The following is a 144179-nucleotide window of genomic DNA, read 5'->3' as shown; positions in this document are numbered from 1 at the left end:
CTGTCCATGAATGGCTAATAAGACTTCTGTTACCCTTAAATCTTACCCCACATCATCAATGCTCCACAATTCCCCACTTTTCCATCCCTCTGCTGTGCACCAACACAGTATTCACTTGACTAACTTCCTGAAATAAAAGATAAAGTGCTGCATTTTACCTGCCCCTGTTGGGTGTGTTTCTGGTGGGGGGTGTGGGGGCACATAAAATAGGGTAGGTGGGCACCAAAATCGGCAGCCGCCCACCATATTTAAATATATAATCAAGGATCAATTAGGTTTGTTGCCAAGACTCTGATAATATGCTGCCCAAGCCATAAAATGTTAGGCATGGGCAGTTGGGTGGGAGCAGGCAGCCTGATTTTTTTAACTACATCCGTCAAAGGGTGGCAGGGATGGTGGGGTTGGGGGGGGTTGGGGGGGGTGGGGGGGGGGGGTGGGAGTTTGATCTTTGGGGGCTGCCCTTTGCGGAATGGCCTTAAATCCAACCACTACCACTGCCTCCGCCCCGACCCCCTCCCTGACCTGTCGAAACCCTCCCTGACCAAGACCCTGGACTTACCGGCTCTGGGGATACATCCCCCTTCGCCTCATCTTCTTGCAGTTCTGACAGCGGCCACTAACATGCCCTTGGCACTGCTGGGACTGATGGAGCTGCCAGCCAATCTGATTGGCTGGCATCTCCAGAGGGTGGGACTTCTTTCCCAGTGAGGGGCAGGTCGGCTCCACACTGACTTTGCTTCCAGGGGTGGGGGAAGCTGACCGGTGTCCCATGTTATTCAGCCCAAAATATAAAAAATAGCAAAGAATAATTAAAAGGAGGGAGAAATTCGGGGATGAGAGAAAACCAGCTGGAAATGTAAAAACAGAAAGTAAGAGTTTCTACAAATATTTAAAAAGGAAAAGAGTAAATGAAGTGAGTGTTGGTCCTCTAAAGAGTGAATCTCTAGGGGAATTAATAATGGAAAATAAGGAAATGGTGGACGAATTTTGCAGATATTTTGCATCTGTCTTTACTGTCCAGGATATAAATAACATTCCAGAAATAATTGTGAATCAAGAGGCGGAAGGAGAGAAGAACTTAAATCAATTCCAATCAGCAGGGAAAAGGTGCTGAGAAAATTATTAGAACTAAAAATTGACAAGACCCCAGGACCTGATGATCTTCACCCTAGGGTCTTAAAAGAAGCGGCCTTACCTCTCCCAAAGATGTCCCAGACCCGATCCAAAGAGGTACCTTCCCTCTCCAAACATGTACACTGCCTATCCAAATGAATCCACCAAGTTCAGACCTCCTCTTTCCTGTTCTAACCTGCACACTTTAGGTTTCACACTCCTGGCCTTCTAAAATCTCACTTCAGTGGAGGCAGATGGTGATTTAAATAGCCAGCTGCCTCCATGAATCACACATGGGCGAACTCTGGCCTGACTCCCGTCCTTACCCCCAAGTAGAAAGCAGAGAGTGGGCATGAAAACGAGGATTTTTCACGTTGACAGGCAGTGAATAGTGGAATGCCGCAAAAATTAGTGCTGGGGCTTCAGCTATTTACAATCCATTTTAATGACTTAAATAAAGAGACAGAGAGTAATATATCAAAGTTTGCTGGTGATACAAAGCTAGATGGGAAAGTAAGTTGTGGGGAGGCTGCAAAGGGATACAGTCAGGTTAAGTGAGTGGGCAACAAGATGGCAGATGGATTATAATGTAGCGAAGTGTGAAGTTATTCATTTTGGTCGTAAGAATAGAAAAGCAGAATATTTTCAAAAGGTGTGAAACTTGTAAGTGTCGATGTTCAAAGAGACCTGGCTGTGCTCATACAAGGAACGCAGAAAGTTAACATGCAGATGCATCTAACAAGTAGGACGGCAAATGACATGTTGGCCTTTATTACAAGGGGATTAGAGTACAAGAATACTGAAGTCTTGCTGCAATTGTACAGAGTTTTGGCGAGACCACATCTGGAGTTTTAGTCTCTACATTTAAGAAAGGAGGCAGTATAGTGAAGGTTTAATAAATTGGTCCCTGGGATGAGGGGTTTGCCCTACGATGAGAGGCTGACTAAATTGCGCTTATATTCTCTGGAGTTTAGCAGAATGAATGAGATCTCATTGAAACCTACAAAATTCTGAGGGGGCTTCATAGGATAGACACTGGGTAGTAGTTTCTGCCAGTAAGGGGGTCTAAAACATGTGGGCACAATCTCAAGATAATGGGCCAATCATTTAGAACTGAGATGAGAAATTACTTCATTCAAAGGGTTGTGAATTTTTGGAATTCTTTACCCCAAAGGGTTGTGGATGCTCCATCGTTGAGTACATTTAAGGCTGGGACAGACAGGTTTTTGACCCCTCAGGGAATTAAGGGATATGGGGAGTGGCCAGGAAGTTGGAATTGAAGCCGAAGATCAGCCATGATCATATCGAATGGTGGAGCAGGCTCAATGGGTCATATGGACTACTCCTGCTCCCATTCCTTATGTTCATGCGTTCTTAATCTGTACCTCAACTCCATTCAAAACGTGGTCAAATTGCAGGGGTGCCATGTTAGACAGGTCCAAGCAACCTGCACCCCTGAATAATGGTGAATTTTATGTCATAAACTTCTTGATTGACATCCAGCCTGACAGGCTGAAGGGAACCATGGAATGATGCGGAGTGGTTGCACTTGGCTATCCTTTACTCCAATGGTGGGTTGGAGCTGGATTTGCCACTTGTATGGGCTGGGAGATGTAAAAGATACACCTGTAGTTGAGCAGGTGTCAATCATCCACATGCAAATAAGTACCTTTTCATTGAACCCATAAACATAGTGGGCACAATCCTACTGGAACCACTGGGATTGCAGCCCACAGAATCTGGGGCATAGAGTTTAATTTGGATTGTGAATGCAGAATTAAAGAACATGGGGCTGATTAATAATGCAACATCCATACAGTTTAGGTGCTGTTCAGGCACTTTGCATTCCTGTGCATGTTAGGGTTGACTCTACAACGTAAAGCAAGGACTGTTTATCTATATAATTTAATGGCAGCCTGTGCTCATCTTTCACAGCATACCAGGTGGAATAGGTCCTCATTATTTGGCAGCCCAAACCAGTGAAGAGTTGCTGCCTCCGCATTGTGAACTGGACAGTTTCCCAGAGTAGGGGAAAAGGCACTGGCCATGGGTCAGGGGAACAAAGGGCATGTGAGTCCAGAAAGCATGAGAGTACAAGACATGGGAGCACCAGGACTATGATGTACTAAAGGCAGAAATGTCTAAAAGGTCTCCCCTTTAGCACCTGCTCCAGATGCATTTTTTAAAATGAAAGTCATATGTACTGTGCCTAGTGAACAGGCTGTACACTTTTTTCTGCCCTCTTTTGCATTTGCTGGCGTGCTCTGAATGCCACAGAGTGCTGTGGATCTCACATCTCTGCGGCTGATTTTCCAGGGAACGCATACCCAAATCACACAATCGTTGGGCAGCTGTAAACGTATTAACCCTCACAAGTACAATATTAGCAACCTTTAATGGAGACCAGAGGCTTTTTCCAACAAAGCAGTGGATATGTGAAACAGATTGCCAGCAGAAGCAGCTACTGCATTTGAACAATTTCTGTGGAAAAATGCTTGATAAATCTCCGGTGATCAGCAGGACTGAAGCTGGTTGAGATCGGTTATGGAGATAGGTGGTCAAACAAAATAATTTCTGTCTTGTTGCAAATGTCAGTGGAATTCAACCAGTCAATTTGAGTGAAGGAGGCATAAATGTAAATTTGGTATAGTTTCAATCAATTACCTTCTGAAGTGAGAGAACAAATTGTAGAATTTTTCCTCATGATATTAAATGATAGGAGTAGAATACATAAGACATTTATTGTACATGGTCTTCGGAAGGAGTGTCTTAGGAACCATGTGAAATTTTCTCTTTTCATTTAATCTGATGTACTTATGTTCTTACAAATGTAGAGGTCTAGGCCTCGATAGTCCCTCTGTTATCATCATTGTGGGCTTTAGATGTGGTAGTCGTGGATCTGGATTTACAGGTAAGGCTGGAGGCTAGCAATGGCTACTTCACCTTTTATTGAATATTAGACTAACTCAGCATGAGGTTCTATGTCTCCATGCTCTATTATCATGTGATCTTACATCATTGATGATATAGACTACTTATTTACATATTTAACATTAATCCTTTATACTACATCCCCCCCCCACCACCCCCAACCACCTCCACAAGTCTCTGACTCTCATAAATACTATCTGCATTTTCCTACGTCTCCCCCCGAAGTCTCTGCCTTCATCTCAGGTTCACCGAGACAAATGTTGTGATTGTATCACCAACCTCCCTGACCTTGTTCTCAGTTCTCTCAGTGGTTGTTTGGATTCAAGTTCTCCAAGTTCTCTTTGGAACTCTGTAGGGACTATTGGTTCCATTTTTGGGTTGTCTTCCTGATCATATGGGTAGTTAGTCCATTGCATTGACGATCTCCTTGTTGTAGAGATAAGTGCACTTCCATTTCTTCTCACCATACCACTTTCAGTCTCTACCAGATATGATATCGGACTTTGTGTCTTTTTTGGTACTTGGCCTTCTCTATTCTGGTCTCTAATCCAGACTGACTCACCTGGTTGAGTTCTGGTCACTTATGCCACTATATGGCAATGATTGTAGTTTCTGGTTTGATTTTCACGATACTCATCCTTTTTGTTCTCCAGGTTGCATTGGATTTCAAAAATGTAATTGCTCTTTTCATGATGAATTGCAACAGTTCATCAGTCTTGGTTTTTAATTCAGCATTCAGCCAACTGTTCTGATGCATCAGCAATTCCTTTTCCTGTTCAAGGTGCTTTTCACAATACTTGATAGAGACTTTCTGAGTCTGAAAGAATTGAGAGTCCTGCTCCAGTGTCTAATTCAAAGTTTGTTTTATGTCAATTGACCATAATATCTGCACTGAGCGCACTCCAATAGTTCCCCTTTGATCCTTAATTTCTCCCAAGAATGGTTTCTTTACTTTCTGTTTCGTCTTCAACTTCTTTAATGCTTTCAACTTCTTGAATGCCTTCAACTTCTTGAATGGTCTTTGACCTTAGTTGTTTCTCCTTCAATTCTTTTGTTCAGAGTTGTTTGCTGCGGCAAACTGGTTTAAAATGGCCTGTTTTCTGCAGGAATGTGACTCTGCATTTTTGGCGAGGCATTCTTCACGCAATGCAGCCTTTTCCTGCCACAATGAGAACACTGAATAATGGTGTTTACCACACTTCTTCACTTTTTCCCTGTTTGGGCTTAAGTGCGCTACGAGCTACAAACTGGCCTGTATCAGCCGTTTATCTCCATGAGTTTTATTTTTAGCGTCAAATAAAAAAAAAATATTTTGCTTTCTCTCTGCTGCCTGCCATGTTAACTGTACAGTCTTCAGTAATGTCAAATTTTCCCTCATCTGCAGAAAATCCAATAGTGTTTCCTCCAAGACTCCCACAACAATGCAATCCTGAATTAATTTGTCCTTCAGGGCTCTATAGTCACAGTCCTCAGCTAAATGGTGTAACTCGTTAATAATGAAATCTATGCTCTCTCCTGGTCTTTGAGTGTACCTACTAAATTTTGCTCTCTGTAATGGTGTATTTTTTGAAGAGTAAAGTATCAAAGGTTTTGGTAACTTCTTCACAAGTTGTCGTGTCTTCGTTTGTGCCCTGTCTGACCATTACGTCATCTGCACTACTACCAATGGCATCAAGTAAGGTACTGATCTTTTCCTTGCTAGTCTTCTTTGCTAGTCGCAATGCTTTTTTGTACCTGGAGAATCTGTGACCCCAGTTCTGCCACTTGACGGCTCATTCCAGGCCTTCCACGTGCTCGAAGCTCTCTGGTAAAGGTAGGATTTTTCCATTTCTTCTTTTTACTGCTGCCTTCTCTGATGTTCGGCTGAAGATTTCCCTTGCTGTCCTTGTCCTGCAGTCATTTCTCTTGCTGCTTCTTCTAGTCACGGGGCTCTTCACTTGCTGTACCTTTCGCCATGTTTTCCACTGTCACCATCTGTTATTATTGTTATGAGTCTCAGATGTGGTAGTTGTGAATCTGGATTTACAGATAAGGCTGCAGGCTGGACTGTTGGTAAACTTCCCCTTCTATTGAACATTAGGGTAACTATGTACAATACAGGCTCAGCATGTGGCTCGACATAGAACTATCTCTCTCCATGCTCTGTTATCATGTTATCTTATGTCACTGACAATGTAGACTATATCTTTGCATATTTAACATTAACCATTTATGCTACATTACCGACCCTCCTCACACACCCCATGATAAGGAGGAGGAGGTCAGAAAGGAAACTTAACTCTACCAACTGAGGAACACATCTCGCTTATGTCTGTTGCCAATTGTACTGCGCCAGGTTTTGAACTGTGCAAGTGTCAGAGAGGCGGGGCACTTTATTAACTTTTAAATTAGGCTCCCACAGTGGAAATGGGAAGTCTGATTTAAATCCAACTGCTGCAGGCAGCATTTCCCAGGGCTCAGCAATCCCAGCAGCAAGAGGGAGGCAGGATCTGCCAGCTGCAGAAGTTGTGTTTTTTATAGCTCTCCTTCTGGGATAGGAGGAGCACTCCCAGCCTCTTGGGCAAACCTTTGGTTTCCCTTCCGCTAATTGGGGCTTGACTCTGGCCCTAGCTATGATCAGCGATCCTAATCTCCAGCCTGCCCTGAGATCATGGCTGCACCCCTCAGCCCCTGATCTGCAGCCTTCCCAAAAATCAGCATTACTGGGGACCATCCCCTAGGGTCCCAAGTTTGTAACCTTCTTCCACCGATTTTCTTGCCCTGCAGTTGGCTGGCCCAGGTCCGGCGCAACCACTAGGTGAAATAAATGGTCACCTAGGGTGGCAAGGTTTGGGGGTAGGGTGGGGGGGAAGGGTGAGGCGGCAAAATGCTGCCAACTTTTTAAAAACTTTGGAATTGAAATCCAACCGGATAACCACGAAGCTGCCTGAAGGCTGGAAGCAGCAGTTCTCGCTCTGTCAGCTTCTGACAGTTGCTGAGAACGGGAAATGACTGCAGATTATTATTGGAGGAGCTGCTGCTGCTCCTCCAATCACAGGTTCTGCCTCTCTAGGTTTGGTGTGTTGTGGCTGTGTTTGAAGGAGTTGCCTGCTCTGTCACAGCTCCTCATGAACACACAGTGCTTGAACATGTTGGAAAAATTGAATGAATGCAGGGACATGGCAGGTTCGCAGTTACACATTAGCAGCTTGGAGGAGGATGGAACTGAGCCAGAGGCGGGGGGAAGGGGAAAAAAGTTTCCAAGAGAGAAAATCTTTACCCTGGGGTCAATGAGTAACCATAACGCCCATTTTCTGAGGCAGCAGTACCAATTAAGCTGCAATGCCTGTTTCCTGGCTTTTATCCTGGTTATAAATGTTACAGTTTTACATCTTTACAAATTGGTATAAATTACAATCCGTTGTCTCATGTTTTAATTTTTGTAATTTATTCTGCCTCATTTTGTACTGAAGCTCATTGTACCTATTTCATTAACGTTCCTGATTTTGTAGGTGGATTCAAAAGAAGGAATGTGAGTTTTGAACATGTGAAAGGCACATCAAATATATGAGCACAGCACTGGAAAAATAAATCCGTTTCTGGTTGCTTACTTCACATGGTAGAAACTTCACTGCATGCCTACAAGGTATGCTGGATATCACCACAAATGTAGTACCATTTTTAACATTTGGCAGCTGTGAGCTCCACAAGATCCCTAATGTCACCAAACTTTCTCCTGGCAACTGACTTAGTCAGCTAAACAACATGCCAGCCCAGGCTTCATTGAGTCCAACCAGACACTTAGCGAATTCAAAACTAATCCCACCTGGATTTTAAAATGAGTTTTCTATTTCTATAAATGTTTGAGAAATGAGCCTTGTTAGTGATCCCCAAACACAGGTTTACATTTAATGCTGCAAATATAGCTGCTTTAAATAAACCTTATTAAGACCAAAATTTAAAGATTAACGGGCTGATATTTCACCAGACTGGACTGTAGTGCGTCATCTAAAATGCAGTCTTAGAAGTGGAATCGCCCCAGATTTGTACAAAGTGTGGTAGCGGGCAGGAAAAAAGTCATTTTCCTGCCGGCTGCAATGGTGGGTTTTTGAGCCATATTGTCCCATTCCCAGCACGTCCCGCCTCATTAATAATGCATGGAAAACACTCCGACCGCGGGCAGGTGGGCTCGGGTTTGCCCGCCCCACCGTGACCTCAGCGCTTCCTCACTCTGGGCACCATATTTAAAGCACATCAGAGCGCATGCCTATTTCACGTCCACAGACCAGGACTGCTCCAGGCAACAAATGGCCCTGAAAGCAAAGAAGACGGCATGATCTCATCAAATGGTGGAGCAGACTCAATGGGCCGAATGGCGTACTTCTGTTCCTACGTCTCATGGTCTTATGGAAGGTTACTGTATTAATAATAAGATCTTGCACTGCAGCCTCTCAATACGCACACAGGAGTGAAGGAGACATAGGAAGAAATAGAGAGGATATAGAAATACAGCTAGAATCAAGGAGAAAGACACACAAAGGGAGAGAGTGAGGGAGAGAGCCACATAGAGAGAGAGAGAAAGACAGAGAGCATGAGAGAGATAGATGGAAGGAAAAATATAGGCCTACTCCACAAGGGCAGGACAAGAAATCTCTGCATAAAACAAGGATTTCTGTAAAGAGAGCTAGATTCTTTCATTTCTGGATTCTTAGGGAAAGAAAGTTATTGTTTAAAAACATTAGAATCACACTTGAAAATATACTAAAGCTGGGAAACAAGGCAGGGGAAGTTACTTTGTCTGGCTTTGCATCTTCCTGTCTTCCCTCACTCGAGTGTAAGGGAACCATCCGCCCAGTCACACAAGTAAAATGAATTCAGTTTTTTTTTATTATTCATTCATGGGATGTGGGCTTCACTGGCTACCCCATCCCTAATTGCCCATGAGAAGGTGGTGGTGAGCTGCCTTCTTGAACCACTGCAGCCCATGTGGTGTAGATACACCCACAGTGCTGTTAGGGAGAGAGTTCCAGGATTTTGACCCAGCGACAGTGAAGGAACAGTGATATATTTACAAGTCAGGTTGGTGAGTGACTTAGAGGGGAACTTGCAGGTGGTGGTGTTCCCATGCCTTTGCTGCCCTTATCTTTCTAGATAGTAGCAGTCCTAGGTTTAGAAGGTGCTGTTTCAAGAGCCTTGATGAGTTCCTGCAGTGCATCTTGTAGATGGTACACACTGCTGCTTCTGTGCACCGAGGGTGGAGGCAGTGAATGTTTGATTAATATTTCATTGATAAATTTAAACAATGACTTCAAAGGTTAACTTCAAATAAGTGTTGTGTTTTAAAGTTCACCGTGCGAAAGATATTTTCCATACATTGGATTGAAATCGATTAGAAGACACAAATATAAAAAAGTCAATTTTAAAGTTTTTCATTGTTTAAAAGTTGTTTGTCTATTTAGCATGCGTGGGGATTGGGGGATGCCAATTAATCAAAAATCCTGGTTCCATGTTGGGTAATTTTGTGGTGATGTGGGTATTGGGATCTCACAAAAGGTGTGGGAGTGGAGCACATGAATCGAGTGAGCGGCGCTGAGGGGACATGGTGCAGAACAGGGAAGCTCAGACTGGAGCAAGGGAAGGCCACAGATAAAAACTATCCGTGAGTTTGACGATCTTTAGCCGTTGTATGAGAATGGGACCATATTCATTTTTGAAGGTTAATTGTGGTGGTAGAGGGGTGGTGATGGTGGAGGTGGGATGGGGGAGGTGACATGGGGGCGCCAGGCTGAAGGTTTGCCTAGGGTGGCAAATATCATTGCGCCTGCCCTGGGCTGACCTGCCAATTTGGCTAGCTGTCAGGTGAGAAACAGAAGAAAAAATTATAATGAGGTTCTGTTGTTAAAGTCATTAGGATCACTGTGTTTCTGGGGTTGTCAGATATGCCTCACATGACTGCATTACCCTCCACCCTCCCCGCCTCCTAGTAAATATCAGGCCCTTGCTGTCAGTCTAAGTCAATTTGGATTGGAAGCAATTCCCAGCATTCAATGGGAGTGTTTTCGCAGGCTCAGACTTCTGAAAGCTTGCCTGGAGTTTTCAATTAAAACAAGACTTTCTCTGTAATGAGAAATTATGGGAGCGCAATCATTTCATCAATACCCCAAAAAGGACTGAATTGAAGTTAAGTGTCTCACAGCGGAGGAAGGAAACTTTGAAAATGTTTAAAATTAATCACAATCATTTCTATTTCTCAGAGGACAAGGGAAGGCTAACAAGAAAAATGAACATTGATGAAGGATCCAGTATTAGAAACTTTAAATTAGTTCAGTCCAATGGCTGCATTCACACTTTTGTAGTTAGCATGCACTCCTTTTAGTGTGTAGAATAAATTGTATGTATGTGTAATCAGGCTGTGAGACATGAGCTGGAAATTGGTTCCACCTTTCCCTATTCAATCATAGGAAAAGCCTCTCTAGCAATAGCTATTTTACCTGTTCCAACCCTGTTACCTCTGATTTTTCCCAAGGATCTGTTCTTGGCCCCTCCTCCACTTATCTATATGGTTCCCCTTGACAAAGTCATACAAAACTTGGGATCAAGTTCCACTTTTAGGCTGATGATACTTAGCTCTACCTGCAGTACCTCTCTCAACCCTTCCAAGCCTCTGTCTTGTCAGACTGCTTGTCCAATATCCAGTCAAGGATGAGTTGCAATTTCCTGCATTTAACTTTTGAGAAAAATGAAATTATTGTTTCTGGACCTCAATACAATCCCCACACTTGGAGATTGTATTTCCTTAGGCTTAGATGGTTAAGGGGTTAAGGGGTGATTTAATTGAGGTGTTTAAAATTATAAATGGATTCAATAGGGTTGATACAGAGGAATTATTTCCTCTGGTGGGAGAAATCGAGAACAAGAGGGCATCATCTTAAAATTAAAACTAAGCTATTTGGAAGTGAAATCACACAATGGGTTGTGCAAATCTAGACCTCTGGAAGATCACTGATTCCACCTCCATTCTCTCAGGTTGAACCAGACTGTTCACAGCCTTGGTGTCCTTTTTTCACCCAAGCTGAGCTGCCAACTCCATATTCACTGCATCACAAAAATTACTTGCTTCAACCTTTGTAACACTACTCAACTCCATCCCTGCTACAGTGCATCTGCTGCTGAAACTCTCATCCAAGCTTCAGTCAGCTTCGGACTTACCTGTTCCAATGTTTCCATGGTTGACCCCCCCGTCCTGCACCCTCCATAAATACAATTTCTTGTTGCTGGTAAAACTCCCTTTACTCTAATAATGGGGTAAATCTTTTGCTCAGCTACACCTGTTCATGCAACCAGAGAATGAGCATAATTATGGAATCAAAAAATTCAGAAGCAGACCTTTGGAAAGTTTTACACTTATACCTTTTTACCTGTGCACTTCTGATTATTTGTATTTAGTGTACTGGAGTGTGCTGGAGCCTCATAAAGCCCTCAAGATATTTAAATATGGCAGGTTGCAATTTCTGCCTTCAATAAATCCAAGGGAAGCTCCATGTGTGGAGGAACACTTAAAGGGAAATATGCTTCAGGTGTTTTATTTTAATTACAAAACTTAAATAATGTTTTATCATCTTTGATGCATGCATCTTCACCAATTATTATGTGTAAAGATGTGGAAGAACTTGTACCCAAGAGTATTGAGGGGATGGATGTTAAATTATGGGTGGGTGACTAGCAGATCTCGCTGGCCAGTCTAGCAGTGAAGAGGCCTCTGTGACTTTGAACATCTGGACTCTTTTAAATTTGGCAGGTGAGCTGCAGTGTACCAAACAGACATCCCGGTGCAGCTCCTCAGATTGAGGCCTCAAGATTAACTTGGTCAGCCGCCATCAATTTGGGTTGTCGGAGGGTGGATATCTGTGGTCATCGAAGGTCGGAGTCCCGATGGTAGCAACCAACACACATAGTCAGTGTATGCATTCCATATAACAGGATGTATTGCCAAGTATTACTTGCCACAGCACATCAGCTTCAATTTTGTTACTAAAATCACACACAAACACGTACGTACACACACTCATCTATAAAGCAAACTAATTCAGGTTCATTTGTATAGGTTCCCTATTGAGCCAGGGACTCCTATATCACATCTGGCATAGTTTGGACCTTTATCCCTCTACATATATTTTACATGTAGTCGGCTGTGTTTAATGGACATAACTCAATGCAGATACAAACTCAGTGAAAGCTGCAAGTGTTGATTGCTCAGGCAGTAGTAAAAGAGAAAACCCAATGAGAGAAAGAACATGAAAAGGGAAATTATTGAATCTGGGAAAAGAACAAGTGATTGGATTGAAAATATATACAAATAAAACAGAAGCTGGACTTTGGAGAAATAAGAACTAAAGCCGATTGACAGATAAAGGATGACATTTGAAACAAAAACAGCAAACGCTGGATAAACTCAGCAGGTCTCACAGCATCTGTGGGGAGAGAAACAGAGTTAACGTTTCGAGTCCGTATGACCCTTCTTCAGATGACATTTGTTCAGTTTAGTCATTGGGCAGAATCGTCCCCTCCCGCCATCAATGGGATTCATGGCGGGTGGGGGCAGAAGATATGGCAGGAAGCAAAAAATTGGGCCGGGATTTTCCTGTCCCGCCGATGGTGCGAATTGTCATGGGCAGGACGTAAAATTTGACGGACTCGGGGTGGGAATCTCCGGTCCCATGGTGGGCGAGACCAGAAAGTCTCGGACTCAGTTTCCCGACATCGGGAAATTAGTTTGGGATCTTCTCCTCCTGGCGCTATGGCGGGTTGGGTTTCCTGCTGAAGCTCGGCGGGAACATGTTTTGCATCTCATGCAAGCTCACTAAAACCCCAACAGACTGGAGTTGTGCCCCTGCCATCAAATCTTCTGCCCCACCAGTGGAAATTTACGCTATTCTATTACCCAAGTGCACATTTTAAATTTTAAAACACTTACCTTACATTCAAAGCTGGCTGCACCGATGGAGCTGGCCGCATGGTGCGCACGGAAGACACGGGGTGGGGGAGTTCCAGAGGAGATGAAGGGCTAGGTGCAAGACACGAGTGGGGGGGCTGTCTAGAGGAGAAGGGGAGTATCCATAGAAAAGGAAAGGGGGGTGTGACAAGAAGAGCAGAAGGGGGAATCCCAGAGGAGAGGAAGTGGGGGTGCTGTATGAGAAGCGGGGTGTTGGATGAGAAGAAGGTGGGAGGAGTGAGGGAGGATGGAAAGCATGAAGGGGAGGGGGAGAGAGGAAGGCATGAAGGGGAGGGTGTAGGATGGGGCCAGAGTTTTTCAGAGGGAGGGGGTGGGGTCGGTTGACTCAATGTTGGAATCCTGAGAGGAAAACTGGGAGTGCTGGTGATAGGAGGGGACGGGAACTCTGAAAGGGGAATGTGGGATGTGGTAGGATGGAAAAGTCAGGGTATGGGTATGGCGGTTATAGTTCTCATCCGGGTGGTCATTGAGGGGGAGAAGGATGGTGACACAAATCACAGGAGTGCGGAGGATCAGGGTTTTTTTTATTCATTCATGGGATGTGGGCTTTGCTGGCTGGGCCAGCATTTATTACCCATCCCTAATTGCCCTTCAGAAGGTGGTGGTGAGCTGCCTTCTTGCACCGCTGCAGTCCATGTGTAGGTACACCCACAATGCTGTTAGGAAGGGAGTTCCAGGATTTTGACCCAGCGACAGTGAAGGAATGGCGATATATTTCCAAGTCAGGATGGTGAGTGTCTTGGAGGGGAACTTCTAGGTGGTGGTGTTCCCATGCATCTGCTGCCCTTATCCTTCTAGATGGTAGTGGTCGTGGGTTTGGAAGGTGCTGTCGAAGGAGCCTCCATGAATTTCTGCAGTGCATCTTGTAGATGGAACACACTGCTGCTACTGTGCATCAGTGGTGGAGGGAGTGAATGTTTGTGAATGTGGTGCCAATCAACCGGGCAGCTTTGTCCTGGACGGTGTCAAGCTTCTTGAGTGTTGTGGGAGCTACACTCATCCAGGCAAGTGGGGAATATTACATCACACTCCTGGCTTGTGCCTTGTGATGATGGACAGGCTTTGGGGAGTCAGGAGGTGGGTTACTCATCACATGATTCCTAGCCTCTGACTTTCTCTTGTAACCACAGTATTTATATGGCCAGTCCAGTTCAGTTTCTGGTCAATGGTAACCCCAGGATGTTGATAGTGGGGGATTCAGTGATGGTAATGACATTGAACATCAAGGGGGCAATGGTTGGATTCTCTCTTGATGGAGATGGTCATTGCCTGGCACTTGTGTGGCATGGTTGTTACTTGCCACTTGTCAGCCCAAGCTGGATATTGTCCAGGGTCTTGCTGCATTTGGACATGGACTGCTTCAGTATCTGAGGAGTTGCAAATGGTGCTGAACATCGTGCAATCATCAGCGAACATCTCTACTTCTGACCTTATGATGGAAGGAAGGTAATTGATAAAGCAGGTGAAAATGGTTGGGCCAAGGTCACTACCCTGAGGAACTCCTGTGGTGATATCCTGGAGCTGAGATGACTGACCTCCAACAACCACAATAATCTTCCTTTTTGCTGAGGTATGACTCCAACCAGTGGCGTTTTTCCCCTAGTTCCCATTGACTCCAGTTTTGCTAGGGCTCCTTGATGCCACACTCTGTAAAATGCAGCCTTGATGTCAAGGGCAGTCACTCTCACCTCACCTCTGGAGTTCAGCTCTTTTGTCTATGTTTGAACCAAGGGTGAGCATAGGAGCGGGCTCAGCAGGGAGGGAAGGTGTGGTAAAGTGAGGTATCCGGTCCCTTTAAGAGAATTCAAGAATACTGATCATGTGACAGCACTGATGAATCACCGTACAATGTGGGCAACTGGGAACTGTAAGTTCAGTTCTGGAAGTTTCTGAATGAGCATGTATGATCTGGTGCTCTGCCCTTTGTCTCAATAAACCATCACTGTCTATTCTTATATCAGTCTCTCCCTGTTATTGATTGCAAGCAGCAATCGATGAGAACATAGGAAGGCCTGCAGTTAGAGTTCAGTTGACCAATGAACTCATTTACCCAAGATATAAAAGTGGAGATGAGGATAAAGAGCAAAAGAAAATAAATTTATGGACGGGTGAGCAAAGCATTGGAAAGAGCATCTGTGCTTACCTTGTAGAATAGGTGACAGCCGCCAATCGGAGAAGAAAACAGTGCTGCAGATTAAGACTTTTAAAAAGCCTGCAGAATTGCAAACGTGGTGATCCCGTCAAAACTCAAAAAGAGCTCAAAACCCAGCAGGGAAAAGCCGACAGCTGCAGAGACAGTATTAAAAAAAATGGTGACTGCTCTTTAAGCGGCAATACATTTAAAAGAATAAATACATGAAAAATGGCTATGGGCAGAAAATCACAAGAGACCCCAGAGACAGGGCAACTCTGTGAAAGGCGACAAGAGACCCCAGAGAGAGGGCGACTCTGCAGTAAGCCAGCACCTAAATTCATCATTACCTGGAAAGCCTATCGGAAGTGCAGTCCTCTTGCAGTCGTTCATGATGCCGCAGTTTGGGTGTGTTGATCCATTCGACCCCATTGCAGATGATTGGTCTCAGTATGTCGAACGCCTAGCATTCTTTATTATTGCTAACGACATCACGGGGGAGGAGAAGAAGAGGGCGATTCTTTTGTCCTCATGCCGGAGCAAAATGTACGGGCTAATCCGCAGCCTTACGTCACCTAGCACCCCAGACTCGAAGACTTTCGACAAGTTAATAAAAATTGTACAGAGCCACCTGAGACCAAAGCCCTCAGTTACTATGCAGTGCTCCAAGCTCAATTCAAGGAACAGACTTTCAGAGAGACAATAGCTGACTATGTGGCTGTTTTAAAGGCATTAACTGAGCATTGTGAGTTCGGTATGTCCATTAGTGATATGTTGAGAAATGGGCGGATAGGCGGGATTGGAGATGATACGATCCAAAGGCGTTTGCTAGCCAAACCTCGTCTAGACATCAATAAGGCATTAGAATTAGCTACCATGTTGGAGAGTGCTGTTAGAAATTCTGAAGTTCTAAAAGATACACAAAATGGCGCCGTCCATCTGGTCGAGCAGGACAATCCGGCATCAAAAGGCGCGGAAACTTTGGACTCCACGGAAAGGCAGGAAACACTCCCTAGCTCCAGACCATTGAAAAACAATGATACTGCAGTGAAAACCCACAAAAAGAATGAGAGAAATACATCCAGGCCTCCAGTGAGCGAACGACAACTCAAACAAGTTGAGTGCTTTTTCTGCTACCGCTATGGCCACATAAGGCAGCACTGCAGAGAAAGGATAAAACAACACTATAAAGGCAGGAGGAAAAATCGTGAAATATGCCTCATGGAAAAGCCAAAAGAAATAGAATCAGACATCCATTCGTTACATAACCTCAAAGTGGGTAGAACCAAGCCAATCCAAGTAGTCATTACAGTTAATGGGAAGCCCATTAAGATGGAAGTTGATACAAGAGCATCGATGGCTGTCATTGGAGAGCATACATTTAGATATCTGAGTAAAGGAATCCACCTTTTGAAGTTAGAAGTTTTGGGCACAAAGCTGAGGACATACACAGGCAAAGAAATAAGACTGAAAGGATTATGTCAAGTCTTGGCGACATATGGAGATCAATCTGAAAGTTTGCCCTTGTTAGTGGTAGCTGGAGAGGACTCCAGCCTAATAGGCCGCAACTAGCTCGAAAAGATTAAATTGAAATGGGCCGAAATTTTTCAAATTAGAACAAAAGGCTTACAGGAATTGTTGCAAAAGTATGCTTCCATTTTTAACGACAAGTTAGGAACGATTCGAGGGCTACAGGCTATGATCCATGTAGACCCAACTGCAACCCCAGATTTAAAAGAGACAGACCAGTCCCTTATGCTCTATGGGACAAAGTTGAAACCAAACTGGACAGACTGGAAAAATTGGGCATCCTGCAACCAGTGCAATTTCCTGAGTGGGCGGCACCCGTGACTATAAGCTAACTGTCAATAAGGTGGCCAAACTTGATAGATGCCCAATACCCAAGATTGAAGAATTGTATTCGAAGATGGCAGGGGGCACCACATATTCAAAATTAGACATGAGCCATGCCTACCAGAAGGTAGAGTTGGAAAAGGACTCTAGGGAATTCGTCTCCATTAATACGCACCAAGGATTGTATCAAAACACACGTCTACCCCTTGGGGTCTCCTCCTTGACATGTGCTATTTTCCAAAGAATGATGGAAAACTTGCTCCAAGGATTGCCCCATGTTATCATTTATTTGGATGACATATTAGTCACGGGACTGACCAGCAATGAACACTTTGCAAATCTAGGAGAAGTGCTCAAACGCTTCGCACAAGTGGGGGTACGTTTAAAACTAGAGGAGCGTCTGTTCCAAGCTAAGGAGGTAATCTACTTGAGCCACAAGGTCAGTGCGCAGGGCCTGCATCTTGTGGAAGAAAAAGTCCAGGCCATTCGCGAGGCACCTGCCCCAAGAAATACCACAGAGCTTAAGGCCTCCTTAGGCATGGCAACTACAACGGCCGATTCCTCCCAAACCTCCCGACTGTGCAGGCCCCATTGTACGGCCTGCTTAAGAAGAACCAGAAGTGGAGTTGGCAAGCCCCGCACCAGGATGCCCTCCTGAAAGTGAATCAATTGTTAAGATCGTTGGCCTTGTTGGTCCACTTTGACCCCAAGAAGGAATTAATTTCAACAGTTGATGCATCCCCTTATGGATTAGGGGCTGTCCTTTCACTTCAAATGGTGGATGGCTCTGAATGACCCATTGGTTATACATCTCTCAGACTCAGTGTTGAAGAGCCACGACATTCCCAGATTGAAAAGGAGGGCTCATCTACTGTGTTCGGCGTGCAGAAGTTTCATCAATATCTCCATGGTTGCCATTTCCATATTATAACCGACCACAAGCCCCTACTGGGATTATTTAGAGAAGAGAAAGTGATACCACCTATCGCATCAGCTTGCATCCAGAGATGGACACTAATATTAGCCCTCTACGAATGCACTTTTGTTCACCGTTCGGATAGTCAAATTGCACACACTGATGCACTAAGCTGCCTTCCCCTGCCAGCTAATAACCAGGAGGCTCTGATTCCCCAGGGACTGGTCTTAGTGCTAAATTTTCTGGATTCGTCCCCTGTTCAGACCAGACAAATCCATGAGTGAACAAGCTAGGACCCACTATTGTCTAATGTCCGGGAGCAGGCCTTGAATGGTTGGTCAGGTGGATCTAAATCTGAGGAGATGAAGCCCTATTCTGATCGCAAATATGAACTCTCCTGCCAGGATGGCATATTACTCTGGGGAGCATAGGTTATCGTGCTCCTGAGGGGGCAAAGGCTGATAATAGCCGAGCTACATAGCGCTCACCAGGGCATTAGGAAAATGAAGATACTCACACACAGCTATTTGTGATGGCCAGGCATGGACTTGGATATAGAAACCCTGGTCAAAAGCTGCCCTCAATGCCAGCAGGTGCAAAATCTACCCCCCCCCTTAGCTCCATTGCACCCATGGGAATGGCCGGGATGGCCATGGGTGCACCTCCAAGTCGATTATGTGGGACCCTTTTTGGGCACAATATTCCTTTTACTGATTGACTCCCACTCCAAATGGATGGATGTCTATGAAGTCCGGTTGCCCACATTGGCTGCCACCATAGATAGTTTGCAGCTGAGTTTTGCAGTGCATGGGATGCCGGAGATCTTCGTGTCCGACAACGGGGCTGCTTTTACCAGCAGGAAGTTCCACAGGTTAACAACCCTTAGCGGCATTACCCATATCAAAACCTCACCCTACCACCCAGTATCGAATGGCATGGCTGAGCAGGCAGTCCAAACCTTTAAATCCGGGATGAAAAAGATGGAAGAGGATTTCATTGGCACGAGATTGTCCTGGTTCTTGTTTGCATTCCAGACCACGCCACATATGACGACTGCATTGCCCCTGCAGAACTACTAATGAGGAGATGTCTCCGCACCTGCCTGACCCTCATCCGGCCGAATTTAGAGGGGAGGGTGGAGAAAAGCCAAGAGGCACAGAATACCAGGCACAATGGTCATGGTCGTGAAAGAACTTTCACGGTGGGAGATGCGGTCCTCACGAAGAACTTTGGAGATGGGCCCATTTGGCTGTTGGGTAAGGTGTGTGCAGTAACTGGACCCTTCTCCTCTAATGTATCAGTAAATGGCTGAATAATTAGATGACACGTGGATCATCTTCACAAAAGAACACCAGTCCCACAAGAAGAAATGCAGTCTTCATCTACGTTTGAGTTTGTGCCACATGTAGAGGACAGGTCACATGATTTGGAAGCACTGGTGGGGCCTGTGGGACCCAAGGGGGTCAGAGAGACAAACCTGTGGAATGAGGAACCTAGTGGATAACTGTCCCCTGAAAAGGAGGTCTTGGAAACACCAGCTGAGATTGTTGAGTTATGACGCTCAAGTCATCAAAGAAGGCCTCCAGAGAGACTTGATCTGTAAATAGTTATTGTGTAAATAGTCAATGTGTTTTAAGCTTATTAGCAGTTCTTTTAAGTAAATGGGGAGGGATGTAGTAAAGTGAGGTACCCTGTCCCTTTGAGAGAATGCAAGTGCACTGATCATGCGACAGCACTGACGAATCACTGTACAGCGTGGGCAACTGGGAACTGTAAGTCTAGTTCTGGAAGTTTCTGAGTGAGCACATATGATCTGGTGCTCTGCCCTATGTCTCAATAAACCATCACTGTTTATTCTTACATCAGTCTCTCCCCATTATTGGTTACAAGCAGCAATTGATGAGAACATAGGAAGGCATGCAGTTAGAGTTCAGTTGGCCAACGAACTCAATTACCCAAGATCATAAAAGAAGGCATTTAATATTCAATGATAGTGTCCAGAGTGATGGGGGAAATTCAAGGATTATCAAAGGGAGAGTAAAAGTGACATTGCGGGAGGGTCAATGGTGATGGGGGGGGGGAGGTTGGTGGGTGACAGGGGGAAGGTAAAAGTTGGTGGACACAGTTCGATATGATATACGCACCATCCTGAGACAGAGCCAACTCCAGACCAAGGCAACGCCTTTGATGTCCAACTGCAAAATCTCAAGGTTCAGGGAGGGTCTTCTTGAGTGGGTGCAGCTGAAGGTCAACACAACTGGACAACTAAAGGGAAACCCTAATAATCATGTGAGAGTTTTTGCTTTGCAAATTCTCACTGCCTGGCGAAGGCCAAATGGCAGCAAGTCTGGCCCAGAGGATTCTCATGACAACGAGATTCCAGCAAGGCGTAGAGCTGCCGTTCACTCTGAGGAGGATGGCTACAAAGGGCATGCAGGTGAATGGCAGCAAAGTCCTGACTGCAAACCTCCATCCTCCAGGGGGAATGGACCTGCCTGACAAGGGCTCATGTGGTTAGTCTTTCTGCTGTTATAAGGTCTCTCTATAGAATCTTGAGGACAGTGGAAGCAAGCGGGATAGTGTGAGTGGGAGGCCTCTTGCACGTGGCAGTCATCTCCCTTGTCAAAGAATGATGTCTTCATGCACAGCCATGTATTGGGGGAGGAAGATCCATCCTTAGTTTCCCCCTGCAAGGAGCGGAGTCCGCACGACCATTAGAACAATAGCAGCAAGAATGAATCCAGGAGACTTCCAATCAGTGCAAGATAACATATATTTAGAAGTGCAAAAACTATATACAATCATTGTACACCTCTGCCTCCAGTGTCAATTTAATACTTCCTAATTTTCGCAACTCTACCGCTATGTCCAGGTGCATCCCCAACATCCGCAGTAGAGGTGGAGGCAGCCTGCTGACTGCCATGCCTTGTTGTCTGAGATGACTTCAGTGGGGGTCCTCTGGAGGGCTGAGGCCTGGAGGACCCCGTCCTGCTTTGGGTCTCCTACTGTAGGGCAGGTGCAGCCTCCTCGGCCTGAGAAGCTGGAGGGCTTCTGACACCTCTGCCTGATGTTCTCCTGCATCTCTTTAATACTCCAGCATCCCTTCCATGGCCGCTTCCAGGGGCTCGTCATCTGACTCTGACTTAGCAGGGGCCTCTTCTCCAGCAGTACTCTGAGTCTACCAGCCCTTGTCTATCACTGCCTCCTTCTCTTGTGGACATGCGTCTGTGCAGTGACCACCACGGTGTAAGCCCGAGCCTAAACTAGATATATGACCCACCATGGACTGCAGGGTTTCAATAAGGCAACAGTACACCACCTTGTCAAGGGCATTTAGGGAAGAGCAAGAGAAATGCTGGCCTTACCAGTGACGCTTAAGTCCCATGAGAGAAACACAAATGAGTGATGATATGGGTTGGGAGAGTAGAAAGTTCACTTACCCTAATGGTGCAGGTTAGACCATTGACCCGTTTCCTGTACTGCAGGTCCTCCTCTGCATCCCACAGGCACTGACTGCCTTGGCGACCTTCTCCCAGGCCACAGTGGTCAGCTGGGATGGCCTTTTGTGGCTAGCTCTGGGGAAGAGGATTTCCTGCCTTTCCTGTATTGCCTCGAGGAGATGCTCCAAGGATACATTGCTGAAGGTGGGAGCCACAGCATGTTGCCTTCTCCTGCTCATCCTTCTTCCCTTTTAAATATGGCGCTTGGACATGATGGCGGAGCGTCTGACTTCAGCCTGCCCCACTACGAGACTCGATGCAAAATACATGCATGCATGCCTAATGAGGTGGGGAGCAGACAATTGTGCATAAAAGCCCGTCCTACTCCACAGCTGGAATCATTCCGACTTTCTGATTCCGCCATAGATCTTACAGGGGGGAGGGGAAGATTCTGCCCATTGTATTGACCCCTATTATCTCATGAAGGTGGGGTCTTTTGTTGACCTCACTCTGGGGTCTTTTCTTGCCCATGCTTTTGTGGTTTTGATGGGCTGTCCAGCGATTGGCCAACTTGTTTTTTTTTAAACTTTTAACTTTGGAAACCATTTTTTTAAGGCCACTCCAGCGATTTCTTTTCTCTCTTTCTTCTGTTACCGTTGTAGGTCTGTTTTTTTGAATGCCCCATGCTTTTCTGGGATCCCCACAATCATGGGCCTTTTTAAAAAACGTTTTAAAATTGCAGCAATTTCTTCTTTGGGCAGCAAAGATGATTGTGGCTGATTTTTTAGCTTTTGTTTAACTCTGCAGGAACATTCCTCTTTTTTTTGAATGTCCCACACTTTGAAAGTTTTGATTGTGAGCCGTCAACGCTGCAGCGATTTCTGTTTTTAAACTCTGCAGGTTTTCTTTTTGTTAAACTCTGCAGTTTTTTTTAAAACTCTGCAGGTTTCTCTCTTAGACTTTTGACTCTGTCAGCTGATTTATATTTAACAGGCTTTTTTTTAACTTGCAGCTTTCCTCCAGCTGCCCTATGGATATGCTGAGCCCTGGGACTACCACCTATTCTAAAATGTAAGTACAGCTACTCTTTTTTGTATTTTTGCTCACCATCTCATGAACAGTGTCATTCAGGTTCTTGTAATTTTCTGTAATGGACTTCCACTCACTCTGGTGGATTCCTCACTTCCAAGTCTGTAGTGAAGCTTCTTCAACTTTTTCTTCAAGTTTTCTTCTTGGGTGTGCGTCTCTCTAGTTAGGCTTCAGTTACTTTTAGTGTTCCATGCCTTGGGATGCTGTTTTGGGTTCATGCATTTAACTGCCACCTTTCATATCACTGCAGATCACCATATCGGATTATAGTACTATCTCTGACATGGTATCTTGTAGAAGCAACCACCGCTACCAACCTTTTTGCACTATGCTGATAGCGCTGATATCACACCACTGCCACCATGTTGTAATATGGTGCATAGCGGTGTCTCAATGAGAGATCCTGAGACTTGTATATTTATTGTTAGTCTTTACCGATTTACAGATCCCTGGTTACTATCATGCTTGGTGCCGTTACCTCCATGCAGGCTGGGTTCAGAGTGTTCTCTCTAGACTGTTCTCTCAGTCTATTACGATGGGACTCTATTCATCATATCGTGGGTGGTGCTATTCTCCAGTCCCACATTAACCCTTGCTCTGCCAAGCACCTTTGCATTGCAATGGTATGCTGGCACATATACAACATATAATAGACCCCACACCCATTAATGAGTCTTATCAAAGTTTTGTTTCAGGGCATTTCTCATTATATAGCTTCATAATAGAATTATTCATTGGATGCCGTTCTGCAGAGCAGTGGCAGAGAAACAAAGAAAAGGGAGCAAATCCTGCACTCCGGAGCACATTACCTTGTGGGCTATCCTGCCTCATATGCCCAAAGATCTGTGGGTTGAGAATTGGCCTGTTCAGTCACATGAAGGCCCACAGCAGAAACTTGTGACCCTGAGTAGATGTTATCCTTGAATTGAGGGACAGATTTGATAATTTATTACATGGTGAAGAAAACCCTTTCGAGTGGCATTATACAGATACAAAACAGAAGTGCAAAAGCTGGGAAACATTCTTTCGGTATTCAAGAGCACAATGTTTCATGAGTTAAGTGGTGACAGTGTGTACTCATTACAGCCTCAGCAGCAGCATTGTGTTATTCATCATGGTTGTCAGCAGTTAGAATCTCAAAGATTACCTATTAAAACTGACATTTAATTATTCATAACATCATGATTTTTCACTTTTCATGTGGTCTCTTGCACAGATTTTTTTAATGTAAGTCTGGTACCCTCATTTTGATTTTAACATTTATTTGGTCTTTTCACTTCTTTCCATTTTTTGGCATGGTATTTTTTCTATATGACTTTCCTGCTTCTGTTTCAGGCTGGCTACAGCTTATCACCTGATTTGTATCTTGGTACATATGCAGTGCTGTAGCTTATATACTTGCCTCAAGCTTTTGGAACATTGAAAGTTCTGGTTTAAGAATCAATGTTGTTTCATTCCAAACACCTCAATAAATCATTTTTTACATTATTTATTGACAACACTTATATAATACAAATGCAATGCCAACAAATTCAATGCACTTGTTAAATAGGTGCAAAGTCGATGGGGCGACTATGCTGTGTCCTGATCCATATCCTCAGCCTGAAGTCCAATTCCGTTTTGGGCTTCATTTAAATGTTGCTTCCGAGCTGTTGTCAGTAAGTGGGTAGCACACTGCAGCTGGCTAGTTGGGGAAGGTGAGAAATCAGCCAGCCAGCCCGATGGGCCTCGCAAAATGGAGGTTTGGAGGTGAGATGGAATGTCTTTGAGCAGGAGTTACTTTGTGGGCTTAAAAGGTGCACTCATCCTTTTCTTGGGCTCGCACACGCAAAAATTAAGTATTTGTAGTGATTGTAAGTAAAACCTTTCAGACTGTTACGGGAATCATGTGACTGTACAGAAGAATCAGCCCTAAGTGCGGGTAATCTTAACGGTGGAGCTTTCTAGCCTTGGTCTTGGTACAAGCATGTAGCTTCATCAGGTGCTCTGTAAATAAAGTTCACTGTTTCTAACAAGAAACCTGTCAGGTACACTAAGTTTATTACAATTGGTGAAGAGGATAAATAGCTCCGATGCTGCACCTTGCCTCATGAATGTATTTTGATTTTTAAGGGAAGAAAGAAATGTCACTGTTCAGCAGAATCAACCTATATGACTCGTCCATCGAAGACTAGTGTTAGTACTTAGAGCACCTAGGTTTCTACTTTATGGCAAATGAAATAACAGCTGAGGAGAAACAGAAGGCAATTCTTCTAAGTGTCTGTGGGAGCAAAATGTATAACCTAATCCATAGTCTGATGACCTCAAACACGCCAAATTCCAGATCCTTTAATGAGCTAGTAGACCTCGTGAAGGCACATTTTCAACATAAGCTGTCGGTGATCATGCAACGATTCAAGTTCAGCCCTACAGTAAGGACCCAGGGTGAGTCAATCACAATGTACATTGCAAAGTTAAAACAGTTAACAGAGCACTGTGACTTCAGAGATACTCTAAACAACATGTTGCGAGATCGTTTGGTTTGGTACATACCGACACCATTCAGCGCCGTTTGCTGGCAGAAGTTAATATTGACCTGAAGTGCGCCATGGAGTTAATGCTAGCAATAGAGAGTGCTGAGAGGGACTCGCAGGCTTTGCAGAGTGTGAAACATGGCGCTTTTCTTCAGCTAGGGTGGGAACCTGCCGTCGGGCATGACACAAAAACCAGGGAGACAACCGCAAAGCGGGACACGGTTCCTACCGCTCAGAAAACAGAAAGAAATAATGGAAGTAGCCCACCAGTGATTCAGAAATTAAAGTGTTACTAATGTGAGGATAACCATGTATCCTATACCTGCAGGTTTAAAGAGGCAGGATGCCACTACTGTCACATAGGAACATGGAAACTAGGAGCAGGAGTAGGCCATTTGGCCCTTCAAGCCTGCTCCGCCATTCAATATGATAATGGCTGATCCTCTATCTCAATGCTATATTCCCGCTTTCTCTCCATACCCCTTGATGCCCCTAATATCCAAAAAATTATCAATTTCTTTCTTGAATATGCACAGTGACCCGGCCTCCACAGTCTTCTGTGGTAGAGAATTTCACAGGTTGACCACCCTTTAAGTGAGGAAATTTTTCTCATCTCAGTCCTAAATGGCCTGCCCCGTATCCTGAGACTGTAGCCCCTGGTTCTAGACTCCCCAACTAGGGGAAACATCCTCCCTGCATCTAGTCTGTCTAGCCCTGTTAGAGTTTTATACATTTCAATCAGATCCCCTCTCATTTTTCTAAACTCTAGTGAATACAGGCCTAGTGGAACCTAACTCTCTTCATGTGACAGTCCTGCCATCCCCAGTATCAGCCTAATGAGCCTTCGCTGTACTCCCTCTATGGCAAGTATATCCTTTCTTAGGTAGGGAGACCAAAACTGCATGCAATACTCCAGGTGTGGTCTCACCAAGGCCTTGTATAACTGTAGTAACGTTCCTACTTTTGAATTCAAATCCTCTTGCAATGAAGGCCATTTTCCTTCTTAATTGTTTGCTGCACCTGCCTGTTTACTTTCATTGACTGGTGTACAAGGACACCCAGGTCACTTTGTACATCCATATTTCCCAATATATCACCATTTAAATAATACTCTGCCTTTCTGTTTTTCACACCAAAGCGTGTAACTTCACATTTATCCATGTTATACTGCATCTGCCATATGTTTACCCACGTGCACAACTTGCCTAAGTCACCCTGAAGCCTCCTTGCATCCTCCTCACAACTCGCAACCCCAGCCAGTTTTGTATCATCAGCAAACTTGGAAATATTGCATTTGGTTTCCTCATCCAAGTCATTTATATATATCATGAATAGCTGGGGCCCAAGCACTGATCCCTGCGGTACACTGCTAGTCACCACCTGCCATCCGGAAAAAGACCCATTTATTCCCAATCTGTTTCCGGTCTGTCAACCAATTCTCAATCCATGCCAGTATATTACCCCCGATCCCATATGCTTTAGTTTTGCCTACTAGCCTCTTATGTGGGACCTTATCAAAAGCCTTCTTGAAATCCAAATACACCACATCCACTGGTTCTGGCTTATCTATTCTACTAGTTACATCCTCAAAAAACTCCAGTAGATTAGTTTTAACTAATTTCCCTTTCATAAACCAATGCTAATGCCTAATGCTGTTAATGCTTTCTAAGTGTTCTGTTACCAAGTCTTTTATAATAAACTCTAGCATTTTCCCCACTACTGATGTTAGGCTAACTGGTCTGTAATTCTTTGTTTTTTCTCTCCCTCCTGTTTTAAACAGTGGGGTTACATTTGCCACCTTCCAATCTGTAGGAACTGCTCCAGAGTCTATAGAATTTTGGAAGATGACCACCAATGCATCCAATATTTCCAGGGCCACTTCCTTTAGTACTCTGGGATGAAGATTATCAGGCCCTGGGGATTTTTCATCCGTTAACCCCATTAATTTCTCTAGCACCATTTTTTTACTAATACTGATTTTCTTCAATTCCTCCCTCTCATTAGACCCTTTGTTCCGTAACATTTCTGGGAGATTATTTGTGTCCTCTTTTGTGAAGACAGAACCAAAATATGTGTTCCATTCTTCTGCAATTTCTTTGTTCCCCAATATAATTTCCCCGTTTCTGACTGTAAGGGACCTATATCTGTTTTTGCTAAACTTTTTCTCTTCTCATATTTATAGAAGCTTTTACAGTCAGATTTTATGTTCCCTGCAAGTTTACTCTCATGCTCCATTTTCCCCTTCTTAATCAATCTTTTTGTCCACTTTTGCTGAATTCTAAACTGCTCCCAATCCTCAGGCTTGCTGCTTTTTCTGGCAATTCTATATGTCTCCTCTTTGGATCTAATACTATCCCTAATTTCTTTTGTAATCCATGGTTGGGCCACCTTTCCTGTTTTATTTTTGCACCAAAGAGGAATGAATAATTGTTATAATTCATGCATACATTCCTTAAATATTAACCATTGCCTATCCAGTGTCAACACTTTTAGTAAGGTTCCCCAATCCATCATAGCCAACTCATGCCTCATACCCTCGTAGTTCCATTTATTTAGATTCAGGACCCTAGTTTCGGATTCAACTTCTTCACTCTCCATCTTAACAGACAATTCTATCATTTTATGGTTGCTTTTCCCCAAGGGACCCTGCAGAACAAGATTGTTAATTAATCTTATATCGTTGCACAATACACAGTCTAGGATAGCCTGCTCTCTAGTTGGTTCCTCAATGTATTGGTCTAAAAAACCATCACATACACACTCCTGGAAATCCTCCTCCACAGTATTATTTCTAGTTTGGTTTGTCCAATCTATATGTAGTTTAAAGTCACCCATGATTACAGTTGTACCCTTATTGCATGCGACTCTAATTTCCTGTCTACTTCCTTCCCTTACATCTCCATTACCGTATGGGGGCCTATAGGCAACCCCCACCAATATTTTCTGCCCCTTGGTGTTTCTTATCTCCACCCAAACAGATTCCACATCATGATTTACCGAGCCAATATCCTTCCTCACTATTGCATTGACTTCCTCCTTTACTAACAATGCTACCCCACCTCTTTTCCCTACTTGTGTGCCCTTTCTAAATATTGAATACCCCTAGATGTTCAATTCCCATTTTTGGTCACCCTGCAGCCATGTTTCTGTAATTGCAACTACATCATAACCGTTTATATCTATTTGCGCTGTTAATTCATCTACCTTATTGCGAATACTCCGCACATTAAAATACAATGCCTTTAGACTTGTCTTTTTAACCTTGTTAGTCATCTTAGCTTTATTTTGCACTATGACCCCATTTGTTTCTCGCCCTTTGTTTTTTCTACCTTCCACTTTTGCTTCTTACTTTTCTGTCTTTCGTTTCTATCCTTGTTTCCCCCTCTTCTGTCTCCCTGCTTAGGTTCCCATCCCCCTGCCATTCTAGTTTAAACCCTCTCCAACAGCACTAGCAAACACCCCTCTGAGGACACTGGTCCTGGTCCTGCCCAGATGAATCCCATCCTGTTTGTACTGGTCCTACCTTCCCCAGAGCCAGTCCCAATGCCCCAGGAATCTGAATCCCTCCGCATTACACCATTTCTTCAGTCATGTATTCATCCAATATATCCTGTCATTTCTACTCTCACTAGCACGTGGCACTGGTAATAATCCTGAGGTTACTACCTTTGAGGTCCTACTTTTTAATTTACACCCTAACTCCCTATATTCAACTTGTAGGATCTCATCCCTTTTTTTACTTATGTCGTTAGTACCAATATGTACCACGACCACTGGCTGTTCGTCCTCCTCCTTTAGAATGCCCTGCAGCCTCTCCGAGGCATCCTTGACCCTTGCACCAGGGAGGCAACATACCATCCTGGAGTCTCTTTTGCGGCCGCTGAAACATGTTCCACTTACTATTGAGTCCCCTATCACTATAGCCCTGCCACTCTTCTTCCTCCCCTCTTGTGCAGCAAAAAAAGGACATGATATAAAACAATGCAGGGTGAAATCAAGACAGCTATTCAGACCAAGGTGGTCAAGATGATTGAAGTGCACAATATAAATGGACCAGGAGCTGCTGGTTCTGATATCTATTCCCTACACAATCTCAAAGCAGTGAAAACTGAACCAATCGCTGTTACTCTTCAAGTAAATGGGAAGTGTCTAGTCATGGATGTTGACACAGGAGCATCGACCACAGTGATGGGAGAACACATCTTTAAATACCTCAGCGAACGTACCCAGCCACTGAGTTTGGAGAAAACCATGGCTCAGCTGAAGGCGTACACTGGAGAGGCAAAACCGGTGAAGGGCATCACCTCTGTATCCTAAAGGTAACAGGCAGCCCAGTTGCCTGTGATTGTTGTAACAGGTGAAGGGCCTAGTCTTCTGGGCCGTGATTGATTGAAATAAATTAAACTCAACTGGTCAGAAATTTTTCAATCAGAACAGGAGGAATTTCTGAGTTGTTAAAAAAGTCTGACAGAGTATTCTGAGATGAGTTGGGAAAGAAAGAAGGTCTACAAGCTGAAATATATGTAGATTTTGAGACAACACCTTGGTTCTTTAAGGCCAGACCTGTGCTTAAGGCCCTAAAGAAGAAAGTAGATGCAGAATTGTGCCGCTTAGAGAAGCTAGGAATAATCCAGCCAGTCCAATTTTCAGAATGGGCAATGCCCATAGTCCCTGTGATAAAACCAAATCAAACCATTTGCAGAAACTACAAATTAACTGTGAGCAAGGCTGCTAAATTAGACAAATATCCAATCCCAAGGATTGAAGATCTGTACGCTAAACTTGTAGGAGGAAAATCCTACACTAAACTGGACATGAGCCATGCATACCAACAGCTAGAGCTGGACAGCACATCTAGAGAGTTAGTAACCATCTACACGCACAAGGGCCTGTACCAATGTATACACCTACCCGTTGGTGTGTCATCTGCTTGTGCAATTTTCCAAAGAAGCATGGAAAGCCTACTACAAGGGCTTCGCTGAGTTCTAGGGCAGAATTTTATGTCCCATGGGCTGGCGCCTGGCCAACCTGATCAGGAGTAAAATAGTACGCGATGATGTCGGGCGAGCGTCCCGTCGTCATTGCGCACTCGCACAATATTTTGGTCGGCAGGCGCGCAGGAGTCAGTGGTGCACCGGCTGACAATTAAGAGGTCTATTAGGGCCATTAAACTAGCAATTAATTTGTATTTTTGCTACCCGTCCAACCTTATTGTTGGCGGGCAGGCGGCCTTTGCATTTTTTAGGAAACCTCATCCACGGGCAGGGAGCGCCCAAGCTCAGCGACACCACCCTGGGTATCCTACTCGACCAAGTGGAGGCCAGGAGGGATGTCCTCTATCTACTGGATGAGAGAAGGAGGCTGGGATACAAACCCTGCAAGGGAGCAAGTCTCAAGGGTAGTCAGTGCCGAGGGCATCCAGTAATCTGATGGGGTGGGGTGGTGGGCGGTCAGCCACAACTTAAAGAGTTGACTGACTTCGAGGAGTGGGCAGCCTAGCTAGCAGGGGTTATGCGGGACAGATCCATTGAAAATTGAGAGATTGGCTTGTGGCCTCCATCCAGTAAGGATCGATTCTTGTCATAGAAACCTCAAGGTCAAGGGTGCCTCCAAGTTGGAGGCAGTTCATGCAGTCACTCATTCTCTCCTGTCTCACTTACAGGTGCCACCAAGAATAAGGTAAGGCCCAAAACCGAGAAAGCCCTGTCTAGCACGCACACAAGCCTGGAGAGGAGCAAGGACATTGCTGATGAAGAAAGTGTACCTGTAGAGGCATCACAGCAGACACCTGCATCCTCCAACAGCCCAGGGACACACACCTTTGTGGGTATTAGTTCTAGTTTAGGAAGGGTCTCACATTCTGGTGGTCACAGCACAGACACGTGTCCACAGCAGGAGGAGGCAGGGTCAGCCAAGCTCACCGGCACTTGGGGGACTGCTGGGGAAGAGGCATCTGTGAGGTTCGCAGCCGATGAGGAGCCTCTGGATGTGGCCTTCCAAGAGATGCTAGAGAGGCAGCAAGAGACGCGGCAAAATCAGGCAGAGATGCCAGAGGCTCTCAACAGAGGAGATTTTCCACCTACTGGCTGATGAAATGGTCCCAACCTGTGCAGGCATGGAGGTCTCCATGGGACTGGCGGGGAGGGGGGGTGGGTGGTGGCAGATTCCATGGTGAACCTGGTCCAGTAGAGTCTGCCGAAGATGTGCGCAGACCTGCACTCCATCGCTGGAGACATGGGTGTGCTTTGGTAGTGGCTATGTGAGAGGGGGATGGGACACCTTGACCTCCCTTCAGGTAACCCTTACCCTCAAGGCGTCAGGCAGGGGTCTTCCGGCACCCAAATGGAGGAGGAGCAGCATTTGGCCTTGTCCTCTGTGACCTCAGAGGCAGCAGCTGCCCCACAGCAAGGCAGCCAAAGTAAGCCGGGGCCCTCCAGACATCGAGTCTCCAGAGGACGCCTGCCAAGGTCATCCAAGGAACCAAGGCCAACGGGTCTGCAGGCTGTCTCCACTGCTTTGGGGCAGCACTTAGAAGAAGTGTTAGGGAACACAAAATTAAGAAGTTCTGAATTCACAAGTAGTTGCACTATCATTGTTACACACATCACACTTCTGCAAATATAGTTCACTTGCACTTTAATCATGTCTGATGTGGTTTATTTGCGATAGTCTTTAAGCCTGTGTATGCCACCGCCACCCGCCCCCCCCCCCCACCCCCCACCCACCCCCCAATCCTCCATCAACTTCTGAGGGACTCCCAATGTCCTCCGGAATCAGGCATGTGCAGGGAAGCAAAATTCTTTGCCAAGGCCCTTGTGAGCCATGTACAAGAAATCTCCCACTGAGCCTTTGCCCTTGACATTCTTATCTGTCCCAAGGCCCAATCATTGTAAGTACTACATGCTGGGGTTCCCCTTCAGTTGTCCAGTTGAGCTGACTTGCTGCTCCACCCACCCCTGATGACCCAAATCCCATGCAGCATCTTGAAATCTCCACCACGAGGCTCTGCATAGTTGCGAGCAGCCACAATGCCAGTAACGTTTGAGGTAGAGTCTAACACGTTTTCCCTTCCCCCTGTCGCCAATACCCTCTCCCACATAGGCATTGACCCCTCCAAGGAATCACTTTCAACCTCCCCATGGTCACCCTTCAAACCCTCCCCCATCACGTTCTACAATCACTGTTAAATATAGAGGTCCCCTACCTTCCCAAAAGTCCCACCCCCATTACGATTGACGCGTTCCCCCCCCCCACTCATCCTTGTGATCCCCTAATCTGCATCACCTTCCGTATCCTCTTCAATAATCCCCAGCATCCCTTCACTTGACATCACCACACCCTCACCCTTCCACCATACCAACTGGTTCCCACTGCCCTCTTTAGCCATCACCATCCCGTTCTACCACCGTACCCTCAGTATGTTCCCCAGGAATCCTCCTTTGACTCCATTGATCGCTCCTTTTGTACCCCTTTCCCCTCTGCAACCCCCCATGCCCCCCTTCACACCTCTGCACCCCTGATGCCCCTTTACACCTCTGCACACCCCCATGCCCCTTCACACCTGTACAAGCACCCCTACCACCTGTACACCAGCACGGCCCTTTCCATCCTCCCGTCCCATACCAGCTCACCCATTGTACGACCCCCGCTGAATCTCTCTCTTTCCCTACCACCCCCAAACTCTCCCTGTAGGCCTGCACAACTGCCCCACATCTTCATTACTCTCCTCCCTGTCTATTCCCCTGCCCCCAGCACAGGCCCTCGCCACCAACCGGTAACTCCTGCAGCCTTCCACCTGCAGCTTAAAGATCTGAGCCATGGAAGAAATTGCAGTGCCAAGAACAACCACCTCCTGGAAGCTGCTGTGCAGAGAAGATCCACATGGTTGATGCTCCACCTGTTGTAATATGGTGTGCAGTGGTGTCTCAATAATGAGTTCTTGAGACTTGTATATTCAAACATGAGCCATTTATTGTTAACCTTTAACTATTTATGGATCCAAGGTATGGTCATGCATGGTACTGTTACCTCCATGCAGGCTGGTTCCAGAGTGTTCTCTCTGGACCGTTCTGTCAGTCTATTACCATGTGACACCATACATCATACCGTGGGTAGTGCTATTCTCCAGTCCCACATTAATCCTTGCTCTACTGAGCAACTTTATGTTACAGTGGCATATAGGCACATACAACATCATACAAATTCCCCCTTTCTTCTCCAAAGAGTGCTTTCCTCCTTCCCAATGGAGTATTACAATGCAACCTTCACTTGATATCCCTGCACCCCTATCTTAAGTCTCTGAATTTATAAATTCAGATGGTCTTGAGGTTTGACAGTTCTTCCACATCTCAGTCTGTCACATTTGGAGGGATGATGGTAGCAGTCTGTATTTCTGGAATTTAGTTATCTCCATTTAATTCACTTTTTGCGCTCCATCAAGTTGCGGTCCTCTTTATTAACAACTTGTTTGCTTCTTTTTGGACACTGTGGTTTGTCCCATTCCTTCTGAGGGGAATGTGCACTCTGTTCATTCTTAGAGTGGACTTGAATTTTCTTTTTCTGTGGTGTCCGCCATGTTCTTGCTGAACATTGACATTTCGCAAATGGAACCTTCATTTCCACTTTTTTCACCATTTCAGCCAAACATTAGTTTGCTGTTTTGTTTTCAAATCGTTTTGCAAGCTTATGAATCTTTTCATTCAACTCAGCTTTTTCTCCTTCTAGTGCCAGGCGCTTCAGTGTCAGATTTACATTTTTCCAATCTCATTTCTGTCTTTTCTCCTTCTGTCTGCAACAGAACTTTGACATTATCCTTCATTTTGCTTTCACTGTTGGCCAGGTCTGTCTCCGGTGAAATTTTAACTTTTTTCAGTTCTGTAATTGTGCAACTCATGGCTTCCTTATCCGCTCACAGTTTGGAAAGTTCTACGGCTTGTCCTTTCAATGCCTTGCCTTTTCCATTCAACTGCTTCTTCAACTCTTCAGTCTGTTTCTTGTAACTTTTGGCTTCCTCCTGGAATATTGAACGTTGTTGAGTCTGCTCTGCCAGCTGGTTCTTCAGTTTGTTCAGAGTGACGTTAAATTCATTTTGCTTCTCTTTGTAAGTTTCCAGAGGAATAAACTTTGATCTAAGGTGTGCTTGTAACATGTGAAGGCCTTTCAATAGATTTTCCTTTTCTTTGTGAAGCTCACTTACTTCATTTTGAGTTTCCCTGTAATTCTGTAGCCTCCTTGAGTTTCTTCTGCTGTGCTTCCATTTTGCTGTTTAAGACAGTCTTCAATTCTTCGTGTTGCTGAATGGTTACACATTTCTTTTGCATTTGATCTTGAAAGACAATCAACTGTTCTTTCAACTGTTTAATTTCTTGTTGACCTCTTGCCAACTAACTCTGGGTTTCAATGCTTCGTCTCATTGCTACTGATAGTTCCAGTGCAGCTTTGTCTGAAGTAATATTTAACATCCCTGCACTGAGATCTTTTGTTGCCTTCTCTCTGAGGTCTTTTGTTGCCCTCTCTCTAGGATCTGTTGTTGCCTTCTCTCTGAGGTCTTTTGTTGCCCTCTCTCTAGGATCTGTTGTTGCCTTCTCTCTGGGGTCTTTTGTTGCCCGTGGCACTATATTGGGAGTTTCCCTCTCTCTGGGGTCTCTTGTTGCCCTCGGCGGAGTTGTCCTCTCTCTGGGGTCTCTTCCAATTTTCTGTCCTTGGCTGTTTTCTTTTCTTGTAATTACAACTTTAAATTGCGTTGTCTCATTAAGACTGAGTGCAATAACTTTCTTTTTACACTCAGGTTGTTCCTGCAGCAGTCGGTTCTGTCACTCTGATTTTCCCGAGTTTTCTAATTTTGGCAGGCTCCCCTGCAATCATGGCTGCTTTTTTAAAAAAAAACTTTTTAAAACTTTTAGAACTGCAGCAATTCTTTTCTGGGAGCTTCTTTAGTTTTTTTGAACTCTGTAGTTCCTTTTTCCCTTTGAACATCCTACATTCTGGGAGACTTGGTGGTCTGGTGTTCTGATTGGGGCCTTTTTTCACTTAAAGCTGCAGCAATTCTTTCTCTGTGCTCTGTTTGTCATGAAAGGGAAAAATTTTTTTAGCTTTTTGTTATATGCTGCAGGTTTTTCTTTACTCTGCAGTTTTTCCTCTTGACTTTGCTAGCCAATTTTAAAAACTTTTTTTTACTGCAGCCATCTTCTAGCTGCCCTCTGGATGCTGACCCCTTGGGTATGCCACCTATTCTAAAATATAAGTACAACTACTTTTTTGTATTTTTGCTCAACATCTTGTGAACTGTGTCACTCAGGTTCCTGCAATTTTCTGTGATGGACTTCCACTCACTCTGGTGGACTCCTCACTTCCAAGTCTATAGTGAAGCTACTGCAACTTTTTATTGAAGTTTTCTTCTTAGGTGCACATCTCTCTAGTTTGACTTCAGCTGTTTTTAGTTTCTCATACCTTGGGATGCTGTTTTGGGTTCATAATTTGAAATGCTGCTGCCTTTCAGATCACCGCTGATGTGATATCTTTTAGGAGATCCCACCACTGCCAACCATGTTGTAATATGGTGCCCAGTGGTGTCTCAATGGTGTGATCTTGAGACTTATATATTTAAAGAGGAACCATTTATTGTTAACCTTTAATTATTTACAGATCCAAGATATGATCATGCATAGGGCCGTTACCTCCATGAGGCTGGTTTCAGTTCATTCTTTCTATACTGTTCTCTCAGTCTATTACCATGTGACTCTATACATCATCCCATCAGTGGTGCTATCCTCCAGCTGCTTGCTCTACCAAACACCTTTACATTTATTGGCATGCAGGCACATACAACATCATTCAACACCACTCACTCACTGCTGCATGTGGTATTCCAGCATCTGGTCACTGGAGGCCTCCACCTTTTCCTCATCTCCGCGAGGTGTCCCAGGCCTTCTGGACCAGCCTGATTTCTCGCTGGTGGCGTGGATGATCAGGTGAGGAAGCGATTTCAGGATGCAAATTAGTTTTGTGCTGGTCTCTGGCAGAAGTTCCGACCCACCATGGCAGCTGGGAGCGGCAGAGCCTGCCATCATTTTACACTGGCGGGAAACCGATTTTTGAGCTCCTGCCATACTGTTCCCGCCCACCCGCCATTAAACCCACTGCGGGAGAGGACTGGAAAATTCCACCCATGTCCTTGATGGCTGCTATTGGTAAAAGCGAAGTGAGTATAAAGTCCTGTTGCTGATTGTTTTCCGTGTTATGTAACCAAGATATTTTTCTCCTTTATAAGAACTTCTTTTTGTTTTTGAAAAATCTCAGTGCAGTTCAGAGTGGGCTATAACTTTATCACTTACAAAATCATAACTGTTCATTGGTAAGTAAACTGCAGAAAAGTAGACTATTAGTCACCAAATAACACTCCTGCAATCGAAGTTAATTTGTTATTTCTTGCGGAACATTTTCTGGAAAAGAACTGTACCAGCCTTAGGCTTTTGTATATTGATATGTTTTAAAGGTGATTCTATGAACGATTTCAGAACACATTTCTAAAAGACCAAGCTGAAGAAGAAAAAAGGAGATAATGTTCTTAAAAGTGACAAGAATTTACTGAGGATCAGCTACACCACAAATCCTAATTTTCAGCTAATGTTTAATTGAAGTGCACTACCTCCAACAGACAATCAAAGGGGCTTTTAAATTCAACTATCAGCCTTCAAGGCAAGGCTCAAAAATGATGCATGAGTCCATCCACCTCTTATTTGCCATGGAGTGATGGGGGCATATTTTTTAGTTGATAGGATTGCTTTTGCCATGATGGAGTGTGGATGTGATGTCAAGGAAATCAGGTGGGGATTACTTTTGCAGATTACTGCTCCTCCAATGCAATAATTGTCTGTCTAGCCTTTTAGACTGGCCAATGCACTGTATGCAAAATGCTAGAATTAATGGTTTTTAAAAATGCTAATGGGATTGAGTGCTTTATTCATTCTGTTTAAGATCAGTGAGAGAATGGAACTTGGATCCCAATGGTAAAGGGCCAAAGCGATACTCCATATAACTATAGACCAATTAACCTAACATCGGTAGTAAATTGGCTTTTGGAGGCCATAGTATGGGATAAAATTAATATTTATCTGGATGTAGATTAATTAGTGCTGCATAGATTTGAAAAAGGTGAGTCATGTCCTACAAATTTGAGCAAATCATGGAATGTACTTCTAGAAGAAGTGCGGTAGATGTTGTGTATGTGAATTTCAAGAGCATTTGATAAAGTGCTGCATGGGAGGATTATTGACAAAATTAAGTTACTTGTTACCAAAATAAACAAGGTAACATGGATAGGAATAAAAACAAAAAGCTAAAAGCTACTGCGGATGCTGGAAATCCAAAACAAAAACAGAATTACCTGGAAAAACTCAGCAGGTCTGGCAGCATCGACGGAGAAGAAATCAGTTAACGTTTCGAGCCTTCATGGCCCTTCGGCAGAACTGAAGCATAGTTAGAAGAAGGGAGAAATATAAATTGGTTTAAGGTGGGTGGGGGTGGCGGGGGGGGGTGGTGGAGAGAGACATTGAGGGTGTGGTGATTGTGGAGATGAGCAGATAATCAAAAGATGTCACAGACAAAAGGGTCAAAGAGGTGTTTTGTCTGAGAAAAGTGCTAATTAAGAATGGAAGACAGGATTTTCAAAGTACAGCTCTAGTGGGGGTGGGGTGGAAAGGCTAACAAGGTTTTAGTTTTAGATTTAAAAATAATGGAAATAGGTGGGGAAAGAAGAATCTATATAAATTATTGAAAAAAAAAAGCAGGGGCGGTGGGGGGGGGGGGGGTGGAGTTTAAGATCTAAAGTTGTTGAATTCAATATTCAGCCCGGAAGGCTGTAAAGTGCCTAGTCGGAAGATGAGGTGCTGTTCCTCCAGTTTGCGTTGGGCTTCACTGGAACAATGCAGCAAGCCAAGGACAGACATGTGGGCAAGAGAACAGGGTGGAGTGTTAAAATGGCAAGCGACAGGGAGGTTTGGGTCTTTCTTGCGGACAGACCGCAGGTGTTCCGCAAAACGGTCGCCCAGTTTGCGTTTGGTCTCTCCAATGTAGAGGAGACCGCATTGGAGCAACGAATGCAGTAGACTAAGTTAGGGGAAATGCAAGTGAAATGCCGCCACCCCCCCCCCGCCCCCCCACCCACCTTAAACCAATTTATATTTCTCCCTTCTTCTAACTATGCTTCAGTTCTGCCGAAGGGCCATGAAGGCTCGAAACGTTAACTGATTTCTTCTCCGCCGATGCTGCCAGACCTGCTGAGTTTTTCCAGGTAATTCTGTTTTTGACATGGATAGGAAGTTGGTCGAAGGTCAGAAAATAGACAGTAATGATTAACCGATGTCTTCAAACTAGAAGCATGTAAACAGTGGTGCTAAGAGTGTTGGGACCATTGCTCTTCTTGATATAGAGGTATATAGATATAAATGCATTTGCATATCATGACATTTCAGTTAGTGGTGACATGAATGAGTTTTATGTGCCAAGTGGCAACTTAATATCTGATGCAGCCATCTCTCAATCACTGATACCCATGGACTGTGTCATCTTGCCGCTGTCTAGAGAGCCTGTTCCTCTGCAATGGTCAACATGGCAATGACTGCAGGTCCATCCCCGGTTCTCTGCAATCTCCCTGGAATTCTGCTGTTCCTTCTCCTGAGATGAGAGAAAACAGAGAGTTATGAGTGTGAGGAGTACAATGTGCATTGAAGATGGAATGACAATATTTGTGGATGCATGTGAGAAGGCAATAAGATGAGAGCGAGTGTGAGTGTTGGTTGTTCAGATGGGAATGTGAGCAGTTACCTCGAGAGAAAGAAGTGAGTTGTGCTACAAGCTGTGTTGTTCTGAGGGATGCTGTGCAGGAGAATGCTGGGAAAGTCAGAATGTGGGAGTTGGCACCTGAAAGTGTTTTGTCACTCACCTTTCCTGGCCTTTTTAGGTCATTAAACCTCTAGATGCACTGTAACCAGATTGTTTCAGGTTGAGATCAAACAAGTCCAAACAGAAACTGCAGCTTGTATATCAAGTGCCTTGCACAGTTACACAAGTTAGTGCCTCCATCTAGTGGGTGATGCTACTCTTTCCATGATGTATGGAAAGCTCTTGATTAGCATTAACCAAAAGATTAATACTACTGTGGCTTATACCAACTGGTAAAGCTTTCAAGGGAAGTCAGAAAATTAATTAACCAACTGAAGCACAGAGTCACTGTATTGTGTGGTTAGTTTTTTTTAATGATGTTTTATGTTCATCAAGATGAGGGATGTTAGCACTGGGAAATGGAACAATTCATATTACAGGCATCTAATGTCAGTATAGAGCACTTCAAGTCACATATGCCATGAGAAATTTCAGGTCAAGTAATGCTCCCTCTACTATTGAAAAGATGCTACAAAACTCTAATTTTGAATTGTAAACTGTCAACAGCAGTGTGAAATCTGACACCCTTTATGGAGAGGAGCTGTGTAATATAGTGGTATACATTTGGGCAATTGGTAGTACTCATACCTTGGAGTAAGGAAGGTTGTGGATTAATAACAGTTTTCTGAAGCACTGGGGAATTGTGGGGATGGGACAGGAGTCACTTTGAGGTAGAGTTTGCTCTGATGCACCTGGTTATGGATGGCTAGAACCAAGTTAACCTTCTGTTGTATACTTGGTAATCCAATGAGATCTTATTAACTTAAATAGAACAATCCCTCTGCATCTGCCCTACTGCTCAGGACAGAATATTTCTCCATGCAAACTCTTGTCTATCATTCATCTTTTCACAGCACTCTGCTGCCTGACTGACTTTGTAATGTCTGTGGCTCCATTTTTTTCAAAGGTTGGATCAGTTTTTAGTCGGAACTGACAATCCCATTCTACATCTCCAACAGCACAATCCATCAAATGTGGCAGTGACCCTAAGGAGTTCAAATTAATAACATTGTTGTAGCAACAATGAGTGTTAACGGCCACTTAAATATCAATTTACTGTATCTTTCATTGTCTCCAGATTTCAAATGGCCCACCTGAAATTCAGTACTTATCTGCAAGTTCTGCTGTCCTGTGAGTGCATCCATTTTACAGAAGCTTTAATATCAACACACATTAAAAATAACTCGTGTTCAGATCCTTCCTATGGAAAAATGACCAAGAATTTTGGAAGCATGATCTACAAAGAAACATATACTTCCAAGCTAGAGAAGCTGGAAGAAGTTGAACAAATAACTAAGGCATTGAAGCTGGCACAATAAATAATCAAATTTTAATTCTTATTGAAGGGCAAGTAAATAGAATGTTACACTCTTGGATAGGCAAGAATTATGGAGGGAAGTTATTATTATCAGGGGCAGCAGTAGCATGGTATCATTGTTACATGACTAATAATCCAAAGGCCCAAGTTAATGCTCTGGAGACATGGGTTCAAATCCCACCACGACAAGCTGGTGGAATTAAATTCAGTTAATAAATCTAAAGTTAGTCTCGGTAATAGTGACCATGAAACGATCGTCATAAAAACTCATCTGGGTCACCAATCCCCTTTAGGGAAGGAAATCTGCTATCCTTACCTGGTTTGGTCTATATGTGACTCCAGACCCACAGCAATGTCTTAAATGCCCTCTGAAATGGCCTAGCAATCCACTCAGTCATATCAAACTGCTACAAAGTCTACAAAAAGAAATGAAACCAGACAGATCAGCCAGCATCGACGTAGGTACTGGAAACGACAACAGCAAACCCAGCCCTGTTGACCCTGCAATGTCCTCCTTACTAACATCTGGGGACTTGTTGGGAGAGCTGCCCACAGCCTGACATAGTCATACTCATCGAATCATACCTTACAGACAATGTCCCAGATACTACCATTACCATCCCTGGGTATGTCCTGTTCCACTGACAGGACAGAGCTACCAGGGGTGGTGGCACAGTGGTATACAGTCAAGAAGAAGTTGCACTGGGAGTTCTCAACATTGACTCTGGACCCCATGACATCTCATGGCATCAGTTCATCAAGGAAACTGCTGCCACTAACTGCAACCCGCTCACTCTCCCACCTCAGCTGATGAATCAATGCTCTTCCATGTTGAACTCCACTTGGACGAAGCACTGAGGTTGGCTGGGGCACAGAACGTACTCTGGGTGAAGGACTTCATTGTCCATCACCACAAGTGGCTCAGTAGCACCACTACTGACCGAGTTGGCTGAGAGTCCTAAAGGGCATAGCTGCAAGAATGGGTCTGCGGCAGTTAGTAAGGGAACAAATAAAAGGGAAAAACCTACTTGACCTCATCCTCACAATCTACCTGCCGCAGATGCATCTGTCCACGACAATATCGGTAGGAGTAACCACTATGCAATCCTTGTGGAGACAAGGTCCCGTCTTCACATTGACCATACCCTCCATCATATTGTGTGGCACTACCACCATGCTAAATGGGATAGATTTCAAATACATCTAGAAACACAAAACTTAGTATCCATGAGGCGCTGTGGGCTATCAGCAGCAGCAGAATTGTAACAACCAAAATCTACAACCTTGTGGCCCGGCATCTCCCCCACTCTACCATTACTATCAAACCGGGAGATCAACCCCTGTTCAGTTAAGAGTGCAAAAGGGCATGCCAAGAACTGCACCAGGCACACCTAAAAGTGAGGTGTCAACCTGGTGAAGCTACAACACAGAAGTACTTGCATGTCAAGCAGCGAAAGTAGCATGCAATAGACAGAGCTAAGTGATCCCGCAACCAATGGATCAGATCTAAGCCCTGCAGTTCTGTCACATCCAGTTGTGAATGGTGGAGGAGGGTCCACAAATATTCCCATCCATAATGACGAGGGAGACCAGCACATCAATGCAAAAGACAAGCATTTGCAACAATCTTCAGCCAGAAATGCCAAGTGGATGATCCATCTTGGCCTCCTTCTAAGGTCCCCAGCATCACATATGCCAGTCTTCAGCCAACTCGATTCAGTCCAAGAAATGGCTTATGGCACTAGGTACTGCGGAGGACCTGACAACATTCAAGCAATAGTACTGAAGACTTGTGCTCCAGAATTAGCTGCACCCTTAACCAAGCTGTTCCAGCCCAGTTGCAACACAGGCATCTTCTCTGTAATGTGGAAAACTGCTCAGGTATGTCCTGTCCACAAAAAGCAGGACAAATCCAATTCCAGCCAATGACCGCCCCATCAGCCTACACTAGATTATCAGCAAGTAATGGAAGGGGTCGTCGTCAGTGCTATCAAGCGGCACTTACTCAGCAATAACCTGCTCACTGATGGTCAGTTTGGGTCAAGCCTGGGCTACTCAGCTTCTGACCTCATTACAACCTTAGGCCAAACATTGACAAAACAGCTGAACTCAAGAGGTGTGGTGAGAGTGACTGCCCTTGACATCAAGGTAGCATTTGACCAAGTATGGCATCAAGGAGCCTGAGCAAAACGGGAGTCAATGGGAATCAGGGGAAAAACTCTCCACTGGTTGGAGTCACACCTAGCACAAAGGAAGATGGCTGTGGTTGTTGGAGGTCAATCATTTCAGTCCCAGGAATCATTGCAGGAGCTCCTCAGGGTAGTGTCCTCAGCCCAATCATCTTCAGCTGCTTCATCAATGACCTCCCCTCCATCATAAGGTCAGAAGTCAAGATGTTCACTGATGATTCCACAATGTTCAGCACCATTTGTGACTCCTCAGATACTGAAGCAGCCTGTGCCCAAATGCAGCAAGACCTGGACAACATTCAGGCATGGACTGATAAGTGGAAAGTAACATTCCTGCCTCACAAATGCCAGGCAATGACCATTTCCAATAAGAGAGAATCCAACTATCTCCCCATGACATTCAATGGCAGTACTAATGCTGAATCTCCCTCTATCAACTTCCTGAAGGTTACCATTGACCAGAAACTGAACTGGACCAGCCATATAAATACTGTGGCTACAAGAGCAGGACAGAGGCTGGGAATTCTGCTGAGAGTAACTCACCTCCTGACTCCCCAAAGCCTGACCACTGTCTACAAGGCACAAGGCAGGAGTGTGATGGAATACCCTCCACTTGCCTGGATGAGTGCAGCTCAAGAATCAAGAATCTCAATACCATCCAGGACAAAGCAACCCGCTTGATTGGCACCCTATCCACCACCTTCAACATTCACTCCCTCCACCACCGATGCACAGTGGCAGCAGTGTGTACCATCAACAAGATGCACTGCAGGAATTCACCAAAGTTCCTTCGACAGCACCTTCCAAACCCACAACCTATACCATCTAGAAGGACAAGGGCAGCAGCTAGATAGGAACACCACCACCTGCAAGTTCCCCTCCAAGCCACACACCATCCTGACTTGGAAATATATCATCGTTCCTTCACTGTCACTGGGTCAAAATCCTGAAACTCCCTCCCTAAGAGCACTGCGAGTGTGTCTACATGACACGGACTGGTGGTTTAAGAAGGCAGCTCACCACTACCTTCTCAAGGGCAATTAGCGATGGACAATAAAAATGCTGGCCTTGTCAGCAACACCCATGTCCCATGAAAGAATAAAAAAAAGTGCTGGGAGCTAGGGGTGGGTGGAAGATGCACTGAAAGTGGAAGCAGGCGACAGTGACAACATTTCATAATTTGTCATGCACCCTTGCGTCAAGGTGATGAGAGAGGACCTGTGTGCCAGGAGAGAAGACTTTGTATCTTCCCTTTAACCAGGGCCAAGCAGGAGCTAGGACCATGTAGTTTTATCAGGCTGGCGAGATTCCCAAAGGTGCAGAGAAACATCGCTACATGCATGGGGGTCTGCAGGCCCCACATATTAATAGGAATGTGCCACAACTGAAAGTGCTGCCACTCCTTGAACCTGCAGCGTAGCTGTGGAAGGCTGCTGACTTTCATTGGGGGGGTGGTGGGGGGGGGGGGGGGGGGGGGGGGTGGGGGTGGGGGAGAGAGACTCGTCCGTGACCTCGCCCAAGGCCTCACCCTCCGGTGAGCTGGCGCTTGTGCTATCCTTTCCCCTGGCCTGGCTGCAGCCCAGTCATGCCCTTTTACTCATCATGTACAGATCCTACCTCTATTCTGCCCTCTAAAGCAGTGTTCTTCATTGCAAGGCCCGCAAGCCAGTGGCAGCTCCCATTGACACTGTGTGCCTCCCCAACTCCATCCATCCATTTTCAATGACCGCTTTGTCTTCAGAGAGCGAGCCGGAGCCCAATCCAGCATTATACAGTATTCCTATTTATTTTATTTTTAACATTAAAAGATGTGTACCGAGCCTATCAAAAGTCAGCCTACTTTACCCATCACATTGACCACATGGTACAGTGTGCGGCAATAAGTATATCCAAGTATATGCAATATATAGTGACAGTTATATTACCATAGCAACCACCATAGAACTAGCAGAGTATTCAACCATTGGTGATGTGTATTTTTTTGGCCCAAGTGAATTACATGTGTCTCTCTGTGACATTACATCATAAAGGAGTAGTAAGCAATGTTGAAGGGTCGTGTGGACCCGAAACGTCGACTCTTTTCTTCTCCACCAATGCTGCCAGACCTGCTGAGTTTTTCCAGGTAATTCGATTTTTGTTTATGATAATTTAGTAGTTGATGTGGCTCTCACATTGCAGGTTTTTTGCTAAACTGGCCCTTTGTTGAAAAATAGTGAAGATCACCTATCCAAAGTGTACTCTGTGCCATTATCTGAGCTGATGGCTGTGAGTGACAGTGCTTCTTTATCAAATATGCTCTTGCTCTCACCTTTCACAATGAGGATGTACTGGCTGGTGTGGCAGCAGGTCTTGGGTATCTGAGAGCAGAAATGCAAAAGGGAAGGGTTGGGGTGAGGGAAGCAGGTTGGGTGGAAAGCAAGAGGTCCATGGTTAAACCATCTGCAGCTTATACCATATACCAGATAGCAGGAAGAAGCTGAGTAGAATTTGAGTGGTGCATAAGGCAGGAACATGCCACTGTCCTTTAAGTTCTCAGCAATGCCATATGCAAAGGCCACAATCACTGCCAACTCAATAATTCACAGCACTATCTCCTCCAGACACTCAGGAGATGCAGGCCTGCCTATCCCCAGTCAGTTCTCTGCTTCTCCTTTCTGTTATGAGCAATCTTGTCCTGGAAGAGAGAATGAAAAGTGTCGGTAAATATGCTGTAATATGTGTATGATATGCTTGACAGAGCTGAATAGCTGGAAGTACGTGAAAGCAGCAAGATGTGGCTATGAGGCTAGCAGCATTGATAAGTGTGAGTACGGCATCTAAACATTAGGTATGATAAAGGTTGCTGATGGCCGATTGATGGGGCTGTTGTACAATGAGCAGCGCGAGAAGTTGGTGGTTTGGTGGATAAGAGATATCATTAGAAGATACATTAACTGACCTTGGTCATTGATGTGAAATTGTTGAACTTTTTCCGGCACTGCAACCAAGTCCTCGGGACTGGACTCCTGGAATTTCACATATGTGGCCCCCTGCTCTCATTCCCTTCATAGGGTGTGCCTGGAGGGCTTTCTGGCCCCCTGTAGAAACATGACTTCTGTCATCCTTTCAATCCCTAAGCTAACCTTTAAGCTCTCTCTCTGGCCTGTTGCTCTATCGATAGTGTTAATCCTTTCCTCAAAGCCTTTCACACACAGTTCCATCAGCTGCCCAAGGGCACCTCTCCTTTAAGAAGGATAGGATGCCTTTAAGAAGTGCCGGCTAGCAGCAAGTTGTATTAACCACACACACACCTGGGCCCCAACTGAGGCCGGGATTTTCCGGCCCTGTCGCGGGCAGGACCTGCCGCGGGCGACGCGGCGCCCCAGCCAGAAGTCCATTGACTTGTGGTGGGACCGGAAGATTGTGGTGGCAGGGGGATGCGGAAAATCCCGCCCTGTGTGTGCAGAGCTGGGCAGCACATCCCAATCATTGAGATGAGCAGGTAGGATGAAGTTTACATGCTGCCTGCATCATCCCAAATAGGCACAGGGCAATTGCACATCATGATCCTCACATCCTCAATTGAAATTTAGTCCAATATATTTAAACTGAATCAGAATGAAGAGAAACAGTGACGAGACAATAAAATACATTGGAAGAAATAATTGGATGGGAAGAATGAGACATGGAAACTAATCCTTTATACATTCCATACATGTAACTTGAAATTAGTTACAGCAAAGGGAAAGTCATTTACAGAATACAAATTGAATTCTGAATGTAATAATTAGTGCAATTTCTATTCTGTAAAATAACTTCATTGTAACTCATTCTCCAGTGTATTTTTAATATTTTATTAGCAAACAGAATTATGATATAACAGCTCAAAGAAATACAAAACTTCAATGAGAAATATTTAACACTTAAGTCTTTTTTTATGCGTGTACACTGTTCTACCTTGAGATATTGCCTCCTCATTTGTCTGGTGACACTGAAACCTCATGTCACTCTGAGAGTTGGGAATTCAGAGTCCAATCAGCTGGGTAATGGATTGTAAATAACTTATTAAAAGGCTATGCGTGATCTGAGATTCAAATTTGGCTCATGAGCTCATTAGCTGATGACCTGCCAGTTTGCACACTGGCGACATGCTTGTCCTCAGCGTGCCTTCATACAGTAAGACACAGAGACTCAACCCTTATTTTTTCACTGTTCTGCTCTCACTCTTATGTTTTATTTCATTTTAGTTATTTTTTTTTGTTCCTTTAAGGCATTCACAGTCAATGTTAAGCATTGATCGCATTCCCCCACCCCCATCAGTTTATAGGTACACTCATATCCCGTTGTAAGTAGTCTCAAATAGCGTTGTTTTGTTATTAAGTAGTTAATAAATGACCACTGATTTATCTGTTGTGCGGACCGCTTACCCTTACAAAGTAGATGTCCCCGGAAGGTTCCACAATGTGCTCAACTTGTACTGTAACCATTTGTCCCTCCCACCTTGCCCTGGCTCTGAGGCTACCCCTCACCCCAAGCCCACAATAGGCCTCAATGCGGATCTAGCCGAACATGCTCTTGGCCGTCGACAGGAAGCTGGAGGCCTAGCGTGGGACATGAAGAAGAGTCATATGGACTCAAAGCATTAACTCTGTTTCTCTCTCCACAGATGCTGCCAGCTCTGCTGAGTTTTTCCAGCATTTTCTGTTTTTATTTCCGATTTCCAGCATCTGCAGTATTTTGCTTTTATGGAAGATTAGAAAACGGGTTTGAAATGTAAAAAGAGATAGAAATCAGACTTCTGTCTGAAAAGGAGGAGGACCATTGGACTTCATTTCATCCCCCATCCAACGCTTTTCCTTCTCTCCTCTTAAACGTCTAACAGCCAGTTGGTGAAGGAGGAGACCAGAGTCAATCTTTACTCAGTTTTAATCACAAAGCAAAACATTATGAATGTATAGCACTTATCTCTACAAACCACCACCAGTGTCACTAAGCATCTCTTTATATATGTACAAGTAATTATCCAATGAGTACCCCACCTATATACATCTAAGCTTAATTTATATAATTATCTCCTTTCATCCCCACTTACTGCTCCCCTTTCTTCCCCTTCCGACTCTGACCCATTTACCCCCAAGTACTCCCTCCTCCACTGCCAGCTCTTTGCCTCATCCCATTTCTCCCTCCCCTCAAACCTACCTTGCACATTTCCCTCCCCACTCCTTACATTCCCTTTCCCTCCCTCTCTTGCACTTTTCTCTCTCTCCACCATCTCTTATTTATTTCCTCACCTCACCTTCCCCACTCATTTCTCTCCTCTTGTTCCTTTTCTCTGAATTTCAATCATTTTTCTCTTCCACCCTCTGCCCCTGTTCATCTTCACTACCCCATTGTCCGACTTACATCTTCCCCCAATTCATCTTCCACTCCCCAATATCCCTGTCCCCCTCCCCATCATTTCTTTGACTCCTCTTTCCCTTGCTTTTCTGCCCCCTCTTCTAACCTTTCCATTCCTCTTCACCCCCTCCCTGTACATCTTCAGCCCCTCCTAATTTATCTTCACCCCTTCCCATTCATCTTCACCCCCTCCCCGTTTATCATCTTCTCCTTGTTCATCTTCACCCCAGTTCCTCTTCACTCACTTTCCCCTCCTGTCCTTCCACAATCCCTTCCCTCTCTATTCCTCACCATTTTCTTCTGCACTGTCACCCTCTACCTGCCAGCTAAATTTCGGCACAGCACACAAAGTGAGATTAAAAATGTCACCATGGGATCTCTTTTACCTGCTGACTCCAAGCAGGTTTCCACCCCTGCAACAATACTGAAATGGCTCTTATCAAAGTTCCCGACATAATGACTCCATCCCTTTCCCTGGCAACCGTCTGAGATTAAACCAGTCTGTTCACAACCTTCGTTCATATTTGATACTGAGATAAGCTTCCGACCTCATTAGGGTTGCCAACTGTGATTAAATATATTCCTGGAGGTTTCAAATAACTTGCCCCCACACTCCAGCCATTCATCAGCCAACACATCCATCCTTGTGATGCCGATTGGAAAGCAAATAGACTCATTACCCAATTGCACGATGCTTGACTGTCAGCCAAACAACCTTTTTCCCCATTCTCAATAATTTTATATCTGATAACAAGAAGGGTTCAAAGAATTTTTTAAAAACTATCTTTTTCAATGTCCTTATGATATTTCTCCAGGGTTGCACACAGCAGTGTACTGGAGATTGATCTTCAATTCCTGGAGTCTCCAGGTTGGGAGCCCAGACCTCATATTCATGCCATCACTAAGACTGCCTATTTTCCCCTCCATCATATCACTCAACTTTGCCCCTGTCTCAGCTAATCTGCTGCTGTAACCCTCATTCATGCTTTGGTTACCTCTACATTTGACTATACTAATGCACCCCTGGCTAGTCCCCCATATTCCACCCTCCTTAAACTTGAGCTCATCCAAAACTCTGCTGCCCATGTCTAAATCTGCACCAAGTCCTGTTCCCCTATCACCCCTGTGCATTGGCTCCCAGTCAAGCAACAGCTTGATTTTAAAATCTCATCATTGCTTTCAAATCCCTCCCTATCTCTGTATTCTCCTCCAACCCCACAAGCCTCCGAGATATCTGCATTCCTCTAATTCTGGCTTCTTGAGCATCCTCAATTTTAATTGCTCTACCATTGGTGGCTGTGCCTTTCTCAGCCCCAGGCTCTGGAACACCTTCCCTACAAACTTTCTGTCTCACTACCTTGCTTTCCTCCTTTAAGACACTCTTAAAACCTTCCTCTTTGACCAAGCTTTTGGTCATCTGACCTAACATTTCCTTATGTGGCTCAGTATCATATTTTGCTCTAGGCTGCTCCTGCGAAGCAGCTTGAGAAGTTTTATCACTTTACACTGCTATTGGCGACAGGCTAGCGATCTGTTCCAGGAGGGGGGAAAAAAACACTCAGCTATGGAAAAAGACTTTGTGCTTTGTGCGCCTCCTGTGTCTCGGTACGGGGAGAGAATCAAGGAGAAGAAAGCGTCATATAAATACAAGCGGTTGACTGTTGGTCATGTCAGTTGTCCCCTTCGTCACAATGAAAGATGCAGTGACATTTAGACCTCCAGGCGGCGGGGGGCGCCGGTGCCGGGAGTCGGGCTCTTATCACTTCCTTCCTGACTCCTGTCGTGCGACCCTTCCTCCCGGGATTTGTGGCGGAGGTGGAGATTTGGTGCTTTTTGTTACCTTTGACCGTCAGGAATGGGCAGGGAATCCAGGTACGGATGAATGTGCGCCTTGCGGCGGCTGGTTAATGGCGGGCAGCGCGGTCGGAGGGGCGGTAGCGACGGAGGGGCAGCCTGATGGAGTAGGCCCCTGGTAGTCACCCAGCTGGCCCGCTGCACCGACTCATCACCCACCCCATGCGCTTTCGGAAACGATTGCCCACGGTCTCCTCCAGCAAACAAACAAAAAAAAAATCCCTTAGATTATGTCAATTTCGGGGAATTGCATTTGCCTCCTTCCATGTCTGGAATGAGTGTCCAAGGGGGCTCCACGTTCCTGACGTGTTCTGAGCAAGCTGATGTTAGTCACGGCAATGGGGAATGAGAGTTGAACATGGTTTCCCTGAGTTCGGATAAAAACCTGGCGAGATTCCTGTACCAGATAAAGAGTGCATGTATGTAGGTATCAAGTGAAACTAGGATTGGGAATGGTGTGATATCCTTTGTGTTTGAAAAACCAGTCATGGTTCACTTGTTCAGTTCCACAGACCAAACAACTTTGTAATTGTTTGCATTACCCTGTCAGCTGGGCCCACGTCTGAGTTAAAAGATTGTGGGTTCAAATCCAACTCCAGAACTTGAGCACAAAAATCTAAGATGATGTCATGCACTATTGAGGGAGCACTGCACTGTCAGGGGTGATGTCTTTTAGATGAGATACTAAACTGAGGATCTGCCTGCTCTTTCGGGTGGATGCAAAAATTCCCATGGCACTATTTCAAAGAAGAACATGGGGAATATCCCTGGTGTCATGGCTAATATTTGCCCCTCAATCAATATCATAGATTATGGTCATTATCACATCATTGTTTGTGCAAGCTTGCTATGTGCAAATTGGCTGCCGCATTTCCTACATTACAATAGAGATTGCAATTCAAAAATATTTGATTGGCTGTAAAGCGCTTTTGGATTTTCTCTGGTCATGAAAGGTGCTATATAGATGCAAGTCTTTCTTTGGAGAGCTGTTTCTGTCTATTTGTAAGATGGCCCCAAAGTTGGGAATTAGATACAAATCAAGTAGTAGCAGCTAAACCTGAGTTTAATTGCCTATAGATTATGGTAGATTTATAGAGTTTTAGTGATATGCGTCAGCAAAAGCCATGTTCAAATGGAAGGTTTGGAAGGGGAGCCAGTTTATTTTTGTATCTAGCTAACCTCCACGTGGGGATGTTCAGATGCATTACTAATTCAGCTTGCTAAGAAATAAATACAGATGTATTTTTGTTTAGTTTGTAATCAAGCTTTACTAGCTCTTTTCTTAGACTTTTGAGATTTTGATTACTTTGCATGACTTTTGATAAAGATGTATACATACATCAAAGGCATTGCTTGATTGGAGACATTAAAATAAATGTATTTAGAAACTAGAGAATTCAGAAATGGGTGACTATCAGCCCCTCGTTTGTATAGCGCTCAGCATTGAGTGATTTAATATCACTATCCTGTCGGTGCTAGAAAGGCACTTCAAAAGCAAGAATGGTTAATTCCATGCACTTTAACTGAAACAAATCAAAACACTAAAACAACATATTCTGATTTTGCATTGGCCAAAGGAGGGTATCACTGGCTGTGCAGGTTCCCCTCCCCATTCCATACTTCTACCATAACTTCGAGTTTTCTTCTCTCATTCCCCAGAGCCATTTGTGTTGCCAGTCCGTAGGAATCCACTGGTCAATCAAACGTCACATTGCACTCCCAGTTCTCCAAATATCCATCTTTTCATGGTCTAAAGGTTCAAGACCAAGTTTGCATGCCCGCACACACACACACACCACTGACAACCAAGCTTCTCTGCAGTGCTTCCAAACGCTAAGATTTATGTCTTGTTGCTCTTTTATTCCACTAACCTCAAACTGCAGGAGCTGCCACCCATACTGTTACCAAACTCTGGGACCCAATCCCAGTTCTGCCAAATTTCATGACCACTCTCCAAAAGCAAACTTTATGAAAGAGAAAATGTAAAATTCCATGTTATTAAAGTTGTTATATTGGCAAAATATAACTCCCGGTTTTCACTGGCAAGGCTGGGTAAAGCAGGTTAATGTGTTGCTGGATAAATGGTAGAGGAGGGAAGGCTACAAATCATGTTTGACTAATTCAATACTTGTTACTTCCTTAAAGAACTCTAATGTGGATAAAGGGGAACCTGTAGATGTGGTGTACTTGGATTTCCAAAAGGCATTTGATAAGGTGCCACATCTAAGGTTGCTACACAAAACAAGAGCTCATGGTGTAGAGGGAAACATATGAGCATGGATAGAAGATTGGTTAGCTAACAGGAAGCAGAGAGTAGGGATAAATGGGTCTTTTTGAGTTGGCAATCTGTAACTAGTGGAGTGCCACAAGGATCAATGCTGAGGTGTTCTGCTGAAGAATCATACGGACTCGAAACGTTAACTGTGTTCCTCTCCGCAGATGCTGCCAGATCTGCTGAGTTTTTCCAGGTATTTTTATTTTTGTTTTGGATTTCCAGCATCCGCAGTTTTTTGCTTTTATTTATTATAATGCTGAGGCCTCAACTGTTTACAATCTGTATAAATTACTTGAATGAATGTGTAGTTGCTAAATTTGCACATGGCGCAAAGATAGGTAGGAAAGTAAATTGTGAGGCGGTCATAAAAAGCCTACAAAGGGATTTAGATAGGCTAAGTGAGTGGGCAAAAAAATGGCAGATAGAGTATAATGTGCGAAAATGTGAACTCGTCCAGTTTGGCAAGAAGAAGAGAAAAGCATTATATTATTTAAATGGAGAGAGATTGCAAAACTCTGTGGTACAAATGGATCTGGATGTCCTGGTACATGAATCACAAACAGTTAGTGTACAGGTACAGCAAATGATTAGGAAGGCAAATGGAATGTTGTTGTTTATTGCAAGGGAAATGCAATATAAAAGAAGGGAAGTTTTTCTACAATTGAGACCACAACTGGAATACTGTATACAGTTTCAGTCTCCTTACTTGGGAAAGGATATAATAACATTAGAAACAGTGCAGAAAAGGATCACTTGAGGGTGGGGGAATTTTAACTAATTGGCATGGGGAGGAAAACCAGGATAAAGTATCAGAGGAGAAACAAGACGCACAGAAGACTGGGAGAGACAAACAGTGTTAGAATAAAGAGGAATCCTGAAAGTGGTGGAATCGGGAGGGAGAAATGAAAAGCACACTAACGGAGGCTTGGAGTGCATGTGCATAAATGCATGGAACATAACAAATATGTTTGATGAGCTGCAGGCACGAGTTGCCTTGTGGAGTGTATGATATAGTGTCAATAACGGAGAGCTGGCTAATCCCAGGGCAGAAGTGGAAACTAAACGCTCCTGCTCACAATGTATTCAAGAGAAATAGGGAAAGAAAAAAAGGAGGGGGAATATTATAACCCTGTAAAAGGCTTGAGGGTTCAAACCAAATTATCTGTTTGATTAGGGTTGAGGAGCAGTTATGCTGCGGCGTGTATCCTACAGCCCATCAAATGGTATGAAGGCGAAGGGTGTTCAAATCTGCAAGCAAATTTCAGAAATTTGTGAAAACAATAAAATTGTAATATGAACTGGGGGAAAACAATATAATGGGTAAGGAGGTGGAGGAATTCTTGTTTGGATTTGTTAAAAGCATGTTGCATCTGACAATCATGATTAAGTTCTTAATTGAAATAATGTAGAGGCTTGATAAAGATCGTGCAGTTGATAGGTGATGACTTTTAAAAGGTTTTCATAAGGTGCCACAAAATTGACTTGTTAGCATAACCAAAATTCATGGAATTAAAGGGGCTATGGTAGTGTAGACACAAAATTGGCTAAGGGACAGATAGTAAAGGGTCATGGTGAACAATTGTTTTTCAGACTGAAGGAAGTTTACAGTGGTATCTCCCAGGGATAGTTATTAGAATTGCAGTTCCTTTTGATATAAATGACTAGAACTTGGGTAAAAGATCAAAATTTGAAAGTTTGCAGATGACAGAAAATTTGGAAATGCATTTAAACGTATGCATTTAGACTGGTTAAATGGACAGAACCATAAGCAATTAAATTTAATGCAGAGAAGTGAGAGAATTTTAGAAGGAAGGATGAGTAGAGGAGATATAAATTAAATGGTACCACTTTAAAAAGCAGGAACAGGGAGATCTGAGGTTCATATACCCAAATCTTTGAAGATGACAGGGCGATTTGAGAAGGCTTTTAAAAAAATGTGTACAGAATCCTGGGGCTTGTAAATGTAATCATAGAGTACAAAAACGAAGAATGTACGCAAAAGTTTTATAAATCACTGACATTATACCATTGGAATGAATTGAAGTCCTTAAAGGGTGCAGAGGAGATTTACCAGAATAGGACTACGGATGTGGCACTTCAGTTATGTGAAGAGACTAGAGAACTTGAATTTTTCTCCTTAGAACAGAGAAAGTTGAGGGAGAATTTAATAAAAGTGTTCAAAGTGTGAAAGATTTTAATAGCCTGGATAGAAGCTGCAGGATGTTCGATAACCAGAGAACTTTGTTCTTTTGCCAATTATCTTAAAATCAGGGGTGGGGAATGGGTTCTCATGCAGGGAATTCTTATGATCTGAAATACGCTGTTTGAAAGGCTGGTGAATACGGATTCAATAGAAACTTTTATAAGAAATTGGATAAACACTTGAAGCAGGAACATTTGTAAGGATGTGGGAATAGAACAGTGGTGTGGGTCTAATTGGATAGTCCTTTCAAAGAGCCGATAAAGACATAATGGGTTGATTAACCTCTTGAGCTACAGGATTCTGTGATTCTATTTATTGCCCGCCCTAGATCCACTGGGAAGGCGGTGGGCCTTCATGAACCACTGCAGTTGTAGTGATTTGATATAACTGGAGTGACTGACCAGATCACTTTAGAGACCAGTTAAGAGTCACTTTGGTGTGGGACTGCAGGATGCACAGAATAACAGGTTTACTTATCTAAAGCATTTAAGTGAACTATTGGGATGTTCCAACAGCTAGACTTTTACTGGTACAAGTTTCATATTTTGAAATTTTTAAAACTGAAATCAAATTTTCAGACTGCCATGATGGAATTTGAATGTATGTTCCCGGACTATTTATCCAGTAACTTAGCCCCGGAAAGCAGAAAGTTTTGAGTTTCAGTTGAGATTTATTTCAGGAGGTGGCACCCTTCCTGCATAGATGACCCAAGGATGACCGAAGTTTTCTTCTTATTCGTATCTGTTTTGTAAAAGCTAAGGTTAATCCGCATTTCTCTAGGCATTATCGGAAGCGATCTGCATCGCGTGGGCGTTCTGGAAGTCGCTCCAGAAGTCGTTCACCCGCTGAGAAGCGGTCCAAACTTGGGGATGTCAGAGGTCGCTCACGCAGCCGAGAACGTGACCGGAGAAGGGATCGTTCTCGTAGTCGAGACAGGAGACGGTCAAGATCACGGGAAAGGAAACGGCTCAGGTGAGGATGTTAATGTTTTGCAAAATGAGTAAGTGGCATTGTTTGTTCATTGTGGTGGGAAGGATCACCACAAACATTGTAATAGTCTCAAAAATAATTTTCTTTGGAAGCCTTAAGTCACCATATATTTTAGTATTGACTGACTAAATGAGAAAGCTAGCTAATAACTCGAGTCTAGACATTTTGGAACACAAAGAACAGTAGGAAACCTGAAATTAACTTGATGCTGACCACAGCAAAATATTGATGAACGGGGAAATATCCTGTTAGTGGATGCTAAATCCAATAAGCAACTTACTCTTATGATATACTCTCATTATTTACTTAACCATTTATTCCTCTTAAATTGCAACAAATATTTTTCTATTGCTTACTTGAGTTTTCCTTTTGGGTTTTTCCAGTTTAAATAAAATGTTATCATCTGTACCCTTTATTTTACATTTGACTATATATTTTTACTCAGTCACAGAAGTTGCAAAGTAGTTATTGAGTGACCTTTTGAACAGTAGCAGTAGTATGCATATACTGGGCATTGTGTACCTGTACCATGGTATCTAGATTAAAAGACCCATTTATTAAATGTGTGCCTATCCCTTAATCTAATTTGATATGGTAAATAGGTGAGATAATTGCTATGTAAGTTATTATTGACTGGCTTTTCAGTGTCTAGCATCATACTTTTATTTTGCTGCTATAAGTAAAATACTGTGGATGCCAGATTCTGAAATAAAAACAGAAAGTGTTTGATTACTCCACTACATAAACCCATTAGATGTGAAAGAATGGTTCATCTGTGCAATTTTGAGATAGTACATTGATTTGATTCATTGATACTTAGGTTGATTACCAATGATGGTGAAACTATAAATATGCATATACAATATAGTTACTACTAATTCTATAAGCTATAAAATTTGTTGTTGCTTGCTATCTTTTAGTGCATTGAATGTTAACTGTTTAAGGGCTATGACAGGATTTTTAATAAGGCAGAGATACTCTTTAGTAGCTTAGTTTGCTTTAATTGTAATTTATGGTTGGTATAAATGTAGAAAATAAATTTCATAAATATGATTTAAAGCATGGGCACATTTTATAATATGCAGAGAAAGAATACACAGGGTTACTGAAGTGAGGTGTTTTATCTACCCAATGACCCATTGTAATCTATACAATCTCTCTACTATTGCTGTTAATACTAACATTTTGGGATTCATTTTATTTGTACAAGAATGTTGGCTCACATTTCTAGAAGAAAATTCCTCTGTGAACAGCACCCTCCATTGAGAATATAATGAATATTTCAGTGTATGTTTTACTAGATTGTGACATAGATTGCTGCTTAATTTGTGTCATTGCAGAGTTCTTTGATCAGCGCTCTGTTGCTTTTTTAGTATAAAATGTTCTGGCACATTCATTATACTTAGTAAATATTGATAATATTGAAATAAACATAGTTTGCATGAATGTCGGGTTTCCCCATGCATTAATGTGTACCCCCTCAGTCAAGGATTAAATGGGCTCCTTAAGTCTATGTAGTAGTGTAGAATGCACCTGATCTGTTTTCCACAACTGTGATCGATCTGTTATTGAACACGACAGATTAACGTTTATAGTGATTAAAATAACATCTGATGGACATGGGCTTGTATTTGATGGTATTTAATAGATGATTCTTTCTTTTCTGCAGTAATTTTTTGGGGGTCAACTTATCTGATGTTCCATCCCTGACTAAGAGGTTGTTCGGCAACCAAACCAATGCCAATGTTGTTCTGAAGCTGGCTGTTAACCAGAGCAGTGCCTGGTGATTGTCCCTCTGTTTCTTTTTGTTGTTCAGATGTTTTGGATTGTGACGTGGCTATATGAATAGGATTACATCGTTTTGGGAATCTAGAAAATATAAATATAAAATGTGCAATATAAATATGTGATTATTGTCCCTAATCAGTAGAACAGAAAGCAGCTGCACGGAGTCCCTGGAAAAACCTTGAATTTTTAGTCCATTTTATATATTCCAATGCAAGATGTAAAGCTGAATATAACTTGGTTTTGACTGTGATTTTCCACTTTCTTTCCAATTGTTTAATTTTATCTTACACAGAATACCACAGAGATGCAGAATGTCAGTGGTCATATCAAAGTGAGTAGATAGCAATTTAAACTTTAACCTAACATTAGGGATTTAGCGGTTAGCTGACCGCTGACACCGAAGAAAGCTGCCCACAAAGATCTTGTGATCTCTGTGGCGTGGATTTCCCCTTCCCCAACGTCAGCCTTAATCTGGCGCCAAGTCAAGGGGATGTCCAGGCATCCAGCAACAGTGATGCCATCAAGGAGGGTAAGCAGCCAATCACATTGAAATATTCTCACAGACAGCAAATCAGGAAGTAAAGTATACTGATTATCCTTCACTTTTAATTAAAATTTGATAAAGCAAGATAAATGATTGGGAATTAAAGTAGAAGCTGAAATATAATGAATGTTTTTGAAACAAATTATTTTAAAAGTGAACTTTTTTTTTTACCGTAATGGAGAAATTTGACATTCCGAAGATATAAAATTAGTTTTCTGGGGTCAGTGAGGCAAATGTTTAGCAGTAATTATGAATTTAGTACACTATTAAAAACCCAGTTACACCTATTTCCACAAGGTATATCTTTTTCAAGGGTTTTTACATTGAGATTGTTAGCATAAAAGGGCAAGTTCTCATCGGTTCAGTGATTTCTTTATGATTGCAGTCTGGGGGTTTTTAACAGTGCACACTATGGGCAGGCATAGAATCACTGGCAGCAACTTCTGGATTTCTACATTTAACTGCACACGTGCAGTCTCCATAGGTTTCTGTCAGTTTCAAAGCAGTAATGATGGCAAACACAGTTTCACCATAATTACTGCTGCAGGATCTGGGCTGAGTTGTTAGCCTTGGTTCAATGCTAGTGCTCTCACCTCTCAGTCAGAGAGTTGTGGGTTCAGTCCCCATTCTAGAGACTTGAGCACATAACATAGATTGAAACGACAGTACAGGACTAACGCAGTACTGCATTCCTGGAGGTGCCATCTTTTGGATTAAACCAAAACCCTGTCTGTTCCCTCAGATACACATAAACAACCCTATGGCATTTTTCAAAGAAGGGCAGGGAAGTTTGTCCTAGTATCCCAGCCAGCATTTATCACTCAGCCAGCATTTATCACTCAACCAACATCACCAAAAATGGATGATCTGGTAATTTATCTCATTGCTGTTTGTGGGACCTTGCCAAGTGCAAATTGACTGCTGCATTTGCCTACTTTACAATGGTGAATACACATGAAAAGTACTTTGTCTGTGAAGCACATTAGCATCCTAAGATTGCGAATGACTTTTAGATAAATGCAAGTACTTTCATCTTTATACCATTCAGGATATATTTTGTTCTAACTCAAATTTAGGTTTTTGTTGCTCTTAAAATAACTTTTCAATGCAGTACAATATTGAAAATGTATATTGATTTAATATGTTTCTGCAGCAGGGTCCTATTGTATGCAGTTGGTTGAGGAAGATAGAAAAAATTACCTGTAAAACAGATTTGCATGTGATAGTTGCTAATGCAGTACGAAATTGAAAGTTATTTGGAGTTTAAGAAAGATGTATACCTGTATGCACTTAGATTTGATTATACAAGATCAGTTTAAATAATTTGAAATATTTAGATTTCCACCAAGTTGTAACTGCATTTGACAGTAAGCTAATTAAGTGAAGAGCTGTGCTAAGATGATTGGCTCTTGTTCTTCCAGTAATTAAAATCAAACACTTCCATCTTGTAGACGATCCAGGAGTCGAGAGAGGCGGAGATCCCGCAGTCGAGAAAAACGGCGATCAGTAAGCAGAGGTAGAAGCCGTCGATCACACTCTCAACCACGCTCTCGAAGCCGCAGTAAGAGCAAGGAAAGAAGGTATTGGCTCACAAGATAGCGGGTAGTATATAACCATTTAGAATATCAAATGAAGCAATTAAAGACCAAAATTTATTCTTTGGTTGAAATTGCAAGTGGGTTTAGGTGCAAAACCCTTGTTCATGAGAGCTTAAATGCGTTCAGTTGAAATGAGCCTCTTTCTTCTATCACTGGAAAGGGATTCAGTTTCAATAATCATTAGCCTAAATCAAAGGGCTGTATTGGTAATTCAATATCCCAATTATTTGGGCAATTTATAAAAATTGTATATTTTTAATAACTAGTTCATTTTGAACATCTTTTATTGCTCTACCTGCTAATTTAAATATGCCAATGACATCATGCTGATGCTTGCCTGTAAAAATTCCAATGGGTGACTGCGTATGGAAACGTTTAATTACCATTACTTCAGTTAACCATTCTTTAGTACATTCTCCATACACAACATGAGCCTGTCACTTATTCTGTTAGTTCTGGGGAATCATCTGTCTGATGCATATTATATCCTTCCCTCAGATTCCTTACTGTTATTCTAGTCATCCAGAGAATCAAACTAACACTCTAAAGAAGGGTCATATGGACTCTCAAAGTTTTTCCAGCATTTTCTGTTTTTGTTTCAGATTTCCAGCATCTGCAGTATTTTGCTGTTAGCCCAAACTAATGTCCTGGGGACACGAATTCCAAACCCGCCATGACAGCTTTCAATTAATTAATAAAGCTGGAATTAAAATCTAGACTCAACAATGATGACCATGAAACTACCGGATGTCGTAAAAATCCATCTGGTTCACTAATGTCCTTTAGGGAAGGAAATCTGCAGTCCATAGCCAGCCTGGCCTACATGTGAATCCACACACCTCAGCATTGTGATTGACTTTCAGCTGCCCTTTGAAATGGCCTGGCAAGCCACTCAGTTGCACCAAACTGCTAGGCACTGGAAAGGCAACACACCCTGCCCAGACGACTCTGCAAGTCCTCCTTAGTAACATCTGGGGCTTTTGCCAAAATTGGGAGAGCTGCTCCACACAGCCTGACATACTCATACTCACAAAATCATACCTCACAGACAATGTCTCAGACACCACCATCACCATCCTTGGGTACGTCCTGTCCTTTCAGCAGCATTGAGCCACCAGAGCTGGCAGCAAAGTGGAATATCTGGGAAGGGAGTTGCCTTGGGAGTCCTCAACATTGACTTCCGAACCCATGAATTCTTATGGCATGAGATCAAACGTGGGCAAAGAAACTTTCTGCTGATTACCGTCCACCACGCTCCCTCAGCTGATGAGTCAGTACTCCTCCATGTTGAACACCACTTGGAAGAAACTCTGAGGATATAGCAAGGGCACAGAATGTAGTCTGAGTTGGGCACTTCAATGCCCATTGCCAAGAGTGGCTTAGTAGCACTACTATTGATGGAGCTGGCCTAGTCCTAAAGGGCATACTACCAGACTTGGCCTGCGGCGGGTGTTGAGCAAGCCAACAAGAGGGAAGAACCTACTTGACCTTTGCCTCAGCAATCTACTTGTTGCAGATGCATCTGCTCATGACAATATTGGTAGGAGTGACTACCACATAGTCCTTGTGCGGACAAAGTCATATCTTCACACTCAGGATACCATTCATCGTTTTGTGTGGCACTACTGCCATGCTAAATGGGTTAGATTTCGAACAGATCTAGCAGCTGAAAACTGGAAATCCATGAGACACTGCAGACCATCAATAGCAGCAAAATTATATTCAACTACAATCTGCAACCTCATGGCCTGGCACGTTCATTACCATCAAGCCAAGGGATCAACTTAGATTCAATGAGAAGTGCAGGAGTGCATGCCAGGAACAGCACCAGGCATACCTAAAAATGAGGTGCCAATCTACTGATTGACTTTTTACTACTGGAACCCGAGTTGAATCTAGCTTTGGCTGATGGAATAAAATCTCTTCCATTGGCTATGATGTAGAATGGGTTTGGTCAGTCATAACCTAGTTATTGCTAGATATGGATCTACCCCTTGGCGACATTAAATTGGCAATCGTTCACAGCACCATAGTTGTGAAAAATGCTATTGCACACAGGCTCTAATGCTCCAGTTGATGTACATGGTTTGGGCAAGACTACATAGATTTCCTGTATAGTAGCCTAGGCAACTGTTCTTGGGCCCAGAAGTTTGAGGCCTTATTTTTAATCCCACAGCTTCATTAGTGAATAAATCCTGGATCTGTTGTTTTCAGAATTTTTAATTGTGTATGAACTAAGGAGCATTAATTTAAACTACTTATGTTTTCCGATGCTCTGTGGTATGCTATGTTCTCTGCAAAGTTAAAAAACTTCTGGAATAAAGGGGGTTTTATTTTGCATTGAACTATGCTCAACTTGAGAGAACTGATGCGAGTGTTTGAAATTATAATTTATTAATATGGAAGCAAAGTACTGTGGATGTTGAAAGAAAATGCTGGATATACTGAGCAGATCAGGCAGAAAATACTGGAAATACTGATACAGGCAGCATTTATGAAGAGAGAGAGACAAACAAACAGAGTTAACTTTAGCAACCTTTGTCAGGACACAAAAGGTCATTGATCTGAAACATTAACCCTGTTTCGCTCTGCACGGATGCTCCTGACCTGCTGAATGTTTCCAATATTTTCTGTCTTTAGTTTATTTAATTAAACTGAGTACAAAATTACTTCAAGAAAATAGAATGACCATTAAATGAAGGAGTCATTAAGCTGTTAGTGCCTATGGAAGTTACTAACTCATGTTGAAGTTATTCAGTTTAAGGCTGTTCACATCAGACTGATCCCCAGTGTGTCTAGGAATTACATTATGTGCATTTTTCAGATCAAAATCGAAAGACCGTGTAGAAGTCACCAGTGAGGCTGTTAAAGAGAAGAAAAAGGAGGAGAAAGATGATGACAAAGATGTCAGTGTAAGTGTGAGATAGAAAGAGCGAGCTATCATTTAAATAGCATCCTTCACAACCTTAGGGTGTCCCAAAGTGCATTATAGCCAATGAAGTACCTTTGGAGTGTATTTGCTGTTGTACTGTAGAGAAACATGGCAGCAAGTTTCATGCAGCAAACACCCACAAACATCAGCAATGAAATAAATGACCAGTTAGTCAGCTTTTGGTGTTGGTTGAGGAATTACTGTTGACCAAGCTACCATGTAAACTTCCTACTGTTCTTTGCACAGTGCCATTGAACCTTTTGTGTAGTCCTAGGAGGGCATACAGAGTCTCATCCATTAGATGGCACCTCTGACAGGGACTATGCTCAATTCTGCACTGAAGTTTCATCCTGGATTATGTGCTCAAGTTTCTGGAGCAGGGCTTAAACTCACAATTAGATTATTAACTCTAAATTGCTGGTGAGTTATAGGTGTTGCTGCAGAGACATTGTTTTTGCCATGTGCTTTTATTTTAGATATAATGTTCATACAATACACAGTATGCATAGAATTGTAAATCTACCGCCATTCATAACAAACCTTTCCATTCTTTCTTCTTTACCAAAGTTTGGAATTCTAACTTCAATTGATCAGACACAGCACCTTTAAGAGCTGCATCAAAGTTTTTAATCCAGCAGTTGTAAGCAGCATTTCAACTTCACCAGAGTAATTGCTAAGAATGTTGATTCACATGAGATGTGCCAAACCTACCCCTGCTCTCTGTCCAGAATGGTGGGTTGCTGCTTGCCCTTTGCCATGACATGCACTGTTGGAGCTGCTCGATATTCATTAGGCTTGCTTTCTTCTGGCCTGTAGCATTTATTCCAATTGATTGAGCTGACCATGATGATAGCTCTCTGCCCATACAATGTTGATGGTGTTTCCACGGTGCTGTAGTCTGCCCTTTTTCACCTGTGCCACACACCAGTTTAGCAAGTGACCATAGAAATAAAGCATACAAGCAATAATAAATCACTTGCATGGTCTGATTTTCATCTTGCCATTTTGCCACAAATGCACGAAGAATCATAAAATGGTTATCACATAGGAGGTCTTTCAGCTCATTGTGCCTGTGCCTGCTCTCTAAAAGCAACTCAACTAGTCCCACTTCCCTATCCTTTCCCCATAGCCATGTGATTTTCTTTTTGTCATGTGCTTATCCAATTCTCTTTTGAAAGCCAGGATTGAACCTGCCTCCATTACCCTCAGGCAGTTCAACCCAGATCATCTATGGCTAATCACTTTAAATCTGGTTCTTGGCCCTTACACCAATGGGAACAGTTTCTCTCTATCTTCTCTGTCCAGACCACTCATGATTTTGATCACTTCCATCAAATCTCCTTTCAGCTTTCTCTTAAAGGAGATCAACGCAGCTTCTCCAAACTATCCATGTAGCTGAAGTCCCTTATCCCTGTGTTGTGCACAGAATTGGACACAATATCCGAGTTGAGGCAAACCTGTGTTTCACAAAGGTACATCATAAGTTATTTGCTTTTGTTCTCTATACCTCCATTTATAAAGCCCAGGATCCCGTATACCTTTTTAATCACTTCCTCAACCTGCCCTGCCACCTTCAATGATTTATGCACATATACCCCTAGTTTTGTCTTTTCCTGCATCCCTTTTAGCATGCATATGTTGTGCAAATGTGAATATTAAAATCTTGTGCCCAGTGGGTGATCCCTATTACTCATTTTTTATTTACATATTTATAAATGCAATTAGCTACGTCAGGACTCCCAATTATCCACATGTGGCTGGTGCTAACTAATTAGATAGTACTGTATTTACAGAGAAAAGACTAGTGACTATCTGGACAAGTTGTTTTGCCTTAGTGAACTTAATTGAATTTAACTTTCAAAATATCTTGAATTCTAATAGAATTTTGAACAAAGCAAATTGGAGGAGGAAATGAGAAAACGGAAAGAACGAGTTGAAAAGTGGAGGGAAGAACAACGCAAAAAGGTCGTTGAAAATATTGGTGAAATAAAGAGAGAACTTGAAGAGATGAAACAGGGCAAAAAATGGAGTCTTGAGGATGATGATGGTAAAGTTATTAATAGGTTCTTTGTGATCTTGAAAAGAGATTCATTTGCAGTGAGTTACTTTGAATTGCAGTGACCTTTGTTACATTTGCAAACATGACAACTATTTTATGCCCAGGGAGATCCCACAACCAATGAACAAGTGTGAATGACTAGTTAATCTGGTTTTGATAGCGGTGGTTGAAGAAGGATAGTGACTGTTTTGCTAATGTCAGTGAGGGACACATGCTGGCTAAGACATCAGGAGAACTCCCCTACTCTTCTTCAGCTAGCGCCTGGGAAGATTTTACGTCTAACTTGGGCAGGTAGATAAGCCCTTCATTGAACATCGCATTTGGAAAATGTTTCCAGGGTTATTGTTTGAGGTAGAAACTAGATCAATACTCAAGATTAGATTAGATGGGTGGAGAACGAAAAGAGGTAGAAGGGATATGGGAAGCATTGGGTAAACATGATTTGAATTATTTGCTCGCACGGAGGATAAATGTCAACTTGGACTGGTTGGGTTGAATTTTGTCCTATAAATTTCCACATATTAAGTACTGCTGCCTTACTTAGGCAGCTCTTGTCCACTTGGAATGAACAGTTTCCTCTTAAACTTGGGAATGCCACTGTTCGCAGGGAAGTTAGAACACCCAGAATATGTAGGCATAGCCATGAATGTGCATGTAAGCTTATCAGAAGAACAATCTGCAGTCGTTCAAAGGGCAATACTAATTTTTTTTAATATACTCTGAGCGCCGCTGACTAGGCCAGCATTTATTGCCCATCCCTAATTGCTGTGGGTCTGGAGTCACATGTAGGCCAGACCAGGTAAAGATGGCAGATTTCCTTGTCTAAAGGAACCAGGTGGGTTTTTATGGCAATTGGCAATGGCTTTGTGGTCATCATTAGACTTTTAATTCCAGATTTTTATTGAAATCAAATTTCACTATCTGCTGTGGTGGGATTCGAACCTGGGGTTCCCAGAGAATTATTTTGGGTTATTGGAATACTAGTCCAGTGACAATACCACTATGCCACCGTGTCCCCACACTCAACTGTCTGTGTGAAATATCACACGTATCAGCGAAAACAGCAGCTTCTCTGATCTTTTTACTTTGTCTTTTGTCTAAATAAGTTTTGATGGTTACTGGAATACTATTTCTAAATTCTTCCTTAATCATAATTTTCGTTACATTTTCAAAAGTCCTTTCTAACTTTAATGACCTAAACCATTAATCCCATAGAGTTTCTTTCTCTCTTCCCAACAAATGCCTGATTAAGTCTCTTTCTTATGGTCCTAAACTTTCGCTGATAAGCTTCAGGGACAAGAAAAGTGATTTGAAAACAGGAGAAATAATTGTTGGAGTGATGGAGAAATTGCCCATTGCAGGGGTTCAGTTTATTTTAGAAACGAAATATCTGGATTTCAAATATTGACTAGAGGTTTTACAAAAAGAGCATCCTGAATTGTTTCCAGACTGTGTGGTGACAAGATCACAGGCGTGCAAACTTAGACACAAGGGAGAATCTAAAAGACGGAGAGCATGCTGAACCTCAGTTGGCTGAATCTATTTTTGAAAACATTGTTCAGGAGGAGATGATTAGAGAGAATGAGGCTGAGGTGTTTAGCCAATCGAAGTTAGTGGAGTTACAGCAAAAGGATCCAGAATTAAAAAAGCTACATCAGATAGCTTATTCTGAGACTGAGGCAGAACACATTCCACAGTGTACTAATGAGGAAATGGAGACCGCCTCATGTCCCTGCAGATGAGAAGTGGGCCATAGTTCATCAGGTAGTAATTCTGTCTGGATATCAGAATGAAATTTTAAGACTGGCTCATGAACATAAGAACTAGGAGCAGGAGTAGGCAATTCAGCCCCTCGAGCCTGCCCTGCCATTCAATACGATCATGGCTGAACTCATTTTGGCCTCAGTTCCAATTTCCCGCCCTCTCCCCATAACCTTACAACCCATTACTAATTAAAAATCTGTCTATCTCGTCCTTAAATTTATTTAGCATCCTAGCATCCGCTGCACTCTGAGGTAGTGAATTCCACAGATTCACGACCCTTTGAGAAAAGTAATTCCTCCTCATCTCTGATTTAAATCTACCACCCCTTAGCCTAAAACTATGGCCCCTCGTTCTAGAATGCCCCATAAGGGGAAACATCCGCTCTACGTCTACTTTGTCTAACCCCTTTAGCATCTTATATACCTCAATTTGATCTCCTTTCATCCTTCTAAACTCTAGTGAGCATAGGCCTAAACTGCTCAATCTGGCCTCCAATGCAACTGCATCCTTCCTCAAGTAAAGGGACCAAAACTGTGCACAGTACTCCAGGTGCGGTCTCACCAATGTCTTGTACAGTTGCAACAACACTTCCCTATTTTTATACTCTCTTCCCTTAGCAATAAATGCCAAAATTCCATTTGCCTTCTTTATTATCTGCTGTACCTACATACTAGCTTTCAGCGATTCATGCACGAGGACACCCAGATCCCTCAGCATTGAAGCATTCTGAAGTTTCTCTACATTTAAATAATAAGTCGCCTTTTTATTCTTCCAACCAAAATGGATAACCTCTCACTTATCCACGTTAAATTCCATCTGCCAAATTTTGGCCCATTCACCTAACCTGTCCATATCCATTTGTAAATTTCTTATTTCTTCATTGCAACTTACTTTCCCACCTATTTTGGTGTCTTTTTCAAATTTAGCTATAGTACCTTCTATCCCTGAATCCAAGTCATTAATATAGATTGTAAATAGTTAGGGCCCAAGGACCGAACCCTGTGGCACTCCACTAGTTACAGCTTGCCATCCAGAAAAAGACCCATTTATCCTGACTCTCTGCTTTCTGTTGGTTAGCTAATCCTCTATCCAAGCTAATATATTACCCCATACTCCGTGAGATCTTATCTTGTGTATTAATCTTTTGTGCGGCACCTTATCAAAGGCCTTCTGGAAGTCCAGATATACTACATCTGCAGAATTCCCATTATCCACTTTGCTTGTCACATCTTCAAAGAACTCTAGCAAATTAGTCAAACAGGATTTACTCTTCATAAAACCATGCTGACTCTGATGGATTGCATTTTGACTTTCCAAATGCCCCATTACTACTTCCTTAATAATGGATTCCAACAATTTCCCAACAACAGATGTTAAACTAACTGGTCTATAGTTTCCTACTTTCTGCCTTCCACCCCCCCTCCCTCCCTCCCTTTTTGAATAAGGGAGTTATATTAGCATTTTTCCAATCCACTGGAACCTTTCCAGAATCCAGGGAATTTTGGAATATTATAGCCAATGCATCCATTATCTCTGCTGCCACTTCCTTTAAGACCCTGCGATGTAGGCCATCAGGTCCTGGGGACTTGTACCCTTTAATCCCAATAGTTTGCTCAGTACTTTTTGTCTAGTGATGGTGATTGTTCTAAGTTCCTCCTTCTCTATACCCTCTGCACTACCTGTGAAATCCCAATGGCCGGACATTTGGAAATTAGGAAAACTCAAGCTAAGATATAAAAACATTTCTGTTGGCCTGGACTACATAAAGATGTAGTTAAATTTTGGCAGACATGCCACACATGTCAAGTGGGAGGAAAATCTCAAGCAGTGGTTAAACCTGCACCCTTAATTCGAATTCCAGTATTTGAGGAACCTTTTAGCAGGGTCCTGATTGCTTCTGTAGGATCCCTCCCTAAGACTAAAAATGGGAATCCGTATTTAATGACAATCACAGAAGTGTCCACGAGATTTCCAGAAGCAATACCTTTAAGGAAAATTGCAGCAAAGGTGATTGTAGAAGAGTTAACTAAATTCTTTACAAGATACGAATTGCCAAAAGAAATACAATCTGATCAGGGTTCAAATTTCTTGTCGCAGCTGTTTAAAGAAGTAATGAACAGCCTGGGAATAAAGCAATTCAGGTCGTCAGCTTATCACCCTGAATCGCAAAGGGCTTTGGAAAGCTTTAAAAACCATGATTATAGCTTATAGTCAAGACTACACACGTGCTAGACATCGGGGAATTCCATTCTTGTTCTTTGCTATTAGGAATGCTCCTAATGAGTCAACAGGGTTCAGCCCTTTTGAGTTAATTTATGGTCATGAAGTAAGGGGACCACTCAAATTGATTAAGGAGAAATTAGTGAATCAGAGTTCTGAAACTACTCTCCTGGATTATGTAACAAGATTAAGAGAAAGATTGAGTTAGCCAGGGAATATTTAAAAGTATCTCAGCAAGTAATGAAGGCAAATGCAGATAAAAGGGCAAAGACTCGTTGTTTTGTGGCTGGGGAAAAACTGCAGGTATTGTTGCTGGTCTCAGACAAACCGTTGAAGGCAGGGTTGAGTGGACCTTACCAGATCAAAAAGAAACTGAATAAGGTAAACTATTTAGTGAACACTCCAGATAGGAGAGAGCTGGTGCGTGTGCCATGTGAACATGCTGAAATGGTACTTTGACAGGGAGGATAAACAGAAGGAGGTGCTAGTAACTCTAGGTAAAGAGGAGGAAACAGAAATTAAATATTCTGAAATTGACCTTCCTCTGATTAAATTGGAAAATGAGGAAGTACTTAAGAATTTAAATGTAATGTTAAGTTACCTTCCAGAAAACTGTCGAAGTGACTTACAAAAGCTGTTGCAGTTACACAAAGCAATTTGTGGGAATAGGCCAGGAAATACATCTTTGGCTATGCATGATGTTGATGTGGAGGATTCAGTTTCAATAAGGCAACACCCACATAGATTAAATCCAGTAAAATTGGCTCAAGTGCAGAAAGAAATTAAATTTATACTTCAAGTTGACTTTAATAGAGCCCAGTCACAGTAATTGGAGTTCACCCATTGTAATGGTGCTAAAATGGGATGGATTACAAAGACTCTGTATTGATTACCACATAGTAAATGCAGTAACAAAGGTGCATACGTACCCTATTCTACGGTTGGAGGATTACATTGAAAGAGTTGGACAGTTTGTATTTATTACAAAAATTGACTTACTTTGGGGATACTGATAAGTACCATTATCAGAAAGGGCAAAAAAGATATCCCCTTTTGTGACTCCGGGTGGTCTGATCAATGTAAGGTAATGCCCTTTGGTATGAAAAATGCGCCAGCAACATTTCAGGGACTAACAAAGTATTTGAAGGACTAAGCAATTGTGCAGTCTATGTTGATGACTTAGTGGTATTCAGTCAGACCCGGGAAGAACATCTACAACATTTGGAGGAACTATTTGACTGACTACAAGAGGCCAATTTTGTTGTATATTTGGCTAAAAGTGAACTTGTGAAAGCAAAAGTCACATATTTGGGCCACGCTGTTGGACATGGTCAAGTGACCCCAAGGAGTGCAAAAGTTAAAGCTATTGTGGAGTTCCCAGTACCTACAACAAAATGGGAAGTATTGCAATTTATTGGCATGAGTGGATTTTATCGAAAATTTATGCCAAATTCCAGCAGTGTAGTCACTCCACTAACTGTTTTGTTAAACTCTTTCGAGTTATCAACAGTCACAGATTGCAACTCTTTCGAGTACAATCACAGTTCTTGGTTTCCGGGAGTGGGACATGAACCCACAACCCTCTGATTCAAAGGCGAGGGTGCTATGAACTGAGCCACAGCTGACTGTTAAAGAAGAACAGAAGATTTGAATGGACACAGGAGTCTCAGACTGTTTGACAGCTTAAAAGCTCTACTGATTACGACACCTGTTCTAGCAGCACCTGATTATACGAAACAGTTTAAAATTGTAGTTGATGCCAATGATTTAGGTGTTGGTGTTGTTTTGCTGCAGGAAGATGAAATGGGAATTGAGAAACCTGTGGGATATTTTTCACGGAAGTTGAGTGTGCGTCAGAAGAAGTATTCAACAGTAGAAAAAGAAACTTTGACTTTGGTCCTGGTTCTGCCGCATCTAGAAGTGTATGTTGCAGGCAACTCCTCAGAAATGATTGTATATACTATTCATAACCCTTTGAAATTTCTGGAGAAATTTCAGGTTAAAAATTCCAGACTGTTCCAATGGAATTTATTATTACAACCATTCAATTTGAAAATTATACCTGTGCCTGGGTGTGAGAATATCATTGCAAATGCATTGTTAGGAGTTTAAAAAGGGACTTGGATGTTATAAATTGAAAAATGGACTGGAGTGAACTTTATTCTTACCAAAGACTTTTCATGGTTGATGCATGTACACTATATTGTGATAGTGTTTTGCACAGATAAGTATAGTAAGTAATAGGAAGCGGTTTAAGAAAATAAGAACACCTTTAGATGTATGATGTTTCATTTTTTTTGCTTTGAGAGAGGTGTGATGAGAGATGTATATTTTTATATGTTTGTGATTATGTTTTCTGTGCAGAGAGCTTTCGGTGTGTGTGTCTAGGGTTAATTAAATGGTGGGGAAGGTAACTAGAGACAGGTTGTCTGAGGTCCAAGAGATGAAAGTTTAAAGGTGTTAGGTTTATGCAATTGTAATGAGAGGTTATGGTGGGTTTGTGTTACAGGTAAATAGATTGGATCTGAAATTTGCATTGTGGGATAAGTGGTTTTCAACTGTAGTCATATCAGAGTGTAAATACACAAATCACTAAAAGTAGCTACTCTGGTTAATAAGGCAAATCAAACCACAGTTTCATTTCGAGAGGGATAGAAGTGAAAGGTAGAGAGGTTATGCTAAATTTGTATCAAATCTTGGCTGGAGGACATTTGGAGTACTGTGCGCAGTTTGGGTCACCATATTTAAAAATGATATTGTGGCACTGGAGAGGGTGCAAACAGATTTGCAAGGATGATACCCGCACTGTAAGGTTCACCTGTCAGGAAAGGGTGAACAAGTAAAAGAGAAGACATATAGGTGAATTAACTTTCTTCTCCAGGTAGCGTTCTCAATTATTTAAGGGTTGCCGAACCATAGCATAGGCTGTGATTTTTTTAGTACAGGACAGGGCAAGGAGGCAGACCTCAAGTCTTCCTCAGCTAGAACAGGAATCAAACCCTAGCCTGTTGGCATTATTTTGAATCTCATGCTAGCTGCCTATCTAACTGAGCTGTCTAGCCAACTGAGCTGGAATTTTTACCGTGGGGAGTATTTGAGATGAGTAATATCGATGGAGAAGGAGAAGCTAGATAAGCATATATGGGAGAAGGGGATAGAGTATTATGCTGACTCGAGTGGAGCATTAATGTCAGCACGGACTGTTTGGGTTAAATGGCCCATTTCTGTGCTGTATATACTATATAAAATTGTCGACTGTGTTGAATTGTGGCTGGTCTTGTTCTCTGAGCTAACAAGAAAAGTTTCATGGAAAGTTCCCCAAATACATTTGACTCGGGCTTCTGGCGACCAAAGGTGAAAGGAAACTTCAATTTTGTAGTAAAAATAGGAAGTGCAGGAAACACTCAGCAGATCTGGCAGCATTTGTAAAGAATTAAACAAAGTTAACTTTTCAATTCGAATATTAGTCGTCTTCAGAACTCAATTTTGGTTTGGGTTGGATTTGAATCCAGATACTAGAAGAGAACAGTGTATTAATCTATATTGTCTCATTTTCATGGCTTTAACTTAATTCTAATGTCTATAATAAAGTTTGTTCCTGGCATTTTAGTGCTGTGTAAGACTTCATTAACTGATATGTGTATTAGCTGTATTTATGATTTAACTATTGGATTTTGCCTTTTACTTGGACAGATGATGAAGATGAAATCATAGAGGGTGAAAGGAAAGAAGAAGGAGATGATGACAATGAAGAATTGGATCCATTAGATGCTTACATGGAAGATATAAAGGAAGAAGTGAAGAAATTTAACATGGGAAGTGTGAAAGGAGGAAGTGAAAAGGTAAAGTTATTTTTATAGAAACTCTCTTGCTCTCAAAGAGGATGGTTTGCTTTAGAAATATTAATGCTGGTTCCAACTACTCAGCAACTTGCAGATTATTGTCAGCAGAAAATGCTTGCTTTTTAGATAAATCTTGAATTTACCTGCAACAACTTATGTCAGTTTAATTGGTTCTTGGCTGGAACTCCAGGTGAAGTATTTCATGGAAACTTGTTTCCACCTCTTATGTGGAGATCCTAAAACAGCTTATTCATCTGGCTGCATCTTTCCAGTTTCAGTGGAATATGGATAGACATTGGATGTAGTCCAGAGTAATACCTGGTGCGGACAGCACAACTCGCCTGAGTACTGAATGAGAAACTCCAGGATGATAATTGCATGTGTCAGGCAAATAGGGAAATGCCTTTTTATTCTTAGATGCTGCTGATATTATCATTCCATGCAATAACCGCAGTGAAGATAGAAATGGTATTGCGTGCAATAATTTCCATCATGAGATGCTTTTCAAACTACAAGTGATTGTCTACACTTTCTTATCTTCAAGAATTTTTGTCAGAAGACCAGCAGGAACTAAGGTTTGGTTTTGCATTAACCATTTAAGATGCAATAGAGCACAAATGATTGAATTTGTACACAGTGAATCTTAGATCCAGGTGGTTAAGCAGCTATCTAGAGGTGTAGTACCTGACAGAATTTTTGAGCTGCATGAATAGTATATTCTGAAATTAGTAGAGTTGTTGTTTCAAGTCCAGGAGACCAGCAGGAGCCAGACTGATTTTTTAAAAAGAATATCTCCTTTTCAAATTGGGACAAACTCTATTAATCCACTTGGATTACCCAATCAGAACCGTAGAAACTCATTGTATAAAACTCATTGCATAGAGAAGAATTCTCAGTTGCCCATGAGCAGTTCATTCTACCGTAAACCAATTAGATACATTGAAAGTTATACCATTATACCAGTGGTATATCATTTGTTAGAAAAAATCACTTATTAGTGTTTTATGCTCACACAATTCAGTTAGTTAAATGAACAATGCTGCCTTTGTTATAAGCATCCCCCCCTCTAGTTATTCTCACTGCAATTGTGTCCAGCACTTGTAATTTTAGTGTTCATCATTTCCAGAAATCAGGTGCAACTGTTATGAAAGTCATGACTGTGGTGACTACCAAAAAACCATATTCTGAAATGGAGAAAAAGAAAGGAGAGCTGATGGAGAATGACCAGGATGCAATGGAGGTAATGACAAAGAATGCCGGAAACATTTCAGTTTTTTTTTTGCTTGTGACTTGAAATTCAAATATAATTCAAGTTCACACTCCTCTTCTGGGTTGTGTTTACAAACTTAGTCATTTTTGTCTTTTTTAAACTGAGCAGTATTCCTCAGAAGAGGAAGAAGTTGACCTTCAGACTGCACTTACAGGGTATCAGACTAAACAGAGGAAGCTACTGGAACCTGTGGATCATGGGAAAATAGAGTATGAAGCCTATCGAAAGAACTTTTATGTTGAAGTTCCTGAACTCGCTAAAATGACAACAGAAGGTTAGTATTTATAATACTTTCAGGTGGCATTACAGCTGAGATGAGTATCATGCCATGTTTTCCTTTCTGTTTTTTTAGAATAAGTTGATGAAAGGACTTAGCTGCAACAGAACATTTACATACTAATATTACAAGCTTACATAGACAGTTTCCATTCTAAATGTGGACTAAGGAATTTATCATAAATTTTTGACAATGTATAAATTTAGAATGGGTACTGAATTATGTCTGCATACCTGGCCCAAATATCCCCTGCTCTTAAAATCTACTTCACCTGATGACTACAGTTGATTTTGCAAAGGTAATCAGCTAATCAGGTTCAAGCAGTACAATTTGTTCTGATGGTGTTGGCCTGAATTTTGACCTGGACACTGGGGAGCTTTCCCCTTCTTCTTTTTGAATAGGTAATATTCAATATTCAATATAAAAACATGGCTCAAAGTTGTCGCACTGAAAGTAAGCTCAATGGCGACAGGAAGTGTGGGCCATATGCAAGACTTTTAAGATATTACTGGAAGTTCTTCTGTGTCATTGTTCACAATAAGTTGGCAGATACATTGTTTTGCTGTCCCAGTGATCATATGAACAAACCTCCATTGAAGATTTTGTTGGCCCACCTGCAACAATGTGAAAAATAAATGGGGAAAAAAAGACTCTAAAATGTTGGAGGTTTTAAATAAAAAGGACTCTTTTGTTTACTGAGGCATTTAGAGTTGATGCATCTTAACTTAAACAAGGATAGGTTAGATGTTTTTACAGAAGAAGATGCTGGCTCGTGAGGTGAGTGCTGACTCTGCATACCTTCAAAAGAGAGCAGGCATTTCTTGGCTGAGCAGAGGTCACATCTTCTAAAAGGTAGATGAAATACAAGATAATATAAGCATGATCAACATTGTCTCCTAGACTAGGGTTGCCCAGAGTGGAGGGGGCAGAGAGTAATTTCCCAGAATTCCTTTTGCCCAATTGGAAAGGTGTTTTATTCTGTCCTTTGCCCCTCCCAGGAGATTGGTAGGGGCTTTGAATTTATGGACTTTTGATGGCCTTTTCTTGCCTATCATTTTCATGTTTTTTTATATTCATTCATGGGATGTGGGCGTTCATGGCTAGGGCAGCATTTATTGCCCATCCCTAATTGCCCTTTTCAGAGAGCATGTGGCAACCACACATTGCTGCAGGCCAGACCAGGTAAGGATGGCAGAGTTCTTTCCCTAAAGGACAGTAGACCAGATGGGTTTTTACGGCAATTAACAATGGTTTTGTGGTCATCATCAGACTTTCAATTCCAGATTTTTATTGAATTCAAATTTCACCATCTGCTGTGGTGGATTTGAACCCGGATCCCCAGAGCATTACCCTGGTTCTTTGGAATACCAGTCCGTCCAGTGAAAATACCGCTATCACTGCCTCCCTTTGCAATAATGTGTATTTGTCTTGTATATTCACTTTTGAGTGCTTATAAAAGATTTATGTTTTTAGAGACTTTATTGCTGCTCTAACTGATCTAATGCTTAGGAGGTTCCTGGAGGCAGAAGGGTTACACATAAGTGTGAATGATGGTTAGGAGATCAAGAGGCTAAAAAAGGAAGGAGAGTTCATAAGTGGAAGGTTTCAAGTGGGAGGTGCAAGGGACAAGACCACAGGCTCAAAGCTCAAGCATAACTAATGAGGATATGAAACTAGCGAAATGGAAATGGTTCCAGCCCAAACCACTAGCCACAGGTAGGATTGGTGCCTAGGCACAGGTAATAGGCTTTAGGCTGGGGTATACAGGGTGTGCATGGAATGGTAAACCACGGTCAAAAATCGAAAAGGTGAAAATTGCATTTGCCCTAGCTGCCTTAGAAATCAAATGAAAATCCCTACAAATGTTAGAAAAACAGTACAGACTGGGTGGAAAACAAAATGTAAAATGGACAATTGTGCTTTGCAATACTCTGAGCCACTTGGTGACTGTATGCCATTGATTACAGTTTAGCGCCATTTAGAAATCCATGTTCAGCTGCAACATATCGCAGCAACTTTCAATTGCTCAGGACGTCCTGCAGTGCTTCACAATCGTAAAGTAGGAACACATAGGATCAAGAGTTGGCCATTTAGCCCCTTGAGCCTGTTCTGCCATTGAGTAAGACCATGGCTGTTCTCCAGCCTAACTCCTTTGTCCCATATCCCTTTTGGTTAACAAAAATCTATCAATCTCAATTTTAAAATTAATTGTTGATCTAGCATCAGTTGCTATTTGTGGAAGAGTTCCAAATTTTTACCCCCCTTTGCATTTAGAAGTATTTCCTAATTCCACACCTGAAAGGACTGGTTCTAATCTTTGGAATGTGCTCCCAGTCCTAGATATCCCAGCTAGCATAGTTTATCTCCATCTATCCTACCTGTTTCCCTTAATATTTTGAAAATGTCAATCAGTCAACCCTTAACCTTCTATATTCCACAGAATCCAAATACAATTCGTGTACTTTCACCTCATTATTTAACTTTTAGAATCCAGGTATCATTGTAGTAAATCCATGCTGCATTCCCTCCAAAGTCACTGTACCCTTTGGTAAGGTGTGATGATCTGAACAGTACTCCCAAGAATAGTCTATCCAGGGCTTTGTGTAGCTGTAGTTTGACTACTGCGCTCTTCTAATGTAGTCCTCTAGATATAAAGGCCAGCATTCCATTAGCCTTTTTGATTATTTTCTGTACTTGTTCATGACATTGTAGTGATCTCTGTACCTGCATCCCCAGGTCTTTTTGACCTCCACCATTTCTAACTACCCTGTTTCTAAGCACATTTGAAGTGTAGTCACTGTTGTAATATCAGCAAATGTGACAGCCGATTTGCACACAGTGAAATCCTACCTTATGCAAAGAGATAAATGGCCAGAAAATCTTTTTTTTAAGTGTGTTGGTTGAAGGATAAAAGTTGGCCTATGCACAGGGAGAACTTCCCTGCTTTTCTTTTAATAATGCCATGGTATCCTTTATGTAGCAGTGAGCCTCAGTTTAACATTTTGTGAAAGATGGCATATCTGATTATCTATATATGGTTGCATTCTTGCCTTTAATGGAAATTGTCCTCTTTATGGGAACTACAGTGGGTCAGGACCAAATTCTGTTTCCTGGGGCATGGTGGGGAGTGTCACAGAATTTTTCTTCTCATGGGTAAGGGGGATGGAAGGTAAGTTTTTGATATATATTGGATCAGTGATGGGCTGCCTTTGAGGGAGAAGCTGGAAGATGCATAGGTTGTTTCTCAGTGATTGGAGTGGGTGTTCTTTTCATTGGATGGGATGGGATGAATTACTGGGGTGAATCACAGGAATAGGAATGAGCCCCATTTTTTTTCGTGTGGAAGTGAAGGGAGCACAAGGTATAGATCAGGATTTTTTTTTTAAGTAGAGATGAGAGGCAAACTGACTGTTCCATTGGTGGGGGGGTTGGCACACAAGTTTTTTTAAATTGGGGGTGGTTAAGGTCGTCTTTGTGCTCAATAGAGGGCAGGGAAGGCTGCTCTCTGTGCTAGGAGGCAGTGAAGTGGGTAGGCAGAAATGGGAATGATGATTGGTGTGATTTTCTTTCTGCACAATGGGTTGGGGGTTGGTGATTCTGTGGATAAGAGGGGAATATCTGCTGTGTAAGTGATTGGGGTGCCCCAGTTTCAGCTCATAGGCCAGGGTGGGACTGATTTCTGGTCTGTGTGGAGGGGAGGTGCCAAGCAGTGGGTCGGAAGTTGCCTTTGCCTTTTCTCAGTGAGAGATTAATTTTTACTACAAAGTGCTTGCAGTTGGGATTGAGACTCCAGCAAATTCTGTTGAATGGTGGGTGTGGTTGCTGGCTTGATTCCTTCTCAGTTGTAAAGATGTGCCATTTAGTATCTCATTGATCAGAGTTTACAACACCTTCAATGCTGTACCATTGTGGATATTCAGTCACAGTTCTTGTAGAGAGGGGGTTCTGCATTTCCCAATGTGTGGGGAGTGGATCCGTGTTGTGACTGCCATTGGTACATTATGGCAACCAAGGAATTTGGCAAAAACTATGGTGCATGCATACTGTTTCTTCAGATTGCCTATGATCTACATAAAGGCATTGTTGCTGGACTAATAATCCAAAGACCCAGGGTAATGGTCTTGAGACCCGTGTTCGAATCCCACCACGGCAGATAGTGAAATTTGAATTCAATTAAAATCTGGAATTAAAAGTCTAATGATGACCATGAAACCATTGTCAATTGTTGTAAAAACCCATCTGGTTCACTAATGTCCTTGAAGGAAGGGAAATCTGCTATCCTTACCTGGTCTGGCTTGCATGTGACTCTAGCAATGTGGTTGACTCTTAGATGCCCTCTGAAATGGCCTAGCATTTGGAATGTGCTCCCAGTCCTAGATATCCCAGCTAGCATAGTTTATCTCCATCTGTCCTACCTGTTTCCCTTAATATTTTGAAAATGTCAATCAGTCAACCCTTAACCTTCTATATTCCACAGAATCCAAATACAATTCGTGTACTTTCACCTCATAATTTAACTTTTAGAATCCAGGTATCATTGTAGTAAATCCATGCTGCATTCCCTCCAATGTCACTGTATCAAGCCGCTAAAAAGTCACAAAGGAACGAAACCGGACAGACCACCGGACATCAACCTAGGCACTGGAAACAACAATGGCAAATTCAGCCCTGTCGACCCTGCAAAGTCCTTACTAACATCTGGGGGCTTGTACCAAAATTGGGAGAGCTGTTTTACAGACCAGTCAAGCAACAGCCTGACATAGTCGTACTCACGGAATTATACCTTACAGACAATGTCCCAGGCACCACCATCACCATCCGTGGGTATGTCCTGTCCCACCGGCAGGACAGACCCAGCAGAGGTGGTGGCACAGTGGTATACAGTTGGGAGGGAGTTGGCCTGGGAGTCCTCAACATCGACTATGGACCCCATGAAGTGTCATGACATCAGGACAACCATGGGCAAGGAAACTTCCTGCTGATGACCACGTACCGCCTACTTGCATGTCAAAGAGCATAAGCAGCAAGTGATAGACAGAGCTAAACAATTCCACAACCAGCTCATAGGCCAGGGTGGGACATAGCCACATCCAGCTGAGAATGGTGGTGGACAATTAAACAACTCACTAGAGGAGGAGGCTCCATTAATGTCCCCATCCTCAATGATAGAGGAGCCCAGCACATCAGTGCAAAAGATAAGGCTGAAGCATTCGCAACAATCTTCAGCTAGAAATGCTGAGTGGATGATCCATCTCGGCCACCTGAGGTCCCCAGCATCACAGATGCCAGTTTTCAGCCAATTCGATTCATTCCACATGATATCAAGAAGCTGCTAAAGGTACTAGATACTTCAAAGGCTATGGGCCCTGACAATATTTCTGCAATAGCACTGAAGACTTGTGCTCCAGAACTTGCCGCGCCCCTAGCCAAGCTGTTCCAGTACTGGCATCTATCCAGCAATGTGGAAAATTGCCCAGGTATGCCCTGTACACAGAAAGCAGGACAAATGCAACTAGGCCAATTACTGGCCCATCTGTCTATTCTTGATCATCAATAAGGTGATGGAATGGGTTATTAACAGTGCCATCAAGTGGTGCTTGCTTAGCAATAACCTGCTCACTGACGCTCAGTTTGGGTTCCACTAGGGCCACTCAGCTCCTGACCTCATTATAGCCTTGGTTCAAACATGGACAAAAGAACTGAACTCCAGAGATGAGAGTCACTGCCCTCGACATCGAGGCAGCATTTGCCTGAGTGTGGCATCAAGGAGTTCTAGCAAAATTGGAGTCAATGGGAATCGGAGAAAAACTCTGGTTGGAGTCATAGCTGCACAAAGGAAGATGGTCGTGGTTGTTGGAGGTCAGTCATAATAGCACCAGGACATCACTGCAGGAGGTCCTCAGGGTAGTGTCCTAGGCCCAACCATCTTCACCTGCTTCATCAATGACCTTCCTTCCATCATAAGTAGGCATGGTCGCTGATGATTGCACAATGTTCAGCACCATTTGCGACTCCTCAGATGCTGAAGCAGTCCATGTCCAAATGCAGCAAGACCTGGACAACATCCAGGCTTGGGCTGACAAGTGGCAAGTAACTTTCACACCACACAAGTGCCAGGCTATGACCATTTCCAACAACAGAGAATCTAACCTTCGCCCCTTGACATTCAATGGCATTGCCATCATTGAATCCCCCACTATTAACATCCTGGGGGTTACCATTGACCAGAAACTGAACTGGACTAGCCAGATAAATACTGTGGCTACAAGAGGTTAGAGGCTGAAATCCTATGGCGAGTAACTCGCCTCCTGAGTCCCCAAAGCCTGTCCACAATCTACAAGGCAGAAGTCAGGATTGTGATGGAATACTCCCCACCTGCCTGGTTGAGTGCAGCTTTAACAACACTCAAAAAGCTCAACACCATCCAGGACAAAGCAGCCCGCTTGATTGGGACTCCATCCACAGATATTCACTCCCTCCATCACCGATGCACAGTAGCATCGGTGTGTACCACCTACAAGAAGCACTGCAGAAATTCACCAAGGCTCCTTAGACAGCATCTTCCAAACCCACGACCGCTACCATCTAAAAGGACAAGGGCAGCAGACACGTGGGAGTACCACCACCTGGAAGTTACCCTCCAAGCCACCCAAAGCCCTGACTTGGAAATATATTGCCGTTCCTTCACTGTCGCTGGGTCAAAATCCTGGAACTCCCTTCCTAACAGCATTGTGGGTATACCTACACCACATGGACTTCAGAGGTGCAAGAAGGCAGCTCACCTGCACCTTCTCAAGGGCAATTCGGGTTGGTCAATAAATGCTGGCCCAGTCAAGGAAGCCCACACCGCTTAAATGAATAAAAGAAAATTACTTTATGAAATGACTACAGTGGGGCAGCAACTAACATTCTTCAGTATTCTCATTTTTATATTTGCTGATGGCCATATTTATTGTTACTTGTAACTGAGCACAATTGAGTGTACAGTTTGGGCTGTCACATAACATTAGTTCCTACCACGTTGCAATCATTTGATCACATAACATTGCATTCACAGCACCATCTATAGGCATAATTTTGTTGAAACTCAAAGACCACTTATAGTTTAAAAGTAAATATTTATTGAGAACTGGTTTAATGGAATAGGAGAGATTTAAAGGCTATAAGGCCATTTGAGAGTGAAATAACTATTATGACTGATGTATTTAATAAAATTGCTGCTTTATAAACCTTCTTAGACTTGTTTTTTTTCTCCAAGCTGGCATTCTACAATTAAAATATAGTAACATATCCACTCATGAGGCTGACTATTGCAGCCATGGTGACCTTGGATTATTCTGTCATCTTATAAAGATATTTACCTTGCAAGGCTTTTGACATAGTTCTATGTATTACATCATGCCATTGTAAACTATTCACTGAATGCAAATCAGTGACTTACGATAGCTGCTGTAACTTTAATTTGAGAAGGAAAATCAAATATGTCAAATTCCTATTAAATAGCAGAATTATTAACTAAACCAGATCTTGCCATCAAGCTGGCATAGTACTTGAATAAATTGTCATTTAAGACTGAGCAGCAAATGATGATTATCTTTGTCTTGTTTCTTTGATACGCTGAGTATCAAATGACATGACATAATTTGCCCCCTTGGCGGCATTCTGTAGGGATCGTTCCCTCCGTGACACCCTGGTCCACTCCTCCATCACCCCTACACCTCAACCCCCTCCCACGGCACCTTCCCATGCAACCGCAGAAGGTGCAACACCTGCCCCTTTACTTCCCCTCTCCCCACTGTCCAAGGGCCCAAACACTCATTTCAAGTGAAGCAGCATTTCAATTGCACTTCCCTCAACTTAGTCTACTGCATTTGTTGCTCCCAATGCAGCTTCCTCTACATTGGAGAGATCAAACACAGACTGGGTGACTGCTTTGCAGAACACCTTCAGTCTATCCGCAAGCATTACCCACACCTCCCTGTCGCTTGCCATTTCAACACTCCACCCTCCTCTCATGCCCACATGTCCGTCCTTGGCTTGCTGCATTGTTCCAGTGAAGTTCAACGCAAACTGGAGGAATAGCACCTCATCTTCCGACTAGGCACTTTACAGCCTTCCGGACTGAATATTGAGTTCAACAATTTTAGATCATGAACTCTCTCCTCCATCCCCACCCCCTTTCCGATTTTCCCCCTCCTTTTTGTTTTTTCCAATAATTTATATAGATTTTTCTTTTCCCACCTATTTCCATTATTTTTAAATGTATTTCCATCCATTGTTTTATCTCTACCTTTTAGACTTTTTCGATTCCTTCACCCCACCCCACCCCCACTAGGGCTATCTGTACCTTGCTCGTTCTGCTTTCTACCCTTAATTAGCACATTCTTTAGATAATATCACCACCTTCAACACCTCTTTGTCCTTTTGTCTGTGACATCTTTTGGTTATCTCCACCTATCACTGGCCCTCTATCCAGCTCCACCTGTCCCCCGCCCCCCCCCCCCCAAAACCAGCTTATATTTCACCTCTCTTCTATTTTTCCTTAGTTCTGTTGAAGAGTCATGCGGACTCGAAATGTTAACTGTGCTCCTCTCCACAGATGCTGCCAGACCTGAGTTTTTTCAGGTATTTTTATTTTTGTTTTGGATTTCCAGCATCCGCAGTTTTTTGCTTTTATTTTGACATAATTTGACCTTTCCTCATCAGTTGTAATGTCTTCTGGTTTGTTAAATGCGATTTATTATGATGCTCTTACTTTTTGAAGAACAATGTAAAATTAACTTGCATTGTTTTAGAATATGGTGCGGGTTTGATTCCCGTTCTGTCTGAGGTAGACATGGGACCTGCCTCTGAGAGCGAAAGGCAATGATAAGCCACCACTGGAAAAAAAACTGCCAAGAAAATGGCTCAGGATGAAGCATCAGCAGAGCATCAGTGAGCCAAGGACCAGTTTTTGAGCAGAGCATGCATGACCTGATGCACTGCAGTACAAGCAACTAGCATGTGTACAGTGCCTTCTTTAAGGCAAAAGAACATTCCCAAAACACTTTATTGGGACATCAAAAAATAGAGAAAGGCATTTAAGGGTTGTTATCAACCTGAAATGTTAGTTCTGTTTTTCTTCACAGATGCTGCTAAGTATTCCCAACATTTTCTGTTTTTGTTTCAGATTTCCAGCATTAACAGTATTTTGCTTTTAATGAAATTGACTGTACCTTTGCAGTTTCATGCATTTATGTTGCTTTACAGAAGTGAATGCGTACAGATTGGAGTTGGAGGGAATTGCAGTACGTGGCAAAGGCTGTCCAAAGCCAATTAAATCATGGGTGCAATGTGGAATCTCTATGAAGATATTAAGTTCATTGAAAAAGTGAGTATTTTCTAAAATGTTAACGCCATCAATATGATTTTATAAATGCACTTGCTGCTCTCTCCAAAATCACCAAAAAATGTGTTGTTTTCTAATCTTAGGCAAGGATACGAGAAGCCAACACCAATTCAAGCACAGGCAATACCTGCCATCATGTGTGGACGTGATGTAATTGGAATCGCTAAAACTGGAAGTGGAAAGACGATAGCTTTTCTTTTACCTATGTTCCGACACATCATGGATCAGAGGCCACTTGAAGAATCAGAAGGTCCTGTTGGTGAGTATTTAGTTTTGTGTGTTCACAAATGCCACAGCACTGCATTAAAATATCATCGAATTATAGAACTCCTGTTAGCTGATTCAGTTTGGAATTCAGTTGCCTCCATGGCTTCTTGCTCTTGCTGTTGATATGAAGAATTTTCCTTTTTAAACAAAAATGCATGGCCTGTAAATTGGAATGTTTTGAGACAGTGTCACACATCAGTGCACGTTGCTACCAAAGGATTAAAAAAAGTGATGCAAATGCTAAGCACATGGATTATCATGTGTACCTATGCATCCATAAATGGTAAGGGTAAACACTATCGAAATAAATAAATAAATGAGTATGCTACAAAGGCAAGTGCTTTACAGAAAAGAAACCATAGTATAATGCTCAGCTCCAGTGGGTGATTTAAGTAAACCTCCAATTTCCAGTGTATCTTTTCTATTCATTTTATTAAGAAACACCACAATTGATTAGTATGTAATAAAAATGCTAACTGATCTAATGTCATTAATAAATTAGGGTATGCATAAACCATAGCTTTCACTATATTATATTGTCCTAGGATTTGAATTTGCCCTGTAACTAAACAGTAATTTGTGTTAAATGCATCATGCAGGCAGATTTCATCAACAGCTAATACTGAATTTCATGGCGAGAATTGTGATTGAAAATCTGCATACATTTTGGTGTATTTAGCAAGTTGGTTATGTTTTCATTAGAGTTTAAAGTTGCATAAAATAGCAAAGACCCTTAATCTGTTGATGAAAACAACTGAGTGATGCTGTAGCTGTAATCTAATTTTTGAGATTTCATTGGCTTGGCAGTCGGGGTTTATAAATTTCATTTTAGATTAGCCCAAACATAAAGTCCCACCTGTAAAGACCATAGCTTCAACTTAAACTTTTTCTTTGCTTTAAAAACCATAGCCGATATACAAGTTAGAATAATACATCCTATCTGATTTGTTGTTACTTTGGCTTATCTGTGGAAGAGCAAGCATGTGGGAAGAGACACAGAAATAGGGAATTATATTAAAAGGGTTAACAAAGCTTAGTTAATAAATTTCTAGACAGGATTCTGCATTCCAGAATACCAAGCATGATTAATGATTGAAGTATAAGAGGCATAATTTTCCAAAATTATTTAGGGGGAGGAATTATACAAAAATACTAGAAGGTAGGGAAATTATGTTCTATCCAAAAAAGGGAAAACACCCTAACCAGTTAGCCTCGGGATGGTAGTTAAAAAAATCGCTGAACATAACAAGGCAAAAAATTAGTGAATGCTTGGAAAGATAATCACAATATGTGTCCAGAATTGGCAATCTTTAATTATACTGTTACTCCATTTGTTTTCTGAACAAACAACATTTTAATACACTCTTGAAATGATCAAATATTTTAATTTTTCTTTTGTTTTCAGCACTCATTTCCACCCCAACCCGTGAGTTAGCCCTTCAGATTACCAAAGAATGCAAGAAGTTCTCAAAAGCACTTGGACTAAGGGTAGTGTGTGTTTATGGTGGAACTGGAATAAGTGAACAGGTAATTCTTTTCTGCCAGATTTCACTGTTTCAATGCTGAAAGCAATAATTCATGTGAGCCTTGTGCACCACCTGCACCTAACATCGATGCAGACCGAGAATTGAATCTGAGACCCATTGAATGATGAAGAAACTACATAGAATTATTGAGATCAGGTTGTTGTGACTGATCCTAATGTAGAGAAATTCTATGTTCTCATAACAAATTGAAATCTCATTCAAAAGGTTTTTAAAATATGTTGGTAGTTATTAGGGTTGCAAGTAATTAATTTTTAAAAACTGGTAACCATAGTCGATCAGTGCAGTAATAAAAACAAGAAATACTGGAAAATACTGAAAAAACGGGTCACAGAGCAACTGTGGAGAGAAAACTTGGACTAATGTTTCAGGTGTGCTGCCTTCTGTTTCTGATGGAAGATAATACACCCGAAATGTTAACTTTACCTTCCTCTCCACAAATGCTGGCTGATCTGCATATTTTCAAGATTTTCTGGGTTTTAAAAAAAATATTTCCAGCATCTGCAGTGTTTTGCTTTTTATCCATCAGTCTTGCCTTCATTTCCCACATTAATCAATATTTGTTATGTAATAACGTAATGTAGATTTGAGATGTAGGAACTAGGACTTGTGGTATTACAACTTCAGTGTTTAACCGATAAGGAAATGCTCCAGTATAATACACCACAATAGTATTATTTAGTAGATCCATGCATGAAATCCTACTCCCTTTTGTTTTTAACTCAAGTTATCATTTTATAAAAACTAACCATTCAGTAGGCGGCTTCCAAGCTGGAGCCACCATCTTTTGGTATTTGATTCTCAGTGCTTAGATGATATTTTAATGTTAAACGTTGCCCCTTTGCTGGCAGTGAAGTACAAGTGCTGGGTAGCGGAAGCTAAATCTGAGCTTGGAAAGTTGTGTGGAGATGGTGTTCCTGATCACAACGCCAGCTGCTGAAGTAAGACTTAAGGGGAGAAACAAGTTAGTTTTAGGTTTTTTGAGGCATAGGTCTGGTTTGGAAAGGAGAGCATTGAAGATCTGAATTGGTATCTAAAAATCTATAAAAAAATATTGATAATTCCTAAAGATGTTAGTTATATAGTAAGATTTGCTTTGAGAGAAAGGTAGCTTGAGAGTTCTTCCCAAAGTCATCTTGATCTAGTTAAGTAATTGTATTGTACAAACCTCAGATAGTGGGCTAAATTTAGTGGGCAGGATTTTCGAGTCGGCGAGCGGGGGTGGGGCCTGCTCGCCAATGCGTAAAATGATGCGCAGTAACGTCAGGCTTGCATCGCAACATCACCGCACGTCATTTAGATTTCCAGTTCGGCGGATACGCAGCCGACTTGGGGTCGCGCCCATCCCCCGCACAGCCCCCCCGAATGGGGGAGCAAAATTCTGCCCATTGTTTCCAACTTGTAGAATCAAATACATCACTTGGCAGAGGGGTAATTTTTCTAACATCTGTTATTATCATTATACTATTTTAACTGCTTTGCTGGGGCTTGAAAATATACATTGAGGATGAATTGGCTCTCAGTTGTCCTCTCCATAAATATTAGGTTTGGCTGAGACTATATAATACTGTGCAGGTACAGTACCTCAAATCTGGCAATCTCGGAACTGAGGCCGCGCAGGATTTCAGATATTGCCAGATTTCAGGTTGAATCTTCAGGCCGTGGGCAGTTCGGGTCGGTTGTGATCAAGATTTGCTTGGAGCACGGGATAGAGCAGCGTGTGAAGTGGTAAAGGGAGGATAAGTAGCCTGGAGCCACAACACACCAATGCAGCACCTAGCCGAATTGCCCAGGTAATTTCTTTTTAAATTTTACTCAATTAAAATTGATGCATGGAACATTATAAAAGTGTGTGGCTTTTGGACAATTCCAGTTTTTGGACCAGCTGGATTTGAGAGACTGTACCTGTACAAATAACTTCTTTATCAAATTTTGAATTATGTAACAATTAAGTAGGATATACTTCCCTCTATACAAGTTTTACAAACATGACTTCATGAAATTTTAAATCTCTTGGCAATGTCTCTTAATAGGTAACTTTGTTTGTGTGCTAACAATAATAAATCTTTAGAAGCTTCTCCCAAACAAGATCAGCTTGGATGACTGATCAAATCCTAATTCTTACTGAAAAACTTATGATGGCTTGTTTATTATTATATGTTTAAAAAATATGTTTACTTCTTAATCCAGATTGCTGAACTAAAACGAGGAGCAGAAATTATAGTTTGTACACCGGGCCGTATGATAGACATGCTTGCAGCCAACAATGGTAAGTAAAGAGAATTGTAAACAGTTGAACACTTGCTATAGTTTACACTCGATCATTTAGTGACTGTTAAGCATACATGGAAGCCACTTAAAGAGCAATGTAGCGGGGAGCACTTGAAAGGAGAAAGGACCCTCTATTTGTTTCCCACAGTTTACAATTTTTTAAGCAGTGGACGATTCCTATGTAGAGCCTAGGCAATGTTCAGTTAAGTGACTAACTCCACTGATGTAATGTGGACTGAATTCTTCAGAAACACCTGCAGGCAGTACTCATTTGATGCTTTTACAGAATTTGATGCTAACTGAGGCACACATTTTATGACTCCCTGTCCCTACTCTGACAACAGCAAATCTGCATCAGATTTATTCAAGCAATGGCTCCCTGGGTTCTGCAGAGGAATCTTACTGCTGTTGTTGAGTGGTAGGTCCTGTTTCAGATGCAGTATAATAGGAGTGAGCACATCTCTCAATTTAGGCAGTTTCTCTTAACATTAGTGCACTTCTGTATCTAAAAAACATAAGCAACATGCTACAATTCTAGATACTTAACAGCAAACAGATTTCTCAGTCAAACATTCTAATTTGGGCCAATTTTAAACATAGAAATTCTCTTTTGTCTTACTGCACAGCAAGTAGATTCTTCACTTATTGATAATTTTTCATTTTAGGGCCTGAATAGGCTCACTGTTTATCTTTGGCAATGTTAGTACGTTGTCAGTCCTAAATTTAGTAGAGAGTGAAATTATAAAATGATAGGACCACGCAGAATCAATTATTTTCATAAAAAGTGTGGACCAAGAAAAGGCCACTCAGTCCATCGAGCAGCTTCTTTCATATTTCAATCTACCCAAACATGTACTATAGCGGACAATTTAATCTCTTGAGTTGAAAGTTCTAAATAGCCATTCTTTGATCCCTTAAACTCCAATTTATCTACTCATTCCTGCATCTCTGCTATTCAGTCCTAGTAAGCTGTCTTACACAATTAAAAATCTGCCTTTTTCATCAGTCTTAGCACACTGGATCCATTGTGATCTATCAGCACTGTTCCCAGTTTGATGTATTTGAAGCTTACCTCATTTTGTTGAAAACCTGTTTAAGATATCCTGCTACCCTTTATTGAATTTCCAAGTGAATGCTTGAACGCAATCTCCCACTCTCAAATGATGCTGTTAAGATTCCAGATGACACGTTGGATGTCACAGGAAGTGCAATGAAACACCCTCAACCTGCAACTATGTTCTGATCTTGGTCTCTCGCCAGCCATGGCAATGTTTCTCTAGGGCAGAATTTTTCACCTAGCGGGCGGGCTCAGCTGGAGCAGGGTGGTCGCGGAACTGATCGCCGCCTGCGATCGGCTCCATGCCGCCATTTTACGTGGGTGGGCCAATTAAGGCCCACCTAGCATAATACGTGAGCCATAGTGCTCACTACTACCTGTGTGGGTGGGGGGAGGAAGGAGAGTCAGGGCCAGCGTTCTTTCGCGCGCGAAAGAGCGCATCAACCTCCCAGAGGCACGGAGCTGCCTCAGGGAGATTGAATCGATGTTAAAAATATTAAATAAAAGGTTTAAAAATATTTAAACATGCCCCCTTATGTGACTGTCAGTTGAGATGGGGCATGTTTTTATATTTATTAAAATTTTTAAAATTTATTTAATAAAAGCTTTAGGAAACCTCATCCCGCTCGCGGATGAGGTTTCTTAAAAATCACGAAGGCCGCTTAGGCTTTTTGCCTGCCCGCCAACCTTAAGATTGGACGGGCAGCGTTAACAATTACAATAATTGCTTTGTTAATGGCCTTAATAGGCCATTTACATTTCAGCAAGCGCGTAGCCAACTCTGGCACGTGCCCGCCGAACGAAATATCATGAGACTGCGCGATGACGTCGGGACGCACGCCCGACATCATCGCGCCTCATTTTACGCGTCAACATGTCGGTTCCACCCCCACACACCGACTAGAAAACCCTGCCCCTAATTTCAAGTCTCACCTGCGGATGATTGATGTTAAACCTTAAATTTTTAAATATTCCAAGTAAGCACTAATGGCAAGGAACCTTGTCCGCTGCCAGCATGTGTTAGAAATGTTTGCATAACACATGCACAATTTTCTCACTATAGGAGCTTACATGGAAAATTTTAGCCTGCTAGTTTTGACATTGTTCGCAAAAACATGTTGTAGAATTGTTCAGATGTCAAGCACTGGTATGTAATTATTACTAATCCACTAACCATTAATGAAAAAATCCCAAGCTGCGTATAAATACAGTTGAACTAGGTTTCTCATACTGTCATCTGACTACTTCTAATTAGAGTTTGAACTTTTATATATTTACAGTTAGTTTTGTTTTGGTTTCAGTTTTCCACTTAAATTTTCAATTTTCACTGGTCACTTGGATTATTATGGTTGTATCTGTTTTCCGTAATCTGATGCCTGCTAACTAATCAGATAGGAGAGATCAAACTTGAGATTTATAGGCCAGTCAGATTTTTTTTATATTTGTCCACAGAATGTGGGTGCCGCAAGTGAGGCCAGCATTTATTGCCCATTCCTAATTGCCCATGAGAAGGTGGTGGTGAGCCACCTTCTTGAACTGCTGCAGTCCATGTGGTGTCGGTACACCCACAGTGCTGTTAGAAAGGGAGTTCCAGGATTTTGACCCTGCGACAGAGAAGGAATAAGGTTCCAAGTCAAGATGGTGTGTGGTTTGGAGGGAAACGTGCAGATGGTCGTGTTCCCATGCATCTGATGTCCTTGTCCTTCTAGGTCGTAGAGATTGCGGGTTTAGAAGGTGCTGTCAAAGGAGCCTTAGCGAGTTCCTGCATTGCATCTTATAGATGGTACACACTGCAGCCACTGGGTGTCAGTGGTGGAGGGATTGAATGTTTAAGGTGGTTGATGGGGTGCTAATCAAGTGGGTTGCTTTGTCTTGAATGGTGTTGAGCGTCTTGAGCATTGTTGGAGCAGCACTCATCCAGGCAAGCAGAGTGTATTCCATCGCACTCCTGACTTGTGCCTGTAGGTAGTGGACAGGATTTGGGGAGTCAGGAGGTGAATTACTCTCTGCAGAATTCCCAGCCTCCAATCTGCTCTCGTAGCCACGCATGCTGGTCCAGTTCAGTTTCTGGTCAATGGTAACCCCCCCCCAGGATGTTCATAGTGAGGGATTCAGTGATGGTAATGCCATTGAATGTCATGTGGAGATGATTGAATTCTCTCGTTGGAGATTTTCATTGCTTGACACTTATGTGGCAATGTTACTTGGCATCAGGTCTTGCTGCATATGGGACCAGACTGCTTCCGTATCTGAGGAGTCATGAATGTTGCTGAACATTTTGCAATCATCAGTGAACATCCCCAATTCTGGCTTTATGAGGGAGGGAATGTCATTGATGAAGCAGCTGAAGATGGTTGGACCTAGGACACTACCCTGAGTAACTCCTGCAGTGATATCCTGAGGCTAAGATGTTTGGCTTCCAACAACCATAACCATCTTCCTTTGTGCTAGGTGTGACTCCAACAGTGGAAAGTTTTCCCCCGATTCATAAGACCATAAGAACCCCATAAGATTCCCATTGACTTCAGCTTTGCTTGGATTCCTTGGTGTCACACTTGGTCACATGTTGCCTTGATGTCAAGGGCACCTCACCTCTGGAGTTCAGCTCTTTTGCCCATGTTTGAACCAAGGCTGTAATGAGGTCAGGAGCTGAGTGGCCCTGGCTGAACCCAAACTGAGCGTCAGCAAGCAGGTTATTGCTAAGCAAGTGCCGCTTGATAGCACTGTTGATGACCCCTTCCATTACTTTACTGATGATGGAGAGTAGACTGAGGGGGCGGTAATTGGCCGGGTTGGATTTGTCCTGCTTTTTGTGTACAGAACATACCTGAGCAACTTTTCACGCTCTGGGTAGATGCCTAAGTTGTAGATGTATTGGAACAGCTTAACTGGGGGCATGGCTGGTTCTGGAGCACAAGTCTTCAGTACTATTGCCGAATGTTGTCAGGGCCCATATCCTCAGCAGTATCCAATGCCATCAGCTGTTTCTTGATATCACGAGGAGTGAATCGAATTGGCTGAAGACTGGCATCTGTGATGCTGGGGACCTCAGGAGGAGGCTGAGATGGATCATCCAGCCGGCACTTCTGGCTGCAGATTGTTGCAAATGCTTCAGCCTTGTCTTCTGCATTGATCCGCTGGGCTCCCCCATTGTTGAAGATGGGGATATTTGTGGAGCCTCCTCCTCCTACTAGTTGTTTAATTGTCCATCACCATTCACGACTGGATGTGGCAGAACTGCAGAGCTTAGATCTAATCCGTTGGCTGTGGGATTGCTTAGCTCTGTCCATCACATGCTGCTTGAGTTGATTGGCATGCAAGTAGTCCTGTGCTGCAGCTTCACCAGGTCGACACCTCATTTTTAGGGATGCCTGGTGTTGCTCCTGGCATACTCTCCTGCACTTTTCATTGAACCAGAGTTCAATGGTAGTGGTAGAGTGGGGGATAGAGGTCAGGTCAGAAGGTTACAGATTGTGTTCGAGTACAATTCTGCTGCTGCTGATGGCCCACAGCGCCTCATGGATGCCCGGCCTTGAGTTGCTAATCTGTTTGAAATCTATCCCATTTAGCACGGTGGTAGTGCCACACAACATGATAGAGGATACCCTCAATGCAAAGGCGGGACTTGTCTCCACAAGGACTGTGATTGGGTCACTCCTACTACTGTCAAGGATAGATGCATCTAGACAGGCATGTTGGTGAGGATGAGGTCAGGTAGGTTTTTCCCTCTTGTTGGTTCTCTCACCACTTGCTGCAATCCCAGTCTAGCAGATAAGTCCTTTAAGACTTGGCCAGCTCAGTCAGTAGTGGTGTTACCAAGTGACTCTTTGTTATGGACGTTGAAGTTCCCCACCTAGAGTACATTCTGTGCCCTTGCCACCCTTAATGCTTCCTCCAGTTGGTCAACATTAAGGAGTACTGATTCATCAGCTGCGAGGGGCGGGTCAGTAGGCGGTAATTAGTAGGAGATTTCCTTGCTCATGTTTGACCTGGTGAGACCTCGTAGGCTCCGGAGTCAATGTTGAGGACTCCCAGGGCAACACTCTCCTGAATGTATGCCATTGTGTCGCCACCTCTGGTGGGTCTGTCCTGCCAGTGGGACAGGACATTCCCAGAGATGGTGGTGGCGTCTGGGAAATTGTCTGTAAAGTATGATTTTGTGAATATGACTGTGTCAGGCTGTTGCTTGACTAATCTGCAGCTCTCCAATTTTAGCAGAAGCCCCTAGATGTTAGTAAGGAGGACTTTGCAGGGTTGACAGGGCTGGGTTTGCCATTGTCATTTCCGGTGTCTTAAGTTGATGCAGTGTGGTTCATCCGGTTTCATTCCTTTTAGACCTCTTAGCGGTTTGATACAACATTATTAGCAAATTATAGCAAATTTAAAACCAAAGTTGAGAGATTATTTGAGTAAACAGTGATGGCAGTTTGAATGAACTTTGGGTAGTGTGATGGAGGCAAAACTATTGGGTAGTTCAGTGTTCTGGAGGAAAGTGTAAGCTTTCCTAGATCGGTGAGCTGTTAAGGGTGAACAGACTTACTCATTTATATTTGTTATGCCCGAATTGGGGCATGCAGTTTTAAAGACCCACTGACTAATCAATAAAAAAGCAATCTTATAAACTTGCAGATAAAAACTTTTATTCGGAGTTATGTGTCATCTGGTTTCGTATTCCCCCATCAACCCAAGTGACTTTATATCTCCACCTGTGCCTCTCAGTATTTTAAGGAGCTGCAACGTATTTGCTTCAACCTTCCTTTCCACGACATATACAAGTTAATTGATTCTGCTGTCTTGCTTTGAAATACAAAGGTCATAATCATCCTTGCCATTTTGCTTTGAGCTTGTCCATTGCATTCAAGATGAGACAGGCCCCAAATTGTGGGCTATTTCATATGTGGCCTTGCCAGTGAACTATACCAAGGGCCGAATTCTCCCTCTGGCGAATGGGGGTGGGACTCGCTCGCCAACGCGTAAAATGACGCGCAGTGACGTCGGGTGGGCGTCCCAACCCAGCACCGCGTGTCATTTAGATTTTCGGTTGAGTCAGCTGCGCGCCTGCTGAACTGTCAAAGGCCTATTAAAAAGTAATTAAAACAGTTAAAGGAGCTGCCTGTCCAACCTTATGGTTGGCAGGCAGGCGAAGAGCCCAGGCGGCCTTCAGAAAAAACATAAAACCTCATCCACGGGTGGGATGAGGTTTCATGAGGGACTTAAAATTTGTGTTACATTTTTAATAAAAGTAATTGACACGTCCCAGTTCATGTGACTGTGTCACATGAAGGGACACGTCAGTAAAATTTTTCTCATCATTTATTATCTTTTTAAAAGTAATACTGATCTCCCTGAGGCAGCACTTTGCCTCAGGGAGATCTGTGCGCTCTTGCACGCGCGTATGCGAAAGAACGCACACCTGGCTCAGGGATCCCTCCCCCTCTCCCCGCCCGCACAGGGAGCGCTCAGCGCTTCTTGGCGCACGTCACGCTGGGCGGGCCTTAATTGGCCCGCTCACGTAAAATGGCGGAACATCCCTGACTGGGGATGCCGATCGGGAACTCGCCCGCTCTCGCGCAACCCCCCGACGGGGGGAAAATGCTGACCCAAGTTAAAATAACTTTAGCCAAAGTGAAATTACCTTTGGATACATTCTGATATTTGGTTAACTTTGTTGTTAGTTTTATATAGCAAGAAGCTTAGACTAAGCGGTCAATAATTTCCATTCAATCTATTTCCTTCTCCATCTTGCTGTGTAGTAAGATTGCACAAATTTACCAAGATTTAAGCTTTTTTCAGGAGCTACTTACAAAATGATTGTGCTTTAAAATAAAAATCAATTAAATCACATTGATACCAAAAAAATTGCTGTGGGTATATGTGGATTTAAAGGTAGTTCATTATAACTTCATTCTAGCACCTAATATGTTTTATATCAGACATGATTGCATGAGAAAGTGTACAGTTTAATATTAGACAAATACTGTATGATATTGAATATCACTTTACTAAACTGTCGACATTATTTGACCCATATGGAGAAAGTTTCCTCAAGAAATTTGATTTGGGCATGCAAGACTTAACCCATCAGAGGTAGGTCCATAATAAAGTTGTGCAGTAACCTGTTACTAAACTTGTGGCTCCTTGTGAATGTGTCATATTCTCTTCAGAATATAAACTCTACTGTTGGAACATTTTCAACTGTTTTTTCCACTCCATTTATAGAGTTTTAATTTTCTTGTGTTCAGATACTTAGAAAGTGTAAAATCGAGCGTATAGCAGCTCGTCACTACTTCACTGGTTAAGCCTCTAGAGGAAGAATGCTGTCACCTAGTATAAAATACACTGACTAATAGCTGTAGCAAAGTCCCTGTCTTCCACACATGCGGCGTAATCTCTAATATGTTCTTTTCCTAGGTGAATGCTGAGACTTGTCAGATAATGGCTGATGTGGCTCCATGCTTCATCTCAGTCTAAAATTGTATGATGGGTGTTTGTTTGGAGAGGGCTGTTTTGTGAATTTTGCAGGTTCTGCTTGCCTTGATGGTATGCAAGAGAAGATTTGGAAAACCTGGGCAACTGTTTTCACACAGTATTGTACCCAAAGTATAATCTGTATCTAAGAATGTAATATCTGTATCAAGACAAAGTATAAAACAGAATTATAGTCAAGAAAATATGGACCAAGTTACTGCTTAATTTGGATTTTTTTTTTTAGTTTAAGTATATAAAATCAATTGAAATTATTTAAGGATTACTGAATGTTTGCACAGAGCACTTATTAAAACTATATTCTTGCTTTTTTTAGGTCGTGTAACCAATTTTCGCAGAGTTACCTATGTTGTACTTGATGAAGCAGATAGAATGTTTGATATGGGTTTTGAGCCCCAGGTAAGCATTTTGAAGAAACGTTTTTCTCTGGAAATATTGTTTGATAATTTTGATTGTTGACGTGTCACTTATTTGGATATGTCTCTGCAATGAAAAAAATTCATAGAAAATAATACACCGCTTTGAAATAATTTTGCTCATGTACATGCTGAGAGATTTTCCTTTTTCAAGGGCAATCAAGGATTAATAAATACTGGCCATGCCTTCATCCCATGAATGAATTAAAAATAAAATTACGTGCAGAAACAGGCCATTTAGTTCAACTGGCCTGTGCCTCCTGTTTTAGATCCACATAGCCGCCTCCCACACTATTTCATCTGAACCTAATGGGTTATCTTTCTATCACTTTCTCCCTCATTCAGCTATGTAGATTCCCTTTAAGTCCAGCTATGCTGCTTGCCTCAACAGCTCCCTGATATAGTAAGCTCTACATTTTAACCATTCTCTGGGTAAACTGAATTCCTTATTGCTTATATAAAAGCAAAATACTGCAGATGCTGGAAATCTGAAATAAAATAGAAAATACTGGAAAAGCTCAGCAGATATGACAGCATCTGTGGAGAGAGAAACAGCGTTAATGTTTCAAGTCGCTGTGACTCTTCTTCAGAGCTCTGAAGAGGAGTCATACTGGGATGAAGAATGGCACCTGCAGCTCAGCAGTATTTTTCCAGCGAACCACTTTCTCTTAGTGATGCTGTTGACCTCATGAGATGGTTTGTGTGCAAACTTATTTCTGAACTACAATTTACCTCTGATATTTGTTACTGAAAATCAAAAAACTGTAAAGATTAACAGTTTCTATTTGTTTATTAATAGGTAATGCGAATAGTTGAAAACATTCGACCAGACCGACAAACCGTTATGTTTTCTGCTACGTTCCCCAGAGCAATGGAGGCCCTAGCACGACGAATACTAACAAAACCTATTGAAGTGCAAGTAGGCAGTAGGAGTGTCGTTTGCTCTGATGTTGAGCAACATGTGGTAGGTGTTGGTCAACAGTGCAACCCACTCAATATGATAAGCAATTTATTTCCACGGCTGAACGATTTTGCATTGCAAACTGGAACTCTACAACCTGGATAAGAAATGTTCATTTCTTATGGATGGTGCTATTATGGCCATTGCATTTAGTATTGGTATTTTAAATGTTGCTTCTTAGCCAAAGTAAAACATTTCTCTTTCTGTAATATTACGCATATAATGACTAGAAATATAAACTACCACCATTGCATTGGTGCATCCAAGTGAAGATAAGCCACTGTACCACTTCTAACAAAGTTGGAAAATCTTGATAATGAGCTGAACTGATATTGAGAAATGTGGATTGCAGAAGATCAAATAATAAACTGGGGTGAGAAAACCTGGCCAAGGTTTGACCACTGTCTTTACAATGACGTGAAATGGGAGGAAGTGATGCACAGCAGTATGACGGCCAGAACTGGATAGGAGTTTTTGTATTCTTTCATGGGATTTGAGTGTTGCTGGCTAGGCTAGCATTTGTTGTCCATGCCGAATTGCCCATGAGAAGGTGGTGGTGAGCTGCCACCTTGAACCATGCAATCCATCTGGTGCAGGTGCACCCATGGTGCTGTTAGGAAGGAAGTTCTAGGATTGACCCAGCGACAGTGAAGGAACAGTAATATAGTTCCAAGTCAGGATGGCGTGTGGCTTGTAAAGGAACTTGCAGATGGTAGTGTCCCCATGCATCTGCTGGCATTGTCCTTCTAAGTGGTAGAGGTCATGAGTTTGGAAGATGCTGTTCAAGGAGTCTTGGTGAGTTACTGCAGTGCATCTTGTAAACAATTCATGCCACTGTCACTGTGTGCCACTGATGGAGAGCGTGAATGTTTAAGGTATGGATGCTGTTCTAATCAAGAGGGCTGCTTTGTCCTGGATGGTGTCGAGCTTTTTGAGTATTGATGGAGCCACACTCATCAGGGGAAGTAGTCTCAGGCTTATTTGCTCACTACTAAGCAAAAGCATTCATAACAAAGTAAATAAATTGATAGCCCACATTGAAGTAAATGAATATAATCTGATAGCCATTACAGAGACATGGCTGCAGGATGACAAGGATTGACCCTGAATATTGAGGGGTACATGATATTCAAGAAGAATAGGAAGCTAGGTAAAGGTGGAGGGGTAGCAGCGTTGATCAAGGATGGCATTTGGTGCAATAGTTTGAGATGACCTTGGGTTCAGGAGATCAGGATGTAGAATCAGTTTGGGTGGAGATGAGGAATAGAGGAAAGAAGTCATTAGTGGGAATAATCTACAGGCCCATAGTAACGGTAACCATAATGTAGGACAAAATATACAAGAAGAAAAATTGGGTGCTTGTGATAAAGGGACAGAAATAATCATGGGTGATTTTAATCTACATATAAACTGGAAAAATCAGATTGTGAGTCGTAGCCTGGATCATAGAATGCTTTCGAGAGAGATTTTTTAGAGCAGCAGGCTATATTAGACTTGGTATTGTGTAATGTGACAGTATTAATTATTGACCTCAGAGTGAAGGCACCGAGGTAGCAACAGCCACAATATGATTGAATTTTACATCCAGTTTGAAAGGGAGAAGAGTGGATCTAAGACTAGTATTTTAAACTTAAATAAGGGCAACTATGTGGGCTTGAAAGTTGAGCTAGCTGGTGAACTGAGATAATAGGCTGGGGATAGATCAATAGAGAAGCAGTAGCAAACATTTAAGGGGATATTTCAGAATACTTAGAATAAATGTATTCCTACTATAAAGAAAACTCTTAAGAGGAGGACCCACCGTCCGTGGTTAACTAAAGAAGTTAAAGAAAGCATCAAACTTAAGGAAAAAGGATGTAACTGCGCAAAGATGAGTGACAGTCAGATGATTGGTCAGAATATAAAAAACAGCAGAGAATGACTAAAAGGTTAATCAGGAGAAAGAAATTACAGTGTGAGAGGAAGCCAGCTAGAAATGGGAGGGGAAGGATCTAGTTGTCGTTGTCCTTGTAGGTACCAACACGACATAGGTAGAACTAGGAAAGAGGTTTATTAGATTGATACCTGGAATGAGCGGGTTGTCTTAGGAAGAAAGGTTAGACAGGCTGGGCTTGTTTCCACTGGACTTTAGAAGGGTGAGGAGTGACTTAATTGAAGTATAAAAGACCCTGAACGGTATTGACAAGGTGAACGTAGAAAAGATGTTTCCTCTTGTGAGTGTCCAGAACTAGGGGGCACTGTTTTAAAATTAGGGGTTGCCTTTTAGGACTGAAATAAGGAGAATTTTTTTCTCTGAGGGTTGTATGACTTTTGAACTCTGCCTCTGAAGGCGGCGGAGGCAGGGTCATTGAATATTTTTAAGGCAGAGGTAAATGGATTCTTGTTAGGCAAGGGAATCAAAGGTTATCAGAGGTAAATGGGAATGTGGAAATCTAAAACACAAGCAAATCTGCCATGATCTTATTGAATGGCAGAGCAGGCTCGAAGGGCCGAATGGCCTACTTCTCCTATTTCATATGTTTATATGTACTTACAACATTCTGAAGGGGCATGATGAGGCAGAAACTGGGAGATTGTATCTGCTGGTCGGGGAATCTAAAACACGGGGCACTCATGATTGCACACGTGTTAAGTCCTGGAAAAGAAGTTTGTGAACATTTTTGGATGTTAGGGGAAGGGAAGGCAAAGTTGGGCAACAGTTTTCTGCTCCTGTTAATACCATGTGACATTACACCCATGTTCTTATTAAACCTCCAACTGTTCACAAGTAATGCCATGGGTGGCCCAGCACAGCCTCAGGATAAGGGCCCGATGATCCATTATTGAATATAAGGCTGAGATAGACAGATTTTTGGTGTTCCAGGGAATCAACAGACATGGGGAGCGGGCGGGGATGTGGAGTTGAAGCCCAATATCAGCCATGATCATATTGAATGGCAGAGCAGGCTCGATGGGCCATATGGTCTACTGATGTTCCTATTTCTTGTTTTCTTGTGTTTTTACATTCCTAATTTAAGATGTTTAGTACATACTGATTAAATTGTATAAGTTCACAAGTCTTTAAAAAACATAACATTTTCATAAAGTACAAAAGTGACTTTATGATTGCTCAAAAATTGATGTTTGTACAGTTTCCATGTTTTTAGATTTCAAAAAAAGCCCCCAGGCTGAAAATTCTTTAAGGGGAGAGATTTTTAAAATTGTTTTTTTTGACTAAAATAAAGAGACTAAACAGCTATCTGTCATAGAGATAGAAACCAACCTCACAGGTCTTAATTCAAAAATCACATTTCTATCCATCAGTAAAGAAATCTGAGCTGCTGTAACAGGTGTTCTCTATCTGTGAACAATTAATTAAAAAATAATAAATTTAAATGTCCTTACCTGAAATAAAACTCAGAATTCTGTCTCCAGTTTGTTTGTCTTTTGGAAATAAGAAGGAAACCCATATCCTCACAGGATGAGGAGATATGTCTTTTTACTTCAATTCATGCTGATGCACAAATTGAATACTGCAAGCTTCTGCAAATGGCACATGCACAGAATGCACCTCCACTGCAGTATAAGATGCTCTGTGCAACTTCTTTGAAGTAAAATTATACAACAGCATCTCAGGATTTTAAGACAAGCTGAGATCTTGAACTAAAATTAAAAAGCATAAAAGAAAATTCAGTGGATAAATTTAGTCATGTTACAGTGAAATATTTTTTTAAATTTTGTTTTGAAGTTTAGAAGTGACAGAGGCATGTATGAGAGTTTCAGCAACAGGGGGGCTAAGGTGAGGGGAAATGTGAAATGTTACAGAAGTTGGTCTTTGTGATGGAGAGTTTAGGAATTTAGAAGCATAACTCGGGGGTCACCGAGATTGTGAACAGCCTGAGACAGAGGGAGGTTGGTGGTGGGTGGGACTGGGGTGGAATTTATGGCAAGGGTACAGAGTTTGACGGGACCGAAGATGATGGCTTCAGTCCTCCCAATGGTTAGTTGGAATAAATTGAGTTGCATCCAAGACCAGATGTTGGGCAAGCAGTCTAATGAAACAGTATCAGTGGAAGGTGGAATGGTTGAGACAGGTGGTGGAAAGGTAGAACTGAGTGTCATCAGCATACATGTGGAACCTAACTGCATGTCTTCCGATGATGTTGTCATGGGCCAGAATGTATATGAGGATGAGGAGGCGGCCAAAGGCAAATCCTTGAGGGTAATCTCACTGTGCAGGACAATGGAGGAGGATCGTTTGGTCAATCTTGTCATTAACTGTAATTCGTAGTCCAAGAACATATATAATGAAAATAACTAAAATTATAATTCCACATTATTTTTGTTTTTATCCCCACAGATTGTCATAGAGGAGGAGAACAAGTTTTTGAAGTTGTTGGAACTCTTAGGTCATTACCAAGAAAATGGCTCTGTCATAGTGTTTGTGGACAAGCAAGAGCATGCTGATGGTTTATTGAAGGATCTGATGAGGGCAGCCTACCCCTGCATGTCATTACATGGAGGTACAGTGGAGAATACATATCCTTGGATGCATCTCATCCAGTCCCAGCGCCTTGTCAACTTTAAATACCGACAGTTTACCCAACACTCCCTCCTATCAATTTTGAACCCATCTAGTGACAAGAGTTTCCTCCTATATCACCGTGGCTTCGGTAGTGTCTGCTTCCTTGGTAAAGACGGATGCAAAGCATTCATTTAACACCTTAGCCATGCACCTTGTCTCCTGGGCAGAATTTTGCCCTCATTGGGCGGGGGCGAGGGGGAGCGGTTGGGAAACCAACTGCTGCCCACAGTCGGGCCGCGACCACGATTTCACGCTGGCGGACCAATTAAGGAGGGCAAGTGTGCAAATGCGCACAATGAAAGCTCCCTGAGGCACAGAGCTTCCTCAGGAAGTTGAAGATTTAAAAATGAAAAATAAAGACTTTTTAAATGTTTTAAAAAACTTGTCCCCTCATGTAAGTCTGTCATATGAGCAGGGATATGTTATTAATGAAACGTTAAAATTTTTATTTAATTTCTAATTGCTGTTGGAAACCTCATCCCACCCGTAGATGTGGTTTCCTAAAAAATCCAAAGGCCTTTTCGCCTGCCTGCCAACCGTAAGATTGGACAGGCAGCGAAAATGTTCTTTTAATTGGCACTTTAATGGCCTGAATAGGCCTGTTAATTGTCAGCGGGCAATCGATCGAAGTATTGCTCGTCATTTCACACTCGTTCAGGTTGGGCATGCGCCCGCCCGACGAGTGAAAAATTCTGGCCCATGTGTAAATCCCATTTTTGGTCCCTAGTCAGCCATACTCTTTTTACCAGCCTTTTACTACTTATGTGCCAATAGAAGACTTTGGGATTCCCCCTTTACGTTGGCTGCCAGTCTTTTCTCATAATTCCTCTTTGCTTCTCTTATTTGCTTCTTCACCTCCCCTTTGCTTCTTCACCTCCCCTCCGAACCCTCTGTATCCCGCTTGGTTCTCAGTTGTATTTTTTACCTGACACCTGTCTTAAGGACACTTTTTCTTAATTGCTATCTCTTATTTCTGACAGCAGAAATTTTAAATTATTTTGTTGCAGGCATTGATCAATATGACCGCGACAGTATAATCAATGATTTTAAGACAGGAGTGTGCCGATTGCTTGTGGCAACATCAGTAGCAGCACGAGGACTGGATGTCAAACAGCTGATTCTTGTTATCAACTACAGTTGTCCCAACCACTATGAAGATTATGTACATCGAGTAGGACGTACTGGAAGAGCTGGTAACAAAGTGAGTAATGCACAGAAAATGATCTTGGATCATTGATGAAGTACTCTGTATTAGATTTGATTAAATACAGTTGCAATTTGTCAGTAGCCGTCTGTTGTTTTGTAGGGTTATGCCTATACTTTCATTACTGAAGATCAAGTCCGTTATGCAGGGGATATAATTAAGGCCTTAGAATTATCAGGAAATGCTGTTCCACTCGAGCTGGAAAAATTGTGGGATGACTTCAAAGAACAACAAAAAGCAGTAAGTAGTAGTTGTGATTGAGTTGCATGATTGGGTCCAAGCATTGTCCTTTTGCCTATTATATGAAAATGTAAATATTTGAATATTAATACTCTTGCAATATGGAAATGCTGTTTGAATTTAACCTAATTTTAGAATTATGTAATAAGGAATAACCACATTAATTTTGTTAACCATTTATTTTCTTTGTGCTTCTAAGGAAGGAAAAACTATTAAGAAGTCTAGCGGCTTCTCTGGGAAAGGCTTTAAGTTTGATGAGACAGAACAAGTTCTAGCAAATGAAAGAAAGAAACTACAGAAAGCTGCTCTGGGTCTCCAGGATTCTGATGATGAGGACACTGCAGTTGATGTAAGTATTGCCGATAGTATGAGCTGAGCATAGGGTTTCGGGATTTGGGACAAAGGCTGTCATGCACATATCTGTTAAGTTACCTTGGTATCATATTTGAATTTTGTCATTACTGATGATTTATAGCAGCGAATACATCTGAATTACTTGTTGATCTCATGACTTTATTATGCTGTAATTTGCTGTAACATTTGATTTTTTTCAGATTGATGAACAGATTGAGAGCATGTTTAATTCCAAGAAGCGCGTGAAGGACATGGCAATGCCAGGAGCTGCTAATGTTCCAGTGCCATCTGCTGGTAATGCAGAGAAACTAGAGATTGCTAAGAGGTTGGCATTGAAGATCAACGCTCAGAAGAATCTTGGTGCAGAAGCTCAGGTAATAGATGTCTAATGTGAACCAGTGGAATGTTAACTAGTTTGAAGCTAATGTGATTCAGCATAACTTTGTGAGTTTACTTAATGCACATATAGTTATTTTATCTAAAATGAATTGGGATGGGAAATTATTATCTAAGTATAAAACAAAAACTACATCCAGCGATAGAAATGTTTGTAATTAAGTTTGCCAGATGAGAGAAGGGAATGCATTGATAGGATTGTTTCCAGGGTGGGAATCCTGACTCTGATCGAACATTTCCTTCAGCACCGCATAAAATCTAACCCTGCAGGTTTTGCTCACCTGTCCCACCCCCCTTAAACAGCATATATTTCACCATATTTTTACTTCTCTTTAGTTCTCAAGAAGGGTCATACAGACTCGAAACATTAACTCTGCCTTTCTCTCCACAGATGTTGTCAGACCTGCTGAGTTTTTCCAGCACTTTTTGTTTTTATTTCAGATTTCCAGCATCCGCAGTATTTGCCTTTATCTTAGTGTTTAATTGACTGCCACTTCTCTTCCAGGAATACCTACCTTGAAGAGGCACTGCTCTTCTCTCTGACAGGATTTCCACTTGTCTCTTTTGCCCTGTTCACTTTCATTGCTTTCCCTCCTGGTGCTTAACAAGGTGTTTACTAAAACTCGCTTTCACAGCCATATTTCCTTCCTCAGTGACTGTCTCCGTCTCCGACTTACTCCACCTGGATTCCAACTGAAGTTCCATCCCTCATGTTTCGAATCCACCCAGGATTACAGGTATCTCCAGGACATACAACACTCCTCGGACTGCTGTTCTCACCACATCCTGAGATCCACGCTCAGTGCCATGCGCCGCCATATGAACGTACTCGACCTCTCCCTCCATCAGCACCGACTCACCCTATCTCAAAGCTGTCTTTTCCCCCAGTTTCATTTTATTCTTCGTCTCATCCGAAGCTTTAACAAGAAACTTCGCCTCTTTCTTTCAGATGCTAAGGAAAGTAAGCTCCAACAACTCATTGATACCAACGCCTACCCAGGACCCTCCACTTTTCCCGTCCTTCTGACCCCATCCCTTCTTCTAATCCCTGCCGTGTTTTCACCATATCCCCTGACCTTCCCCTCTCTGATGCTGAATGTTCAGTACTCAGCAAAGGACTCAGTTTCATAGCCTTTCGCCCTCACCTCAATGAATTCTGGGCTCGGCACGATGCTGAACTCTTCTTCCGCCACCTTCGCCTCAATGCTGACTTCTTTGGGCAGGAGTCCTCCCTCCCTTCAACGGATCCTTTCACCCACCTCCAATATTCTCCCTGCACCCGGACCCCTCCCTCTGGCCTCTTACTTGCCCTTGATCTTTTCATTGCTAACTGTCGGCATGACATCGGCCGTCTCAATTTCTCTGCTCCTCTCATCCACTCTAACCTCTCTCCTTCTGAACTTGCTGCACTCCGTTCTCTCAGGCCCAACCCTGACTTTGTTAGCAAACCTGCCGACAAGGGTGGTGCTGTTGTTGTCTGGCGTACTGACCTCTACCTCACAAAGGCTGAGCGCCAACTCGCAGACACTTCCTCCTACCTCCCCCTGGACCATGACCTCACCACCGAACATCAAGCTATTGTTTCCAGGACTGTCACTAACCTCAACTCATCTCTGGAGATCTTCCCTCCACAGCTTCCAACCTCATAGTCTCCCAACCTCGGACAGCCCACTTCTACCTCCTCCCCAAAATCCACAAACAGGACTGCCCTGGTAGACTGATCGTGTCAGCCTGTTCCTGCCCCACGGAACTCATTTCTTCCTATCTTGACTCTGTTCTCTCTCCCCTTGTCCAGTCTCTTCCCACCTACATCCGCGATTCCTCTGATGCCCTACATCATATCAAAAATTTCCAGTTCCTTGGCCCCATCCGCCTCCTTTGCACCATGGACGTCCAATCCCTCTACACCTCCATCCCCCACCAGGATGGCCTGAGGGCTCTCTGCTTCTACCTTGAACAGAGGCCCGAATAATTCCCATCCACCACCACTCTCCTCCATCTGGCTGAACTTGTCCTCTCACTAAACAATTTCTCCTTAAACTCGTCTCACTTCCTCCAAATAAAAGGTGTGGCTGTGGGTACCTGCATGAGCCCCAGTTATGCCAGTTTCTTTATTGGGTATGTGGAACATTCCGTGTTCCAGCCTTACTCAGGCCCCCTCCTACAACCCTTTCTCCAGTACATCGACGACTGTTTCAGTGCCGCTTCGTGCCCTCATCTGGACCAGGAAAAATTTATTACTTTTGCTTCCAATTTCCACCCCTCCATCACTTTCACATGGTCCATCACTGACACTCCCCTTCCCTTCCTTGATCTCTCAGTCTCAATTTCTGGTGATAGACTTTCCACCAATATTCATTACAAGCCCACCGACACCCACAGCTACCTCGACTACAGCTCCTCACACCCTGCTTCCTGTAAGGACTCCATCCCATTCTCTCAGTTCCTTCGTCTCCGTTTCATTTGTTCCGATGATGCCACTTTCCAAAACAGTGTTTCTGACATGTCTTCCTTAACCGAGGTTTCTCACCCACAGTGGTTGACAGGGCCCTCAACCATGTCTGACCCATCTCCCACGCCTCTGCCCTCACACCTTCCTCTCCCTCCCAGAACCATGATAGGGTCCCCCTTGTCCTCACTTTTCACCCCACCAGCCTCCGCATTCAAAGGATCATCCTCCACCACTTCTGCCAACTCCAGCATGATGCCACTACCAAACACATCTTCGCTTCACCACCACCCCCCCTCCTTCCGTCGGCGTTCCGTAGGGACCGTTACCTCCGGGACACCCTGGTCCACTCCTCCACCACTCCCAGCACCTCAACCCTCTCCCATGGCACCTACCCATGCAGCGCTTCACTTGTACTTCCCTCAATTTGGTCTACTGCATTCGCTGCTCCCAATGCTGTCTCCTCTACATTGGAGAGACCAAACACAGACTGGATGGCCGCTTTGTGGAACACCTTCGGTCTGTCCGCATGCATGACCCAGACCTTCCTGTCGCTTGCCATTTCAACACCGCCCTGCTCTCATGCCCACATGTCCACCCTTGGCCTGCTGCAATGTTCCAGTGAAGCTCAACGCAAACTGGAGAAACAGCACCTCATCTTCTGATTAGGCACTTTACAGCCTTCCAGACTTAACAGTGGGCTGAATTTTGCCGTCGGCGAATAGAGGTCGGGGCCCCCGACGTCATCCCGCCCCATTTAAATTTTCAGGAAGGAGGGCCCGCAGCAAAATCAGCTGCGGGCCCGCCAACCTGTCAATGGCCAATTGAGGCCATTGACAGGATCATTGAAACAATTAAAGGACCTGCCCAACCAAACTTAAGGTTGGTGGGCAGGCCAGGAGCCCTGGCGGGCTTCAGAAAAAACATGAAACCTCATCCACCAGCAGGATGAGGTTTCATGTAGGGATTTAACAAGTTTAATAAAGTTTTAGTGTAATTTATGAACATGGTGGATATGGTAAGGATTTTTTTTTTTCTATTTTTAACGTTTTTAAAACTGTCAGCAATCTCCCTAAGGCAGCACTTAGCTTCAGGGAGATGTGCGCATGCACAAAAGAGCACACTCTTGCTTTTGGGGAATCGCCCCCCGCCTGCACAGGAACCGGCAGGCCTTAATTGGCCCGCCCACATAAAATGGCGGCGGGGCCCGCTTCTCCGGCGGGGATCAGCTCCCTGCCCGCAGTAGATTGGGTCGGGCCCACCCGCCCGGCAGGCAGAAAATTCTGCCCATTGAGCTCAACAACTTCAGACCATGTACTCTTTCCTCCATCCTCGCCCCTTTTTGATCCCCTTTTTTCAAATATTTATTTTTAAATTTTTTTATATATATATATATATTTTCCCCACCTATTTTTATTATTATTATTCTTAAAGTTTATTTCCATTTTTATTAATTGCTTTATTCATTGCTTTATCCCCATCTTTTAGCCTATTTTGATCTTTCTTCCCACACCATCCCCTTCCGCCACTCGGGTTATCTGTCACTTGCTCATTCTGCTTTCTACTCTTAATGTCACCATTAGCACCTCCTTTAACCAGTATCAATCACCACCATCAACACCGCTTCGACCTTTTGTTTGTGACATCTTTTGCAATCTCTCCTTTGCCTCCACCTATCACTGGCCACCTATCCAGCTTCACCTGCCCCACCCCCCTTAAACAGTATATATTTCACCATATTTTTACCTCTCTTTGGTTCTGAAGAGTCATACGGACTCAAAACGTTAACTCTATCTTTCTCTCCACAGATGCTGTCAGGCCTGCTGAGTTTTTCCAGCACTTTTTGTTTTTGTTTCAGATTTCCGGCATCCGCAATATTTTGCCTTTATTTTGCTCAAGAAGTGTTCTGTCTTCACATGATCAATCTGTCTGAATGTATCCAGTCCTAGAGAGAATAGGACTTAGTCCCTCAGATTGCTTTTTGACAATGTAGTTTATTTATTAAATTAAATAAACTAGTCCTATAATTCTACTCAGTTGGTTATCCAAGCATTTGAGTTGTCAATAACTAAAGGCAGTTAATTGTCTTTTTAAATGCTTAGTATTGGCGTAACATCTCACATAAATATAGACTGAAGGTATAAACAGCAATATTTTTTTCAAGCTTGGTAACTTATTTTTTTCTCTCCAGCCAGTATTGCCCTGGAGCTGAGCACTTGTAAGTGATAGGCGATAGGCATTGGTCTAGGTGACACCCTTCTCGCATGTTTGTTCCAATTTCTATGACCTGTTCCCTTTCTCCAGTTAATTTTTGTTGCAGCATGTTTGCCACTTCATTTTTATAATGTGGCAAATTGATTATTTGATCTTAAGTAAATTTTATCTCTTAATGAAATTGCTATTTTTGGTAGTATTACCATGCAAGTAAGAGAGTGTTTTTCATATTATTCAGCAACTTTTACCTTCAGGTGTGATTTCTGACTGTAATAAAATAAAACTACATTGGCACTGTCACAAAAATGTGCATAAACAAATTAGCAACTAGGTTTTGAAGACAGTTCTGTGTTTCTTTTGGAGACTACATATCTATGAAGGAAAATTTTACATTTCCCTCTCTAGAAATAGCATCACTGAAATGCTATTATACCCTACTTTATGATAAACTCAGAGTTGAGCAGATTTTTAATATGAAATATTAGCTAATAACTTGTAAAATTTGACTGCATGTGTCATAAAATTGAAGTTTGGAACTTGGTACAAAACCAAATTATACAAAAGAATAATTGTAAAATTAGTTTTAATGGTTCTTCATAGACTAAGCTATTTTATGTGGATTAACAGCTAATTTAATATTTCTGGGATGTCAGATAGATACTGGAATTAGAATCTGAGTGAAACTCAGTGGATGAGGTTTGTTGTGTAAAAGAGTTTCCACTGTAGTTTTATTTAATTTTGCTCAGTTGCTAGCTGTGAACCAGAGGTCAGAATCTTAAATCAATTAGCATATGTGATTGCTGGCAGAACTTCATACACAGTTTCAAGTAAACAAAGGTACTTAGCAACAGCTGCAAGTACTTATTACTAAAGAACAAGGCTGCCCACTGATGGATCAGTTGGTATTGGTTGCATGCAACTGAGCCACTTGGATCAGAAGATTCCAAGTTTAGTTCCTAATTTGTGCTGAGTTAGCTGATCCCAACTGGGATGGCAGTGCACTTTGCCTCAATGTTCTTCATATAGGTGGAGCAAAATCTGCCTTGCTTCTTGCTTTTGATCATTTCAGAAATTCTAGGTAGAGAATGCACTACAAGACATCATTGGGCTCTGCTGTAACACATCTCAAAATTGAATAGACTGGCAATTCAAATGTGAAGACTGGGCACTTTGGTGAGATACCAAAAGTTATCAGTAAAGCCGTACTCCAGTAGGGTCAACATCTACAGGAGACAAATGAAAGAAAATTGTCAATGAATAAAATTCTGTATGAATAGTATAATATCTTAATGGGACTGAGTGGGTTAGATTTTTATTTTCACAGTCTGAGCAATAATCTAGCAGGGTGGATCACCCACCTTCTATAAAACCCAGCTGATTTCCATTCCTTTGATTTTAATGGATATAAATGCAGCAGCTTGTATAATGAGCAATTGATCCATACTACTAGATTACTGCTTAGGTGTGAACATGAATATCTACCCAAACATGTTTGTGTGCTCAGTGTTGTGCTGAATGATTAGATATTCTGTTTTGTATTGTGGTGCAGCTATGTCAGTCCACACTGTTAATGGGAATGTCTGCTTCCAGGGCATACTTCTATTTTCTATTCATTTCTTGTCCTATTAATGCTACACCAACTGCATAAGGAAAAAATGGGCAGTAAACATTTGCTCACCACTGAGAGACTTGTGTGTCAGAGAATCAACAGCCATCCTTTCATAAAAAGTAAGCCACCAAATGATGTGGGATTATGTAACTCACTGTTTATTTACTTCGTTTTTCAGTAAATCACTACCAACACGATTAAAATTTAAAAGCAAGTATTGAATATATTTATACTCATTTCATCACCAGGCATTTAGAGTATATCAGGCCTAATAATCTACAGTGAAAACAGCAGATAGTACAACATGCTTTTAGTGCAGCTCACTTTTAGATTTTTTTACACCTTTATGTTGTGCAATTTACTATCCTGAGAAAGGTGACTATTAGGGCACTCCTTTCAACCCTCAGTTTCTGATTGAGGATTTTTCCTACTTGCTGTTTCTGGTGCTAAGTGGAGTTCTTTGTTTCTGGTGTCTCAAATCCTACTTTTCCACAAACTTGTCATTACTTACTAGAATTCAGAGGTGTCTTAATTGTCAATTTATGCAACAAAAGTGTGTGGATTTTGCAACATATTACCAAATGGTCAACACAAGTAACAACACTTGTTTAAGACAAGTATGGAGAATGGCACATTGAGCTATATATTTGCATTACCCCTTGAGGAGAAAAGGAGCAGAAAACTGAAGAGAGTGCTCCACTCAGTAACAGAACAGGAAACAGAGGCCTGGAAGAGTCAGCCAAGCAATACCTAAACAGTCCACAGTAATTAGTAGAAGGGGTAGACACAGGTTCTGGAAGCAAAAACGGTGAGTTCATGACTAGACAAAGGAGCAGGATTAGGAAAGCTTAGAGGGTTGTGGGACTGGAGGAAATTATAAAGATAGGGGGGGGGGCAAGGCCATGGAGGGATTTGAAAACAAGGATGAGAATTTTAAAATCAAGATGTTGCTTGCCAGGGAGCCAATGTAGGTCAGCGAGCACAGAGGTGATAGAACAGTACTTGGGTGAGAGTTAAGACACAAGCACTGGAGTTTTGGATGACCTCAAGTTGACAGAGGGTCAACCACTTGCTTGTGAGTCTGGAGTCCCAAATAGGCCAGACCGGGTAAGGATGGCAGATTTTCTTCCCTTAAGGACATTAGAGAATCAGATGAGTTTTTACAACAATCTGGTACTTTTATGGTTACCATTTCTGGTACTTGCCTTTTATTCAATTAACTGAATTCAAACCCTCCAGCAACCATTGTAGGGTTTGAACTCCTATCTCTGGATCATTAGTGCAGGCCTCTGGATTATGAGTCTGATAAAATAATCACAATGCTAATGTATCCAAAGAATGATCAAATTTGCATGTATATAGTGCCTTCAGGACCTCCGAATAATCTAAAGCACTCCACAGTCAATGAAACACTTTTGAAATGTTGTCATTGATGTAATGACCACTGATGTAACATAAAGGAAACACAGAAGCCTGTTTGCGCACATCAAGGTACCAGAAAGATGTTAATGGCCAGATAATCTGCTTTTATAATTTTGATTGAGGAACAAGCACTTCTTTGAACAGTGTCATGGAATCTCTTGCATCTATCTCAAGGTCATCACCTCTGAAAATGTAGTACTACCTCAGCATTATACTGAAGAATCAAAATTCATTAATACACTCAAGTTTCTTGGAGTAGTGCTGGTTCCCATGACTATGACTTGGGGGAGAGCGCTACCGTTGAACCAAGGGTGAGACCTTAAAATTTTCTTTGCATTGGGTCAATACTATGGAGGTCAATTGCTTAAGACAGAAATCTGCCAATCTCTCTCTTTAGTCCATTCAGAATTTTAGTCGATAACTATAATAGTCTTATTATTCCTAGTTTAAGACTTTATTTCTTAGCTGCCAAATTGCCACCTATAAAATGTATTTATTCTCTATTACGACAAATGTGTTAAAGTTTTTTAAAAAGTACAGATGATGAACATGCTCCAGACCAAGATTACAGCTAAATTTGAATTTCTGGTTAATCATTCACTTAGTGGATTGCATGGTGTAAATAATGGTTCAGCTATATGTTGCATAGTGTATTGATGCTTATGCAAACTGCCATGAACGGAATGATTCCCCATGTTGTAAGTTTCCATTGTGTTTTAGAACTGATGAAGATACTTGAGTGGAATTCAGACCTATTTTTGCAGGAAAGGCAAGGAAATCAGATCCTTTGTTATACTAAGACCTTCTCTCCATCATAAGGTTAGAAGTGGGGATGTTCACTGATGATTGCACAATGTTCACCATTTGCGACTTCTCCGACACTGAAGCAGTCCGTGCCCCTATGCAGCAAGACCTGAACAACATTCAGGCTTGGGCTGATAAGTGACAAGTAACATTCCACCGCATAAGTGCCAGGCAACAACCATCTCCAACAAAAGAGAAAATACAACCATCTCCTTGCCAATCAGTGACATTTGCCATTGCTGAATCCCACACTTGATATCCTGGGGGTTACCATTGACCAGAAACTGAACTGAACCATATAAATATTGCGGCTACAAGAGCAGGTCAGTGGCTGGGAATTCTGCAGCGAGTAACTCACCTGATTCCCCAAAGTTTGTCTACCATCTGCAAGGCACAAGTGCGATGGAATACTCTTTCCACTTGCCTGGATGAGTGCAGCTCCAACAACACTCAAGAAGCTTAACACTATCCAGGACAAAGTAGCCCGCTTGATTGGCACCCCATCCATCACCTTCAACATTCACACCCTCCATGACCTATGGACAGTGGCAGCAGTGTGTACCATCGACAAGATGCACTGCAGAGCAACTCACCAAGGCTCCTTTGACAGCACCTTCTAAACCTGTGACCTCTGCTACCTTGAAGAGCAAAGGCAGCAGATGCATGGGAGCACCACTACATGCAAGTTCCCCTCCAAGCCACATACTATCCTGATTTGAAACTATAACCCCGTTTATTCACTGTTGCTGAGTCAAAATCCTGGAACAGCTTCCTAACAGCCCTGTGAGTGTACCTACACCACATGGACTGCAGCGGTTCAATAAGGCAGCTCACCACCACCTTCTCAAGGGCAAGTAGGGATGGGTAATAAATGCTGGCCTAGCCAGAATGCCCACATCTCCAAGCAGCATTGACAAGTGTCCTGAGTACAAGTCACCTGTTCACCCTCGCAAGTAGGGTGTAGAGAAGGGCAAGAAAATATTCCGTTCTCATGTTGACACCACATTATTTAAATTGTATAGTCTTCTCTTCTCTTCCTTCAGTCCCTCTGTCCCAAAAGAAATCTTGAGAAATTGCAACAGGATTCCATTTCTTTTTTAAGATACTGCCTTGTTTTCTGGCTCTTGAGTTAACAACCATTTCTGGCTAAGAGCATAGAAGACTGAGAAGCAAGATCTTCAAGGTTGAGCATCTTAAGTGTTGTTTCTGAACAGAATTAAGCAGTATTGAAGACTGGCCCATAGTAACTTCATTTTTGTTTTCCCCTCATTACGTGAGTGAGAGCATGGTTTTACTTAACATTTCCTCAAAGTGGCACAGCTGAGGCTTGCAATGTGGACGATCATGGTGTGTGAACTTGTACAGCCACTTCACTTGGGTGTACATGTGTTGTGTACATGTACATGTGAATTTGCAGCATTCCCAATAACATGCTGCAATTTTTTTTTTCTGTATTGGTTAATTACATTTAATTTTTCCCCTTAAATTCAGGATGTGATGCAGCAGGCTACAAATGCTATTATGAGAGGCCGCACTCTCCAAGCCCCGACTGTGTCTGCTAAAACAATTGCAGAGCAGAAGGCAGAGAAGATCAACGCCAAACTCAACTATGTGCCAGCAGAGAAGCAAGATGATGAGAAACCAGAAAATGCACAAACAGAATCTTTCAAAAGATATGAGGAAGAGCTCGAGATCAATGATTTCCCACAGGTGAGAGTATCTTCTGGGTGGACTTTAAAGTTGCAAATTAACTGGACTCCTTAACAACTTGAAGTTTGATGCTTTACTTGCTTCAGTTCATCCACTTTACAGCAGTTCTTTGCATCTTCACATGGTCACTTAAAACCATGAAAATTATTGTTTTGGTGTGATTAATTAGATGACAATCAACCAGTAATACAAAATCCACATAAATCCTCCATATAAAGCTTCATGACTATATACACAACCACCTTGACAGTAGCATTTCCTGAGAGCTCTCGACTCCAGTGGTCTCAATCACCAACAACTTGTATTCGTCAGCACCCATATTCCCCACACTATTTCAGTCTCACTTTCTTCTGCATCCACTGCTGGAAAAACCTCTTCAAGTCACTTACAACTGCATTCTTGTCTTTGGTTCTCTATTTGCCATGGCGCACTTATAACTATTAAAATGCTCAAGGACTCTCTCACCTCCACCTTTGAAGCCTTTTTTTCCCCAGTAAAAATTTCAATGTTTCCAAATCCCCCTTATTTCACCCAGTTCGACCATATGCTCCCTGAAGTTCAAGAGATGCAACAAGGAGTGTACCTGGTGCATTCTAAGCTAACTGAATGGGATCACCCTTTTTCTGATAGTTCTAATAGTTATTTTGGAAACAGATTTGGGCTACTACCTATACACTATATATTTAGATTTGTGCTGAGTTTATATCTGCTATCATTAATGTGACATAAAATTTATCTTGGACTGCGATTATAAGATAACTGGTGTTAATATAATGTAAAAATGTTTGGCCTAATATCCCCTTATGTGTCTGTGTCAAATTTTGTTTGATAAAGATTGCAAAGCACCTTGGGAAATTTTGTTAAAGGCACTTAATAAATTCAAGTTGTGCGAAAAGTGGGGAAAAAAACATGCCGATTAAACATGGTGTTCAAGATAGGACAGAGGAAAATTAGATAAACACTTGATGCTTTAATAAATGATTTTAACTGTGCCCTTGGGAGTATGCCAATAGGATATCAAAAGCCTTATTGGTCTGAAGCCTAGGTATAGTAGAATTTAAAAACCAAGAATCTTTGCATAATGTAAACAATATCAGCATGCACAGGCTGTCTGTAAGTATCTGCCATGCCTTCATTTTTCACTTAACATTTTATAGACGGCCAGGTGGAAGGTAACCTCCAAGGAAGCCCTGCAGAGGATTAGTGAATATTCAGAAGCTGCCATCACTATTAGAGGCACTTACTTTCCTCCAGGGAAAGAACCCAAAGAAGGCGAGCGGAAAATCTACCTTGCTATAGAAAGTAAGCATTGATGAATGTATTTGAAGTGTGACTTGATAAAATGTTGTTTTAGGCATCAAGCCCAAAAACTGCAGCAATTGCTGACTTGTTTAAAAAGTGGAATTTGTGCACAATATGCACAACTGCCTCTTGATGCTTCATTAAAGCCTTATTTACACATTTTATATTTACATTCTAGAATTCAATGGTAATGTGCCATTAAGAAGTAGACTGCATACTTCAATATTGACTTCTTTGCTGTTGAATTTTATAAACTGTTGTATTGATATGCTTTCATTCTTTGTAACGTATTTTCCTGCCATTTAACAGGTGCTAGTGAACTGGCTGTTCAGAAAGCTAAAGCTGAGATTACAAGACTTATTAAAGAAGAACTTATTAGACTGGTAAGCAGCTTCATTCTTTGAAACCCATCCCCTCCACCCAGTATTGACAAAAATCACTTTCAGTAAAATAATCTTTTGAGTGAGTTAAAAAGTCTGTTTCCAAACCCTATCCTTTTTTTATACACAATAAACATTGACTGAATTAATATCACGTTTCACTTTTATTGATTGTAACTGTTTACTAGGGAAAAATTCAGTATTTTGTGATCAAAGGGACAGAGAAATACACAACATGGAAACAGCCTGTTTTAACCAATCAGGCTGTGTCAGTCTTTATCCTCCACATAAGCAAATACGTACTTCTAATCACATTTACCCATCCTTTGTCATACCCTTTAAACCCTTTTTCCTTCATCCAGCTATCCAACTTAATCTTAAATCTTGGCCTACTTTGCCATCACAGCCACTAATCCTGAAAGTGAATTCCACAGCCTCACAACTCTGTGTAAAGAAGTTTCTCCTGTCCTCTGTTCTAAATCTCTTGCATTGAATCTTTCATCCATGGCCTCTTGTTCTTAACCCCTCAACTATTGCTAACAGTTCACTTCTATCTATCCTGTCCCACCCTCTCATAAATTTAAACATTTTTATCAACACCTCTGTCTATCTTTTCATTTTGGGTTAAGGGAAGCGATTAATAATTTACTGGTACTTAACTGCTGGACTCCTTGGGCCCAAAATTTCTGCACTGCCACCAAAGCCGTGGTGGGACAAGAATTGCATCTGTTGACTGCCCAGGCTCTTGAGAGGCCCCTGCAGGGTTGACAGAAGAAAACCCAATTGTTCTAATAAGGAGAGCCTTGAGGGTATTAATGAACTAAAGATATGGAGGAAAAATTCCTTTCTCAGAAATCAAAGGGAATTTAGTTGATCCCTCTGGCACCAATTACCTTTGCTCCTTTGCATTTTTGGAGCCTTTATGAGGAATCGGCACCTCTCAGAGAGCATAGTCTCCACTGGACTTAACAAGGGTGAGCTGCATGGAACCCCTGCCTCTGAATATTCACTTGGTGGGGCGGGGAAGCACCTCTTGGATCAGGATTTTTATCTGAGGACAATTGGTTCCACCCCAGTCCTGGTAATTTCTCTTCCCTGCTTCTCTTTACCAGCAGGAGAATTGCCAAATTTCAAGCCCTTTAGGCTCCTTATGATGTGGGTTGGAGTTTGTTTCTAATGTTTATACATTGCATCTGGTGTTCTAACAAATGCACACAAGCTCATGAAACTGTATATAGCTGACAGCTGAGGATATTCCCCTTATTCCTCTCATTGCTTTGAGAGCTAACCATTTGATGTCTTGAAATGGGGATCGGGTTTGGAGAGATAGTAAAATCTGGACTGTGAGCAATTTAAATGCCTGTGTTCCAAAAAAGTTTGTAACAGGCCAAAGTAGATAATTCTGTATAATGCACACACAAGATTCTTGAAAAGGCAACGATTAGCAGTGTTTTATTGTTGGCCATGTATTTGTGTGTTAACTAACTTATTAAACATTTGCTTTTTTTGTTGCAGCAAAACTCATACCAGCCAACCAACCGTGGACGATACAAGGTTTTGTAGGAGACCTGTAAAATGTATGCAATGTCTACAGTCAATTTTGAAGGTAGTCCATTATTGTGGGTTAATTGATTTATTTTATTCTCTCTATAATGTTAAAATTAAGTTCATTTGAAAATATTTTTTAGCCATTCTACAGAATCTGTAGAATACACCTTGTGAACTTCTGGAAACTGTGTAATGCAGTAATGGAGATAAGTTTCTGTTGAAGTGTTAAACTTTTACTAAATTCAACTTGCTGTACGTGAACAAAAAGTACTCATGTTTTTGAAGTGTAAAAAAATTGTCTTTTGTAGGCTGGGATACAAAAATGTCAAGAAAGTTAAATAAATGAACAATATCTTTAATTTCATGGCTTCCTTTATTGAATCACCAAACTTATAACTTGTGTGAGGAGTTCTAGTGATAGCCGTTGTGTTGCCATCAAACATTTTATTCTGATCTTACTAGGCTTAAAGTAACGATAAAAGTATCTCATTATAATGCTTCTTCATTTTCATTTCTGCATGCAGAATAAATTTTTCTGAGTGTAAATTCATTTTATTTGGGTAGAAAAATACTTGCGTTTTATAGCACCTTTCACATGCTCAAGCATCCTAGCCCCTCATAGCAATGAATTCTTTTTGTAGTCATTGTAGGCAAACATAGCCTATATGCATGCCCCACACACAGTAATGGATTTAATCTCTAGTTAACCTCTTCTTTTAGGGTTGATTAAAGGATGAAAGTTGGTCAGGATACCAGGAGAATCCTCTGCTCAACTCGAAAAAAGTGTCATGGGATCTTTTACGTCCGCCTGAAAAGACAGACAGGGCCTTCTGTTAACTCATCTGAAGGACAACATCCTTTGTATATTACACAGGAACAGGTTTCAAAAATAAAAACAGAATATGCTGGAAATACTCAGGTCAGGCAACATTCACAAGAACACAAGAGGTATGAGCAGGAGTAGACCAATACAGCCCGTTGAGCCTGCTCTGCCATTCAATACGATCGTGGTTGATCTTGAGCTTCAACTCCACTTTCCCAACCATTCCCCATATCCCTTGATTCCCTGAGAAACCAAAAATACATTTATCCCAGCCTTAAATACAGCCAATGATGGAGCACCTACAACTCTCTGGGGTGGAGAATTCCAAAGATTCTCCCTTTGAGTGAAGAAATTTCTCTTCACCTCAGTCCTAAATGATTGACACCTTATCATTAGACTGTACCCCCATGTTCTAGATTCCCCAGCCAGTGGAAAGAACCTCAATGTCTACCCTGTCAAGCCCCTTTAGAATTGTGTATGTTTCAATGAGAACTTCTGATGAATGGTCATGGGTCTGAAATGTTGACTGTTTCTCTCCAAATATGCTGCCTGACTTGAGAGTTTCCAGCATTTTCTGTTGTTTTTTTCCAGACTTGCAGCAGCTGCAGTATTTTGCTTTTGTAACAGATTTCAGACCCCTTCCAAAGCTTTCCCAAGGCTACATGTCCTCCTTCCAGATGATACAACCCCAGTCTGATCAGCCCAGGAGAAACCTCTTTTTGGAAGAAATGGAATTGAGAAATGGAGAACAAAGCATACATAAAGATTACGACCTCCACTTACATTTATCAAGCACTTATGATGTGAGTGTCCCAAGGCACTTTACAGGAAGGTGCAATGAGCAAGAAGAATAAAAGTTAGACCTGACCAAAACATGGTTGATGTTTTATGGGGACTTTGGAAAAAACAAGAGATATAGTAACATAATGTTTAAGGAGAGAATTGCACATGAGTGCAGAGGCTCCAACACTGGTGGTGAGATTTCCATCCCTAAAAAAAATTAATGAACCAGTTGTGGTTCAATGACAAGCTGAAACTATTGCTGATATTAGCTTTTTATTCAATGTTTAGTTAATTAACTTCGTTCAAATTCACAAACTGCTATGGTGATATTTGAACACAGACCTCTGGATTATTAATTGAGACTCTAGATTAGTAGTCCAGTAACATAATCACTATACCACTTCATCCAGTCTGGCCTTTATGTGACAGGCCCACAGCAATGTGGTTGCATCTCAGTTGCCCTCTGAAATGGCTTAGCAACCACTCTGTTGTATAAAACCACCATATTAAGGTACAATAAAAATAAACGTGTAACAAATAGAACAGTTGTCCTAATACCTACTGCTGGGGAACACCATTGCATACTTCCCCCTAACTTGAAAAACAACTGTTTCCATTACTCTCTGTCCCTTAGCCAATTTTGTATCTATGTTGCCACAGTCCGTTTAATCTTATGGGCTTTAATTTTGTGAACAAATGTATTATGTGATACTTTGATATTTTGTCAAGCTCCTTTGAAAAGTTCATATACACAACAGAAATTGTCAAATCCTGGAACTTCCTCCTTAACAGCACTATGGGTATACCTACAACACAGATTGCAGCAGTTCAAGAAGGTGTCTCACCACCACCTTCTCAGTGTATTTAGGGACGGGCAATAAATAGTGGCTTTGCCATTGGATGCTCGCATCCAAGAATGAATAACTGAAATGTTAACTGTGGATGTTAAATAGATAAGAGTACCCAGCCATTAGGTAATTGCCAATGGCCCTGTTATTGGAAGATATTCTAATGCAGCTGAATGTTCTAGTATACTTTGCACTATCGATCGCTGTTTTAACAGTCACAGATCTTTTTTCATTTCCTAACTGTCCTTTCCACCCTGCGAGCCTTACTGAAACATTGGTACTGAACTTACATTTTGCTTCAGGACTGGAATCCCTGCTGTCATTTTGCTTTTTTCATTATGGATACTGATTACAACACAGCTTTACTTTAGCACCATGGACTTCAGTCATCAGTAACCACCTGAAAGATATTTCCTCATAAATTGGGATATATGTAAAATCAAACAATGTTGCCTAGGTTAAGACATAAATAATTGATACTAATAAATATATCTGACATAAATAATTAATAGTAGTCTTAATAAATAAGTAAAATATGATCTGGCTCAGTATAGAAACAAACAATTGTGCACTGTTAAATAAATAATTGATCCATAGTCAAGAAGAGCTAAATAAATAACTATTCAGATGATTTACAGAAACATTGTTTCTTTGGTATGGATGACCATTGATTTGTCTAATTACTTTGAGTAAAAACAAGCAAAGCCCTTGGGTGGCTTCTCCCCAATGACAATGATCTTCAAAGAGAACTATGAAATCTAAGAGGTGGCGGGGGTTGGGTTGGGTTGGAGGGGTGCCTAGAAATCTATGTGGCTGCAATGCTAGTTACAAAAACTGTTTTTTCAGTGTTGCTCAATCTTATGGGGATTTAATTTGCTTCCAGATAATTGTTGTATTTCCTTTTCCTGTTCCTGTACTTGAGGCAGCCTTTTTGAAACCCTGCATCTATAATGAAAGTAACCGGTAAAGTTTTCATCATCCTACCACCCATTGCTCTAGCAAACTTGAAATCTATTCATGGAACATTATTTTGAGTCTATGTGATAACCTTTTAGGGCAGCATGGTGCCGCAGTGGTTAGTGCTGCTGCCTCAAGTCCAGGGACCTGGGGTTCAGTCCTGACCTCCGGTGTCTGTGTGGAGTTTGCACATTTTCTCCGCTTTCCTCCCACCACACAAAGATGTGCTGGCTAGGTGGATTGGCTACAGTAAATTGTCCCCCAGTGTATGCGCCCTGTGATGGACTGGCACCCTGCCTAGTGCCCATTGTCTGTCAGGATAGGTTCTAACTTCCTGTGACCCTGAATTGGATGAAGTTGTCACTGGAAAAGCCAGAGTGATAATTTAAGCTGTTGTGGCTGCAGCAGATTACAGGATCATTTTTAATGAAGAAATCTCATCAGCCCACAATTTCAACAACAATTTGCATTTATATTGTGCGTTCAATAGGAAAATGTTTCAAGGTGCTTCATAGTAGCGTAATCAGTCAAATTTAACACTGAGCCAAAGAAGGAAGATATTTATGTTGGGTGACTGAAAGCTTGGTCAAAGAGGTAGGTTTTAAGCAGGGTGTTAAAAGAGGATGGTGAGGTGGAGAGGTTTAGTGAGGGAACTCTAGAGTTCAAGATCTGGATGGCTGAAAGCACAGCCACCAAGGGCGGAACGAAGGGAGTGGGGTTGCACAAGCCCAGAGTTAGAGGAATGCAAAGTTCTTAAGGAGGTTGTCGGGCTGGAGGAGGTTATAAAGATAGGGAGGAGTGAGGAAATGGAGAGATTTAAACTCGAGGATAAAGAATTTAAAAATCAAGACTCCAGATAGAGTAGATAAAGAGAAGCTGTTCCCTTTGGTGGAAGGATGAAGTACCAGTGGACATTGAATTAAGGTGGTTGACAAAAAAAAGCAACAAAGACAAGGAAAATCTTTTATACAGTAAGTCGTTCTCATCTAGAATGCACTAGCTGAGCATGTGGTGGATGTAGAGACAATCAGGGCTTCCGAAAGGGATTGGACAAGCACATGAAAAGATAAAGTTGCAGAACCACATGGAAAGGGCAGGGGAGTGGGATTAGCTGATTGCTCTTACAGAGAGCTGGCACAGACATGACGGGCTAAATGGCCACCTTCTGTGCTGAAACTGTTCTATGATCCTATGAAGACTGCTGATGGACCAGCAGGAATCAATATAGGTTTTTGGGCACAGAGGTGATTGGTGAGCTGGACTTGGTATAGATTAGGTTACAGGCAGCAGAATTTTGGATGAGCTCAATTTTATGGAGGGTAGAACTTTGGAAGACAGCCAGGAGAGCATTGAAATAGTTGAGTCTGGAGTTAACAGAAGCATAGATGAAGATTTCAGAAACGGCATTTAAGCAGGGGCAGAGAAACAGGTGATGTTATGGAGGTGGGAGTAGTTGGTCTTGTTGATGGAGAGGATATGGGGTCAATACCACAGCTCAGGAACAAGTAAAATGCCTAGGTTGCAAACAATTTGGTTCAGCCTGAGACAATGGTCACGGAAAGGGACGGAATCAGTGGCAAGGGAGATTTGTGACAGGGACGGAAGAACATTTCTTTGGTCTTGCCAATGTTTAATTGACAGATATCTCAACTATGCCCTATACAAATGGTGCAAAGCAAGAAAGAACTGCTAAATGCTGTCCATCTAATAATTTAATAAGTCCTCTCCTCCATTAAAATTTCAGCCATGACCTTATTGAATACCAGTCTCAAAGAGCCACAAGACCTATTCCTGCTCCTATTTCTTATGTTCTAATGTTCTTACAGGCAAAATTAATAATGAATGTTGGCATTGGAATTCAGAATGGCGAAAGTTAGCACGATAGAAAATCGGGGGAGAAAAGCGATAACAATGGGAATCCAAGTGGTGCAGAATGTACAAATGTAACATTTTTAACAAGTATAGAGGCATGAACGCAACAGGCTGAATGGTCTCCTGCACTGTAACTATTCTATGATTCTATTGTCACAACCCTTGTAAAGACCGATAACCTTTAAAAAAGGAAATTGAACTTCTAGTGAATAGCTGAAAGGATGACACAACAAGATTTCATGTTTCAAGACTTTTACTCTGACAAGCAAACTAGGAGCAACATTGACTAAACACCATTTGCTTAGGCAACTTATACTTTAAACTACCAAACAGAACTTACCCCTAACACAACTGAAAATCCTAATTTGCGATTACACTTTACACTGTCCCCTCAGTATACGTTCAATTCTTCCAGAACCAGCCCAAAGTGATTCTTAGCTCCCAAGAATTTACTTCCATTCATTTCCTTTCCCAGCCTGGTAACCTTTAACCCCAGAACTGTCTTTTAAGGTGATTCCTGGATATTCTCCCTCTAGCACAAGCTAGGCGAATACTGTAGCCTTTTTTCAAATCCTCAATGATTTCCAGCAAACAACCTTGGCCTCCCTTTAATTTTTTCTATCCAAATGCGAGCTCTCACCCGCATTCCTGCCTGGTGAATCAAAGGAACTTTCAGCCTCTAGCTGCTCTCTCTCTCTCCTGATCCTGGCAGAGTCCCTGTTTCTGTGAGTTTCATGGATATCTTAGATATCCTTCTCCTCTCCATGGCAATGTGAATCAAATGGGCCTTGTATCCAGGAAGAAACACTGATTAGCAACCTTGAGATCTTTTATCTTCGAAGTAACTGGCCAGTTTAAAGAATAACTGTTTACGACCCAACATTCTCAACACATCCTGGGACTTTGGTGACTAGCACTCTAATCATTGTAAACATGGATGCTGCTGCCATTGTCTCCAAGTGTGAACACCTTACACCTTCTTTCCAGCAAACAACCTTGGCCTCTCTTTAATCTTTAACAACCAAGTCACCGAGGCCTGTTGTCAAGCAGACTTAAGAACTTGTCACATGACCCCCATTTTGCCTGAAATTAAAGACACAGTCCCAAAACATGACAATCTTATAAAACTTTGCATTTGTAACACTGTATACATCTAGCACAGCCTTTTACTAAAACTAGCAAACCAATTACAAATTGAAGCTTTGAAAATGTATTCATTACTTCCATTGCAAAGCAATTACTATTTATTTAATTAGTGAGAGGGAGTTATGGTTGCTTGACTGAATTGAGTATTTTTATGTGTAGAATTTTCATTTATTTTTCTTTAGGCAGAGGAATTCAATAAACGAAGAAACAGATAAAACTATTTCCAACTTTCTCAAATCCAATTATTTATTTAATTATCAAGAAGCAGGCCTTTCTGAATTAACTATTTATTTTGATGTCATGAAGAATTTTTAGCTATTTTTCTAATAGTAGTCATGTATAATTATAAAAGAGGAACTGCAGATGCAAATGGAATTATTACAAAAATAATTGATACTGTCATTCAAACTATTCAGCAGGTCTTGGGCTTTGACTGACTCGAGGTTATGAAACTTTAAGATCGAACCAGGTGTTTGTTACAAGTTAAGAAACCAATATAAGCTATTATATCAAATGAAAGTAAAGACTTGCATTATTACAGTGCATTTCACAACCTTAAGAATTCCCAAGTTTGGTCATTGTTGTAGTATAGGAAGCAGCAATAGTGTTACAAACAGACACGTTGAAATAATAAGTTGAAAGAAGTGTTACAAGAAGTCAAATATTCAATTACATTAAAGGTGTGAAATATGCAGGAAATATGCAAAACTTCTAATTAAGCTACATAGATAAATGGATGTATTTGGTTCAGTGATTGCAGATCTGTATACTGTTGGATTTCAAAAAGTATGATTCCCTCACGTATTTCATCTTAATTACATCAAATTCATCTTTTACATACAAAGCCAACTTTAAGGTTAAACTTTCCAAGGATACCATGTTCAATATGCAGAATGTGCACAAAAATTTATGTTCTTCATCTTTATCATTAAACTGCAATTCAAAAGGGAAACTTTTCCAAAGATGAAGAACAAACAATGAGCGGAGAAAATAGTGAAAAGCAAATAAATGTTAAAACTGTATAGGGCTTGTATCTATCCCCAAAAATAAATGCAGTTAATGTCAAAAATATTGAACTTCATAATCTTTCAGTAGTCCTATTTTATCCAAATATATGAATCTTGTATCAATAATGATATCTGTGCATCAATCTTATTTCCTGCTGTGATGAGAACTGACATTGTTAATCTTCATCTGGGATTTGCTGACCCTCTGCTTTTCTGGATGCAGCAGTCGAGCTCTCAATCCATCACTCCAACTCCATTTTATTATGTAGTAAACATTTATAAATCACCTTTTTATTTCAGGACTGTTGGAGCCAGGGCCTCTGCTTTGACTCTGGTATTTGGTTGAGGCACTTTCCTTTGCTTCTGAGACTCTTTTATCTTCTGTTTCAAGGGAGCAAGTAGAAAGCATAGATGCCAGGCAACAAAACTGGGAATTTGATGTCCCAGTGATGAGACTGGACAATGTGGACCTGCTAAGGACAAATGTTGGGAGATGGGTCTGAGTGTAGAAGACAGGTTTGGTCAATCCTGGGAGGCTACAAAATGGGGCCATGAAAATAGACTCGACCACTCTTGTAGGTTGGATTAGTAGAAGTTATTTTAGATGGTGCCATACTACTGGTTCCCCTCCATTAATAGCATCAGGCTACTAAGGGTCTCATGCAACAACTATCCAACCCCCTCACTATGGAAAATCCCATGACAACTTGCAGTGGGTGGAGACCTGGTAAAATTGAGTCTCATCCCAATACCTGCCTCCTAAATTCTTTGCCTTTCCTGATGCCCCACCCAATCTTATAGAAATATGTGATTTTTAGGATACATGCTTCTTAGAAGTACCTGTAGCAATAGAGAATATGTGGGTGTCCCATTTGAGAGGTGTAGCAATTGTTTAGAACTTCAAAAAGATGTGACAGAACATTTTCTTTGTAGAATGGAAGGAAACGTGTGTCTTGGCCAAACTCGCCAATGCAGTCAAGTTGTAGTGATGCAGCTACTGGATTATAAAAGGTCCAGAGATTGTGGTCAATGGCTGTACGCAATGGCTGGGAGCTCATGACTGTAAAATGAAATTGTGCAGAGGGAACACGCAAACCCCCAAACAACCCATCTACCCAGCCTTTCAAAAATAACCCGCCCCATGTGTGGCAGAATCTGCATTGGATGTTATCAGCTAGCTCAGATCTCATTGAAACGGAGTGAAAGGAAATCATCCTTGACCCTGAAGGACTGCCGTAGAAGGGGGAATGGAATCATTAGAAAACAGTTGGAGTTCATGTGTATTTTTGCTAAATTGTCTCTCCAAATTTGCAACATTTCAATATTGTTAACAAATAATTATATCACAGAGCACATGCAATATGTACATGGTAATTAAGCAAACAAGCATTTTGACTAGATTTTATGTATTCTTAACTTCTAATTAGCAAGCCTGAGTGAATAAATTAATAAACAGTTGGTAAACTCCGGTACATACAGGGAATAAAAATGTCTTGGAAATAATTAGCATAATTGATATGTTAAATTTATTGTTTAAAATAAATAATTTCCAAGATGAATCAAATAAATATTGCACCCTAAATAACTAATTAATTTCCTTGTCTAACTGAATAAAAAGCCAATGCAGAAATTATATAAATCTGTGCTTGACAGCTGGAAGAATAAATTGTGTAATTATATAACTTTGGTTTATACTTGCTTCTTATAATTAAATAGGTACATTTTTTTCCACTTACTAATAAAATTAAGTGACTTTATCATAATCACCTGCTGAACTGAACTGCAAACACATGGGGTGGAATTTTCCGTGCCCGTTGGCACGGGTGTCATGGCAGGCGTGATCGGTGGCGTGAGCGGAAAATATGGCGAGAAGGCCAAGAATCGGTTTCATGACATTGCGAAACCGGTTTGCGATCGTCCACTCTGTCCATCAATGGCGGGCTGCCTTTTCCGCCGCCAGACATCGAGAGATTCATTTTAATTCATCTGCATATCATTATAAGCTCTGCTCACCAGAATCATCCCCCCCTACACTGGATCATCCAGGCGTGTCATTGTGATTGCATGCCGACGTGTTTCACAACAGCATTCATAAGGCTTGAACCTGGTGGGCTGCACTCCGAGGGGAACTCAGAGGTGAGTGCACACTAACATTGTGCAGCACTTGCGAGGGTCGCCTTTTGGGCTTCAAGGTTGAGGCACCACACGTTCAGGCGAGGGCACAAGCAAGTTGCTTTTTCCCGCCTGGCTGACAATGCGGTACCGTCAGGGGCTGCATTGCGGTTGGGGCAGGTTGTGGGGGGGTGGGGGCAAGGGCGGCACTGCGATTGGGGTGAGTGGGGGGTGCGGGCAAGGGCTACACTGCGGTTGAGTGAGGCAAGAGCTGAACTGCGGTTGAGACGAGTTGGGGGGTGGGCAAGTGCTGCACTGCAGTTAATGTTAGTGAACAAGCACATACAGGTGGCAGGGTGGGGGGCATGAGGGAAGCGGCCATGCATTAGGGAAACCTTGGCCTTAATTCTACCCTCGGGGTGCGCCCTAAGTCGGTGTGGCTGGAAGCGGACATAAAGCCCAGTCCTGGCCGAGTTCGCGCTGTGAATGTGATCTCTCACTGGGTGGCCAATTAAGGGCCACCCAGCGTGAAACGTGACTGCTGGATGTGTTTTCTGTGGGCGTGGTTGGGAACGGGTCAGCTGCCAGGGACCCGGAAACAGAAGAGGCAGATCCCTTAAGGCTACCGGGAGTTGTGGGGGAGAGTCAGGGGGCTGTTTTGAAGATATCCAAGAAGTGTCCTGATGTGCAGTCATGGCCTCAGCTCCTGATGGTTATGGAAAGCGGGAGAGCGAGTCGAGTGGGCACTCTGCCCCCCCCCCCCCCTTTTCTCAGATGAGTGCCTGGGAATGCTGGTCGAGGTGGTCATTGTCAGGTGGGATATCTTAATGCCCAGGGACGGCAAGACAAGGCCGCCCCAACTGACCAAGAAGGCCTGGACAGATGTCATCGCCCAGGTCATTGGGCACGACATGGTGCACCACACTTGGCTTCAGTGCCGCAAAAGATTCAACGACCCTCTGCGGTCAGCAAGGATAAGTGCAGAGATGGCATGGACTTGTGCGGAGAACTTTAGTCGGATTTTGCTTGGGGCATTCAGGAATCTAAGAGTGTGAATGCCAACTGGCACTGAAGCCTGCCCTGCCAAGACTGAGATGTCTTTATGGTGACCTGGCCTGCCTAATGCCCGGGCAGAAGGGCGGGTGGGAACCAGGAAAGGACCTTCAGAGAAACGGAGCAATAATGAGGCTTTCTATTTTTTCCCCCTGTCAGGAGAAGAGGAGCCATAATGCCACAGATCTCCGCAGAACGGGTGGAGGAGTGCCAAATCTGTGCATCCTCACAAAGCACGAGAGCGATGCGTTGGAGCTGGAATGCCACCAGCTAGCTTGCTCCTCCGGTCGCGGTGAGGAGGGGGTCTCGGATGAAAGTAAGAGCGCATGTAACAGATGCGTGTGTGGTTGGTACTAGAAACATAACAGCTCCTCTCATCAGAAACTGAACTGTCGTAGCCAGAGAGCCCATTGAAGCTCCAATGCAGATAGCACCATGCAGCAGGTCTCCACTGTCTCCTCAGCCTGCCCAGCATACATAGTGAATATGATGATTGAATGTACTGAACTTTTGCCTTCCTCCTGCAGATGCGCCATCCACAGGAGCTGCCAGTGACCCCAAGAACCCCACATTGAGCTCTGAGGAAGACATCGCACCTGCAGCAGCACCACACTGTCTCTCTGAACCAGGCACCAGCGCAGATACTCACACGTCGGTGGGCTTTAGTTCTTTGGCTCTGCAGGTAATGCACAGTGGTGAGGGCACTTCACACTCACATGAGAAGCTGGCAGAGACCGAGAGGTCTCAGGGAGCCGACAGTGGGAGCAGAGCCGGAGACGAGGACCATGCTGCATCCGAGGCAGATGACGAGCCCCTGGAGTCGTCCATCAGGCAGCAGATGCTGGATGCCCAGCAGGATGTGCGGGGAGATCTGGCAGAGATCCCGGAGAGTCTGCATGTCATGGTATCTGTCATGGAAGAGTCCATGTGGAGCATGAGTTCTGCGTTGATCCTTAACACTGAGTGCATAGCCTCCTCCACTGAGAGACTGGCGACTCTCATGAAGAGACAGCTTCAGGAGCAGACTCAGGGGTTCCTGGGGTTGCACTCGGACCTGCAATCCCTCACACAGGCAGTCATCTCAGGAGGTCACTGCTAGTGTGAGAGGTGGACGAGGCACCTAGTCTCTCTGCTGGGTGCCCATCCATCAATGGTGAACAGGGAGGCGCAAATGCACCTCACGCTGGCAGACGAGCTATGGGCTTCTCTCAGGGCGCTCTGGACAAGGGCACCAGCTCCTCCACTCCTCTGCCAGTGGCCTCTGCATCCGATGATGCCGCGATGACTGAGGAGTTCCCAGCCATGGGGCTGGATGCATCCTCCCAGACAGAGCCTGCTCAGGCTCCGGTGGCCAGAGGACGACCGCCAAGGTCATCAGGGCCACCAGGACAGCAGAGTCTAAAGATAGTATCAGTCACGAGCTTGACACAACTGCGTGCAGCTGATTGAGAAATGCTGCACAGATGCCCCACTGAGCCCTGAAAAGAACTGGAGGCAAAGAAGTTGAGGGCCACTGTGACCTTCAAAGCCACCGGCATAGGGTGTTCACCCACGCAGTTGGAGGTGATTTCCGTACCTATCATGTGACATATTGCTGTCACTGTGTCAGTGTGTCCCTGGAGAGGCGGAGCCTCCTGTGGCACTGGATCTCGGACATCTGGAGGTAGTTGGAGCACTGCCTGAACATTCAAACCGTTGGGTAGTGGCATCTTCAGCATGTCCTCCCGCCTTGGCCTCCCTATCAGCCCTGCACCAACCAAGCCCGTGCCTCTCCTCTTAAAGGTCTGTCCCTAGGATGTTGCCCGTGCCCACCTGGCCTCCTCTCTCTCCTGCCCCTCTCTTCCCCCTCAGAGGAGGTTCCACTGGTGGAATACACTATTCCCATTAGATGGGATGCAGAGGAGCAGTGCCTTGGAAATGAAGGAGCACTGAGCTGCAATACGCAGGGGAACCTTCCAGGGAAGATGGGGACCTGAGATGCTGAAAGGCAGGCTTTCCAATCAAACGAGATGCCAAGGAACTCTGGGACAGCTCTGTACTCATACAGCAACAAACTGGCAATGACAGAGAAGGTGCTGCTGGGGGGCCTTTTATCCCACCCATGGATGAGGAAATGATTAAAACATGAATTCCGCCCACCCATTTGCCCATGCGATGAGCTAAAAATCACACAGGCAGCATAAAATCGCAGTCAGTCGGCTTTTTAATGTCCTTAATTGGCCCTTTAATTGTTGACAGGCGCTGCTCCGACTCCTGCACGCGTCATTTGACCTCAATATTGCACACGTGCACAATAACGTTGTGGCGCATGCCTGACTTCAATTTGCCCAATTTTACGTGCATTTGGGCCAGGTGCGCAGCCCACCTCAGAACGCAGGATTCAGGCTCTTGTGTAAAGTGACCATTCCTCTGCAACTGAGGCAGTTCAGGCACAGCCACATTGACATGTGCGGAGTTGGACCCCGAGCTTATCTGCCTATTCAAGCAACGCAGAGGCATGAAAGTGCCACCAAACGCTCCAGAGCTTTTCACCCTTCAGCCACAAGCTGAAAACTAATGAGCGTTTTAGTGGACTGCAGAACAATTGGACGACTGCGCATGTTGTACAATCTCCTTGCTAAAGCTGGCCGTGGAGCAGTCACTGGTGGAGGCGCTCACAGCCCCTTGCAATGTCATCATCCCGGTTTGGACCAGTCTCCCCCATGGCTCAAGCTAACAGCGCAGCCTTGCAGTGTGGGTTAGGAGAGTGTCTGCATCTGAGCTGAGAGCATAGCATTCAGTCCAGTGGGAGAAGCTGCTGCCAATCGGTCAGGTGGAGTGGGGTGGAGGTGGGTGGAGTTTCGGGCAGCCATACAGCGCACTAATCTCTGGCCATCCAAGTGGTGGCCAGCACTCTCTGGGATGCATTAAGGGGCCTTCTGACTTAGCCAAGAGAGTACACCCATGCTAACCCACGCATCTCTCTCTTTCATCCTGCAGGAGGAGTACATCAGGTGACCTAACTGTATGCTTCATGGCTTACAGGGAGCGGAGACTAAGGAGAAGAAAGTGACGAAGGTGCCTGGCTGGACAGAGGCAGGAGCAGCACCTTCAGGAAGAAGGGGCGGCTGGGGCACCCGCGTAAGTCGGAGAAGAGCCACAGCAAGCTGTCGCTGGGTCTAGCTAGCTAGACCCTGGGTCTAGAGATGGCTCTTGTCATTCCTGCAGATGACTGAGAACTAGTGTCGCTGAAGGTGGCACATGTCCAGGGAACTAATCGGTCACATCTGCCACCTGCTGCAGGATTTGGTGCCATGGGGACATGGCATCCACTGCCAGTGGCCATGAAAATGACCACGGCGCTCAATTTTTACACCAGTGGCTCCTTTCAGGGCTCCACAGGTGACCTCTGTGGGATATCGCAAACCTCCACCCACAAATGCACCCATGAGATCATGGACACCATATTCATGAGGGCACACAACTTAGTACATTCCGCCCTGGATCAGGAAAGCCAGGAAGCAAGAGCGCTGGGATTTGCCCAGATCTCAGGTTTCCTACAAGTGCGGGGTACCATCGACTGCACTCACATGGCACTCAGATCTCTATGGCACCAAGTAGTCAACTATGTCAACCACAAGGGTTCCACTCGCTGAGTGTTCAGCTGGTGTGCGATCACTACAAACGCATTCAGCAGCTCTGTGCACGATTCCCAGGGACTGTCCACAACTCCTACATTGTCAGTAGGTCTCAGATCCCTGACATCTTCCAGGGTCCAGAGAGCCTGCAGGGATGGCTCCTCGGGGACAAGGGCTACCCACAGAGGACATGGCTAATGACACCCGTGTGGTGGCCTCAGCCTGCAGCAGAGAGAAGGTACATTGAGGCTCATGCTGCAACTCGGACCTTTGTGGAGCAAACAATGGGGTTGCTGAAAATGAGGTTCCAGTGCCTCACAGAGAAAGTGGAGATTATTAGTGCATTGCCACCATGGCACTGACCACCACTGCCACCACCTCCCAAGCTGGATTAGTGATGTTGCTGCCCCTGTTGCGGCCATAGCGGGGGGTAGGGGACATCATGGCAGACCTCTACGGCGTCCAAAAGGCATTCCAGGGATGCTTCACTGAATCGGGGAGCTGCCGTCTTCTTGCCTTTCGGGGCCATGTCTTTTGCGCAGCAGTCTTGGGCTGGAAGACCTGAGAGGTGTGCGCGCTGCTGCACTTTAAATATGGCGCCCAGCATGAGGAAGCAGTGAGATGACGGCGTGATGGGCGGATCAGAGGCCGCCCGCCAGCAAAGTGGCGTGTTTCCTGGAAATGAATGATTAATGAGGTGGGATTGGGACAATGTGGCATGAAAAGCCGCCATTGCAGCCAGTGGTTAAAATGTCCTTTTTCACACTCACTACTGCACTTAGTGAAAATCTGGGATAATTCCGCCCAAGATATTCAGCTGCAAATTCCATTCTGCTCTCTGGCATTGGCGTTTCAATATATCAGCTGATGTTGCAAAAGGAAGGACATGTTTCTCTCTCAGCACTCTGACTTCTTCATGCCTTTTGCTGATCATTCAGTTTTAGTAGTGATTGTTTTGGATAATGTATCTTGTCCATCTCTGCTCAGCATTGGGAATTTTACTTGCCCTAGAACCAGATCTCTTAGGAACTCCATGCCTCTTTCTGAACTAGAATCGCTTGTGAGAATTGGCAACCGCTTCAACTCGGTCTTTACTTCTCGCTACTTTGATGCCAAGGCAAATTTAAGACAGCTCACTGCTGAGAGAAGCTCATGTGGCAATGAGTTCCATGGATTACTTCAGTTCTAAACGATGTTCTTCAAGGTATGCTAGCCTAATGGTTGTGGTACCAGACTAAAAATCAGAAGTCGCAGGCTGAAAGCCAATTACATATTGGCAGCTTAAAAAATGCAGCTCAATAAATGTAGAGTTAGTGGGCCAACATCAGAACATGACCATGAAGCTGCCGGAATGTTGGGAAGATCCAACTGATTTACTAATGTCCTTCAAGGAGACAAACTACCCACTGAGTACCTGGTCTAATCAACATGTGACTCCAGTCACATGCTATGTGGTTGACTCTTAATATGCTCAGGGCAGCCAGGAATATCTATCTTGTAGAGCTGCCAATGTTCCAAGAATAAATTGACAAAACTACGGGTCATAGCACACAGTCACAGTGTAGAATCACAAAAAATCTAAGCTGCTTCAGTACAATAGGAGTTGTGCTATAAACCACAACCTTTGCTATTTGTTTTGATCTTACTGCTAACTTTCATATTTTTTCCTCTAATATTTCATTGTTGTTCTTTTCCTTGCAGTTTTTGCTAATTGTTCCTTTCCAACTTTCTTCAGCTTTTCAGAATAAAACCTTTAATCCATTTTTCTGCTAATTAACTTAATTTCCCTTAAAATAGTTTCCAAGTTCTAGTGGTAATATACATCATCAACAGGTTGGGGTGCATGGAGTTGGAAATCAGGACAGGAGATGCACTTGCTGAATCTCTGCACTTGGTAGGCATTTCCGGTTGGGTGGGACTTGGGTGGCAGGAAGCTCTTACTGAAAATATGTAAGCACCTAATTTAAATATTAACATGAAATTTAAGGATACACAGGCTGCTATACACAAATTGGCTGTCATTGTGCACAGTTGATGGTTTAATTCTTCAATACTTGTAAGAGTTTTAGAATTAAAGATGGATGGATAAATTGCTTCCACTGTTACAAAACGTCAATTGTAGTTTGCTTGGCAATGCTAAACATGCTACTGAGGTTCATTTGATGCTTTGAAATCACAAAAACTTATATTTGTATAGTGCCTTTAACATAATAAAATGTCCTAAGGTGCTTCACAGAAGCATTATAAAACAATGCATACTGAGCCACATAAGGAGATATTAGAACTCATGATCAAAAACTTGGAAAAAGAGATAGATTTTAAGGAACGTCTTAAAAGAGAAATGTGAGGTAGAGAGACCAAGAGGTGTAAGTATTCTAGAGCTTGGGGTCTAGGCAACTGAGGGTGCAGCAACCAGTGATGGAGCGATTAAAATCGGGGATGCACATTGAGGCCAGAAAGAGGAGCACAGATATCTTGGAGGGTTGTGGGGCTGGAGGAGATTACAGAGATAGGGAGGGGCAAGGCCTTGGAGGGATTTGAAAACAAAGGTGAGAATTTTAAAATCAAGACCGGGAGCTAATGTAGGTCGGCATGCAAAGAGCTGATAGGGAACCAGACTTAGATGTCAGTTAATACATGGGCAGCAGAGTTTTGGATGACCTCAAGTTTATGGAAGATAGAATATGGGTGATCAGCCAGAATTGTGCTGGAAATGTCTAGAGGTAACGAGAGTATAAATGAGGGTTTCAGTGAGAGATGAGCTTAGACAGGGGTGAAGTCAGGTGATGTTATGGAGGTGAAAATAGGCAGTCTTAGCATTGGCACGAATATGAGGTCGGAAGCTCATCTCATGGCCAAGTCTGACACCAAGATTGTGAACAGACTGTTGCTAGGGAGAAGGATAAAGGTGGTAACTAGGGGATGGAGTTTGTGTTGGGGACTGAAAATGATGGTTTAAATCTTCCCAATATTTAATTGGAGGAAATTTCTGCATATCCAGTACTGGATGTTGGATAAGCAGTCTGATAATTTAACAGCAGTGGAGGAATCAAGAGAGGTGGTGATGAGGTAGAGTAGGTTGTCATCAGCCTACATGTAAAAACTAATGTTGTGCTTTTGGATGATGTTGCTAAGGGGTAGCATGTAGATGAGAAATAGGAGGGGGCCAAGGATAGATTCATGGGGATCGCCAGAGGTAACAATGTGGGAACAGGAAGAGAAGTCATGAGTAATTTGGGTGAAAAGACTGCGGGCGGAATATAGTGGAAGCGGTGGGGTCTCGACTACTGGCTGGAAAGTTGGTAAGGCCCACCGCATATTGTGCCAGTCAAGCACTTGACAGGCCCATGGCAGGCCTTCCGCTGGGATCAAAATCCCTGGGGCCCCACTGAGAGCTGCCTGCCTTTATTGAATATCAGTGCCACTGGGGAGGCTATGGCTGCTGCCAGTACAACATCCAACCAAAGCCTAAGGTTGTCACTGGATCACAGGCCAGAGGTGAATGATGGCAGGGAGGGAGTTACAGGTGGGGAGGGGAATCGGCAGCAAGAGGATGGGGGTGGCTCTCAACAGGCCACCCCTTCCTGATGCTGGGTCCCTCAATCAGGCATTGAGTGCCTTTGTCAAGTGACCCGCCCCCTTGGAGCCCCCAAGAAAATACACCAGGGTTTGCTTGCTGTGCGCTCCATATGGCAAGCCTCCACCTGCTGCTGGGTTAGTACCAATGGTGGTGGGATGAGGCTCACTTAAGGGCCTCAATTGGTGACGGGGCAGGAAGGACATCCACGGGTCTTCCTGTCATAGATTTAATTGAGGGGGAGGTGGGAAGGTGGCGGGGCCCACACCATGACCCTCCCAGCTGATTAAATGCCGCTCCCCTACCGAACTCACCATGGTGAAAGAGCACAAGATTCTACCTTGTGTGTGGAGAAGACCTCCTAGTTTTTCATTGCTAATTCCCTTGAGGCTTTGGTGGCTGATGAGCAGCCTCTTCAAATTCTGTCAGTGACATGGGATTATGTGTCCATGTGTCCTCTATCCATCTGTGTTTGTTCCTATTAGATGCAGCTTTCTCTTAAAATTATAGATTAATTTTGTTGTTTTAATACTGTGAATCACACACACAGGGACAGTCAAGTCTCATGTTGCAGCCCATGATGGGTATGTTTATGCTTTATATGTGTAATGTGCAGCCACATTGAGAAGAACAAAATGTTTGAGGATCAATTTCTGTAAGAATACGGGTAAAAGAAGTATTATGAGTACTCGCTACTGACACTGTTATCTACTGCTCAATGCACATGTAAGGTAATTATTCAAAGTCTGTAAGATATTGTGAAGGGAACTAAAGTACAAGCATCTATTTCACATAAATTAATGATGAGTAGATGTACCTTGGCTGACCAAATGAGGTCTCCAATCATTTTCTTGACTCAGTGTGGCTAGAGAAGAGGGTGTTGCTAAAGTAGCATTAAAGGAGGAGGTAGTAGTGATATTAGACAGAATAAAGATAGATAAATATGTGGAATTTAGAAGGTTGATAGTCTTCAAAGTAGAAAAGTCACCAAGTCTAGGTGGGGTGAATCCTGGGTTACTGGGGGAAGTCAGGGTGGAAAGTGCAGAGGCTCTGGCTACGATCTTCCAATTCTCCATGGATATGTGGGTGGTACCTGAGGACTGGAGGATTGTGACTGTTGCACTCCTGTTCAGGGGTAAATCTGGTAACTACAGAGTAATCAACCCAATGTGGAAAAACGTTTGGAAACAATAATACTGGACAAAATTAACTGTCATTTTGAAAGTATGGGCTAATAAATGCAATTCAGTGCAGACTTGTTAAAGGCAAATCATGTTTGACTAACTTCTTTGATGAATTAGTGGAGAGGGTTGAAGAGGGTCATGCAGTTGATATTGTGTATATGAATTTTCAAAAGGAGTTTCAAAGTGCCAAATGATCACATAATAGACTTGTTCGCCAAATTAAACTCATGAGATTAAAGAGACAGTGGCAACACAGGTGCAAAATTGGCTAAGGGACAGAAAGTAATGGTGAACAGTTGTTTTTCAAACTGGAGGGAAATACCCAGTAATGTTCCCCAGCAATCGGCATTAGGACAACTGTTCTATTTGGTATATATTTATTCTTATTGTAACATAATGTAGCAGTTTTATATAACTGAGTGGCTTGCTAAGCTATTTCAGATGACAAGTAAGACTCAACCGCATTACAGTGGGACAGGTGTCACATATAGGCCATATCGGGTGACGTAGCATGGTGATTATGTTACTGGACTAGTAATCTAGAGACCGCAAATAATAAATAAAAATAGAAAATTCTGGAAATACTCAGCAGGCAGGCAACATCTGTGGAGGGAAACATAGTCAACGTTTTGGATTGATGATGACCTTTCCCGCTGATGAAGATGCCAAAAAAACTGGAAAATATTTCACTGTGAGTAACTCTGGTACATCAATGTTGGATTGGGTAGATGGAGACTTAGTTGAAACCGAAAGTGGAGAAATGTGAAGCAATACGTTTTGGGAAGAAATAAACAATAAAGAGCAATTCTTTAAAACAAACAGAAGGGCAGAGAGACATAGTGATTCAGGTTATTAAATCTTACAAAGTGGGAGGGAAAGACATCAAAGCTGTACAAAAGAACACACTGTAGGTTTTATTGACAGGGGCACCAAGTACCAAAAGTCAGAAGGCAATGCTAAACCAATTGGGAATGTCACAATGAAAGCATTATCCAGTTTTATATGATTACTTTAGGAAGTATGTCAAAGCCATGAGGAGAATGCTGGAGAAATTCACTAAGATGATATCATGAAAGAGAGATTTCAGTTATGAAGAGGCAGTGCAGAAAATAGAGATACTTTCTTTTAGAACGAAAAGGATTGTGAGGTACTGTTATGTGCAAAATTATGAAGAGTTTTAATAAGTCAATTAAAGAAAATTTGTTTCTACTGGTCAATGAATCAGTAATTAGCAGGCATACATTTATGACTTCAAAAAAATGCAGAGCTTAGGAAAATCTTTCATACAAAGGGGTGGCAGGACATAGAATGTCTACCAGAAACTATGGTAGAAACAGAATCCATGAATAGCTTTAAAAAGGAAAGTGGATAAATATGTGAAGAAGGAAAATCTAAAAGATTATGCCGATAAGGAACTAGGAGAATAGCTCTTTCAGAAAGCAGGCACAGGTGTGATGGGCGGTCTATGGAGGTTAATCTATGCAGTTATTTTTTTCTTACTTTCTGAGGGTTGCTTCTACCTTTATAATTTTAGGCACTGTACCTTAAGGCACTAATTATGAAAAATAGTCATATTAGACTCAAAATTTTAACTCTTGTTTTTCTCTCCACAGATACTGCCAGACCTATTGAGTTTTTCCAGCACTTTCTGCTTTGAGCAGCTTGTTGCTTTCACAGTTTCTACATGTTAAGTTATTAATTAATACATCTGTAATTTAACTTGGAGGCTTTATTCTAAAGGTTTGTTGTTTACTGTCTTTTGGAGAAGCCCAATCTCTATCATCTCCAGCGATCGATAACACAATAAAAGGGTAATTGTTAATCTTGGACAGACTATCTCAAACACAAGAAGTCATAAGAGCACTTGTTATTATTCGTAGGTGATTCAAGTATGTTTATGTAAATTACATTTTTACTGCAAATGTTGGAAGAATGTTTGAATGGTAATAGCAAGATTACAGCTGTTGTAATAGAGTTATAACAGCTCTTCACAATTGTGAAAGAAAACTTGGAAAAGGACAATACATATACATTACACTAGATAATGATGAATGTAGAAATCTGCATTCCTTTAAAGTTGTTTATATTATCCCTCCTGTTGTCTCCCATAGTTCATTTTTCTGACTGAGGGTGGAATTTTCCATGCCCGCTGACGGTGGGCATGATAGGTGGCATGGGACGACAATATGGTGCGATCAGTTTCACGATGGCGGGAAGGCTGGTCGCAATTGTCTGCACAGCCCGCCAACGACAGGCTGCGTTTTCCCACCATCGGTCATCAGGAACCTTATTGTAATACATCAGCATATCATTATCAGAACATCCCGCCTGGCTCTCGCACCCCTGCTGGATCATCCATCCACGTTGGCGTGCTTTCCCGCCGATGTGTTTCACAACAGCACAGAGGCGACATGCAGTTGGCTGCCTTCACTTTGGGTGAACTGCAGGCGGGTGCACAGCAACCTTCTGCAGAGCTCGACAGGGTCGCCTGTTGCTTTGCAGGCTTCAGGGGCACCAGGGGGGTCGGGGTTAAGTGCAGCCTTGTCTCGGAGGTGACTTTTGAGGGTGAGGGTGTGCAGGGGGAAGTGCTACCCTGCGGGATCTGTGGGATCTCTCAAGCCTACATCCACAAATGCATCCATGAGGTCACGGATTCCATCTTTGCAAGGACACACAACTTTGTGCATTTCGCCTGGGACCAGGACAGCCAGGATGCAAGAGTGACTGGATTTGCCCAGATCTCAGGTTTCCCACAGGTGCATGGTGCGATTGACTGCATTCATGTGGCGCTCAGATCTCAGTTGCAACACATGGTGGACTTCATCAGCTGCAAGGGCTTCTATTCGCTGAATGTGCAGCTGGTGTGTGAAATGTGCAGCTGGTGTGTGACCACCAGAAACGCATCCTGCAGGTGTGCGCACGGTTTCCGGGGAGTGTACACGGCACCTACACCCTGAGTCACTCGCAGATCCCAGCAGTCTTCCAGGGTCCACAGAGGCTGCAGGGATGGCTCCTCGGGGCTAAACGCAGAGGCTGTGGCTGATTATACCCGTGTGGTGGCCTCAGACTGCAGCAGAGCTGCACTATAATGAGGGTCATGCTGCAGCTCACACCTTGGTGGAGCAGACCATCGGGATGCTGAAGATGTGGTTCCGGTGCCTGGATCGGTCTGGTGGAGACCTGCAATACAGTCCGCAGAGGGTGTCACGCATCGTCATTGTCTGCTGTACCCTTTACAACCTGACGCTCCAACGGGGAGATGAGCTGGCTGGGGAGGATGCCGATAGGGATGAGGCTGAGGAGATCCTCAGAGGCGACGATGAAGAGCATGAGGCCCTCACACTGGCTAGATGAGGCAGGCGCATTGGGAGGCCCTCATAGCTGCTAGATTTGTGGAGGATGATGACGCCATGCAGTGAGGTGACCCCATAGTTCCTCACATCGCATTTGTGAACGTTTGACTCCAGTCTGGCTTATGGGCAGTGTGAATACCCTCTGTGAAAATGCTCCTGTCACAGAGACGGATTGGAGGCTCTAATAGTCACTCGATTGCAGGAGGATGATGATGACGTGCAGTCAGGACACTCCATAAATCTTCACATAACCTCTGAGAATGTCTGACTCCTGTCTGCCCGAGGGCAGCTCGCTTGCGCTCCATGATCAGGGTCATATCATAGAGACGCAGCCATGAAACTTTAGAAACATTTGATGCTGTGTCCACCTTCAGCACCTGAGCCTTTCAGGAGCTGGAGCACAGCATCACTTGTCACAGATGCTGAAGAGATTGGGGGCCAGCTCCTCCTTAAAGGTGTTAAGAGCACACAGAGAGAATGAGAGAACACTGTGGCACCTGCCCACTACATTCTGGCAGCAATGGCAAGCACTACCGAGATGCAGTAATTTTCCAGGGAGTGTGAGGCCGGACCATCACTTTGGTCTGAAGACTGCACAAAGCACAGGGAAGAGGCCCTGGACTGAGACACCTGCCTTTATTTTGTGCAGAAAGGTTTCACATCTGAGTGACATGAACACTGCTCACCACAACAAGGAGCCATAGACAGGGAGACATTCTTGGGAGTTTATTGACAATAGCGAACAGGATGTACAAGTGATTAACACCCGTGTTCAGGCTGTGCAACTAATTCTCCTTAACTTTCCTAACCCTGCCACTATGTCTTGGTGCTCTCTGGGCATCCATAGCGGAGGTGGATTCAGCCTGCTGACTGTGATGCCCTGTCTGTGTTGGCTTTGGCAGACATCCTCTGGAGGGCCGAGACTTGGTGATCCCCAGCCTGCTTTCAGTGTCCTGTTGTGTGGCAGTGGCACCTCCTTGGCCTGTGGAGCTAGAGCTGCGGAGGTCACAGGAAGAGGGGAGTCAGATAGGCTGGACACTCTTGGGTCACCAGGATGGATGGACCGGAGTGTGCACCTGCTGGTCCTCCTTCCTGTGGGTGCCCGGGGGCCACTGGCTGACTCCTTGAGGAGCAGAGGTTGCTAGAGTGAGATCGAGCTGCCCGGCACCCATCTCGCGTACACACTGTTGGAGGCCAACTATGGCATCAGCAATGGAGTTGACCCCGCGCAGCAGTGCAGGAGTGAAGTCCTGGACCAAGGTCTCCATGGCGGCCACCATCCTACCAGTGTTGACCTTGGACTCCTCCATCATGCCTTGCAATCTGAGGAGTGCAGCAGACATCCTTTCCTGTTGTTCCCTAGTTTGCTTTTGCAGCTCCAGCAACTGTGACACGTCCAAGTCCAGAGCTCATCATCTGCCTCAGACTCAGCAAAGTCCTGGCCTCCAGCAGTCCTTCGAGTGCCGGACACCTGGGAAATCTCTGCTGCCATCTGCAGTGGATCAGACAGTGCGATGTGCTCACCAGATTGTAATCCCGGGGCTACTCTAAAGCTAGGTCCCACTGAGGTGTGTGTCTCTGCGCTGGTGGAGGGTGTGGGTGGGCGCTGTGATGGAACTTCAGGGAGAGTGCCTTCACATTCCTCTTCAGAGGTTTCTTCAGGGCTTGATTGGAGGCCCTGGGTCATGGACTCTGTCGGCTGTTTGGCTGATGTGTCTGCGAAAGCTAGGAGAGATAATTAGTGCATGGCAGTGGCCTGTGAAACAGGACACATCACTCACAGCATGGTTGTCTGATGGATGTTGCACTGCTGGATCCTCACTTGGTAGAGCAGCACAGGCCTGGTCCAGATCCTCGCCGGCCAGCTGGATGGATCTGTTTTCAAAGTCCATGAGGACCTTGATTTCAGGCATTCCACCACCGGCCTACAACCTCTCTCTCTTGTGGTGTTCCAGCTTATCCTGCATGGATAGAGATAGAGAAAGTGTAAGCAGGATGCCTGCTGGGCCAGATGATAAATGTGCCTGGCCTGTGCGGGTGGTGAGTGGTCCCATGGACGGGACGGGGACAAAGTCGGTGAGTGTGAGAGAATGAATGGTGATGTCCCTGGAACCAGCAGTGAGTGAGGGCCCTGTGGATGTGTGCTGGGCTTGTGAGTGTGTGCATTGAGAATGATGAAAAGAGTGACTTACCCTGACGGAACGGAGGAAATCATTCATCCTCTTGTGGCACTGGGTGGCCTCTTCCAAAGCACTTTGGTGCTGACCACTGCTGCCTCCCCCTCCCAAGCTGGATTGGTCACATTGCTGCCCATCCTGCAGCCAGAGCAGGGGTACAGGACATCCCGGCAGGCCTCCACGGCATCCAGCAGTCACTCGAGGGACCCGTTATTAAACCTGGGGGTGGGGGGCTGCAGTCTTCTTGCCTTTGAAGGCCGTGTCCCCCGGGCAGCAGTGGTGAGCTGGAAGCAATGAGCGCTGTGCTTGCGGCTGGCCTCTAAACATGGCGCCCGGCACAATGCAATGGCGGGGTGATGGCAGGTGGTTGAATGAGGAGCCCGCCCGCCATGGAAAAGACATGTTTCCCAGGAGTGCATAAATAATGAGTTGGGCTCGGGACAATACAGCGTGAAAACCCGCCATCGCCATTGACGGGCAGCACGTCGTTTTCCCCACCCGCTACCGCACTTAGTGCAAATTTGGGAAAATTCCACTTTGAGAGATTGGAGACAGATTATGTCTGATGCCACTGAACAGCATTTTTGCTGAGAGATTTGAGCTTTAGGGTAGATGTGAGGAAATACCCTTCTTGAAAGAAAATTAATGGTCTCACTTCATTGCATTGCTTCATTTGCTGGTATATTTGGTTTCAGAACTTTGCAACAGATTGGTAGAGCTGGATTTGGCTATCGAGGTGGGTAGCTCGAGTCAGGAAATTGCCCAATTCAGCACACCTGCCTTGGTAAAAAGTGCCCCGAATGGCAAGATTTTCGCTCTGGATTGGGGGAATGCCAGATGCATGATGAAGTGGGACCCACCTAGAAGGACACTGGGCCGGCAAGCGCTGAGGTGGGCTGGTTAGAAGGCCCCACCTTGGTTCTCTGGGACCTTGTCGTGACTCCCACACTGAGAATTAAGGCCCTTGCAGCAGCTAAAATGGGGTCTGTTTGAACTCAGCACGAAGTTCAAATGGTCCTGCTGAGTTTGGGTTTCTCTGCTGTGTGATTCAAGCCCCTACCAGCAAAATTTGGACCTGTTGGAAATGGGGGCGGGGCTTCTGTATCCGGGACTCCCACCATTTTAAAGGTGTGTGGAGCCTTCCCATCTCCACAATAATCCAGCCCATGGAGTTATTATGACATGGTAGGTGGCGATTTGAACCATCAAGTCTAATCTACCTCTCTGTGGAGCGATCCAGTCAGTCCCATTGCTCTGCTCTACTCCTATAACACAACAATTTTATTTCCCTCAAATGCCATCCAATTTTCCTTTTAAAATCATTCATTGTCTCTGCTTCCACCATGCTTGTAGGCAACGAATTCCAGGTCATTACCATTTGCTGCATAGAAAACTTCCTCATATTGTAAAGAGAATACCAGTTTTCCTAATATTACTTTGGGATACTGTGAAGCAGGCTTGTGGGGGCTGTGTGTGTGTGGTTAATTTAATTAAACTGAAGACAGTCAGACTGCATCGTTTAAATCATCAAAGGGGTTAGGTGTAAAAGCAGGCATTTTGAAATGGAGGTGGATGAGCTAAGATGAGATCCCAGTAGATACAATATGAATGGGAATTTGCATTAGGAGATAAGTGAGGAGTGAATTGTTAGCAGTTAAATTTCAAAGAGGCATAACAGGGAGTTTTACAACTGACAAAAATTGTAAATTAAATAAGGCAAAATTATTAAGTCCCTTTTTCCCAAACGTGCTGTCCATAATGACAACATGAAAGATTTTTAGATTCTGGGAAAGATAACTTCCAAAGAAAGTTTAGAATGATGGGTTTAGAGATAAAAGAGGAGAAATATATTTAAGGGAAGATTGAAAACTGTATGAGGTGAGTGGCGATGTGAGATCTTCAGGGATGGACTGAGCGAAGACAGACATGTGAAAAGTAGCCTCTAGCCGCCCCAGAGAAGTCCTTGCTTGTTTCAGAAAGCCAGGTTTTGTTTTAGCCTTGGGTTTCCATTGCTGAGTGAGAGGGAGAGGGAAGCAATGTGAAATATCTCCCTTATAGCAACAGTGCGTACCTTGCAATAATATTACTGGATGTTTTATAGATTAAGAATCTATTTGGACTGTTGCCTGGGAAAGGGTGTCTATTTGGGAGTCTAGCTAAGTAGAAATCTTTTGGAAAATATTGTAAGACTAAATTTAACTGTGTAACTGTAATATTGCATGTTTAAGTTTTCTTTTCTTTTGTTAATAAATGTTTTAATTTAATATTTAAAATCCCCAAAAGTGGTAGTGGAATTTTCACTTCTGACTTCACTGCACATACCTTCTCGTAATAAAAATACAAATTGCAAAGTGTTGTGATAGCTTGGCCAAGTTTCCCTTTGGGATTTGGGCAGCCCGGCAGTTACCACCTGCCATATTATAACAATATCCACTCTGCATCTGTTCCCCAAAACCTTAAATTTATGTCTCCTAGTCCTTGTACCATCAGCTAATGGGACCAGGTTTTCTTTATTCACCTTATCAAAGACTGTCATAATCTTGTACACCACTATTAAATCCCCCCTCAATCTCCTTTTCCTCCAGGGAGAACAAGCCCAGCTTCTCCAGCCGAACCTTGTAGCTAAATTCCCATATCCCTGGAACCAGTCTGGTAAAGCTCCTCTGCACAGTCTCAAAGACCCTCACATCCTTCCAAAAGTGTGGTGACCATAACTGGATGCAGTGCTCTAGTATTGATTTAATATAATAAGATTCAGCATAGCTTTTCATCTTCAGCGCTTGGTCAGTTTGTCACCTTTATATAAAATAAGAACAGAAGAAATATCTATCATCTGTCTGCCCATTCTACCAACCTGTCTTTGTCCTTTTGAAATTCTACACTGCCCTCCTAACAGTTCACAATGCTTCCAAGTTTTGTATCATTCGCAAAATTTGAAATTGTGCCTGTACACCGAGGTCTGGGTCACTAATGTAAATCAGGAAAAGCAAGTGTCCCATCACTGACCCCTGGGGAACTTCACCACAAACCTTCCTGTAGCACAAAAACATCCGTTAACCACGACTCTGTCCCCTGTCACTCAGCCAATTCCATACCCATGTTGCTACTGTGTCTTTTATTCCACAAGCACAAGTCTATTGGGCGGCACTGTATCAAACGCCTTTTGGAAGTCCTCTGCTGATATTGATTACTTTAAATTCCTCATTCTTATTATCCCCTTGGTTACTCTCTATTCCTCAAGCTTGAAGCCCTTTGTTGCATCACAGGAATCTAAAAGTTTTAAGCAATATTGTTACTAGGATCCAATTATATCAACTGCAATGGTTTAATTTACAGATGCACAAAGTACATCAAAGCATTGAAGGCTTGCTGAATATGGTATATCAATGAATACATTCTCCCTCACAATGATAGTACAGAAGGCAAAATGTATGTATACTTAATTTGCAAAGAATGTAGCTATATGTTTTTATTTTTATGTATATTTAATCAACAACTTATTGCCTATAGATCTTTTAACATAGTGAAACTATCAAAGGAAAGGAACTGGATATCAGACAGAAGCTTGAAATGATGATTCGAGGCGGTGACAGAAGATGCAGTTAACGAGTTTTTAAGACGCTTTTGAAAGCCGGTAGAGTCATAAAGGGCAGAGTCAGGCCTAT

General features: G+C 42.9%; 1 protein-coding gene across 2 annotated transcripts; it reads left to right on the top strand.

Annotated features, from left to right (window-relative positions):
* The first annotated feature begins 49317 nt into the window (after positions 1 to 49317).
* Positions 49318 to 116364, top strand: ddx46 (DEAD (Asp-Glu-Ala-Asp) box polypeptide 46). 2 transcript variants are annotated; one of them, XM_078550938.1, is made up of 24 exons: positions 49318 to 49675; positions 54916 to 55107; positions 57206 to 57244; positions 58909 to 59037; positions 61880 to 61967; positions 63869 to 64034; positions 71724 to 71872; positions 72999 to 73112; positions 73251 to 73416; positions 82669 to 82789; positions 82891 to 83066; positions 84480 to 84601; positions 86809 to 86887; positions 94749 to 94831; positions 95648 to 95812; positions 100149 to 100311; positions 101381 to 101574; positions 101680 to 101817; positions 102017 to 102166; positions 102372 to 102545; positions 112557 to 112775; positions 113933 to 114077; positions 114387 to 114460; positions 115973 to 116364. In XM_078550938.1, the coding sequence occupies exons 1-24, from the start codon at positions 49659 to 49661 to the stop codon at positions 116018 to 116020; spliced, it is 3111 nt and encodes a 1036-aa protein (XP_078407064.1). In that variant the 5' UTR covers positions 49318 to 49658; the 3' UTR covers positions 116021 to 116364. The 2 variants fall into 2 exon arrangements, with proteins under 2 accessions (XP_078407064.1, XP_078407065.1); XM_078550939.1 differs by lacking the exon at positions 57206 to 57244 and having other exon boundaries at positions 49526 to 49675.
* Positions 116365 to 144179: the final 27815 nt, after the last annotated feature.

Source organism: Cetorhinus maximus, chromosome 10 (assembly GCF_964194155.1).
Source record: "Cetorhinus maximus chromosome 10, sCetMax3.hap1.1, whole genome shotgun sequence".
Lineage (NCBI taxonomy): Eukaryota > Metazoa > Chordata > Chondrichthyes > Lamniformes > Cetorhinidae > Cetorhinus > Cetorhinus maximus.
Note: the sequence above shows the minus strand (reverse complement) of the source record. Positions and strands in the feature narration are given on the sequence as shown.

What these genes read in the sequence shown, in the direction of transcription:
- ddx46 (XM_078550938.1), top strand. An exon ending in ATGTCAGTGGTCATATCAAA is followed by an intron (nt 57,245 to 58,908) that starts GTGAGTAGATAG and finishes TCCATCTTGTAG; the next exon opens with ACGATCCAGGAGTCGAGAGA. An exon ending in CTGCATGTCATTACATGGAG is followed by an intron (nt 100,312 to 101,380) that starts GTACAGTGGAGA and finishes ATTTTGTTGCAG; the next exon opens with GCATTGATCAATATGACCGC.